Source organism: Camarhynchus parvulus, chromosome 6, assembly GCF_901933205.1.
Source record: "Camarhynchus parvulus chromosome 6, STF_HiC, whole genome shotgun sequence".
Classification (NCBI taxonomy): Eukaryota; Metazoa; Chordata; class Aves; order Passeriformes; family Thraupidae; genus Camarhynchus; species Camarhynchus parvulus.
The window spans coordinates 30,630,034-30,773,709 of record NC_044576.1 but is presented as its reverse complement, the minus strand read 5'-3'; the positions used below and the strand labels follow the sequence as shown (position 1 = coordinate 30,773,709).

Sequence of the window (143,676 nt, the reverse complement as noted above, 5' to 3'; positions counted from 1 at the left end):
CCCCTGGGTCAGCAGGGGTTTGGGAACAACCTCACCTCTGCTGCTGGCCTCCTGCAGGAACGGTGCAGTTCATCCCAGCCTGGTCTGCACCCAGGTGTTTCACCAAACCTTACGAGTTTGCCTTGGCTGTGGGATAAAAGTGTGTGAGGAATGAGCTGCAGCACCTCAGCTGCTGGGGAGGAGGTTGTGGTGCACTGGGGTCCAGAGGGATGTCCTGCTCCATAAATCCACAGGCATGTCCTGTTCTGTCATCCCTATGGGATGTCCTCCTGTATCAGCCCCATGGGATCTCCTGCTCCATCAGTCCACAGGGATGTCCTGCTCCATCAATCCAGAGGGATCTCCTGCTCCATCTTTCCAGGGGTATCCGGCCACAGGGATGTCCTGCTCCATCAATCCACAGGGATGTCCTGCTCCAGCCAGTGTGACCAGGAGCAGCACCTGAGGATTTTGCCCACTCTGTGACCACTGTGGCCAGCTCAGCCATGGGGGATGCTTCACTTCCCCCAAGGGCAGGGACTCTGCTTCACCTGAGGCTTGTGCAGCCCCTCAGGGGGGGCAGGCTGAGCTGCAGCCCTCAGGGGATGCTTTGAGTCAATAACTACCACACCTGTATCCAGGTAAAGCAGCCTCCACCATGCCCAGGTGAATCCTCACTGTTGATTCCCACTGGAGGTGTCAATGACAGATTCTGAGGCATTGTGACCTTCAAAGACTGGTTTGAATGCCTCTCCTTCATTTTCCTTCCTATGGACAGACTCCCTAATCCCCTGGAGATCCCAATCAGCGTGGACAAAGAGTTCCAGGTTTTCTGGAAAACCCTCTGGATTTACTGCTGTGAGATGATTAACATTGTTGAGGTAATTTTAAATCAAGTGAAGGAAACCACAGCATCAAACTGCAGCATTTCCAAGTAATTTTGGTAATGGAATATCGTGTCTAGATGTCTGTGACATGTTTGATTTCTTTTAGGCTGGGTTTCTAATTTTATTTAACCAGCGCATGAAGCCTTGCAGTCAGAGCCCTGAGATGTGCACTTTTGGAAAAGTATGAACACCTCCTTGGCAATACTTGAGAGGAAAAATTTAGGTAGGTTGTAGGGCATAGGCCAACAAGCCTGTCACTTTGGATGTAGAAAATGAGGTCATAAGGAATTATTTTTCTGCTGTTTTTAAACAGATTGATGGATAAAATGTTATGCAGAATAACAAGTTGGTTTTGTAATCTGTATTTCCTGTTTGTTGACTATTGAACTACTTGTGAATGATTTAAGGGAAGGAAGGAAGTATAAAATGGGAATAATAGGCTACCAAATACTGGATTTGCAGTGATTTTTCTAGACACTGTTCTCAGGGACAATGTGCTTTATTTGAAGGTCATGGTACATACATGAAATTATTGAATGCTACATTTCTGGTGCGCAATAGCATATGAATCAAGGACTCTGATTGCATTGATTTTAATTTAGGTTGTGCTGCTCCTGAATGACAGTCCTAACATAAATTTTGCATTGCAACTGCTTTGGAAAGTAGTACTTGATTGCTTTTGGCTTTAAAACCCTGGGTAGCACTGGAAAAGCAATGCTTCAAAGAAAGTGGTCCTTTTTCCAACAGGTTATAAAGAATTTGTTGTGGCAAAATGCAACATGGGATTTTTATTCAAATTCATAGGTCAGGAAGCAGGAACATGTTGTCTTTGTGAAGCAAATTTTATTTTCACACAGTTCCACACTTGCATTTCTTCATGGCCCTGGGTTTGGTATATAAGGAGTGGAGAGGCTTCTTAAAACTCTGCCTTAAGATGGAATGTTGAGAGTTAATGTATAAACCCACTGGGATCTAGAGAAGCCTCTGGGGATCTTCAGTAATGGAGAAAATGAGGTGGACAGCAAAAGTAAACACTTGTTCCTATAAGAGTGCTAATGCACCTTTAAAAGCCCAAATGCTGCAATCCTTATAGAATTGAACAAATACTTTTTTTCCCCCTTTTCCCTGCTAAGTGAATTGGCTCTTTCTTTATAAGCAGCTTTGCTTGGTGTTGACTTAAAGCCACCTCAGGGGTTTGGCACCTGTGACTCTCCCCTTGGAGCTGCCCTGGGTGTGGATGGACAGTCAGAGAGCAGCTCTGGGTTCTGATGGATGCATGTAGTGCAAATTCACTTAACTTTGTGTACCTGGGCAGCTGGAGCTATGTGAGTCTGACTGGAAATCTGGACTGACACACATTCACACTCATCCTCATTGCTCAGAGCAGGATTTGGGAAGGCATGCAGTGGTTGGAAATGAATGGGGTTTGCACTCCTAAATCAGTCAGACACAAAAAATATCTTTTGTTTTGCTATTTATTTCTTTTTATTTAATCAGACTCAAATCAGAAAGGCCAAAATCAGGTCTCCTCACTGTGCTATTTTTCCTCCCAAAGACTGCGCTCATCCTAAACCTGAATTTGGCCTCTTTGTAGGCAACAAAATCCTGATTTTCATATTATAACTTCCTATGTAAGACCTCATCTGCCCTCTGATGCCACATCACACGTGGGCTTGAGAAGTAACTGATCAGACCACCTTGTGGAAACTGGCTAACAATTCTGTCCATTTCCCTCACCATATTCTTTGCTCTATTCCCCCCTATTTTCCCCCCATTCCTTTCCTTTAATGTGGAAGGTGGCCCTACATCTTCCTTAATTCTGTAAACCTCTGTGGTATTTAAGAAAGCATCAGGATTTGCTAACAGTCCTCTAATCCTTTGTATTACAGCTTTTGAAGGTGGGAAGAATCCCAGGTAGTTTGTTTTCTTCTTGGACGTGTGAATAAGACTGGATGTAAAAAAAAAAAAAAGTGAATTTTAGAGCGAACGTGTTCTTTCAGTTAATTGAACGCATTGTTTCAGGGTATGTTCTTAACTGCTGCTTTAAAAGTAAGCCACAACCTGTCGGAATGGTAATTGAATAATGAGTGCAAAGGAGTCAGAGAGCTGCTGGATAGAAATAACAATTTAATCAGACCTGGTGGCAACACACAACTGTTCTGCCCCAAATCCCGGCTGGGACTTTTCCCCTGGTGCAGCCACGTCCCCGAATCGCTGCAGACACAGCATTTGCAGTCGGCAGCAGCAGACAGAGGTTTTTCTCATGACCTATTGTGCATCCTCGCACCGCGGTGGCACCGCACACCCCTTCAAGGGACACCCGGCGCCTCGTTTTCTGCTCTATTCATGGGGGATTTAATTGCCGCGCACATCAAAAGAGGGATATCCCCAATTACCGTCCCCCTCCGGCCTATCTCGGGATGCGTGCCAAGGGATCCAAGGGAGGAGAATGGAAGTGTCCAAATGCAGGCCAGGGGAGACAGGGGGAAAAAGGAAACTGGCACAGACAAGCAGGTCTTAAAGCTATTTTCTTAAAATCTTTCCTTTTTTCCCCTTTCCTTTTTTCCCCTTTCCTTTTTTTCCTTTTTTCCCTTTTCCTTTTTCCCTTTTCCTTTTTTTCCCCTTTCCTTTCCTTTTTCCTCCTTTCCTTTCCTTTTTTCCTTTTCCTTTCCCTCTTTTTTCCTTTCCCTCTTTTTTCCTTTCCCTCTTTTTCTGTTTTTCTTTTCCTTTCTTTTCCTTTCTTTTCCTTTCTTTTCCTTTCTTTTCCTTTCTTTTCCTTTCTTTTCCTTTTTTCCTTTTTTTTTTTTCCTTTTTTCCTTTTTCCCTTTTTCCTTTTTTCCCTTTTTCCTTTTTTCCCTTTTTTCTTTTTTTCCTTTTTTCCTTTTTTCCTTTTTTCCCTTTTTCCCTTTTTCCCTTTTTTCCTTTTTTTCCTTTTTTTCCTTTTTTTTTTTTTTTTTTTTTTTTCCTTTTTTCCCTTTTTTCCCCTGTTTTTTCCTTTTTTCCCGTTTTTTTCCTTCTTCCCCTTTTCCTTCTTCCCCTTTTTCTTTTTCCCCCTTTCGTTTTCCCCTTTCCTCTGTGCCTGTCTGCAGAATCTTTCCTGTCCTGGAGCACGGTATTTTTGAGGAGCAGGAAAAGCAGACACCCAACTGCCTCTGACATGGGGTTTATGCCCTTCCATCTCCAGAAAAATGGGTGATCTTTAAGGCCCTTTCCAAACAAACCATTTTTATGATGCTCTGCACAGCACTGCACCTTTAGTGGCGCTTTGGCAGGGTTTTATGCAAGGTGCTAGATGCCCATTCCCTAAAAATACTGCTTCTCTCCACCTCCTGCAGCTTCTGCTCTTTGTCAGCAATAAAGAATTACTTGATGAACAAAGCAAATCCAAACCTCGTCAAGAACTGGGATTTTGGGGAAAAACTTTTGTGAAAACCTGCTGTATCATTGTTGAGTGCAATCTTACAGGCAAATAAACTTGTTTTGTGTCATCAAAAAGCAGTAATGCTAACCACCCTGAAAATTCAAACTCTCAAAATTCTATGTTGTTTCTTCCTCTTCACCCCCCCTTTTCTGTCTGTATTTCTTTTGTACTTGTTTTACACGCCTAATAGAACATGAAACTCTGATTTGTTTGTTTCTGGTAAGGTTTTTCTACTTTAAAAAAAGGAAAAAAAAAAGGGTGACTGCATTCCTATAACATGGGAAGCTCCCGGGGTGTTTGCAAAGACTTTTCCCTTCCAGCTTTGCTGCAATGGAGATCTCAGACAGAAATGCTGATTTAAAAAGTTTGTCATCTCATGGAGGAGTCAGGAAACTTTTTAGGCTGATTATAGAGATATGTCTTCAAAGGAAGTCAGGAATTCAGAGAAGCCTTCACTGGGGCTGCACATCAAGGTGAAGAATGCATTTGAATTAGTAAATGATGAGGAAATTATTCAAACTCCCTGGAGGTTGCCTAGATAGGACAGTCTGGGGGAAAAAAATGGCAGTGACTTGAAACCTTTCCAGAGAGACTTCCAGACATGAAAATTGACTTCTGCTCACATCCTGCATCCAAACCCTGCCCAGGATGCCTTGGAAATGCTTTGCCTGGAGGATGCCACCATCTCCCCAGGGAGCTGGCAAAGAGCAGAGATAGCTGAGTAGATCCAAAAAGTGATAACTTGCACCATGGCATGGCTGGGGCTCCCCAAAAATTTAGGTCAGCCCAAGTAAGTCTCAGTTTTGACTCTGTCCCTTTGATTTTATGATTCTTAGCCTTGCTGTGCCACAACCTCCTTTCTGAGCAACAGTTCCTGAGTTTCTTTTGGGTGTGGGGGTTTAAAAAAAAAGCCTGTGCACAAGCTGCTTCTTCAGGCTGCAATCCTGGAAATCCTTAATCATGTTAAGAGCATGAATGGTGTCCTTCAGGGAAATGCTGCTGTTTCTGTGCTGCAGGTTAAGACCAGATATCCAGTTTTAGGGCTCCTGGTGATTTTCTTGTACACATATGCAATTTCAAGTGGCTGTCTGTAAACTGCAAGATTAAAAGTGAAGAAAATGGGGAGAGACACAAGTGTTTTCAAGTTTCTCTCAGATGGAGGAAAGCACAAGGAGACAGGACTTTAGTGGAGGCTGTTTAAGCAGCTGGAAAAAATGCCATTTGTCAGGGAGTTACGATAGTCTAGTCTAGACAAGACGAGTGCCTGCTTCCAAATCCTGACAAATTAATGTGTGCTGCAACTTGGAAACATAATTCAGAAATCCTGACAGAGATTTCTGCTGCATCACTGTGAGTACACACACACATATGCAGTAGCATATGCACCCACAGAGGGAAAATTCCATTTGTTTTACCTTGTGGGTTTATCCTCACGGTTTATAAGTGACTGTCAGTCCCTAGAGCCACAACCATAGCAGAATGTTTGCAAATGCCCACTTCAGGCTAGTGGAAAGCATTTTTCCCCCTTGGCACTAGCTAAAAATCCCACTAGCTGTCATTCAGAGCTGGGTTGCAGGGGTGAGCTGAGACAGTTCACTGGGCTGTGTGAACAGGCAAGTGTAGTGGAGATCATACAGGTGATCAAAGTCAAATTTCAATAATCTTTCTGGTGGTTTTTGATATTTTTTTTCCTTGATACTTCTGCATGTTGGATGCCCCTGCCCCTTGTCCCCCTCTCCTCTTGTTAAGGGGAGTGTGATGGGCACTCTGATGCTGCAGAAGGTTTTACTTCACTGGGATACAGCCCTGGCTGGCCAAACCCTCCTACAAATACATCATAATTTTTCATATCACCAGCATCCAATGCCTGCACTAAAGAACCTGATCCCATTTGCCTCTGAGCATAAGACAACCATCTGTTTATTGTCTCAGAAAAAAGACTTGCACTCTTTTATAGCTGTAATAAAGCACAGTTTCATTGTCTGCAAGGGGTTATGGCCCTTCCTTCTACCTGTGGCTGAGAAAATTTGGATTTTCAGTTCCAGCATTCTCTGTTGCTGTTCCCCATCTCTCAGAGTGTTGTGAGCTGTTTCACTAAAAGCTGTTCCCCCTCCACACTCCCTGAATGTGGAATTTCAGAACAGATTTTCCCTGCCAGCCTTGCTCCTCATTCTTGGTCTTTGCACTTCCAGCATCTGGGAGCAGCGTAGGGAGCATATGTTGCCATAATTTATTTATATTTAGGGGAAGCCTGGTGTAGGTTGTGCAGTGCTGAATTCCCCTCTCGATGGCTGTTTCCTTGATGTGTCAGCACAGTGTTTGCAGAGCTTTGGTGTTTCCTGTAGTAAAGACTTGATTCACTGTTGTGTCATGCCATGGATCCCCCGGTAGCCCCTGAAATGATATTTTTAGTTTCAAACAACGGCTCTGATGCTCTGCAAGGCTCAGAAAACTTCTATTTCTCTTTCCCTAAACACTTCTTTATATCTTTGTCATTTGGATCTTTTTCTGCTCGTGGAGACCAAGGTCAATACTCTTCAAAAATAAAATTGGATGGCATAATTACTGTTCCGGCTCAGTTAAGAGCTTGAATGTTTCCATATTAATGTCTGTCATTCTCTTCTTTTGAATGACAGTGCTTCTGACTGGGAGCTGCCAAGAACAGTTTGAACATTAAAGATGCATGAGTAAAAACACTGTATTTTGTTAAGCCCAGTCCATTTGAATGTCTTAGAAATATGTGTTCATATCACATCAAAACTGCCAGCAGTGGCAGGGCTTTTCCTTTGCAGAAAGGGGGCCTTGTAAATAGTTGTATTCATTGGAGTTAAAATTAGGTTTCTGTGGTGTTGACTTGCAGCCAGCTTTTCCCACAGGGCAATTTATTTAAGGAAAAAAATAAGCCTTAAAATAGTAATGTACATATGACATATTCTGTGAACTCAAGAGTCCATTTGGACTAAAGCTTTCTTTGTATTTCTTTCATCCATGGTGCCTTAAAGGAGCAGCATGGCAGTAAACAAATGTCCCTTGAAAATACACTGACAATGCCACACTTCCCTCCAATTTGAGCTCCCATGGGTGTCTTCTGTGGGGCTATAGATAAAGGAATTAATTCTTCCTTGAACCATTGATCTGGGAGAGTTTGCCCAGTACTTGGACCATGAGGGTGCCCTTTGTTCTCCCACTATGTTGCCTGGATTTTAAAATTAAATCAGGATTCAGATGGACGTTGCTGTATTTTATTTTTTTAAGAACAAATAGTAAACTCTGTGAATTGACCAGAACTTACATGCATCACTGAGCAAGTGAGCTGGAATCTGTGTGGCACACTGTGGCATCCTGGCTTGGTCCCTTCCAGAGGCAGAAGTGCCATGTCCCCAGGGGTGCCCATGCCCACTTGGGTAACAGTGAGTTTTCTTCCTGCATTTTGGCCAGGGTAAGGAATAAATCTTGGCCTTTGTTCCAGGAAGGCATTATTCATTTCCCCCTCTCTCTTCTGCTCTCTTTTGGCACAGCTCCACCATGGCCTGGAGTGTGGGCTCAGGAGCCTTCCATAAGGAGTCAGTGTGAAACGTCTCATGGAAAACAAAGCTGATTCAATTAAATATAGGAGGGGAGATGTGGTGTTGGCTTTCAGAGGGAATTAGGATCCCCTTACTGAGTCCTCCACCCTCTGGTTTGCCGAGTGGTCCTTCATGCAGGTCACAGGCGGATGCTTGTTTTGATTTCTCTTGGGAAGGTCTTGTGGATATTGATGGAAAAAGTGACTTATGGTTCAGGTGCTATTTTCACACAGATAATTTGTCCATCCTACTGAGCACTTGGAGGGGTTGAAATACCAATTCTTGTATCTTTTGGCAGCATCTGCTTAGTGCAAAATTTGTTATCCTCAAAAGCTTTCTACTCACTATCAGTCCCAGATGGTGCTGCTGAACCTGCAAAGCAATTACAAGAAAAAGGATCCTCCACATGTGCACATTTTGTTATTAGATTTTGTGGGGAGTAAAATGTATCAAACAAGGTCAGGTCTCAACTCTTTTTTTTTTTTTTGGTTTCTGCTCACATCCTTGTCTGATTCCCTGCTACAGCAGGTTTCCCTGAGCTAAGTGCAGCCAAGGTGGAGCCTTAAAGATGGTCATAAATCAGCCCAGATACAATAGCTCTGCTTCTGACACCTCCTGTAAGCCCCTTGTGAATTCCACTGGGTTAATTTGCAATGTACTGTAGCTTAAAAACTAAAATCCACATTTGGAGGGCAACGTTGCTCAAGAGTTATTCACAAAGACCAGTCACCCAGAAAAAAACACACATCAAAGGAAAATCTTTACACAGGACCTATATTAGTATCAATTATAAAGTGAATTCATGATGCTTTTTTTATCAAGGAAGCTTCCTGAACCTTATGAGGGCATGGGAAGGCAGTACAAGCAACTGCAGTGCCAAATCTTCTTCCAGGAATGGTCATGGTCATGAGGTTAGAGATACAGTAAGAGATGTCTTCTGACCTCTGCTCTCTCCTTGGCTCACCAGAAATACCTTCAATTCTCTGCCTCCCATCTCTTTATGTTTTATTAGCATCCTACTAAAGGGAGCCAAGAAGGATGAGACACGGCATGTTTTGTTTCTCAGCATGCAAACCCCACCTTATCTAAGAGATTTATGTTTATCTTAGACTACACCTAAATTCTGTTTGTTTTATTGGAGGTCTCAGTAGATCAAGAGCCTTTAAAGCCAAGTAGCCAAGGAGGAGCACAGAATGTGTGTGTGAAGTGGTACAAAAGGAGTAGGACCAACAAATGAAGATGCAGTGAGTGTCCCTTACAAAGCTACTGAAATCTGTGATTGTTTTGTCCTGTCAGATTTTGCCTAGGCTTTGAAGGGTTTGCTCTAGAAAATGAACTTCTCTACTTCTCATTGAATTCAGTTAATGGCAGTGAATAAATATGAATCCGTGAATAAAGCTTTGTCCACTCCTTTATTTTTAAAGCTTTGTCTGAGGCAAGCTTTCTGCGTCTCGAGTAGAGAAAACGAATCACTCTGCCTCTTTTTTTTATTTTTTTCCTGCAGGGTATGACAGCTAAACTAACATTTCTGCCTGCCAGCGTCTCTTGGAGCGTGAAATGAATCAAGGGCAAGAAAGAATAGCAGAAAGTCTGAAAAGCAAGATTTTTAGGTGTGTAGAAAGACCTGTTTCTGTTTGCCTTACGCAAGGCTTGTGGGGAGGGCTCTGAAAGCTCCCCCTTCCCTGTTTGCTTTGGCTCATTCAGCAGGAAAGTTGTGGAGCATCTCCCACCAGGCTTAGACTCCCTCTGGGTGGAGCGCTTGGGGGAGAAAATGTGGAGATGCTGAGGGTTAGGCTTGGATTTAGCCAGCTGGTTGACTTTAAATTTATAATATTTTCAAGTATTGGTTGAAGAAAATGGAGTTTGATCAGCTGCTTGGGCCAGGGCTGGATGTGAGCCTGGCTGGTGGGAGCGGGGCTGGAGCCTGCGTGGCGGCCGTGTCTCCTCTCCTGGCACTTCCAGCAGAGGCACAAAAACCTTTCCCTTCCACACACAACCTCCTGCCTCCCCGGTGCCAGTAAAAATAGGAGAACAGCATGGCTTGAATAGCAGACCTCCCTCAAAATAACTCTGTGGTCGTGGGCTGAGGGCAGAAACTGTTCCTTCTCCACAGCACATGTGAGATAAATGGTTTGCGTGATTACTTCTTTCCCCTTCACCCGTTTTTAAAAGACAGAGTTCAGATTTTTGAGTGGTTTCCTTCAAGGAAGTGCATGAGAGCTATTAAATACATATTTCTCTTGGAAATATCACCAGAGCCTTCTCTTCCTTGCACTGCAGAAAAGAAGTACATTAAAATGTTTTTGCCGAGGGGAACTTCGTCGTAGTATTTTATTGGGTTATTTTGCTCAGTCTTATCTATTCTTTGTCACTTTTAGATGAAGTGATTCCTTTGGCAACAAATAATTTCTCCTAATCACACAACCCAGCCTGGGAATTTTCCTAATTTACTCCACAACATGCTTCAGCAGATGGAGGAATAGGGAAAACTGAGGAATGCTGAGGCGCTTTTGCTCACTCCCACTTTCTGGCACCCGAGATTAAAGTTCTTTTTCTCACCACAAACCCCTGACCCCTTCGCTTTCTGGTAGCTCAGCATCCTCTAGATGGCCCTTAGGCACAGTTTACGCAGGATATGTGCAGGGGAGAGCAAGAATGGAGTTTCCTGCTGGGAAGGTCTTAGGGATTCTGTGAAATCCCAGAGAGATTCGGGAGAAATCTGCATTATAATGCAGTGTTTGGTGCTGAGCGGGCACACAAAAGGTAACGGAAACTAAATGTGTCAGGCATCATCTTTCTAATCCAATGTGGGTCTGTTTAATCTCTTTCAAAAGATGTCTTAAGAACTCCCAGTGTCTTCATTGAGCGCTGGGCTTTCACTGCTGCCCATGTGGGGGCTGGGCTCTGGGGTGCTGGGGCTCTGAGTGCTCCACATTCCCCCTGGCTGAGGCTTAATTAACTCATAGAGGCTTCAGCCCGGGCAGGAGGGCATGGTAGTGGGGCTGGAGGAACTGCCTGTAACCCCATAAGCAGCTCCTTGAGGAGGGAACTGGGAATTCCTGCCCTTTCTGTCTCAAGCAGGAGGGACAGAAGAGCCCTGAGATGTGACTCAGGCAGGGCAGAAAGTGCCAGCTCGTTCCACTTCTAAACTCCTCCACCTGGATCCTCCTGTGCTTCCACAGACGTCTCATCCTTGCTTTGCCTCCTGCAGAGGCCCCTGGCTCAGACCACGAGTTCTAGACTCAAAATTCAGTTCCTACTTTCTCCCCATGAAATTGTTATTCTCCAGCTCTGGAAAGCTGAAAGCTGTGGGGAAGTGGAGGAGTGTTCAGAATTGGTGGGGGGGAAATCTGTGTTCAATGTTAATAAAGTCTTATGGCCCCAAAAGCTGTAGCTCTACTGCTTCATGGAGTTTGTTATCTTATCATGGAATCACAGGATGGTTTGGGTTGGAAAGGACCTTTCAAAGTTCACCTTGTTCCACCCCTGCCACGGGCAGGGACACCTTTGACTGTCCCAGGGTGTTCCAAGCCCTGTCCACCCTGGCCTTGGACACCTCCAGGGATCCAGGGGCAGCTTCTCTGGGCAATCTTAGGTTATCTTAAATGTTATGTTATTATGTTGTACATTATGTTGGAGCAAGGAGAAAAGTTTGGATTCTTGTTAGACTTAGTGTGCCATTACCCACACAGTAAAGTAGGAGTAATATGCCAGGAAGAAAATGGTTGTATTGAGCAAGAAAATAATGGATGAGGAATGAAGAATTGGTACAAACTAAGCTTTTATCAATATTGATCTTTGTCTGCTTGTGTAGTTTCACAATAGTAATTTTTGGCTACTTTGGGCAGCATAAAGCATGAAAGTAGAGCATAAAAGTAAGGACCACAGGGGCAGGTAGTGAGAACAATGAGTAGTAAATCAAACAGTTTTTTTTTTTTCCCTCAATACTCATGGATCATCTTTATTTAAAAATTCTGGGTGAGCTTAGGAAGAAAACCTGAATACTTAAAATGTTAAAAATCAGGAAAAAAGACAGCATTCAGAGAAACGCACACATCCTGCACTGAGCTGTGTTCTGTGCACAGAGCTGGCTGCTCTGGTTGTGACCCAGGTGAGCTACACTGTGACTCTACAAAATGCTGTTTGCTTTGCAGAGACACAAAAGAAAGGAAGAGGTAGGAGAAAAATGCAGAATCCCTTTATTTTAATCCACCTTCCAATGTTTGGCTTAGCTGCAGAGTAATAACAAAAGAACAGTGTGTATTTATTAACTGAACACTAAAACTTGTATTTAAATGTCTGTGAAAAGAAGAAAAGCCTAACACCTGTGCAACCAGCCAAGCTCTGCCTGTCCTCATTGGCACTGGGACCTTCAGCTTTCCAAACTGCTGCCTGATGGGTTTTCAGCTCTTCCTGGGCCAGAGGAGCTGAGTTTTTCCAGGGAATTCACCACCACCACCACTCCAAGCACAGAAAGTGGCATTTCAGGTGGTCACAGCATGAAATTCTGGAAGGATTTCAGGGATGTCAGTCACCCTGTGGGCCTTGGTCTTCCAAAATCCCAGCTGAAGCCATGAGTTAGCTCTTCAAGTGCTGCTTAGGGTGGTGCTGCGCTGGTGGATACGCCAGGAATGCCCAGCTGGAAGAGGCTGAAGCTGTTCCTGTCTGAACCAGTTTGTCCATAAAGCCATATATCAATAACTATTTACAGATTGACATCCTGGGGCAAATTCTGGGTTTTCTTCTGTCAATGCATTGGCACCAGTCTTCATCACTCGAGGGCAGAGGCCCCAGGGTTTCCTAGCAGGGTTTTTAATTACGTTAATATATTCTCAGTTGATGACAGGCAACTGCAACACACAACATATTGCTCTTCTGTAGCTCCTCTGGCATTTTCTGGTGGTATTGTGTGGTTGGAGCTGGTGGAAAGGATTCAATTGCAAAACAAAATGTGAAAATACATTGAATATTTAAAAAAAAAATCCAGACTTCCATGAAAATGTAGCTATCTCTTTATTTATTTGTTTTAAATAGCTCTTTCATGTGTTGGGACAAAGGGACATTGTATTAATCGTGAAGTGTGAAATGTTTTTCTTGTTTGCTTGGGACAACAACTGGGAATACATGGATTTGCCTATTCACGCTTTATTGTTATGACAACTTTTTTTTTCACAAAGTATTTGAAAGCCAGTGCTATGAAAGGGCTAAAGTTGGCTATAAAGCTGGAGGAGTTTCATGCTTTTGTTTTAAGCTTGTGTGTGTGAGCTTTGTCAAAATTGTGAGTCTTTCATCTGTGGTGTCTGCCCGATTCAAGGGTTCTTTTCTTGCTCAAATATCCTTTAGTAAAACCCATTTGACTGAAAGGCTGTGCAAACACGAGCTGGCTATGATAAGAGTTCTACATGAAATCTCTAACATGCTTTGTCAGCATGAGGTTTTTTCAGCTGTGGTGCCCTAGTAAATATTCCCCCTCCTGCCTAAAATAAGTTCACTTTCTCGAAGTGCATTTCTCATTTATAATTGCTGTAATTTCGTGATGGATTTATGACAATAAGCCTTTATGCCTTAGGTGAAATGTTAATCCACTCTGGATTAGAAAAATAGCGCCTTATTTCAATAGTTACTTGAAAAACAGTGCCCTAGTCCAAGCTGTGCTACTAAAACAAGCAGCACCAGAACAGTCAGGTCCCAGCCATGCCTGAGTTTGCACTGGATCTATTTTCTGTGTTTCTCTTTCCCAAATCAGCTGCCTGTCAAGCTTTCTTTAGCACCACTAAAAGGCATCGTAAGGAACCTCATCTTGTGACTTTGCTAGAGGAGGACACATAAATAGCTTAATCAAAATCAAAATGCATGATTTTCCTTTCAAATGGGGTTGTCACATCATGGCATGGGCAGGAGCTGAGGACAGGAGGGTTCAGCTAAACCTTGTCTCTAACATCCAAGAGAATTTGTGAAGAAAGAGCTGTTTGTTCTGTAAGAAACTATTCATATCATACACCACACAACTTATTTTTTCTATCTGGTTTGGTTCTGAAATGGGTTTATAGGAGGAACAAGGAGAAAAACTTGCCCTTGAAAAACTCTTTGTTTCAGTGCTGTTCATTCCTGTGTTGCTGTTTTAAAGTCTGAGCTTTTCCAGCTCCTATTCATCCCCGCTCACCTTTGCTTTTCTTGGTAAAAGTCTGCATTGGCGCTCAGCTCTTAGACAGGAAAATGGAGACATTTTACCACATGCCTCTGCTGAACACAACTAATAACACGCTGGATATTTTCCACTCCACCCAAACTGCATAATTGCTCACCATATGAAATGAAGTTGAATCTGTGTAATGATTTGATGAGTAATTTTAATCAGGGCTGTGAAGAAACTGCTCTCAGGTCTGGAAATGTAAGTGCTTCCTGTAGTAAGCAAATCTTGTGGTTTTAGCATTTCACTTCATTTGGTTTTTCAGATGACAGAACATGTTCCTTCTCTTTCCCAATGGTCTCCAAGGCTTAGGAACAATTTCGTAGCCCACGTTCATTTGTTCCTTCCTTAAACCAGTTAAAGGGGAGAGAGAAAAATGTCATTGTCACCTTTTCCTTTGACAAGGAAAGTCTTGACCTTGACTTCTTTGCTTTCATCTGTCCTTCAGACAGCAAGAATGTGATGGGCCCTGACAAATGAGCAGCTTCTTTGCAGGGTGGCCACTGGACCAGTGTCCTGTTGGAAAAGCACATGGGAGATGGGTGAGAGTGAGTGGATTTGAGACATTTCAGCACATGGCAGTGGCTGCAGCACCTGGAGCCAAATGGATCCACCAAGGAAATCTCCCCACTTGTGGCAGGAGCTGCCAGGATGAATTTGGTTTATAAACAATCTTTATTTCGTGTCCTGGGTGCTTTCAAGGCTCCTAAATACACAAGATTTGCTCCAGTCTAACCTTTGAAAGCAGAAATAAGCTGCAAAAAGGAGTGATAAAATTACTTTTTTTTTGTATTGTAGTGCACAAGGAGTTGTCTGTACTTGGGATGGAAAAGGCTGATCTGATTCTTGGGTTGTCCCAGACAATCTGTGGCTAAAAAGGCCGAGGTACTTACATGTCCAGAGCAAGTACAAAATGAAATTCAAAACTGAACTTTTCAGTTGTTATGTGTGTTATCAACAGGCAAATTAAAGATATCATAACTTTTGCAAGAATATATAAAGGAAGATAAACCCCTACATTGGCTGGCTGTTTATTTATTACAGCAATCTTATCCTTTCAAACTCCCCTTCCCTGCAGGCTCCTGTGTGCTGCCGGGCAATGGATCACTGTGGATATATTGTGTATTTGTGTGAACACCCAACACTGGTCGCAAAGGCAACCCTTGGGAGCAGAATTCCTGAGAAAATGGGAATGCTTGTGAGTCAGGAATTCATGATTTAAAAATGCCCTCCAATATTTCCATGTGATTCCTTGGTTTTATGGATTTTCCATTAATAATCTTGTTTCCCCAGAATGTTTCCAGCAAGAAAGCACAAACAGGGAAGTCGTGGTCATTTTAATATATATGTAAATAGGAGGACAGTGGTGTGATGCAGAGGATATTAACATTGAGCAGTACTCCACCATTTGCTATTGGTAAGCACCATTTCACACTGCAGTTGGAAGTTTAAAGTAATGGTCCCATGAGCTATCCTGTCTCCCTCTTTTATTAAATTCTTTGTCATGGATTTGTCCTTTGCCAAACACATCACCTGCTCTTTCAAAACTGAGAATCTCCAGATGTTAATTTTTTACTAAAGCAGATTCCATGTTCCCCCTGAAAAATACCGTGGCAAACAAAAGATGCATGCTGTTACAGAAATGATAGGCTTCTTTTTTTGGCAGGTATTCAGCAGGCTGAGAGTGCAGGGACTGCCTGCTGAAGTTCACGATTCCTGAAGTGCAAGAAATATCTTTTAATTCCACTCTGCAGAGAACAGGGATGTGCAGCTTTTGCTGCTCTGCAGCATCCATGGTGCATCGCCCTGATGAGAGCGATGGGTGAGAAACTGTCCTACCCCTCTCTACAGGCAGTTCTAGAAAATATTGCATTAAATTTCCTCAAGCCTTAAGTGTATCTCAGCCTTCATTTGCTAAGAAAGCTTTACAGGACTTCAACTTAAAGACTTCTCTGTAGCAATCATTGTCCCCATTTGTGCAGCATCTGCCACATGGTGATGACCTGGCTGCTGCATTTCCCTCCCTTTGAGAAGAAGAATCCCACTGCTCCTCCTTTACAGTGAAGACCTGAAAAGCAGAATTAAATGCCTTGTGCAGTGTCTCAATGGGGCAGAGACGAATTCTGAACTTTGGTCTTACCAGACCCTCACCAACATCACAATTCCTTTCCCTGGTTCCAAAGGTTTCAGCTAAATAAGCCCAAATGGGCAGCGTCACCCTGAGAGTGTGCAGTTGTTTCTGCCTGGCCCAGAAAATGCTCCTACCTGGTTGGGGAAGGTTTCCCAGCACTGCCCATGCAGTGCGGGTAAGGATTTATGTCACATCCAAAGCACTTGTGAAATTCTCACCATGAGAACTTGGGATATGGAGATTTCAAAAAGAGTGATTGGTCTGAAAGGGAGCCCAAGGCATGAATACTGCCAAGGTGAGTTGTGCGTACAACATGTATTTAACAGAAGTGTAAAATATTGATTTTCTGTGGCCTGGATGATTTCACAAATAATTTTGGCACTATATTTTGTTCCCTAAGCTGTTTAAGGAGACACTGCATATCCATGTAAAAAAACCTCGTAGCTCAGCCTCTCCTTGTCCTTCACTGCAGAAGCACACCTGAGCTGCATCCACCTCCTCTCACAAGCATTGTCCAATATTGCCCTTCCCTGGGTGTTAACCTGATTTATTTGCTGCTCCCTGAAAGACTGGTTTCTTCATTCAGCCTATGTCTTTTATCGCCAGCCTTCTCCTTGGCTCTGTTGATAACACAGTTACAGCAAAACAGAGGATTTGATAATACTCTAATTTATTGAGTTTTTAAACGTTAAATACCTCAGCTTCCATTTCCTGCAGACAGAGCAGGTTTTGATTCTGGCTGCACTCAGGGGTTTTAGGTTTGGTGAAGATTCAGGATGGACACGAACTGAGCCCTTTTATCTTCTTTTCCTTTGTAAGTAACCTTCAGAGCCAGTCTGGCTGGAGGACATAAGTCTGGCTGCTTCCTTTCTGTGCAGAGACACTGGATCAACACCTGTGACACACAGCTAGGGATGGATTCCACATATTGCAGCACTCACTCCCCTGCCGACGCGGGGACAGAGCAGATTGTCAGCTTCTGCTGCAGCCATCCAATAACCCACCATCTGTTTTCCATTTTTAGTTTAGACACAAGCAATAGACCTGAATCAAAACCATGGTTCCAGACCCCGTGAGGACTGATAGAAATTCTTCTGAGCTTAATAATTAAATAAATAAATAACAACAACAACAACAACAAAGAAATAAATGGTTTCACCTCCCAGCAGAAATGCACGGTGCTGTGCACGTGCCTGCAGACTCATTACCTCATTCACTCCAGCCCCCGCGCTGTCAGGGCTTGTTCCCTGTCACATCTCAAGCCTCTACCAAAATTTCTGCAGGGCAGGGACTGTGTATGTTTGCCTGGTCATGTATCTATGGGAATAACGTGAAGTACTAATGGCATTAACAGCAAGTGTGAAAGGCAATTTGGAAACCGGAGCTAATTTTGAAATTTGGCTCTTCGGTTCACTGTGAGTAACCAGGGAGAAAGCAGGGAGAAAGAAGAAGCCTGTCATTAAATGTAATTAAAATTAGGGATTTGAAATGAGAATTGTCATCCAAATCATAATGGCTATCGAGGAAATGGCCAGTGAAATCATCAGCCATGGGCCAGCCCAGTGCCACCCCAATGTGGCCACCAGGACACCTCCTTCCCTTTGGGCTACAAGCAAAGGTGATGGATGTGGCACAGGGCTTGGGCACAGAAGGAGGAGAGGCTGTGCTGTGCTGCAGCGTTGTCTTTGGAACCTGGTTTGGGATAAATCCATCCTGCCGGAGGAAGCAGTGACTCAGAGGGACCACTCCTCCTCCTGGTTCCTGATTCCTGTCCTGACGTGGTTCGTGGTTCTCTCCCCACAGCCTCAGTCATCACCATCTCCTCTCCTCCATCTGATGATGCATTCCCAGCCTGCTGTCAGGAGTCTACCTGGAAAACTGAAGGAGCATTGATATAAGAGAATAATATTATCAAAACGCAGGATTTGAGGGTGAGGCTTTCCAGGGACTATCTCGAGCTCCTGAGGATTGAAGAGTCATCAGGGTTAAATTCTGAAAAGGAGCTAGTTCCCAAAAGACCTCGGCCTTTGTCTGAAGTGGTGATGTCAACAGGAGAAAGAGAAAAGGGAAAAGTCTGTTCTGCTGGTGTTCATCACTTGAAGACAAAAATGCTCATGGCAGGAGTCTGGAACTTGATGGGCTTTAATTTCCCTCCCAGCCCAAGCCACTCTGTGGTTCTATGGACACTTGAGGGCTTCATTGGTGATGTCAGAGGGTTAGAAAGCATTTATGGAGTGAGCAGATGAATCTCTCCACAGGGAGGGCAGGGACTGGGCCAGTCCTTTGCTCCCCAAACATTAGGCGTTTCTGTGCTGGCTCTATGGCACCCAGATTTCATTGTTCTATTTCAAGTCTGTGGAGCCAAATGCTACCTTGGGATATTCAGCAGGATCTCAGACAGTGCTCAGCAATGGAGCAGACCCTGCAGAGGACAGTGTCCCCTACATGGGTGCAGGGACTCTGCCAGGTGCTCCCAGTCTCCCTGGGAGAGCACACAGGGAGCAGCCCTATTCCCATGGAATTACAGGGCTGAGGCAGAGCTGGATTTGCTGCACTGGAGGCTGCTGGTGGGAGAAGTCTGTCTGAGCTGCATGGCTGGCTGCTGGCAAAGGCATGGGAGATGTTTCCTCTCCTTTTGGCAGAATGAATAGTTTGATCTAGTTTGGTTTCCCCTGACATGGTGAACAAGCTGACATCACTGGTGAGGGCCAGCTGAGGAGGGGAGAGGAGCAGCAGAGCTGCTGAGAGTCGCAAAAATATTATGTGGGACTGGGGCAGGCTTCCCTCTAGGTCTTATTTATGTTTTAAAACCTGGATGTGGCCTTGGGGTTGGTTAGAGAGAGCTTCTACTTTCCTCCACCTCCAGCCCTGCCCATGAGACAATATCTGAGCTAAGGAACCACTGCCATTCCAGAGCCTCTGGTGTTATCCCCTCCCAGGAAAACAAGCATGTGGCTCTCTGCAGGGTGAGAGAGGATTTGGGCACTGCATTCAGGCCTGGCCCTGTGAATGGAAAGACTGAGCTCTGCGCAGCACTGAGCAAAGCTCCTCACAGCTTTCTGCCCAGAAGCTGAGTCTGCTCTGCCAACCTTCAGCTGTGCCCAGCCTTCCCAGAATGTTGTCCAAAGCCATCCTGATTTTTGCTCCCCACTGCAAGGAGCTCAGCATTAGGATTAGGATAGGTGGGTGTTGTCCTGGCCCAGTTTTGGAAAGGCTGGTTAACAGGAGTTCAGCACTGAAAATACCTGCTATGGACATGACCCTGCAGAGCTCATCCAATGTGAAGGAAACAGTTTTTGTCTGAGTCTCCCAAGCCAGGAAGAAAAAGTGACTTCATAAATTTCTTTTTAAGAAATGTTTCAGCTTCTGCCTGACTGTTGCAACCTTCCTGTTATTTGCTGCATCATTGTTCATCCTCACTGGGGAGGGACAGGGAGAGCAGCCCTGCTGTTTAATCACTTGCCTTCACTGCTCACTTGTGGTTAATCCTTGCTCCTCAGCACAGCAAGTGGAATGCAGTAGTGCTGCTTTGCATTACCGCCCTGGAGCTGAGAACCAGGCCAATATCATCAAAATTCAAGGCATTCCTTTCCCAAACCCACTTTACATGGAAAAGTACCCTTAACTCTCTCTAGCCCCGAATACCAGGCTTGAGGGCCTCTTTACCTGCCAATGATGCTGGGCAAGCTTTCAGCCCAGATAAATCACAGGCAGCTGGGGAATGGGTGGAGGCTCTCGTTTCACCACTTGAAAGGCAACTTTTAAAAGTTGGTTGGAATTCAGCCTTTAATTTTGCACCCACAGATTTGAGCCTGTAATCAGATGTGAGCTGGGATCTGCAGATCCCATCTGCTGCAGCACCAAGACCACCTCTGCCTAATCCAAGAGAACAGTTAGGTAATTAAAGGTCTGGATGTGTTTCGCTTTTCCCACCGCTGAATATGGGCAGAGCATTAAAAGGCTTTGGGTCCTCTGTTCACATCCTGGGTGAGCAGATTCCTGTGCTCCTTATCTCCTGGTCATTCCTTTGGGATCTCTAAGTTCCCTGGAGCTTTCCCATTTATCACAGGCTGCTTTCTTAAATTAACTGCTCTGAAATACTGCTCCAAATGAAATTATTGTTACTCTTATTGTGGTTATTTTCAGTACACAAAACCCCTAAACCCACACAATTCCAAAAATGCGACTTCATTTACTGAAGTTTCTTTAAAATATATTTATTTTATTTTCCAAATCCAAACTTCAGGAAAATTTTGTATGCAGCATCCATGGCTCAGGGCTGTGCCTGTGGGCAGCCAGAGCTTCAACATTGCTTCCAGGGGAATATTGCTCCATGCAGCCCAGCAGAAAATTGTTATTTTTACTGGCATTTGCGCTGCAGCAGAATTTGGAAGAAGACATGGAGGAGCTTTATGGCATGGTCTGCTTGCTCTTGTTGTCACTGGTAAAAAAAACCAGATAAATTTTAAAACTGCAGCCCCTGTTCTCTGCATAATGATGGGGGAAATAGTGCTCTGGTCTCCTGCCTTACCTGAAATGTCACTGCACATCTCAAAGGAAAAGTCAGGGAAGTAAAATGAAAAAAGAAATATGTTGTTTTTTTTTTCATTTCTTTCCTAAATGTATAAAATAAATATGGTAGGAGAAGGTATATTTTTGCTGGGATACTCCTTGAAGAAATCACTGATATTTGTATTTACTGCTGGATCCCATCCTATCAGATCTACTTCAGTCACAGAATGATGGATTTAACTCACAGGATGAAGTGCAATGGAGCAAAATTATTGGACTTACTTTGAAGTGGTGACCCTAACAGGTGCTCTCTTATTTTATTAAGAAAAAAATGAAATTTCTGCACAGAAGCAACTGACGCTTCATCAGGCTTGGGATGTGCTCTCCCCTGCCCTATGGGACTGTGATCCCAGTGATCTGCCTGATTCCCAGCTGAAACTGAATGTTGGCTGGGGGTGATCCCAATGCCCAAACACACCAACCATAGCTGGGGGCAGGAGACTTCCCCAGAGAAGCCAACCCATGCCAGGAAAGCATCACTTACAGTCAGGCACGAGAGGGGAGATGCACTTTGCTCTGGGGCTGTGCTCTCAGCAGCAGTTCTCAGTCTAGATCCTGATTAATGCTGTGTCCAGCCTAAAAATATAGATTTTCTTTTTTATATATAACTGGGCATTGAGCTTGCTTTTTTATTTTTATTTCTTGACTCATTTGAATGTATCAGACAGTGTCTTTTTCCTCTCTTGGGAAAACTCTGTAAATCTCTTCTCATTATTCCATCTTGGTATGCTTCTGGTTCTTCTCTCCATCTTTCCCTTAATTCTGGAACCTGCATCTTGTGTACATTTGACATGATCACATTTGTATTTCTATGTTTTGAGATTGATTTTCTTCTTTCCATCCTTTTGCTTTCATTACCTTGCCTTGTTGCAATTCAGATTGTAAAACCTGTGGGGCAGAAATTTTCCTTCTACAAAAACACACCCAGGGTGATAAGCAAGCCACAGTGCAGAAGGCACCTTGTGAGTTCTCATGGGCTGCTGGGGTGTTCACAGGGAAAAGCTCTTTATTGCAGATGAATGCAGAGCTTGGAAATGGAGTGGAATTTGTATTTCACAGAATCATTTAGGTTGGAAAATGCCTTGTTAAAAACCATGTAATATTTATTCCACATTTGCTGGCCTGAACCACTAAGCAATGTTGCTGAGGGCTGTTACCTCTCCCAGCAGTGGCTGTGGTGGGGGGTTTGTGAGGCTGTGCAGGCTCCTTCAAGATGTAAGACCCTGTCTTAGGAATATCCTGTTTTATTATTTATTTAAAGGATGTTTTCATGACACTGCAATTTCTAACCCAGCATGGTGAGACCATAAAATAATAGCTGGTCTGTTTGGGAAGACATGTTTTATTTGGCACATTTTGGGGAAGAGCAGTACAAAGGAAGAAAATAAAGTTGCAATGAGCTGGGCTCTCTGTCCATTGGTAACCACTCACCACAAATAACTGCTTGCTGCTGCCCACACGTGATATTTTAGGGCCTGAGCTCTTAAAAAGAAGCTCTTAAACATCAGCAATATTTAGTGCTGTGCAGCCTCCTGGCCACACATAATGACTGCAGTGTTTTTTATGAAAATGAAACTCATCACATTCTGGGCTTTGCTTTAAGACCTCACATCAATCACTCAACCCCAAGCTGTTCCTCACACCTTTTCAATTCCCAGAGTCTTGCTCTTTCCGTTACGTTGCTCTTAATGTCTCTTTTTTCTGCCTTCTTCCTTGCTGCCTACTCCTTGAGGAAATATCCCCTTTCCAAAGCTGTTTGCTGAACAGTCCTCCTACTGATCTGGCGGAGAGAGGAAAACCTGATCAGGCCCATAAGGCAAATGCAATTAGAGCACAGTTATTGACTGCTACAATAAAAACAAACATAAGTAGTACAAAGATCAAGCAGCACATGAGGCAAGTAAAGGAAAAAATATTTTTGCCCACCACAAAATTACTGGTGGGACTCACTTCCACAGGATATTGCGAAGGGCAGAAATAGAAATTATTTTTTTAAATTAACTAAGAAAAGGAACGAAGGCTGGATTCATCATCGCTTGTGAAATGCAATGACTCAGGTGAAAAAAGCTGCTGAGAAAGCTCCCAGGCTGTTGGTAGGAGCTGGGAGGACCAGGAATCCACTGCTGCTCCTGTGGGATATGGGATGGATCTGACTCAGCCACTCTTACATGCTTTTCAATCATGCCACCTGTCAGGAATAAAACAATTACAAAACATAATTACAAACTGCTACATAAATGCAGTTAATTCAAGGTATGGATTTGCCTTACTGATGAGATTACCCAGTTCTTCAGCCTTTTCATCTATCAGTTTCTTCCTTTCTGCCTAATATTATCTTTCTCGTGCTCTGGTAATGGGAAGTTTTGTTTTGCTGCTCCTCAGGGCTGTGCCTGTGGCGTTCTGTCTGTAAAGTTGTCTCACACAACTAAAAGTAAAGCAGTTTATTAATTTGCTTTTGCTTTCTCCCATTCCTGACAACCCCAAATACTCTGGCTCTTCTTGCCCCTTGGTCTCCTCCTCTACATAGTGGAGAATAAACACTGCAGAAAACCTTTCCACCAAGCAGAAAAGCTTGGTAGGACATTTCCAAAGTGCTTGGTCCCTTATCACAGACCCTCATGGTGAAACTGGGGCTCAACCAGCACCAAGGCCAATGCTGAGTGTCTGAAAACACTTCCCACCACTCTGTTTTAATTTGATCCCCCACCCTCTGGTTGTTTTGAATTAGGCTTTTGGCCTGGGATCACTGCATTACACGGTGTGATGTGAGAATATATATAATATATATTGCAAACAGAGCCCAGCGCTGCTGGCTGGCTGAGCATCACTTTTATCTCTTGTGGCTGGGGGAGTGCAGGATGCAGGCAGCTGAATTTCTTACACTGACACAGCTCCTTCCTCTCTAAGGTTATGATATCATGAAGGAAATGCAAGATAAACCATGGCTTCAGCAACCTCCTTTCTCTTGTCCCTCCCCATCCGAGCTGCTGGTGCACACAGACACTGCTGAGCTTTGTTTGCTGCCCTGCTGGGCAGCAGGACAATGCCCAGTGCCACAAGCCACCAGCTGTCCCACAGCAAATGCACCCACAGTAAACAACAGGGACAATGGGGGCTCTGGAGAGGGGGAGTGGGGTTGTACCAGGGCTGGTGACTGTACCTGAGGTGACAAAGGGACAATTCAGCACTTTGGGACGGCGCAGAGAGAATCAGTGAGGAGAGATTAGCAAGGCTTGGCTTGTGCAGGCTGGCACATGATAACATTATTGGTTCTGTCATTTGATGCTGGCTGCAGAATGCAGGAAAAAAGTGCTTTTAGCCAGCCGAGTTAGCATATGATGATGGTAAGGTTATTTTATGGCATTTTCTGCTCCCTTTTTCTGTCCCCTGCAGTCTGGTGGAAGACCTCTCTACTTTCATTTCCTGATATTCCTGGTTGACAGGCAGCACCAGGATGGTGGAATTCCTGCCACACCAGCACCAGGACAATACAGCCAGAAAATTTCTGGGTGTATTTGATCCCTGGGCTGGTAACTGGCAACTGCCCGGGGATCAATACACCCAGAAATTTTCAGGGTGACTCATCTTGGGCAGGCTTTGAAAGTATCAAAAACTGCCTGGCCTAAAGCATGCAGAATGGAAGAAAGGTAACTCACTCCTGTATAAAAAATGGTCTGATGAGGATTTATACTCTGAGGAACTAGATAGCTCTGTACAGCCCACAATGAGAAACCCAGCAGTAGGCACCTGGGCTTGAAGGTGTTGGCTTGTGCTCTCCATGACACACTTTGTAAAACCAAAATCTGAGAGTAAATAGCAGATAGGGATTTTTTTTTGTTTAAATGGCCCATTGCCATGAAGAAATGGAGCTGGGCAAGCAAACAAGCAAAGGCAGCTGAGAGAATGAAGGTCCCATAACTCACAGTGCATTTGTTTACTTTCTTTGGCATGAGACACAGGTGTGAGCTGGGTCTTTGTTTCTTGCTGCAGGCTGGAAGGAAGCCTGCCTGCTCCTGGCCATGCAGGTAGCATAACTCCAGTACCAAAGAATATTCTTTAGCCACCTTTTTAATGAAGGCACACATGCCTTTTGGAAAAAAAAGAAGTCCAAGGGCCAGCTAAAGTTGAATAAATAAAACCTGCAAACTGTTTCATGCAAGGCTCTAAGGATGGTTTTCATTTATTCACCTCAGCTCCCCCTGAAATAACCTAAACTGAATGTTCATGGATTACTCTCCCCAGTTTTGCTTCCTGGCCTAGATCTTTGCACATTTTCACCTCTCAGGTGTTGCAAATCCCCGCGGACTCCCCCTGAGTGCAGACTTTGTACATGCTCTCCTCTTGGTTCTGCTAGTCTTTTGTATGTTAAACTTTGTAAGGATTTTTTTTCATAAGCACTTTTTGATTTTAGACCCTTTTAGTTCAAGTTTAATGGAATCAGAGAGAATTTGGGGGAGGGCAAAGTGTAAGCGCAGTAGTGAGGATGGCTGAGTGAGCCCAGGTCAGAGCTGCTGGATACAGAACAACAGTTTTTGGGGAAGAGTGGCCACATCCAGCCTTAGGAAAGTGAGTTCAGTTTTCAGATCTAAATGCAGCTGTGGGGAAGCCCCTCCTGGAGCTCCAGGTGGAGGAGGTGTATGTGCAGGAGCAGGAGGCAGACACCCAGGCCAGCTGTGTAACCTGAACACCTTTCGTATGGGATGGATAACAGGGAGGAAAACAGCACCTGGAGAAAGAAACCTGGGTGGACTGACAGCATTATCTTGTGTGTGAGGATGCGGAGGCTGCAGAGCAGGGAGAGGAAGAGAGGGAGAAAGAGGAAGAGCAGGCAGCTGCTCTGTGGATGCTCCGTGTATTTGGCTAATGATGGTAATAAAACAGGATTAACTGCTAGCCCTGGATTGATGGCCGTGGCAATTGCCAGACACTCTGCTTCCCTTCTGTGAGCAAAGGAAGGTGGCTGCGTGTGGGAATTACTTTTAAAAGCTCATTAGCTGGGTGTTAAGTCTCATCAAACAGTTAACATTTCAAACAAGTACAACCTGGGTATAATTGCAGCCTCTCTAAATTTGTTTGCCCCATTAATACCTGCCACTATCAATTATTTAATTTCTCCTCAGCTGTTTGAATGCTCGTTTCAAACTTCAATCCTTGCATGGATTTATTTGTTTATTTCTGACCAGCAGATAGCTGTTTTTTAAACAAGAAGATGTGTTTTCTGCTCCATGAGCCCTGTAATCTGAAGGTAAGAGATTAAGTGGCAGACAATGAAGATGGTGAGCTTTGGTTTCATGCTGCAAAATCCATAGGAAATTTCTAGGCAGAGGGCAGGCCCAGGTTGGAGAAGATTGGGGTTTGGAGGACCTGGTTTGAGTCTCCCAGATGTGCCAAGGAGTTCCCACCACAGCAAATGGAGCCTGAGTCATGCAGGAGACTTCAGCTGGTGTTTATTCCAGCAATGGGAGAACCATAGCAGCAGGAAAACAAACTCTGGGACAGAGGACAGATAAATGAGACATTCCTGGGCAGCGGGAGTGAGTTCCACAGGGATGCCAGAGGGGAGAGAGGGTCCCCTGCCCTGGAGCACTGGGGGAGTGTAAGAGGGGTGAATTGTTCCTGCCAGGCTGATAAGGAAAATAATAACCTGGAAAAATCTTTATTGGTGCTGACCCAAACATTTTTGCCATTTCTTACCTTGGAATGTTTGCTTGTATTGCTGTTGATTCTCTTTTTGTCTGGCTGCTGTGTCTCTGCTGAAAGTTTTGTGGCACAGATGGCTGCCTGGTAATTTCTGTGTATGTCCTCCAGGACAGATATTTAAATTTTTCCATTTTTTTAAAGCGACACCTGTTGTACGTGGGTATTAACTGGAGAGGGCAACAAAGTGGGCTGGCAGGTGAAAGCCTTCCTCTTGATCTCCCTGTGATTATCTTTAATGCTTTTAAGCACAGAGAATCAAAATAATTAATTAGGGCGGCATTTCTGCGGTCAGAGGGAGAGCTTTGCTTTGGCTCCCAGCTCCCCACAGCTGCTCAGCTGCCACGTGAGCAGGCATTTCTGTGCAGTGCATATGTGGCACTCTGTGCTCCTGGTGACTGAGAAAAGGGGTTTATTTTGGAAACTGCTAATGGCTTTGTTTGCACGTTTATTCCCTTTGCTGAGAGAGGCTGCAGACTTGTTACTGTGACCTTTTGTGTTGCTGTGATAAGAAGCTGTTGTGGAGGAAAGCAGGTCTGATGCTTTGGGCATCCAGGGGCCTTTGGAAAGGCCTCCAAACCATCCAGGCAGAGGGAGGCAGGATGCTGATTGCAGCTGGAATCCATAGGCTGGGCAATGTTTGCTAGGGTAAATATTTGCAATGTAGGCGTAGGAATTTAGAAGGAAAGAGGTTAATGTATGTACTTCTTCAAGGCACTGGGTTGCTGGTTTTGAGAGAGCAGTTCTGGAGGCATCTCCAGCCGTGCCAGGGCTGCTTCCAGTTTATTTCCTCTACAGCAGAGGGATGCTCATGGAGGGGAATGTGCCTTCCTCCCATCTTCAGTCAGGAACCCTGCAAAGCTGTCAGATGCCAGCTGAAAAGGGGCTTTTGCTTCCTGGAAAGGGAAATTGCTGCTGTTCTGTCTTCAGGGTTTGCATTTTCAGTGCTCTCCCATCTCCAGACCGTCTCTTAAATATAGGTGTAAAATAATTCAAGTTAAAATGTTAATTTTTATATAAGAAGCGAACTATAAATTGTTCTTGCTCTTTATTTTGACACTAGAGCTGCAAACAAGGCATGTCATAGTGCCTTTATAAATTAAGCCCCCAAAAGTGGCTCTAATTCACTTTCAAGTTTTGGTAATACTGGTTTCCATACATGTTCCCAGTTTCTAGTAGTAAAAAAAGTCTACTTACATGAATCATAATTTATGAGAGGGAAAACTGAATTATGAAGATATCCCTGCTGAAAGTACAACATGATTTTTAAAATTATTATTATTGTTATTATTATTATTAATGGTTATATAAGTAGCTTGGAACTGGTCATTTAAAGAAGAAAGACAATGCTAGATGCTTTTTCAGTGGCCTCTTCAGCTTGTGCATGTAATAATATATAAAATGAGGCATATTTCCATAGCTGCCATTCTGGAGTGAACAAAGCTTGTTATTAGCTTGTCTAGCCTGGTTTGTTTGATTTGAACTTCAGTCAGGGGATGAGTGCATGCTTGACATTTCTTCTGCACTAAAATGTCTAAAGCAATGCCAGCCTGGGCTCCATTATGGGAAACGAGTAAAATCCATTCAGTATGTTCATGAGCAACTATTCTGACTTTTAATATACTTACAAAGTATATAACCACTCTTGGCTGCTTATGCAGCCAAATGTTTTTGATATTTAAAAGAAAAAAAAACAAAACCAAAACAAAAACTAGTGTAGGTTTTCTTAGATATGGAAAAAGTTCCAGCAAAATCCATATTTGTTTTATGTGGCTGAACCTGTTTATATTGCCCATGCTGAGGATTACGTGCCCTTAAACAGGAGAGGAATTTTGTCTACAGCTGTTGTGGGGAGCCTTTATTATAAAAGATGACACAGAAAAGCGAAGAATTTTCTTAATGAGTGTGTTAGTCATGAGAATAGAAGACAGATCTGTGATTTTTAGCTCAGTTCCTCGAACTCTGGAAATATTTCAAGTACATCCCTGATCCCTGTTGAACAAATAAAGTGAGTATATCTTTGAGGTTATTAGTTTCAATGGAGCTTGCACGTGTGTTCAATAACTATGCACAACAAAAGCTGTGCTGAGTTCAGGCTCTAGGTTTGCTTTTCAGGTCAAGAACAATGGCATTTGTCCTAAGAGCTACAGATAAAACCACTGTGGGTGTTCAAAGTACTGTTCTCCAGGATTAAAATGTTAAAGAAACACACAAAGTGTGTTTCTCCCTCTTAGATTCCCTGGAGATGTCTGATGGCTTGCCATCAATATCATCATCAGATAATCCCAGAATGAAAACATCATTAAGGTTGGAAAAAGCCTCCAGTGAGCCTGATATTAACTGAGCATGTCCAAGGCCACCACTAACCCATGTCCCCAAGTGCCAAATCCACAGGTTTAAATCTTCCAGGGATGATGACTCCACCACTGCCCTGGGCAGCCTGTGCCAATGCTTGACCACCCTTTAGAGAAGAAACTTCTCCTGATTTCTAAACTCCTCTGGCACAACTTGAGGCCATTTCTTCTTGTCCTGTTGTTTGTTACTTGGGAGAAGAGACTGATCCCCAGTGATGTTCATCACTTTAGATATTGCTGTGCAAGCTCCAGGCATCTCTATTAATTAATGGCATTCTTTATGTCTCTCCAAGTATGCCCAAACCTTTTTTTTTCTCCTTTTGCCACAGCAATTAATTAGCCTAAAGGCTGATCTAAATGGCAGTGAGTGTGACCAGAAATCAGTGTGCAGAAGCAGCCTCTCCTACACACCTCCATGCTGGCTCTGCTGGAACCCTGCTAAGCCTCCTTCCCACAAGAAGTGTCTGAGCAGAAGGTATCCAGGCTCTGCCCTTTCCCAGCAGCAGCAGGAAGTGGTTTCAGAGTTCCTCCTTTGGGTTCGTGCCACCCAAACATGGATACTTTTCTGGTAAATACAGCATGCATGCAGCCTGCTTGACCTCAGTAAATACTGAGTGAGCCTGTGTGTAAACTTGAGGCCAGTGTGCTGTTGGTGACTTGGAGAGGCTGCTCTGGCAGCAGGGACCTGCCATCAATCACAACCTGATTTTAGGGTGTCAGCCCTTGCAAGCAGAGCAGGCTCTGTCAGTAAAACCTTACTAAGTCAGATGAGGAGGAGCTGACTGGTGACAAAGCAGCACTGCTGTGTGAGGTAATTCATCTGTGGCACTGCAATGTGTGCACAATAACAACAAATACATATCTTTCCCCAAATTACTCACTGTCAGGTTTTTTCCTGGTTGATAGCAGGCATCACTTGAATCTTCCTAATTAGATTGAGTCCCAGATAGTTCCAAACTGCCCCCTGGTCAGCTTGTTATAGAGAAGAGAGTGAATTCTCCATTCACAAGCTCTGTAAATTTGTGTTTCCTTCATGAAATTCCTACTTTGGGATACCCATGATGTCTTTAAATTTTCTATCTCCAAATCTTCATATAAAGATCAAGGTTGGCACCTGGTAGTAGTTTTCCTTAACACTTCACATCAGGCAGTGTAGCTAACATTCTACTCTTTATTGTTTTGCTCTCTGGGGGAAACTTGATTTTTTTTCTTTTTTTCTGAAGATTAACCCAGTCACCCAAACCAGACATTTTTGTGTTGGTTCCTGTCAGAACATTTTCAGTAGTGGGCCAGTAGTGTTAAAGATGTAGATGAAGCAAGACAATATGGCTCCAACGAAGCTAATAGGAAAAACTCATGAACTTCAGCAGAATCAGGATTTAATCCCTGCTATTGTAGAGTTAAGAAAAGCTCCATGAGAGAGAAGTCTTTAAAAGAAATTATTAGAGAACAGTTATGATCTCGCATGTCAAATGTATTTAATTAGAAGAATTTTTCCAGTACCTCTAGAGATTTAGGGACATGCAGTGGGACCTTTTCTGTTTGGAAAATACTTTACCCATTGTGGGCACTAGGAGAGGAAAAAAATTGAAATAATCTGTATCCAATTGCAGTTAGAAATGTAATACAATGGGATAGGGCTGAGACCCACAGGGAAGCAGTGGCAGCACTCCCACTGACCTTAATGGGAGCTGGACCACATCCCACACGGCCTCAGAGACGTTTGTGGGGGGAAAAAAATGTCTACTGCAAAGCTGAAAGACGAGAACGAAGAAACGCATGGATTTCAAAACTCTGTGGCTTGAGTGGGGCCAGAGCCAGAACCTGCTGAAGCAAGCACAGAGTCAACGGTCAGGCAGGCTTGGTTTGACTCGTTCTGTTGGCTCTTTTGTTTTGCAGAAAGTTTTGTGGGTTTGTTTGTTCTCACTCTTAGAAAATACCTGTTCATCAGCAGATTAGCAACTCTTCTGTGTAACTGATATTACAGTTTTAAATCAAAAGTTTTGGGTTTTAAATCAAAAGTTTTATCCAAAATAACGGGTTTTATCCAAAACCACAGTGTGTTTTCACTAATGAAGTCCAGCAGGAGCTGCTGACCTCCAGTCTCAGCAGTTCCACTCCCAGAGGAGGATGTTTCCCAGGGGATCACCTGTGAGCAAGGGCTGGGAAAAGGGTGGCAAAAAGGGGTCTTACAGCGGTGGGGTTTCTGTTGCTGCAAGTTGAGGCAGCTCATGGTGGTAAAAACGCTGCTGTCTCACTGGCTTTGAAGACAGCAGAAAAATTTTGAGGGGTTAAATTTGCTAGAGGTAAAATATTTTCTGGGTTTGAAATGCAGCTGAGGAAAGACTTAATGGTGAAAAGGCATTTCCTTCATGTAGAAGAAAAGGAAAACCCAAAGAAAGAGAATGAAAATACCTTCAACCTCAACAGGGCCAGCAAAGGCCAGAGAGCTCAGAAGCTGCTGTTGCTTCCCTACCATTTTGTGAACATAAGGAAAGAGGTCTCCACCACGGTTCAGTTCACAGAAACCATGTTTCTGATGTACAAATGTGGAGAGCTAAACACAGGACAAACACAAATCTCTTCTGGATACTAGGACAAGCTTTGCTCTGTGTTTCTCCAAGTGTATCAGTTGCCCAAACTACATGGAAAAGTTTCCAGAACTTTCAGCAGAGCAGGGCTCACCAAAGCAGGGCTTTGTAGGGAATTAGGAGGGTCCTCATCCCCAAAGAGCTCTCAGAGAGACAACACACAGGAGGAGCCCAGCTCCCGAGCAAAGAGCTGCCTGTGCTTCCAGAAGAACTTACTAGAAGCCACAATGCATCTTGGAAGGAGCAGGGATCATATTTCAGCCCTGGATTTTAGGCACACGTTGTGACAGCCGGCGGCAGACATGCCAGGAACTTCATTCCATAAATCACATTTCTTGCAAAGGAGGCCTCTGTGCTCAGTAGTAGTAGCGTTTGTTTCTTCTTTTTCTTGGCTGCTTTGCTTGGAAGTAGTGTAAAGACTTAACCCTGGTGAGAAGGACCTGCAGAGAAATAATGGAGTATGTGAGAGCTCCGGCTTTTGCCTTGTTAAATGAAACTTTGTCTATATAAACACCCTTGAAAAAACCCACTGGTAATGCTGCAAACATGGGATTCAGCAGTGGGCTGTTTTCATTTAGCCTCTTGGCAGCATTTTTAACAAGAATATGTTTTTTTGCGACTTTCAAACCAGACACATCATCTTGGATGAACTATAATGGTAATAAAAGCATTGCAAATATCTCTATTTCTAACCCAGGTTTTGCTGGAAACATCTTACTGCTCAGAGGAGAAATAGAGCCTTCATGTACTGAGTGCAAATTGCTGAGAATTGAGCATATTCCTGTCTTTACCTACACCCCAGCTCCACTATTAGTGCTCTTTGGTTGGCTCAGTATCACCCCCTTGTTAAGGGTGGCTTTTACTTTCATCCAGCTGTGCTGCAGAAACTTCAGAAGCTGCTGACCTGATGTACTTTGCCTTTTCCCTCTGAAGTGTGTGATGTGTTTAATGCAGCAGTGTTTTGTATACACAAAGGCTATCATCACCCCAAATTACCTGTTTGTAGACAAATGTTTCCTCAGTCAGTTGCTGAGGGTGAGGAAGATCTCTGCTGTCAGGTAAGAAAAGGCCTCAGTCTGGAGCCAGGTCTGCTTTGAACATTTCTGAATGAATATTTTGTAAAGAAATGTATATATGGAGACATGGTGTTCAGCTTGATTATAGCGGTGACCCTAAAAATGTAAATGGAAGTGGAGATAGTAATCACAAAAAGGATTTAATTCACAAAGCACCCACTGATTTGTAGAGCAGACATGAGCAGCTTCAATTTGAAGTTCCTGCTCGTACCTGAGATGCTGAACCCCATCATCAGCCCATCATAACCTTATGTAGTCCTCTGTGTATCACTGTCAGCCTAAGGTTAGGCAAGAATTTACCCTCACTACTATCTGGAAAGATACTCCAGAGTCTCTCTCAATAGCACAAAACATTCTAACTTCCATGTGTTCTACATTTTTTTGTCATTGCCAGCTGGTAAAGTTTGGCATAACTGTCACTGTTAATCCTGAGCAGCACAACTCTATTCACTGTACCAGTGAATTCAGTCTTTCTTTTTATTCTTGTCTGATCTGATCCCATTTTCCCTGAATAGACATTCCCATCTTCCTGTGCTTGACAGTCCTTGCCAGTCTTACGCTATCAGCAAAATTCAACATGCTCCTATTTCCTGTGCCAAGAATATTAATAAAAATATCTAATATTGATCTAATATCTAATATTACTATTAAGCTAATTATCTAATAACCCAACACTCAGTGTCTGGGAACTCTCCTGTTCAACTCTCTCTATGCTGATGTCCTGTCAGTTTGAGATGACACTTCTAGTTTCTCTAAGAATTCCCTTCTGGCTTTCTGCTGAAAGAGTTGCTGGAAATGCTGGGCTCTGCCCATTCCTCTGCTCAAAAATTGGGTGAAGACCAAAAAGCACATTTCTTTAAAACGTACTTGTCATAGAATCACAGAATGATTTGGGTTGGAAGGGACCTTAAAGCTCATCCCATTCTATCCCCTGCTCTGGGCAGGGACACCTTCCACTGTCCCAGGTTACTCCAAGCCCTGTCCAGCCTGGCCTGGAACTCACAGGGATGGGGCAACCACAGCTTCTCTGGGCACCCTGTGCCAGGGCCTCACCAACCTCACAGTAAACAATTTCTTCCTAATAGCTCATCTAAACCTGCCCTCTGTCAATTTGAAGCCATTCCCTCTTGTCTTGTCACTACATGCCTTTGTAAAATGGAAAAAAAAAAACCCCAAAACCAGCAGAACTCTTGAAGCTGGGGCTGTCTCTGAGCCAAAACACAATAATAAGAAGTTGAGTGAAAAAATGAATTGTGCCTTCTGCAAAATCGCTGGGTTTAGAAGAATCATAGGTAACGGCATGTTTATCACCAAGACCCCCCAGTACCTCTTCGACTGAACCATCCATGAAGGTATAGATTGGGTGTGTTGTCATACAGCTGCTGTTTGCCAGTGCAGTTTAATTCCTTGAAGATGTGGCCTCAGCACCGAGGAGGCTGCCCTGTTTTGGAGCAGAGCTTCCTCTGGGAACACCAATGGCAGCTGCAACGCCACCACCATTGACCACAGCAGAAATCATCACCTCCAAATACGTTCATGTTGAACAAACACCATGTGGAAACCCAGAACTCTTGCTGTTCCCAGGGGTTTTGCTCTTTCACTTGTGTCCTCCTTCGCCCAGAGAAGCGACCATCAGTGCACCACAGCCCGCTGAGGCCTGTTTGGGCCTCACCAGGGGAAGGAGCAAGGCAGCAGCACCATTGTGGTGCAGATCATCCTTCCAGCCCGTGTGGCGCTCCAGGAGGCAGGCAGGGAGTTAACTTTGCGCTCTGCCATGGCTTGGAGCTGCCAGCCAGCCCGTGAGGAGGAGCAGGGCCCACGCGCCAGAGCCGTCAAGCTGCAACACGCCGCAGCCATGGCGGCGCTCCCGGTGCGGCTTGGCCTCACCCCACTGCTCCTTCTGCAGCCTCCCAAAGGCCAGTGGAAAATAACAATCAGGTGCTGCATTGTTTGCCTTCAAATCTCCTGTGCCAAACACAACAGAAATTCCCTGAGCTGTGAGGTGCAGACAGGCACAGGAGCGGCCCACTGGCGGTGTGTGCTCCTGCTCTCAGCTCAGACTCTGCAGCTCAGGGCTTTTTGTACTTTGGGGTTGTGGGGACAGCACAGCCATGGTGCTTCAGGTTTGTGTTGGTATTGTCATTTCATGGAGTCACAGAGTGTGCTGTGTTGGAAGGGATCTATCAGGACCATCAAATCCAGGTCCTGGCCCTGTGTAGAGCATGCCAGCTATCCCATCCTGTGCCCAAGAGTATTGTTCAAACATTTCCTGAGCTCTGTCAGGCTTGGTGCTCTGATCACTGCTCCTGTTCCAGGGCTCAACCATCCTCTGGGGGAAAAATATTGATACCCCACTTAAACCTTTCCATAAATATCTAATTTTAATGATGTTTGATGCAGTGCTGTCCCTGCTGTCGGTGCATGCTGGAAGCAAAACTGACCATGTTTTATTTTTTTTCAAATGCTTAATTGGCCTAAATAAAAGACTGGATAACTGGCATTGATTTAGATTACTCAGGAAATTCCTGTAAATGTAGCAAATTTGCACAGTTTACTGGCTATTGTGTGCAGTCTCTCCCTGACAGTATGTGCATCACCCCATGCTTCTCTGTGTGACAAACCATTAGTGCCAAAGGGTTCTGGTGTGGGGAAAGGGCTTTTTAATGAAGCAAAATTATAATGAGGTTTTGTGGCTGAAAGCTGAAGCTGAAGAATTCAGACCAGTAATAAGGTGTGCATTCTTGGCCACTGGAGAATTTAATATCTGAAACAATTTGCCTAGGGATATGACGAATTCTCTCTTTGAAAACTTAAATTAAGATGAGGTTATTTTTTTTTCTAAACAATCTGGTTCAACCAGAAGTTATGGTCTTAATGCTGGAGGTTCTGGTAGCAAGTGCCTGACCCAGGCAATGCAGGAGTTCAGACGAGACGCTGCAAGTCTCCACTTGGGTGAAATAAAATGTTCTAAATACTGTACTAAAGCATTGCTTACCTTCATGCTTTAAGTCTTAACTCAATCTTTCCTGCATGAAGAAGTGGGGGGAAAAGTGAGAACAAATGGCATTTTCTGAATTTTTTTGTGATGTGCTTTTACTTCTGTATCTATTCCTCCAATAACTTCTCCCTGACATTAAATATGACTTGGCTTAAAGGGAATTGTCTCACCTTTAGAGAGCCTCCTGATCCCTTTTCTTGTCCTGGGGAATGGGTTACTGCTTGCCTGATGGAACACTGGTGCTAAGGGATAATTCACCAGGAAATACCCCAGGCCAAGCAATGAACTGCACAGCAGCCCTCTTTCTACTCATTTTCCTGCAAAAACAATCCTTGTGTGCTTAGATATTTAAGGAATGCAAAATACAGTGGTGGTAGTGAGTTTTAGAGTTGCTAAGTATATTTTTCTTCTTTTCTCTAAGCATAGAGGGGAATTTTATAAAAGCCCCTATGGTGGGCAGGGCACAGACCTCCCTGGCTGGAGCAGGATTTCTCCTCCTCCTCCTCCTCCTGGCCTCTTGTGGAGGAGCTGTAGCTGAACTGCAGTGACATCCAAACCACTGCTACCTGCCCAAGTGGCTCCTGAGCCTCTGCAGATGAGCTGGGAGGGTATGAGCATGGAAAAGTTTCTAATCAGGGGAATACCTGGGCTGGCAGGAGTTGCCACCGCAGCAGTGCTGAACAGTCAGCAACAGGCTTGTGATGAGAAGGGGAAAAAAAGGCAAGTAAGAAGAGGACCTTTGATACAATCCCATAGAAACCACCCCTACAACCCAAGAGCACCCTACAAACTCATCTAGCCCTGTATAAATCTAGTAAATTAATCCAGTGCTCATGATCTAGATGCGCCCTTGTCCTGGTTTCAGCTGTTTCTGTACAAGGACCTTGAAGGAAAATGAAGATAAAGTCCTGTATGTGAGGTGTGCTTGACTTTTCTCTGTCTCTATGATAGTGGTGAATGAATGTCTACTGGGAATGCCAAACTTAATTATGTTGTCTGCGAATAATGAGTCTTCTCTTAATACTCTGGAATTAGTAGGTAAACAAGAAAGTGTTTTTTGGGGACATAGATGTAGTGACTCCAGTATTTGCCATGATTTTACACTTAGATTTATTCAGTCAGTGGGTTTGATGAACCCTCAGACCATGTCTCCAAAATGACATCAGTCAGACTCCCTCTCTTGTGCTTTAGGAGCTCATTCTAATAAATGTTGTTATTTTTTTTAACCTGTGAGCAAAGCAGGGTTAGAGGAGAACTGAAATACCAATTTACCTCATGTGAAAAGCAGACAATGTCCAAGGGATAAAATACTGGAAAATTATTCTTTCATTTGTCAGCATCCTAAAGCCAGGATTCATCCTTTTGCCAGTGCAAAATTATTCTTCATTGTGTACAACACAGCTTCACAAATTATTGCTTTTTCAACCTTAGTGCCCAGTAGTTACTGAAATGAACAGAAAGACTCATGCTTTCATTTAGAAAGTTGCTCACTCTGGAGAAACAAATTTATTTACCAGCAAGAATTTTACTTTTTGAAGCAAAACCAGTACTTTGCTGGGGAGTGTTTTGGGGAAAACTGCATATGTTTATCTCCCTGTGTTTACTGAAAATAGACAGAAAAATCTTCCTAACAGAGGTTCTCTTTACTGGTGGTGAGACACAGACCTGAAAAGCTCTGGTGGGTTGGGAGCTGGCAGCTGTGAAAATTCTTATTTTCTTCTGCCTTTGTGGCTTTCATCAGCAGAGATGCATAGGGTGGCATTTGAAGATTGTAGCTCACCAGGAGAGTAGGAATAAAACCCTCTGGATAGGCAAGGAGAGGAGATTTATACCAGGAATTTCAAAGCCTGCAATTGAGGACTACATGCAGGTAAATTTTGCTGGGCAGATGTTTCTTTCTTGGCCTGAGACACACACACTTTACACTGCTTTGTGTTTGGCCAGTAAATTATTTAATGGAACAAACAGTTAATCTTCAGTCCCAGCCTTGACTCTGGCTCTGCTCTTCAAGCTCGTACTCACTTCAGAGCAAATGTTCCTGCTGACAAATTCACAGTGATTTTTCACTTTGTTGGCATGGTCTGGCACATTTCTTCAAGGAAAATAAATCTTCATATCAAATAGGGAATATTCACCTAAGGAGGAGCTGAGTAAAGGTTGGCTATTGGTTATTTGGGTGTACCTTCCTTCAGGGGAAGAAACTCATCCTACTGTTTAACTCTTGAAAGATATTATTGACTTTAAATAGAAAGAAAAAACATTGAGAGCAGACTACAATCTCCTGACAAATATGTAAAATCCTGTCTATGTGTATTCACAGAGCAGAGCTGGAACCAAATGATGGATAAAGGCCATCAGAAACTTGCAGTAGATGAGGCAATGAGCAATGGCACAGCATGGTTGGGGATGAGCTTTTTAGCAGGGCTGGTTGTGATCAGACAAGAGGGGGTGGTTTCAAACTAAAAGAAAGTTGATATAAGGAGTTTGTTTATTTGTTTGTTTGTTTGTTGTTTGGTTTTTTGTTTGTTTTTTGTTTTGTTTTGGTGGGGGTTTTTTTGGTTTTATTTTTTACAATGAGTGTGTGAAACACTGGCCCAGGTAGCCCAGAGAAGCTGCCCCATCCCTGAAAGTGTTCAAGTCCAGGTTGGTTGGGGTTGGAGCAGCCTGGCTCAGTGGAAACTCTCCCTGCCCATGGCTGGGGGTTGGAATGAAATGATTTTTAATGTCCCTTCCAACCCAAATATTTTAGGACTCTGTAATTCTAGAAAGATAAAAGAAGATGTGGCCCTGGGGTGCTCTACAGCAATAATAAATTCAATTATAAATTTCTAGGACTGGACAGGTGTATAACTGAGCCTTACCCCAGCACAATGACACCCTGGATGGAAAACTGCTCTAAGGGAGATTTGTCATATGGAAGTGGTACCCAGCCCTCACAAGGAAATAATTTCTCCTGCTTATCTACAGGCTCTTCTGCAATGTGGGGTGAACTGAAGTCAAATATTACACTCTAAAAGACAATTATGTGTCTTTCACTTCCTCAAGTCCCTCGAAAGCCAAATAGTGCTATCTAATCTAAACCACCCCAGCTCTTCTCCATCCCCTCAGACACATGCTGTGCATTACATTTCTGCAGAAATCCACTGCAGTCTGCTTCAGCAATCCCTTTGAAGTCCTTGGAAGCTTATCTGTACTCCAGCAAGCAAGGGTGTGTCTCCAGGCCAGCTTGCGGGAGACCATAAAGCAGAAATTTTTCCAGAGGCCACAGGTGGTTGTCTGGGGATTTTTTTTTTCTCTGAGTATAAAGGAATCTCCAGAAATTACCCCAGAATAAAGGTCTTCTGAGGCTGTCAGTGCTGCTGAGTGGGAATGTAGTGTGGATATGTCACACCAGGACTTAAACCTTCAAGAAAGCAGTGAAAATGGTCACATCTGCCTTGTGACAAAACTGAGCAGGTAAAAACAAAGAGGGTTGGCAGGAGGCATCTGCCTGTCTCCCCTGCAAACCCCAACAAATCCCCCAGGTGCACCCACCAGCACCAGACTTCACCTGCCCAGCTCCATTCCCACTCTCCAGAGGAGGTACAGACCCCACTGCCCCTGCCTCATCACCATTCTCATCCCCCTTTCCCAGTAACTACAAATACTTTGCCAAAAAATAAAAGCTGGAAAATGGTTTTAATGCCACAAAAGAAAAGCAAAAAAAAAAAAAAATCCGACATTAATCCTGAGATGAAAATGGTTGAGCAAGTATTTATGTTGATTTAGGGCTGTTCTTGTTACATTCTTGAAACTACTGAGGTTATCTTGTAATCCATCTGAATTGCAGCTTGAGGCATTTTGAGCTAATTTTCAATTGTGCTGCATTTAACTATTCTTTACCTCCTTCTGCCTCCCAGTATTTGTGGAAAAATATTCATCAGGCTTAGGAAACCTAAGCCTAGAGCCTCTGAGATGTCTCTGCATCAGAAAATGGAGACAGAGCATTTCTTAAAAAGACAAATTTCAGGGTCTGATGAGATTTTGGATTCTGTTGAGAGATGACACTTTTGCAGGGCTGGCTTTTGGCTGGAGGAGGGTTTACAGAGCAGCTCCTTTCTGTTTATTTTCTGTATGTTTGGAGTGAATGCACGTCTCTATAGATGTTTAGAAAGCAGCAGCACTGGAGAGGAGGTTTATTTATTCCTAAGATATGTATCATGCAAACAGCTGTGCACTGCTTCTCCTCACTGCTCTGGTGATGAGATTCAGCTCCCAGCCCACAGATCCCACAGGGAAAGGCAGCACAGCCCCCCAGGAGTGGGGTCTGCAGCGCCTGGAGGCTCCTGCCTCTCCTCCAGCATCAGGCTTATCCCTTCCTGCAGCTGCAGCTCTGTGCTGCAGGCTGGAAAGGGGGAGGAAAACTGGACATGACCCAGCACTCACAGAAGCTGTGGCTGCCCCATCCCTGAAGTGTCCAAGGCCAGGCTGGACAGGGTTTGGAGCAACCTTGGACAGTTTAAGGTGCTCATGGCAGGCGAAGTTGGACTAGCTGACCTTTAAAGGTTCTTTCAACCCAAACCATTCCATGATTCTAACATGGATATGTGGATTTTGGAAGAGTTTTCCCTCTGGTGGAGTTAATTCCTTTCTCCCACCATTCTCTCTATAACAGAAGAGCTCCAAATGGGCGGCAGATTTGTCAGAGTTTTGGATGCAAGGGCATTATGAAGTTTTTTTCTGCTGGGCCAGGATGGTGATCTTCTCAGCATCCAAGAAAAGGAAGTCTCAGTACCAAACCCAGCATTCAACATATCCAATGACCAGACAGATTTTCCTGAAGCACAAAGCAGCTGGCTGTCTCTAAGCACACGGGATCATAGCATGATTTTCCTCTGGGATCTTTCGCAAGTTGCTCCCTGAGGAAAGTGGGGGGGTTAACCTCATTTTTCACATGTCTCTGGAAAACACACCTGGTCTTCTCCTTACCCCTTAAACCAACAGAAACCTGGATATTCAAGGCGAGAATGAGGAAAGAAAAGAAACCTTGTATTCCCCAAAGAAACCTTGTATTTCCCCATCATGTCCTGGCCCCATGACAGTTTTAGTGAGAGCATCACACGAGCACCTTCCTTTCCTCCTTCCCGTTTGTCCCTTCTCTTGACCCCTGGGCACCCCTGTGGCATGGAAAACGACCCATTGCTTGTAGTTGCTCCTGCCTGTTTGTTTGCAGAGACAGGGTTAAACCTGCATTATTTCTTATCTGTAAATGATGTTTTTCCTGTTGAACACAATTACAAATGCAGCTCCTTTGCTTTTAGCTCAATTTTTCACTGCTTGTTCCTCCCCCCCACCCGCCTTGGTTGTACTCTGGCAATCACAGCAGTTTCTGTTTAAAATGTTTCAGTTTCTCTGTTTTCTAGAATTAACCAGGAGCTTGTTGCTACATGTGGAGCAGGGCGGGACTGCTGATGCTTTTTTTTTTGCTTTTTTTTTCTTTTTTTTTTTCCCCTCAGAAAGTAGATTGCTGAATGTAAGGCTTCAGGGAATAAAATTTACAGGAGAGAAATTGCCTTGTATGTTTTTAAGGCAGAACTACATCGCTGGCCAACACAGGATTTCACCCTTTGCATGCCATGAAAAACTCCTTTTAGACCTAATGCTTTCTATAAATCTAGAATCGGTGTTTCTCCAGTTCCTCACTCCTTACTACTCTTTTCTTGTCCTCTATGGCCAAAATTGAATTTGTTGCTTTCAGATGTGTTGCTGCTCTAATATGCAGGTAAGGAGGATAAATATTCCAGTAAAAATTTGGAGTCCTGTTTAAAATCTCCCCTTTTAAAGAGATTTTTGAGATCTATCCTTTGTCACCAACCAACATTATGGCCCTTTTCAAAGGACCTGCAAAATTTTGGGACTCATCCAGCTGGGGAAGGTAAGGAGAGTCTATTTGTCATGAAACCCCTCTGGGGGACACCCATGGGACAGGGCTGAGTCTAAAATGGTCTCCTTGGGAAATGAAAGGAGCACCAGGATTAAAAACCATCAAAAGCATTGCTGCACATCCTCACGGACCTGCTGTATTCCTCCCACTAGAGGACAGCAGCTGGGCTCGGCAGCCACCAGGAGCATTTCACAGCAGAAGCAAGAATAAAACAGCCCTACCCTTCCTGTAGAAACTTGTTCCTTTCTAGTGGTTTTCACATAATGAATCCCAGTGAATATTTAACTAAGTCTCCCCTGTAATCAAGTTTCTGGCCTCTTTACTTGTACCCACAGTGCAAAACATTTCCTGACCCATTGAGTTCAGCAGCCCTGGGAGTCTCCAGCAGGATCTCTGCTCAGCTGGCATCAGGAGAGCAGCATGAGGATTTTTGGGTTTTTCTCATCCAGCAATTGCCAACACGACCTTTGCTGTCCTTTAAGAAATGGAATCTGACCTCAACTTGGCTGTCTAAATCAAAAGCAGGCCTTCTCTTCAAGCCCTGAAATATGGCTGTGTGTTTATACATATATGAATATTCATTCATATGCATATGAATATTCAGTAATGAAAGTCTGGATTTCATGCAAAGCAAGCTTCCCTGCAACCCTTTATTTAAAACAGAAAAGAATGAAGGAGAAAAGGGTGTTTCTGGGTCTGTGGGAGCAGAGAAAAGGACACTAGGTCTGAGTGTGGGAAACCTTTCTGTGACTTCACTTTAAGGAACTCCCCATGCCTGTATCAAATTGTCTTTGGATTTTATCTGCCTGACCATCACCTTGCCATCCCATTTTTGGGGACTGCAGCTTGTGAACCTGGTTACAGAGTTAACAAATGAGGGCTGTTAAACCTCGATGTTTATGTGGAGACCTTCTTGGGCAGATCACTGGCTGCTCTCCAAGGCAATCCAGTGAAATTGTGGGTACCACAATCACCTGGCAAAGTGGAGGAGGAGGAGGCCATCCAGTGGGGACTGGAGCTGATAAAAGGCATGGCTTTCACTGAGAAACACACATAAAGGAAGAAGCAAACTCCTGTGAAAACTATGGTAGGAGATAGGGAAGGGAAATCATGTGCAAAGGATGGGGAGAGGAGAAAGAATATTAACTGTCTGTAGAATGCTGACTCGAAAGATGTTTGAGGGTAAAGAAGAATGAGGCAGGGAAATAGTTGTAGGCATTTAGTGCTTTATTACCCAAGGTGGGAAGTAGGAGAATTACTTTTATTTTATATTTTTAACTGCTACAGAGTGACTGTGCCTGCTTGTGTCTGCACCTGGGCCTGTGGGAGAGAGAACTGGAAACACAGAGCTTGGCACTACAGCAGAGGATTTGGGAAGCAGGAGGGATCTGTTGGGATTTGGAGCTGTGGGACAGCTGGGTCACAGCACCCTGCCCAGAAAGAATAGAGTGCCCACACTGTGGGTTCCTGCCTTCCAGTTTCCTGCTCCTTCCAGGGTTTAAACTGTAACACGAGCCCTGGTGTGAGGCTGACTTCACACCTCCTGCTCCCAGGCTGTGCCTGGAAGCTGGAGCACCTCTGCTGAACCCTGCGGTGTCACCAGAGAGGAATCTGATCTGATGTAACACTGCGGGGGAAGCTGCCACAGCCACCAGCTGGTCCAGTGAGACACAGGGCTCCAGTAAAACAAACCAGTGGGTATCGATCAGCTGGAAACAGAAACGAGAAGTGCTTGGGCCAACAAGCAAAATATACCCAAGTTCTGTAGCAGAGGGAGAAAATTTCTTTGCAGCCTTTGTCTTCTCGTTTTTACAAGTCTGGCTCTGTCTTGCTGTGCCCTGCTCAGCACTCAGAAGTTTATTCACAGGGTTTCTCTGCAGTCTGCTTTAAAGGAGCTCCCTGTTAAAAGATCTTCTCCAATGGATGATGCTTTCCACTGTTTAGAAATTACACTGTTCCCCAAGAGCCAGGGGTGCTCTACCAGGACAGTGTGTGACAAATTCTTTATGAGGGAATACATAATAAATGGAGGATTTTCTTTTATTTTGATTATTTAGTATTCAATATTTGCATTATGGAAGCGCCTGGAGGTTCCAGCTGAGATCAGTGCCCTATTGTTCTAAGCCATGCATAAAAACATGGTCAGAGATGAGGAGCTTACCATCTAAATAGATGAACTGGATAAAGGGTGGGAGACAGGAAGCATCTATTATTCTCATTTCATAGCTGGAGAGCTTGGACACAGACAAATTAAGTGCCTTTCCCAGGAAAGCCAATGGAGAAGGGCAGAAATCATTGAATGTCCAGGATCCCAGTGTAATACCCTGCTCAAAACACATCATATTTCCTGTTTAAATATATCTTGCAACACTGTAATGAAAACAACAAATATTTGTTTGGAATATTTTCCTTAAGACACACAAAATGAGAGGAGCAGCAGAAAGGTTACATGGCTACAAGGCATTACAATCCAAGGGGAGTGTTGATACTCAAATGCCATTACAAGACATTGACAAAGCAGCAGTCAAAATAAGATTTTTTTCTCAACTACTTAGCTTTACTGCCTGAAGAAGCATTTCCTAGAATATTCAGCTGTTCATAATGTAGAGGAAGATCAAAAATTGATAGACAAAAGCACTTAATTTGCCCCCTTCTCTATCTTAACCAAAATGAGGTTTCCTTGTTTGATAAACACCCAGTAAAACTATCCTTTGATGGGCCAGGAACTGCAGTTCCCCCTTCCCATACACATTTTCCTGCAAAAGAACTTGGTAGCCCATCTGCTTCACATTTTCATGGATAACTATTGGATTTATTTGCATTAAGATAATTAATTGTTATCTCAATTTTTCAGTTTATCAGCCTCTTGAAGTAATACTTGTTGAGGGCTACTATGGAAGCCTCTCTTTTAGTAGTAGCTTTTATTTTAGAACAGGATTGGTCTTTTATGAAATTACTTTTCCCTAAGACACTGAAAAATCTAGAGAGCAACTTTGCCTGTCTTTGAAAAAAAATATTTTCAGAAGTGGGTTCCTATGATTTGCTTCTTGGTACCCTAAAAAAAAAGTTTGAAGATGCCTGGAAAGAGAACCATAAACACTTTAGAAACCAGGTAAATATTTTAGCTGCCAAAGTTTGGGTTTAGACACTTAGCTTTGGAAGAACTTCAAAGAAAAAAATTAGAAAATAAAAAGAAATCTTAGACAAGCATTTAATCATATCTAGCACAGGCAGGAGAAATTTTTGGATGGGACAGTTGGAATAACAGGGAAGAATTGTTGATTCCCATTGTCTTTCATGGAGAAAACCCTCGGTGATGTGTGTGGTTGAATTTGGATCTAGAGTTTCTCCCCATAGACCTCTAAGACTTGAATGTATGGGCTTTCATTTTCTTTCATTTTTTTCCTAATTTAACTTCCTGTATTTTATTCCTGTTTTCATCAGATGGAGCTGTGGCATGTTAGCAGGTCCTGCACCAGGAGAACAGATCAGTGCTGCAGAACTTCCATCCCCGGGGTACCCATGGCCTCCCCTGCCATCTGTGTGCACCGTGCCAGGAGCCAGGGCTGCTTCCTCGCTGGAATTCCGCGGAGGAGCCGGGTCCCGTGGAGCCCTGGCTGCCCTGATACCTCCAGCACTTGAAAGAAATGTCAGAGAGTCTGTGAGGAGTAGAACTGAGAGCTCTCAGTAACTCTGCGCTGTGCTTTTTTCCGAGGTGACTTTTCCCACATCACTCGGAGGGGCTGGTTGCCCATCTCACCCCATCTCTCGAGCTGTTTGTCACCTGCTGAACCTTCTGCCTTCATCCCTTCCAGCTAGGCTTTTATGGATGAGCTGGGCTCTGCTGGGTCCAGCCCGGGAGCAGCCCGAAGTCAGGCACATCTTCACCTTACCCACCAGGTAACAGAAATGTTGGGCGGGATGAATCCATCTCCTCCCCTCTGCGTGCCCCTCGCTGGGGATTTGGCCGAGCCCAGCTGTGCCCTCGCTGCAGCTGGAGCAGGGCTCGGACCCTGCCCCTGTTGAACATTAACTGTATCCCTGCCTGAGTGCAGAGGGAGGACCGGAGCTCGGCTGACAGCAGCGACAAAGAGCTGGCAGGGCTGAAAGATTCAATTTAACTTTCTTTCTCCTCCCCCGCTTCCATATGCGAGGGCACACAGCGCTGTTCCTGCTTTTGAAACTTGCGGGGCAAAGGAGCATTGGTGTCCTCATTTTCCTTCCTCCCTATTGATGTATCATTGCCAGGATGAAAAAGGACGTCTCAAGAGCTTTTGAAAAAATGGGTGACTACTCAAGACATTTTATAAAGGAGGAAGAATGGGAGAGAAAATAGGACTCGGTAGGGGGTAGAAGGAGCCTGAATGTGTGCCTTGTCTGTCTATTCTTTCGCCTGAAACCTGGAGCTGTTGTTCCTATTTCAGTTCAAACTGTCACCTTTAGTTCATGATGGCTTTACTGCCCTTGCTCCTGAACCTCAACAGATTGGGGCTTATTTACCTATTCACACTCTGCTGTGGAACCTCATTAATAGGCTTATTAGCCACACCATTCACGTGCAGGAGGGCTCACAGAAAGGATCCCAGCCACTTTGAGAGGAGGAGGAAAAAACTGTAAAGAGATTATGCTCTCATTCAGCAGCCTAACTGCTATGAAAGGCTCCCTGGGCCCACTGAGATCTCTTGAAGCCTAAATATGATGACAGAATTGATCTCCCCCCCTTTAATTCCAAACATGCTTCTGCTTTTCTCAGATTGAGGAGCTGGGCTGTTGTGGGCCACTTTAGGAGAATGTGGCTCATTTAAGAGAAAAGGCTGCTATTGATAGACTGCTATCTTTTCATCCTCCAAAAGAATAAATTCTGACAAGTGCTTCCAGACCTTGGAAATAGGTGTTCTGATTTGTCATTTTTAGTGGAATGCTTCCTTTTCTTTCAGAGTATGCAAAGATATCGATGAATGGGGAAAGGTATTGCAGCTTCCTGTGCCAGACAATAATTTATGTGAGAATGTGTTAACAATGTTTTCAATGGGCGATGGACATGCCCGGTGCTGGGAAAATTGGATCTTGACTGTGACATCTCAGCTTCTCAATTAGAACATTCAGATGTCTGTTGCTTTAGGAACAACAACAACAGAAAAAAAAAAAACCCACAAAAACAAAAAACTAAACCTGTGTTTCCAATCAATTACAAATTTGTCTGCCATTCCTCATAAAGACTGCAGTAGTGGTGGGAAAATACATGCTGGGAGGTAAGTACATACTCAACAGAAAACTTCTTTTCAAGTTTTTGGTGTCTAGGTGTGTGTAAATAGTCTTACACTATGATGTGTGGCCTTAGTCCTTGAAAATCCCCTTGATCAATACCGCACACAACATATAAAATGTACAGTAGAGCTTAAATAAAGTAACATTAAATTGATCAACACTGATTAAATTTGAGGCAACCACCACTTATTGATTTTGTTGTCAAGCTGACTTTACACAAGTAAGCATTACACAGACTCCATATTCAAAACCTTTTAGTTGATGGTATCTAAAGCAAATGTTTTATTAAGCAAGGATCAGGCTAAGCTATATTGAATTCTGAATACCCATATTATGCAATTTTAAATCTGTGTGTCCAAACAAATGATGTTTGCATAACTTTTTGACAACTTTTCCCATTTGGGCACCACACAGGTATTAAATGTGCCCTGTCAGACCAATTGACGGGGCAGCTGGAATCAAGCTTTGGACTGAGAAGCCCACGAGGATGATTTTTGGGGCGGTTGTTATCCGACCACCCTCTCTAGATGGAACTGGCCACAGGCCAGCCATGGCTTCTGAGCCAGAAACACTTCAGGAGAGATTTCGAGGACCGCTTTTGAGCTGGTACCATTGTAGTGTGAGGATGCAGATGCTGCCCAGTGCCGGGGTGGCAGCGCCGCAGCCCGGGCTCACCCTCAGCCGTGGCGCTTTCCGCGCTCCCCACCTTTCCTTTCCTTTCCAACCCGCTGGAAAACTTTCAGCGGAGCGCCCGTCCGGGAGCTGCGCGGGGTTCCTCCCCTGCAGCGCCGCGGTGGCCCCGGGATGAGCTGTCCCGCTCCCCCGGGCAGGCAGCGTCCGGAGCTGGGAGTCCCGCTCCCCTCCTGCCCCTCTCCGGTGCCGCCGAGCGCTCCCAGGTCCGCGCCGCGGGGGCATCCGCGACCCTCGGGCGGGGTGGGGGCTCCCGGCTCCGCACCCCCGAGGGCCGGGCGGGGGAAGGGGCTCGGCGGCGATTGGCAGAGCCCGGCAGCGCCGTCCAGGAAACGGCTCGGGTTGCAGCGGGGGGAGTGACCGGGGGAGGAGGAAGGAGCCGGAGGAGTGCGCCGAGAGGGGGAAAGGGGGGAGAGAAAACCCACCTCCCACCCGAGGGGGCTGTCGGCGTGACAAAGCTGCGGCGGCTCGGGGCGGGCGGCTGGATGGAGCGGAGCGGGACCCGCGGCGCGCTGCTCGGCGATGCCCGCGCGGGGGAGGAGGCAGCTGGCGCCGGGCACGGCGGGCTCGCCCCTCTGAGGCGGTAGCCGCTGCGGCCGAGCCAGGGCACGGCACGGGACGGGGCGCCGGGCCGGCTCCTGCCTCGCCTCGCCGCCCTCCTGCCTGCCCCGGGCGCGTCCCGCGGGGGATGCGCGGCGCTGCGCCGCTGCGGGCTCGCCAGCCGGGGCCGCCCGCGCAGTGACCGCGGCCGCAGTGCCGGCAGTTTCGCCCCGTCCCGGGAGCCGCCGCTCGGCACCGCGCCCCAGCCCGGGAGCCGCCGCGGAGCGGAGCCCGCCCGGCGCTCTCGCCGCAGGTAAAGGCAGCGGGCGGGCCGGGGAAGGGGCGGCCCCGAGCTGGGCTGGGGGGGCTGGGCTGGGGGTCCCGCCGCGCTCTCGGCGCTGTGTGCCCGCTCCACCGGGGTCGGGGTCCCCCGGTGCGGGCTCGGGGCGGGATGTGCCGGTGCGGGGCTCGGGGATCCCCCGGTGCGGGGCTCGGGGCGGGATGTGCCGGTGCGGGGCTCGGGGATCCCCCGGTGCGGGCTCGGGGCGGGATGTGCCGGGGCTCCGTTCTGCTGGAGCTGCGGGTCGGGTTCTGGTCACTCGGTGGCCGCTGCGGTGCGGAGGGAAGCCCGAGCAGCAGCGCTGTTCCCCTGCCTTCCCTGCATCCCCGCGGGTGTCTCTGGGGACGGTTCCAGCGGTGACAGCAGGACGGGCAGCACGGGCTGAGGAAGGGGGGCTCGGCCCCGGAGCAGCAGCCCCAGCTCGGTACCGGTCCGGGCTCGGAGCCCGGTGCTGCCCCGCCGTGCTGCGGGAGCACAACCGCCCCGTCTGAGATAAGGGGGGAGAGAAATCAATGAAATATATATTTAAATGCAAAACGGCCCCTTCAAACTGGGACCCATTATGCGTTCGGTGTGAAACGCTATCAACATTTAAAACTTTATTGTCTCCTTTGTACCAAATCCCTGTAAATCTTCCACTAGCCTTTTCTCATTTTCATCTGAAAAGCCTGTTTGGGCTGAATAGACAGCAATCAGCAGCCTCTGGACTTCTCCCGCTCTCTGGAATGTCAATTAAAATGCAGATTTTTTTCCCCCCCTCCCCGATCTCTTGGTGGCAAAAGACTTGAGAAAAACAGGATAGTCCTGGAAAGCAAATGAAAGAAGTTCAAACAATGAAAAAGTACTGAAGCTGCCAGCCGGTTCCCATTAGTCCTTCAGAATTAATGTTTAATAGCTGTGATGCTCAGATTTGCTTGGAGATTGAACTCTGCTGAAGAGTCTTGTTAGCTATATATGTGTATATATGTTTTTATAGACGGATGTATATTTCTGCATTTTCTGTCCATACACAATTCCTCTGTCAATGGAATCGTGTACATAAAGCTGTTAGCTTTAAAGCTTCATCTACCTGGATTTTTCTGACGAAGCTACTGAGCTTTTAGAGCGCTTGAGGTCTCTTTGTGGAGGGAAGATCCATATTTCACTCCGATTTTGCTATTCCCCGCCTAATTGAGAAAGATGCTGAAAAGTTATACAGTGAGCAATGTATTGATTTGGTTAACATACTCTACAAATCGTACTGTCCCTGGGGAGTGATAAACATCTTATAAACAACAATGCAAGTAGATTAAAAAGAACACTGAGCATTGAATTTAATTAATGCCACTGCTGAACAAGTACTACTTGTTTGTGTGTGCGAGTGTGTTTAAACTGAAGTACAGCTTGGAGGAATTTGGTTGGGCTCCCAAACCAGTCTGCTTTCCCATGCTTGTCAGTTTGGCAAAGAAAATTTGGGCAGGTATGTGACGAGGTGAAAATTGACTTGATGAGCGAGTGGCAAGGAGAGCCATCAATCATTGGGGGCTGACAACTCCTCCCCAAAGTGTAGGCTGAGAAGAGAGACACAGTTCCCTTTCAAGGGGAAAAATAAACACTACGTGTGGCTTTCACTGAGTCTGAGACTCCAGGAGGGATTATGGTATTGTAGTCAGGAAGCCAGAATTGTGGAGGCCAAAAAGCATGCTGGGGCTGTGTTCCAAACATTGAGATAGAGGTACATAATTATCCAGCACAGGAGGTCTTTCCAGGGACTCGTCCCCCAGCAACTGTGGCTATTAAACTACGAAGAGAATTTGGTTTCGTTACACCTTCGCTGGACTCCACTTCTTTTGGGAGAGGGCAACCCTTGAAGCCTGTTTGCTGTCCTGGTGGTAGAGTGCTTTGGCTCCATGGATGGGTGCAGAGCTCTGATTTTTGCGTCGTTGCACCTTTGCAAGCCGGGATTTTGGGTTTGCTGCTGCCCTGTGGGTGAAGAATCCCTTCTTTCTGCCGGCAGATGTTGAGGTGCAGGAGGCAACAAAAATTTTCAGGTGAGGAGACGCGGGGCCAAGTAGCCTTGTGCCGCACTTCAGGCTTTAGGATGAGGATAGGAACCACAAATGTGCTTTCAGTGGGGTTTAGTGTAGCCTGAAAATCTGAAACGGCAGGAATGTCAGTGGAATTAATGCTCTTGGAGTCTGAAATACACGCTGGCGTTCTGGTATGTTTTCTTTCTGCAAAACCATGATGGGATCTTGCATTTATCAACTTAGACTTTAATCGGAGTTTACAGGATGATTTATGGAAATTAAATCAGCATTACACCCAGGCTGTTAATTGGGGGTTTCTACCCACTTTACAGCTGGATAAACTGAGCTGCAGGGCTGTGGCTGCCAGACAGCAGGGAGGTGGGCAGTGGAGCTGGGTGGTGGCATCCAGGGGGGTTTGCTCCACTCCTGCTCCACACACAGACTGGCCCCAAAGACAGAGCTCTCTTCAGCTCTACACCTGCTCTGTGCTTATTTAGAGAAGGGCTGGGCAAGCTCTTGGCAAATGTTTGTGCAGTGGTCTGGTGGTGTTTTCACTGGAAATTTAATGGTAGTTGCTAGCTTGTGGTCTGGGGTGCTGGAGCCAGGCTGAAATCTTTGCAGGAGGGACAGGGCTTTGAGGTGATACCAACCGAGCTGGGAAAAGCTTGCCCTGAAGTAGCAGGGATTCACCTTGTATTGTTTTCCTCAAGTGACTTATTTATGCCATCCAAAACCTGTTTCTACCGACTCCAGAAGTTACTGTGTATCGTACCCAAGATAAAAGATGCCTCAACAGCATTTGTGAACTTTGTGGCAGCTAGCACAAGGCTAATAAAAATCAGAATCAACTTTTTAAATGGTTGGCTTTATAAAAGGAGAATCTGTGTCCCTGTTTCAGCTTGTTGAGGTACCACACCAAATCCCAATGACGAGTTTGGAGAAGGCTTACTTTATCTCCACACTCCCTTACTTTTTTTTTGTTTTTTAATATTCAAGTGTTGAGGACAGGAGGGAAAAAGAGGTTTTGTGTTATTTTTTCCCCTTCCAGAAAGCACTCTCCAAATTTCAGTTGAGTTTCATCACATCTAAGATGAATCATTGACCAGATTAGAACAATTGCTGCAGTTGCTTGTTTTATCCATTTACTGAGGTTTTACTTTTATTTCTGAAGCGGAAAATCAGGTCTAATTTTCTGCTTGAGCTGTTAAATCACCCTGTGAGGAGGATGCTCTTCTGACCCTCACCTGGCATCATCTCAGTGTGGAGGCAACAGGGTCCCCTGAAGGGAGTGCCAGTTCTTTTGGTGCCACTTCTCTGTTAGACAATGGCTGGATTGCCACTTAACTCCATCCATTTAAATTTGTTTTATTGTGAATAAGATAGACTTTTTTTCCTCCCACCTCTGAAAAATATATCTCAATAAGCATCATTGAGAGACGGAGCAAAGAAAGTTTTGTGCACATAGCTTGGCATGCATGGATGGAAAGTGGTGCTGGGCAGGTCTCCTGTAAAATTGCAATCTGTACCATATTTTATACAGATTTTAATTGCCTCTAATGCAGCGTAGCAAACCAATATCACTGCAAAGACTTGAGCCTTTCACCTGCCCAGGACTCAGGGGCTTCTGAAGGACACTAAACTGAGTCAGAAGAAGGTACATCCATGGGGGAGCTGAAAGTCCTGAGTTGAAATAGTCTTACAGATTTTTCCAAGTCTAAGCAGTATATTTTTTCAACTGTTTTTCTTGTGGAAAATTACTGAATTCCTGCAAATTCATCTGGCTGCAGAACTGCCTAGGTGAAGGAATGAAAAACAAGGCAAGCTTACATAAACCTTCAAACAATAACAAGAATATAATTTGTATAATTGTGGTAATTTTGTAGCATTACAGGTTATGTGCCTGCACATGTGTGTGCCTCTCATTTTTGAAAACCTGTATGTTTTTCTGTCAGTAAAATAGCTCTCAATATGTGCTGAGAAGTGATTTTGTGAAAACAAGGAGGACTTGGTTACGCCTCAGGTGATGATGGAAACTGCTAACAGAAGATGAAAAGTCACTCACTTTTCACATATTCTTGAAGCTGGAAAACTATTTTTCCCGTCCTCCTGCTCCCCTCCCTCTCACCTCAGCTCTGTTTGAGGCTTTATGAAGGTTTTTGGTTTGTGTTTGGAGATGTTTTTGCTGACAGTGTTAAATCTCTCTCCTCCCCGCAGCAGCAGCCGTCGTTCCAAGGGAGGAGGCATTACCCTGGCCGAAGGCACAGCTTTCTCTCCATGCTTCTCTAGAGGTGCTCAGATGGGATTAAAGTCCACATGGAGATATGGAAATGGACCAGGAATTTACTCTAAAAAGATGGTCAGCTGGGATTCGGGTTGCCTTATCTGCCTGGTGGTGGTCACCATGGCTGGACTTTCCCTGGCTCGACCTTCATTTAATTTAGTTGTTGAAGACACCACGGTGGAACCTGAAGGTAAATCACTCTCGAATACTTAATTCCTTAAAAGAAGTTAATTTTAAATGCTTGGTCATCTGAAATAGCAGTCAAGATCTTTCCATGTGCTCTGGTAAATCTAAGGCAAGGAACAGAGCAGCCCTGGAGAGTTACGGTTTCTGACTTTCCCTGCTCTCGCCCAGGCTGTGTTTGTACAAGCGTGAGTTTGTTTATTCTTGTGCAAGCCAGTGGTGTCAGTGATTTCACTTGGGACTGTCATCACGTTGTATAATCAAAGTGTAGAGATGAAAGTTTTCAGGAATGGGTTTTTAAGGAAACCAGTCCGTGGCACTTTCGTGCTGTTGTGTGTTGCTGTCTCAAAGAGCGAAGTGGACGAGTGGCTGCTGCTCTTTGGGATTGTCTTAACCTGAGGAGTCCAGAGAAAAATGAATCTTGGTAGTTTTCGTTTGTGAATGTTTAGTTTTGCTAGGCACTCCGCAGAAATGCTGTTGCAGCTTTGTTGGTGTTTGTACTCAGGACAAACTTCCAGTGTCTGGATCACAAGTTCTGAAGGTGTGAATCTTGAGATCTCAATAGAAGGGCTGGAGTTTATTGCTGTGAGAGCAAAGGCCAATCTAGACCTTCACATTGAAAGACGTGTTTTGAAAAAATCTCCTATTTTAAGCCTGCACTTGTTGGTATGTTCTTCTAGGTTTGTCTGTTCCTCAAGCTTTGCAAAGTGGTTTTCTTCTCTAGAGTACTCAGGAGGGGCTTCTTTTTTATTGTTGTGGGCTGATTGTGTTGAAGAATGATTTTGCTGTGTTGTGCTGGATCATTGCTGCTCTCTGAGCATCTGGGAGAGGAATTGAGGCTTCTTTCATAAGGTTGTATCTGTCTTTTGGAGGAGTGATCACAGATCCAATAACTCAGCTGTCAGGCTGATCTAATAGTCCACAGAGCATTTCTGACCTGGCAAGCTTGCTGCAGAGAGTTTGGCCTTTACACATTCTACTACTCATGTCCATGGACGCAGCTTGGTTTTTATTTAATAATTCTTCATGCAAAACTTATTTGTTTCTATCCACTGCCTCTAAAAATAGACGTCACCAGCTAACGCATTTTTAGAATCCACTCCAAGTACATTTTTATTGATGGCAGGGGATGAACTATTTAGAGATGATGAGCCCTCTTCCCTAGCAAATGTTCCCGAAAAAAATTTCTCAAAGAATAGCAATATTGTCATCTGTCAGCCACAGAGATTGTTGATAGCAAAAATGCTTGTGTTTTTTTTTTTTTCTTTTGAAGGTAACCTGAGATTTAAAAAAGAAAAAAAACCCAACTCTTGTTGCCACTTACTGTATGATTTGTTAATTGAACATCTGGTGCCTTTTTGGCTTTTCAGGAGAATGACAAAATCATGAATAATTCTGGTTTCAGACTAGCTTTGTAGTAAGGTCCCCTAGTTTTTAGGGTTAAGTCAGAAATACTGTATTTGAAGACTGGTGAAGTGTTTTACAGGAAGAAAAGTAATACTTCTTGAATGGTGACTGATAATTTTGCAACTTTTCGGGGAAAGAATAGCGTTTATTATTTTGGAAAGCACAGTTTGAGTTTGTCTCTTACACACTGAATGTGTTGGGGGTGGAATCTGGGTTTTATCAAAGAGTAAATTGTTAAAAAAGATTTAAAACTTCTTTCCTGGGCAGGAATGTTACTGATGTGAAACAATTTTAGATGTGAGAACCTAAATCATTACCAGAAACAAGAAAAAAAATCAGAAAACGCTTCTAAGTTAATAGCATAATAAGAGCTTTTATGCTGCAGAATACAGGGAATTGTGTGGGATTTATATCTGAGATTTGGGAAATAAAACCTCCTTTATGTATTTCATGAAACCCTTTGATAAGAAAAAACAAACCAAAACGCAACCAAGTTTTTACACAATCACCTTCTCTGGGTTCTATCACTGCCACCCACAAGCTCTCCAAGCCCAAACCAAAAAGAACCCTTCAAAAGATCTCTTCAAAGACAGAGCAGACGTCTTTTTTAATTTAGTAAATGCCAAAGCGTTTTGGACACAGCTAATTTGGGGGGTCAGGTGCTCCAATAATGTAAATCTTCAGTGGGGGTGCTGACTGCAGTCATTAGAGCTATGGCATTTCATGCCAGCTGAGGAGGTCGGCAGGGCCGTGACCTTTGGTGACATTTGCTGATCTGCTCCTGAGTCTTCCTTCACAGACATGCCCTGAATTGTCTGCATTCATTTATTTATTTTTAATACAAGGTGCTTGGATTGTTATTGGTTATTGTCTTAGTGACTCAGACTATTGGAAAAGCTGTACACAACATTAACAGGAATTGAGATTTGTTCCTCTGGGTGTAACAGAGAAAATACCTTCTCTCAGCTATGTGTAACTTTAGGGGCATTTGAAATAATTTTCTTCAGAGTGTCTGGCTGTGTATAAAAAATACTAAAGTGTGTGCTTTAGTTTAGGCAGTATTTATCTAGCAGAGTAATCAGCTGATGGATATGTGCAAGATGTCATGCATTAAGGGGGTGCTGTGCTTTTTGGCTCTTCTCAGTCAGTCTTGAGTAAATAAATCTCCCTCTGTGACCATTGGGTATTACTCTGCTCCGTATGAAAGTGTTTACACTGAAAATGGCATCTTGATCCATTGTGAGTGGTAATGCTGGTGCTGATATTGTGGGATCCTGAGTGTGGTGGATCTCAGCTGTGGTGCTTTATTCCCAAGCAGTGATGGCAAAACCCGGGGCTGTTGAGCTGTGTGAGCAGAAACAGGACCTGTAGGACTTCTGTGGGGACTGTCAGCTCTCAGATTATATCTCACATCAAGTGTTTACATACATGTTTTTCGTCCTAGGGGAGCAGAGAGACTTTTTCTGCTTTTAAATATTTAGAAACAAGCCTCCCCCAGCGTGCACAAAGGCAGCATTCTCTGAGCTGTGTGTGCCCAGGCCTTTGATGATAGCCAGCGTTTCACAAGGGCTCTGACCGCACACATGGGCTCAAGGCTTACTTTGTGAACTGAATAATTAGTTTAGACATATATTTGATAAATAGTGAGCTCTCCCTTGACCTCCCCTTGCCCAGGCTGTGTGTTATCATCCTGCTGGGGAGCTAATTTGGTCTCTCACCCTCATGCAATGCCTTGACACTGTTCTTGGAGTACCCACTCGGAGCCCCCGCCCGGTGTGGTGACAACGCGTTTCAATTCTTTTAATTTAGGTCAAATTTCAAGGGATTAATTTAAGCTTTCCACAAGGGACAGCCTATTTCTGTGTCCTGTGGAAAACACAGTAGTTCAGAGTGGTCCTAAATTTGGGAGGTTCCCAGGAGCAGCAGGGAAGGGGAGAGATCCCCTTTAAGGGGTGATGTGTGCTTATGGTGGAAGTGAATTATGGGTTTTTCTATGGGATTTACTCAGTCATAGCCACTCGCTGACGCTAAACAACATCCAAAAATAAGTATGTTCAGCACAGCACCTACAAAAATGTTGAGTCATATGAGCAATATACCTTAATTTTTGTCAAAATGTTGGCAGTGCTTAAAGATTAATGCCACCTGTGGTCACAGTGGTCAGCATGTCCACTTGGAGATCCTTCTTTAGCTGCTGTGACCTGCCTGGGGCAGGATGTGGGGTTTTGTGAGGTGCTCCAGTGTGTGGAGGAGGGATGCTGTGGTGGTGGGATGTGCCCTGTCCCACTCCCCATCCTGGGGTGTCCCCATGGGTCATCCCCAGCCAGTGCCACCCTGCCGAGAGGTCACAGGGCTGGGGGGACCCTGCACATCCGTCGTCTTCCTGGGACAGAGGTGGTGTAGAAGCACCAGAATGCTGCTTCTAGTGTGGTAGGAAAAAAAATAAAGCAAATGGTTCACCCAGGGTTCCCTTTGGGCTGTTCTATTTTGGCTTTTTCTTTTTCAAACGAGAGCAGCGGCTTTGATATCTGCAAGTTAAATTAAGAATTCAAACCTATTAGTTAAATCAGAGTCGGCTTTATCTTTTTAATTTCTTTTCCTTTTAATTTTATTTCATGGAAGGGCAATTATTAAAGCCCATTATGGAGGAATGTGACATCCCCACAGCTTCGGGTGAGGGCTGGCTGCCCTTTCAGGGATCTGGTTCAGTAAGTTATTTGGCCCAGTACAGGATTTGCTAGCTGAGATTCTGGGGAATTGTACAAGCAGCCAGATTAAATCAGTCTTAATGTGTCCATTCTGTGTTTAAAATCTGCAGCCCTTCAGCAGGGGCATGGTCTTGAGCTTCAAACTAATTGGACATGGGTAGGGTTGTTATTTACAGTCAGTGTTGATGAGACGCTGGGAGTTGGTAGTCTCTCAGTGTGGCTACTATTTTGCAAAGTAGCAGAAATAATTGCATGTTTTAGGCTTATCTGCCATACAGCTGAAGCTTTTTGAAGGAGTATAATAGTTATTAACTTTTGGGAATTTGATTCCTTTAGTGAGGATTTGTTTTTTTGGGTTTTTTTTTTTTGAGCCAGAAGATTTTCAAAGATGCTGAGTTGTGAGGTTTTTTTATCTTTTTATTCTTTTTTTTAAAACCACTTGTATAGATAAAACTCCAAACCAGTGCGGCCGACTCCAATGAACGCATAGCTTCATATTTCCTAATATTAAAATAGTTCTTCCTTGGCAGGGAAATAGCAACAAATTTCAGACCATAGCAACTTTTTTACAGGCAAGTTTGAAACCTCTGAAAGCAGAATTTACAATGAAAATGCTGACATCTCCAGTTATGCAAGGTTGTGTATGCATGAGAAGATGGACTATTGTGGTGTTTTAATAATAACCATAGCGTAGCCCTTAATGAGCTTATTTCTATATCCAGCTTCCCAGCTTCACTAGAAATGATCTTTAAATGGCTTTAAACAAAAACATTCAGAGATTAATGTTTTCTTAAAATGAGTATTTAGTTTTGGATTGGATGGAAATGTTAGAAAAATACTGAACTATGTCTTTTTCTCTCATTTGTAGAGAAAAATTCCTTATTGGAAGTGTCAGATTTTCAAGTGTTTAACATTTTGAGACTCTTCAAAATTGAATCTTTAGAGTGGAAGAGACTTTCTTCGAAACAGCGCTCCTGAGCAGTTTAAATCTTGTGTTTTTAAAAGAACCATCACCCACTTTGGCAAGTTATGTCTTGTCTGTGCGTAATAGCACACCTGGTTTGACTAGGGGAGAAAATTTATTTCAGTGTAATTAAAGAAGTGCAAAATTCAGGCTGAAAAGGGACCATGAATCCCAGCTGGACAAGTGGGAACATCTTCTGCAGAGGACACTGATTTGTGTTGGTGGGAAACAGGGCAGTATTTGGTTTGGCATGGAGCCTCTCAGTGTAAAATCATCCTCTGAGCAATTTGGGGACTGATTTGGAAGTGAGGCCTCTGAGTTTGGGTTCAGCACATTGCAGGGTGTGTTTGCAGTGGGTTTTTTTGGGGAGATTTGGCACAGCATGCTCCCCAAATCACAGCCGCCGTCTTGCAGTACCAGGGACTAAACTGACTTTTAAGCTGATTGAAAGAGAAGTTGGAGCAACTGAGCAACTTTGGAGCGACTTTGTAAGAGTCAGATCTTAAATAAGGACCAGATTTGCAGGAGTTCAGCAGCCAGCAGCTCCTGTTATAATTACGAAACGTGCGCTGGGAGTGCCAGAGCTGTTCTGGAAGTTTGGCCCTTCGGGTTTCAGTCGGGGCTGGGAGCGTCAGCAGAACTGCCTTGGCATTTGCTCCTTGGGGACTGTGCTTCCCAACCAGGACAGCTGCAAAACAAGATTCTGTAAGAGCAGTGGATTTTTTTTAATGTGGATTTTTTTTTTAACTTTCAAAACCACCTTATAATACGTAAACCAATTATGTATGTTTCCAGATTGTCCTTTCCCATCTCTTAATTACCACTGGTGGTTTCTTTGGTGGTTTTTTTCCCCCAAAGAACCCTTTTTTAATGGTTTTGTTTTTCCTGGACTTCTGAATATCAGAACACCTGATACTGGAATGTGTCTTGTGGGCTTCATTTTCTGCTGGTTTAGGTTTTTGTGCCTCTTGTCACCACATAAATGCAATTATCCATATCAAAGAAAGGGACAGAAAGCTGAATTCTACAGTGCTGCTTTGTTCACTTGCTGTGCTATTATTATTTTAATTGTATTTTTAAAGTGACTGTAAGTGAAAGCATTTGGTGAACCCCAGTGAAGCTGAGGAGTTGAGACCTGACCTACTTTCATTCCCCTCCTCACACGTTGCAGGTTGTGTGTAATTATTGCTTTTCCTCCCCCACAAAAGAACTGGCTCATCAGTTTGGGACACTGACCCTGTCAAGCAAAGCCACAAGAACTGGGAAGAGGGGAAAATTCCTTTGTACCAAAGAAATGGCTTGCATTTGTGAGGGTTTACTGGAAAGGGAAATGTGTTGGAGGACGGGAAGGGAGAAAAATGAGCATGAGAGGCTGGTTGAGAACAAGAAAATCATAGTTTGGTTGTACTTGAATTTTTTTTTCCTCTTAGCCGTTCTGTTTTGAATAGAGTTTTGTTACATGGAAGGAAAAGGTAGGAGAAGAGTTTTGTGACACCTCAGGCTCTCTCCCACGGGACTTGTGTCTGGTTCTGACTGGGGGTTAGAGTGGGATGCTGTGGCTGGGGATGCCTTGGTGGGCTGCACCCACCAGGACAAGGCTGGAGGAAGTTCCATTGTGGTTGGACAGACAGAAATTGATCAGAACACTATGCGACAACTTAGTTTTTAAACTGTAATGAAAAGTTGTGAGGTAGAAAAAGTCATGCTAGGCTTCCTTTAGGATGGGCTGTGTGGAGAGGTGAGCTGCTGGCAGGACCTGCTGCTGGGCAGGAGCAGAACCTGCTCTGGGAGACTGGCTTTGCAAGTTTGGAAAGTGCCCGGCTCAGTGTTGCAATATTTAATTTGTTTCAAGGAAAGTAACATGACATCTAATCCTAAATGCCACCTGACAGTTCTTGAAAATAATTTTTCACGCCCAGTTCAAATTTTGAGTAATTCTTGAGCATGGTTCTGTTAAACATTGTTTATTTATGAAAATTAGTGCTGTTGAGATACTACAGTATTGAAGTACCCAGATTTCCCTGATACTGTTTGCTCAGCAGTGTAGCACAGGTATTTCAGCCGTGCAGGATTAACATGGAGACTCTCCAATAAATCTGCAGTGAACCACAGCTCAGTAATAGCTCTTCTGGCAATTCAGAAGGTTTGAGCACTCTTCCATTAGTGTGGCAAAGTGCCCAGGAGCCACTGGTACCATCAGGAGTGATGGAGGTGTCTGGAATTTCAGGTGGAGCATTGTGTGCCACCTGGAAGGGCCGGTAGCTGCCTGGCTTTTCACTTCAGGGCTCTTTCTTTGTCCCCACTGGAGATTGTCCTCTGTGTGGAGCTGGAATGAAACAAGCTATGATGCCTCTTGCCTAAATATTGCTCTGGGTTGAAAGGGAGCCTGGTATGCCTTGAGGCTTTGAAGTGTTTGGAGAATATCCCATGGTTTATACCCCTGTGTGTTGTGGATGGGACTCTCCAAAATGCTGAGAGGATGTTTTGGGGATATTGTTTCCAGTGCCTATTTTCAAATCCCGTTTTAGGAAGTGGGGGGAGATGAATTTCAGGGGAACAGGCAAGATGAGACTTCCAGACGAGCTGCTAAAATTAAGAGGATTTGTATAGTCAAGTAAAAATGGGACCGTGTACAAAAGAAACAACTGCTGACTTGCTTGTAGGGAATCTGAATAGATGTTCTCTGCATCCAGAACTAACAACTGCAACATTGAATTGTGCAATTTTTAACCTCCCAGTTGTAATTTATTTCTTTTGCACATTGAGCAGTAATAGCCTTGAGCATGGACTTTGGCAAACCTGGAAGAAAAAGGTTCTGTTTTTATGTTTGGATCTATGCTACGTTCTGTTCAGGTTTTATGTTGCTCTTGAAATGCAAATAAAGAATCTGAAAAAGTGCTACAGATTGGAATAGATGGAAGAAAATACTGAGCCCAAGAAAAACCTTTTGCAACCAAATATACGTGCTTGTACGTTTTCCCAAGGCTGTATATCTTATTATGGAGCCTTTCCCAAGCACAATTTAAGGCTGGGTTGAACAACAGGAGCTGGTTTAATTGCTCTGCCACTTGGTTACATGCAGAGTTCAGTCAGGGAGATTTGAAGTTCTGCTCTTGCTGAAAGAAGAAACAATAAGAAAATGTTCTTAGTTTCAAATTCTGCTTTTTTAGAAAGAAAAGATTAGGTTTTTTTTCAGCTTTTCATTTGAGGTTCTGGCAAAACGTGATTAATTTCCCCTTTGTATTGTATAATAGATTACATGAGAAGACTCTTCTGTAATGAGTTTGAAGAGCAGTTAATTATTTTTGAGATTGTGTTACATGTGTCTTAGGTTTGTTGTACTCCTCAGTTCGCTTAGCAGAGAGACTCCCACTCTGTTACTTAAGGCAGATGGTGGAGTTTATGGCTTGAACAGAAGTGGTCAAGATTTGGTGAATGCTGGAACCAAGCATTCACATCCTGAAGATGGCCTTTAGTTTCTCATCAAACTGATGATATTACAGAAGGCAGCACAGTAATTTTAGGGGGTTTGGTGTGGCTTCTCAAGGTTGGGGGTGCTCTTTCCCTCGATGGTTGCCAAGTCTTTGTGCAGAAGCCATCCTGGTGCTTTCCTGTTTCTTGCCCTATCTGCAGACCAGTTCCATGGTGCTGCTGTGTAGAGAACCCGTCACCCTGCAAGGAGCAGGCTGTGCGGAATGGGGACAAACAGGAACAAGTGGCAGGGCAGTTCCCAGCAGCAGGAGGTGGCCTCGCTGGTCTCTCTGCTGTTTACTTTGAACTTGGCATGCTCTGAGTCTTCCCTGGCCTGGCTTCCAGCAGCACAGAGCACAGGGCCAAGCCCAGGAGCATGTGATACTCGGCGTTTTTGACGCAGGTTGCGCGGTTCTGCAGCCGTAACTCAACAACCACGGCTATAAAGACAGGTAGGAGCAAGCAGGCCACGAGCTGTAGGAATTTTTCATCTCTGCACGAAGCCTAGACAAGTATAATTTCTTTCTCTTTGGGATTGAATCTTTCCTTAACCACGGGGTGGGTGAGACACATCCACCCAACTGCTTGGCTTGGTCAAAGCCCTGATGAAAATTTTCATGTCCCTCACCCTGTGCCAGCCAACATCCTCGTGGGGTTTGGTCCCACTGCCCTCCTCTGCTGGCTGTGATGAGGTCTGGGTGGCTGTAGCCAGGGCCAAATGCTGCCTGGGGACTGTTCCCTGCTGACCCAAGACAGATGGGATACAATCACATGGGGATAATTTTTGGTTTTAGCAAAGGTTTTTTTCTTGTCCAAGGAGTACACAAGTGGCAAAATGCTTTGCTGCTCACCAGAATTTTTTATTTTTCTAAGCCTTCAAAGCTTAGGAAAACAAGATATAGTGCAGTGTAATATTTTCCCTTACCCATGATGACATTGGCAAGTTATTGCAATTGGAGGAGATTCACTTTTTTTTAGATGGTTTTAGTATATGTAGCACTCAGTAGGAGTTGACATGGTCCAGGTCAGTGTGGCTGGAAGCTCCACACTTGCTGGAGCACCAGCCACGTATGATGTGGCAACTTTATTTTGCAAATGTTCATTTCCAGGGCAAGAGGATTATTCCTGTTCCTTACGTAATTTTTTTTTGGTTTTGGTCTGGTTTCATCTCTTTACCCATCAGATGATTATGTCCATATTTTATAAGGATAACAATACTAATGAACATGCCAGGAAAAAGTTATTTTGGAGAATCTGGCCCTTTGTTTCATGAAAGTCTGTCAAATAGAGCAGCCCAGGGGTTTCTGTTAAAGGAACAAGTAAAGATGTAGAATCTGCTACATATTTATGTTTGTAGCTATCATAGATAGCTCTTTTAAGTTTTGTACTTAAAGCCTTTCTACAAGGCCCAGATCTTTTTCTTCAGATTCGAGCAACTAATGTTTTTATACATTAGATGGAGGGGAAATGATTCGTGCTCTTTGGAGTCTTGTTCAGGGACAAGGGATTTAAAAAATAATAAACTGTTAGTGTTTTAAAATTCTGGGAGGAACTGTAGCAATTTGGAAAGTGTTTTATCAGAACAGAGACTTCCTGATGGTGCCTGGCAGAGGCAGAGCCGGGCAGAGCTGGCAGCTGGCTGATGGTAGCAGTACCAATGGGACAGCAGGAATCCAGTGGCTTTGGAGCAGCTGATGGATGAATTGCAAACACTGTTTTGTGCCCCTTTGTCTAAGGAGCCTTTGTTTTGCTGTTGGCTAATGGGAGATGGTCACCATGGCCAGGAATGACTCTCTGCATTCTTAAACTGGTGGCTGTGTCTTTTGCAGGCTGATTTTATCATCCATTGTCAGAAGAGGCCATGGAGATCCTCTTGATATTGGTCTGCCAGTTTAAATTAAGAGATAATCCCATCATTTTGTCTCTGGGAGGTGGGTGGGAAGGCTGCACACCTGGCTGGTGATACCTGGGCTGCCTCCTGCAGAGAGCCTAAAGCCTTGGGCTTGACTTGCAAAGTCATGAGACCTATTTGACATCCCCATTCCATGTTGTTCATCCACTGTGGTCTTGCTGGACTTCCTTCAATGACAGGAGAACCATGAGGAGGGGCAGGAGAAGCAGCAGCAGTGGTGGTGGTGGTGGTTGGCAGCATGGTGTTCCCTGTGGGGACATTCAATTTTGCAATGAACCTTTTGGATTCTTGACAGGTCAGGTCTGTTGACCCTTCTGGGCACACTGTGGTGAGTGTTTAGTTATTTACTAAAGCCTTTTGAAGTGAAAGTGGCTTGATGGGGTCTGAGGCTTTTGTGTTCTGGAGAGTTGTGTGAGAATCTTTGCTGGGGTTAGCTATTAGCTGATGGTTTCATTATTTGGCTCTGTAACTAAGTAACTAAATGACTTGAGACTTAAGATAAGCAGTTCTTTGTTAACATTTTATTAAATGGAGACTAATAATAATGATAATAATAAATCTAAAACCTAAGGAAGTATAAACCTCTCAGTGACCGAATTTGGAACAGAAACATGATTTGGAATACAATTGCATATCTTAATAATCTGAAATAGAGCAGTCAGAGTGTCCCCAGTCCTCTATTGTGGTCATGGCTTTTATACAAACAGTCTTTACTCCACTTGATGGCTGGATGGCATAAACCATGCTGTGAGGCTGTATGAGCAGGCAGAGAAAAAGTTCACCGCTGTTTATTTAACAGCAGCTTGGTTTTCCATGGCAGTATTGTTCAACAGCTCCACCTATAAAGTTTAAACACATTGTGTGCACCACTGTTACAAATAAGGATGTGGCTGAGAGCAGAAAATAGCAGAAGCAGTGTCCCCTGTCCTGCAGTTTTTAGGAACACCCAGAGTCATTCTGCATGTGCCTTTGTTGCTTGTTTGGTGTTCTAGGGGGTGACAGACAGGTGTAATTCACGTCAGGTAGTGCACCTCTGCAGGAGGAACCAGTGCCACAGTTACAGGATTTGCAGGATTTGATTAAAAAGGATTCCTATGCCTCCTTAGATGGTTTGGAGCTCCCTGCAATGAGCTGGGACATCTTCAGCCAGAGCAGACCACTCAGAGCCCTGTTCAGCCTGGCCTTAAATATTTCCAGGGATGGAGCATCCACTGCCTCTCTGGGCAACTTGTGCCACCCTCATTGTAGAAACTTCCTTATATCTAACCTGACAAACCCAGCAAAGGGCTGGTTCACAGGCCTCTGGTGATGGCTGAGGGTCCAGTTCCAAGGCAGAGCTTCCAAAAGGGCTGGAGGAGCTGGATGTGATAGCAGGTCATCAAGCCTTGCCTGTGGAGCAGGGACAGAACCCTGCTGTCAGCCACAGGGGAGCTGCTGGTTTGTTGGTACAGCATGGACATGAGTTCAAAATTTGTCCCTAAATTTCAGAGCAGTTCAAAAATCTCATGTAGTGTCCCAGGGAGAGTTAACTTTGCAGCATAGGTTGTTTATGTGCTGCTGGGAATTTCTGAACAGTTTGAACTGGTTGAGTTTCGCAGTGAAGCTGTTGGGTGGATTCATGCCTCAGAATCCCACCTGTTCTCTGTTTGCTTTTGGGCACCATTTCAAACCCACACTGGAAAAAAGTTTATAGGCAAACATTATAAAAAGTGACAGTCTTAAGTGCTGCTACATTCTAGTTTGGCAACACAAAGGCTTACCTGAAATAACTCACAATTTCCAAACATGACTTCATTATATCATGACAACACTTTGCTGCATCTTCCATGATACTCTAAAGTGAAAGAAATGGAGGAGGATAATTTATACCAAATGCTAATACCTGTTTGAAACTTGTTTTTCCTTTAGTGTACTAGTGATTTTATTTGTAAAAGGTATTTTTTTTAATTGTAGTTTTGAAATAAATTACTATTCTTAAGTCTGGGTTTGGATTTGTGTTGAAAGACTCAGTGCAAATTTGGAGTTAGTGATTTAAAAAGAGATGAAATCAGAGATGTGATGTTAAAAAATGATTTTCATTTTAATTTCCTTTTAATTGTGTGTGGGCTCATCCTGTGAGTTTCCTGGCACTGTTCAGCAGAAGGCTCTAATGCACTTAAAGGAGGTTTGAGGTATCATCACCCAAGGTGGCTTTTAAAGAAGTTTAAACAGACATTTTTAGACTCCAGTACATTGCTGGCACAGTGTAAACTCTGTAAAAAATTTTTTTTGCAGGTAGCGCATTACAAAAAAGTCTTACTAACTTCAAAGTAAATTAGGCAACTGGCATCAGGTACCTTTTTTACTTGACAGTAAAATCTAATTAAAAAAAATTCTCAAGCAGACTCAAACACACTCATTAGTAGGGTGAAATATATGTAGAAAGGAGCCCATGCTCCTTCTGGAAATTTGATTTCTAAGAGCATACTGTAGCACTCAGTGAAACACCTGCATTGCAGACCTGTGGGTTCATGACTGTATCAGCAAGACCGAATTAGTTTATAAGAGGTATAAATCTGTATTGGAGCATGTCCTAGACTCTTGAGATGGAACTCTGCACACTAGGAAGTTTAGAGACCTTGTTATAAAATCTAAATCCAAGAAGTTTACGGTCTCTGTAACTGGTTGTGTTGGGATGGGTTTCATGTGCCACCTTGGTGTGATGTGTGTGTCAGACCTGTTCTTTGAGAAAACATGTTTGCCCTAATGAAAAAGGCGGGAGAAGCTTTGATAGGGCACATTCCTGTAATGACAGGATTGCAGGATGAGTGGGAGAGAAATTGGGTCTCCAAGTCCATCAGTAGAACCTGATACCTAAATGTATGAGTCCCCCACCATGCTGGACCCTTCTGGTGCTCATGGAGTCATATTTTGAGTTGGAAGGGGAGCCATGGAGACCATCAAGTCCAACTCACTGTTCCTTTCAGGGCTGCACAAAACTCAATTACTGACAGAGCTTCAGCATTTCCAGACTCCCATCTCCAGGCCTGCTCAGATGTGGTGCTCATTTCAGGCTTCCCTGTTAAAAGTGTGATACAAAAAGTGACAACCCAAGGAGGAGAAACACTGGCTTCAGGGTTTTGGCATTCTTAGAAGGAAGTGTGGACATCAAAGAGCCACCTTTTGGTATTCCCTGAGAGTCCCAAGCAGCCAGAAAGGTGTTTTATTTATTCCTAGGCACACAGTTTGTGCCTGTGCAGGGCAGGACGTGTCCGGGTTGCGCGGGGAGCAGCTGTCTGTGCGCCCTGACCCTCCCCATGAGCAAACAGAAGATGCCTCTGTGCTTCTTTCCTTTATTTACCATCCCTGCCTCCCTTGGTGAGGCCCTTGGGACAGAGATAGTGTGGTGGTAGGGACAAACCAGTGCCAGAAGCAGTGCCTCTCTGTGGAACAGCCTGAACTTGTGGTAGGTGTGCTGAGCCTTCCCACTGTACTGTGGAGACAGTCTGGAGTGCCCGGGGCTGCTGGTTCTTTTCCCCTGCTGAGAGCTGGCCCTGCGAGGGGGGGATGAAGCTCTAGTAACTATAGGCAGATGTAGTTTTCCAAGGATGTTTTTTTGGAAAAAGACTGTGGTTTGACATTCTTCTTGCTACCAAAGGGAGCCGACGGATGAGCCATTGCGCTCGGAACTTGTGTGCATACTGCGACTCTGAAAGCTTTGCTTGTGGCCCTGGGTTTCTGCTGTATTCACCTGGGACAGGTTGTGAAATAAGTAATGAAGCGAAAAAGAATTTAAAGGGAAAAGTTAATGCCATGGAGAGAAGTGCTGGTAGTGCAGAAGGGAAATGTAGAGACTTTGTGATGGGCACAGGGAGAAAAATAAAAGGCATCTTATATACTGTGTATAGGAACACACGTTTATTAGCCTAGTGAGTGAAGGGGGTTTTGGGCATACTTTTCTTTCAAAACAGCACTCCCCAGGTTTTAAAAATTAAAAAGCAACCTAAAATAAAATCAGGTGGGGAAAGATAATTATTCATTGTGGACCCAAATGCTAAGACAGAAAATGGAATTTACCTTTTGAACCCCTCCTTCTCCTACAAGTCCTTTGAAGCGTCCAGGTTCTGCAAACCTCATTGTCCCCTGCTCTCTGTGACTGATGAGAGGAATAATGTGTTGGTGTGGCAATGGGGACAAGGGACATGCCATGACACTGATCAAAAATGCCTGAGCTTCACTTTTGGTGAACTTCTTGAAGATAACCTGCATGTGGTTCAGTTTAACAGAACACTGGGCTAATCTGGACGAAACTTTTTTTTTTAAATTTAACGTAACTTGATTTCCGTGGATGAAAAGGGCCTTGACTGACCTGTGTTGGAAATTCTCTCCTTTCCCTTCTCTTTCTTCTATTTTTTCCTCCTTTCCTTCCACCTTCGCAGAGCCGCCAACCAAATACCAAATCTCTCAGCCAGATGTTTACTCAGCACTTCCAGGAGAGACGCTTGAGTTGCGCTGTCAGTTGAGAGACGCCGTCATGATCAGTTGGACTAAGGATGGGCTCCCTTTGGGGCCTGACAATAGGACAGTGATTATTGGGGAGTACTTACAAATTAAGGATGCCACAGCCAGAGATTCGGGCCTCTATGCTTGCACTGCTGTTAGGACCCTAGACAGTGATACTCTGTACTTCATTGTAAATGTTACAGGTGAGTGAGTCAAACACAGGTTTTTGCATGCAGAAGCTCTAAGATGTGATGTTAAGACAAATAATGACCTAACATGAAACAGTCCACTAGGGCACAATGAGTTGAGTTCTGTAGCTGTAAATTTTATCCCCAAATTTTAAATTGTATCTCTAGATTTTTGGTGATTTTTCTCCTTGTCCTGACCCTGAAATGGGCTCAGTTTTTATCTGCTCCTTTTGGCTCCATGGGCTCTACAGAGATTAACAGCTGCTGCAGAGCTCTCTGTTTTATGCCACTCTGACAGGATTAAATTAGACAGAGTTGCTGTGATGATGATAAAGCCAGTAGAATGAATACAGGTTTTTGCCCCATGCATCAGAAGAGGAGAATGTGTTCTACATCCTTCAAGTTTAGAGATAAATTGTGCTGGAGATGCTCAGTTTTGTTCAACTGCATTTCTGTAACAGAAGTTAAAATATTGAGCAGAAAGAGATTTTTGTAATTAGCAAACTTCCTTGGGAAACTCTGTAGCACTTCAGGACTATTAGCTAGTTTTGTTACAATTTTAAGTGGAAATAGCACGTTTTGTGGCTTGATTTTCTTTTTCTCTAGCTTCTGCACAACTAACATAAACACTTGTTCTTCTTAATATACAGTCTAAGATGTAGCTTATCAATTTGTTTTTCTGTAAAAAAAAAAAAATTAGGCTGGTTTAAAGACTTGGTTGTTTTTAATGTGCAGATGCTCTTTCCTCTGGGGATGATGAAGATGACAATGATGGGTCCGAGGACTTTGTGAATGACAGCAACCAGATGAGTAAGTAACAGAAGTCACTGCCAGAAGTCACTAGCAAGATCCACGTGGAAAATTATGTCCCATCTCTTGCACTCCTGTCTTCAGAGCTTCTTGATTGTTAACTGCATGTACTGTCAAATATCTTTGTATCTTGTCCTCCTCTGTTTTCTGTTTCATGTAGCTCGTAACTTGGAAAGGAAAAATAAAAATAAACTAATATTCTTCTGAACGTGCTTTTCTGGTCTGTACTTTCTTTTTTCCCTTCTTCCTGGCATTTCTGCAGTTTCCTTTCTTTCTGAATCGAAGTTTGGTCTTTGTCTGGTTTAGACTCTGACAGCTGAACTAACTTTTCCTGAACCCGAGCAGAAATTCAACAGAAGAAACAAAGATCCAGCTCATTTTGTTAAAAGGTGGTATGAAAACTTAAAAAAAAAATTAAGTTGTGATGAGGTAAATCCTTCAATCCCTAATCTCAGCAGAAATCTCGCCAGAGAGGATGAATTTGGAGTCAGTGAGGTTCTTTTGTCTGTGAAGGACCTTAAGGTTTGTTGCAAAGAAGGCGATTCAGTGCAAAACCCACATTTTATATTACTTATGTGTGATGAAAATGGGCTAAAAGAGTCTTAGACCTATCTGAATGAGTTAAACTTCATCCCCTTTAGAGAATTCATAAAGCTATTAATAAGCTCTAAATAGAGCACTCTCTAAGAGGAAGAAAAAAGTATGTAAAATTCATATTGGCTCCTGATGCCACTGTGCAGTGCTGCAAAACCCCCTCGGTGACTGGTGGTTTGCTGTCGCTGGTACCTGCTAAATTCAATAACGGAGAGAACACAGAAATCCTTTGGGGGTGATGTCAGTGAGCAGCACCCACAGGGGGCAGGGGGTGTATTTGCTGCTCTGCCTGGTCAGGAGCTGCAGCTGCACTGCAGCTTGGAGCACTTGTCCAGGTGAGAAAGCACGAGCCTGATTTGGGCTGCCCCGTTGGTGCCTTTTGCGTGCGGCTGCCCCCGGCCTGAAGCTGTGAAACATTAGATGTTATTTAAAGCGATATAAGTTCCTAGCTGCCTGTTTGGCCTCTGCCATCTGTTAGTGTGATTAACCCCGGGCTGATGCACAGGTGCCTCTGGAAAGGGCTGAGATCAAGCAGCTGGAGGCTGCCCTGACAGAGGAATGCCAGTGGCAAAGAGAATTGGAGGGCTTGGAAAAGGGACACTGCTTTTAAAAGAGGTTGTCTAGGCAAAATCACCCATCCAGGCAGTGTTAGCTCTGCCCTGAAATGAAGCCATGGTTAGAAATTCCTGTTAGGAAACATTTCTGATGTTTGCAGTTCCTTAAAGCTTTACTGCTGGTGGTCAGAAAAGGGCTTGCGACATTTTTGGTGACAATTGTGCTTCTGATCTGCAGTGGTGGCTTTGGTGATCCATTGTGAGCATAAATGGCTTTTGGGAGAAGTGAAGGACCTGCTCTCAAGGCAGCTGTGCTCTGTAATGGCCTCAGAAGGATTCCTGCCCTTCCATCCACAGGGAGCAGTGCCCAGCGGTTGCGCTAATGACGTTCTTGTAAAACGAGCTATCATTTTAAGCTACTGTTAATCAATCTTGATTGGGGAGCTGGTGAAAGGCCCTTGACAGTGTCCATCTGCTGGGACAGGGGTGTGTGCTGCAGCAGGGGCCAGCACACTTTCCCTGCTCTCAGTGAAAGATGCCTCTCAGGTGGGAACGTTCAGACATTGCAGATGGCAGGGAAAGAGCAGCCGTGGAGATGGAAGGGAGGAAACTGCAAAAGACAGATTTGGGCCTGAGCAGAACGTTCCAGGAAAAACTCCTTGTTGGATTGCTCTTTAAAAGGTGCCCACTGTCTGCTGGGGGAGCAGCACAGCCTCCTGGGGTCTGAGCTGGAAGCAGGATGATGACTGAAGACTCATGTCACCGTGTCCCTCCAAGCATTCTGTGCTCAGTGAAAAGCTGCATCACAGTAATTCCCTTGGATTAATACAGGGCTGCTGAAAGAGGGTTGTGATTTGGCAATTTATGTGTGAAAGTCGGGGGGGGGACTTGGTGTGGTGTGCCTTGTAAACCTTCTTTTCCTCTTCCAAGTTTTCTATCACATCCGAGAGGCCACATGTAATTGAAGGTACTGGGTTACAAGGCAGATGGAGGAGTGAACCAGGAGCTGGGTGTGCTATGGGGCAGGCAGTGCACACAATGGCCAAATCCCCTTTACCTTCCCTGCCTGCGGGATGTTAAGCCTGGCAAAGTCCACGACCTCACAATGGTCCCTGACTGCTGCTCTTCTGCAGAAGTCTTTTAAGTGTTTCCTCAGTCATGGTTTGAGCTTTGCAGATCTCAAATGATTTAACTGATAATTTACATACAAATTATAGCTGTGATCATTAAGGATAAGCAATGGAAATTGGCCTGGTTATGCCTTTACTGATGGAAACAAAAGGCCATAGTCTTCAAAGGTTGTTGCTTTTTGATGAAACAATTCTGATAAAGTCCAGCTGTCTTGGCATGTTAATTATGATGAGATGAGGCAGGAAATGGCTGTAGTGCCTTCAACAGGAAGCTGAACCTTGGCATTCTCATTCCTGCATACTTAAAACTAAAACAAACCTTTTAGAGCTGTTTTATTTACACTGCTAAGTATTCTTTTAAGCCGTTTTATTTTCTTTGCCTCTGTTGCAAATACATATTTTGCAGGCCAAGGTTTCTGAATGCAGGTGGAGAGGTTGTTGAGGAAATCTAGTGCAATTCTCAAGGCTGCCCAGAAAATACAATTGCTCTTGGAGTCAGTGGAGGCTGTAGATGTGAGGAGCAGCTCCTCTTTGGGAGAGGAGGGCACTGGTGTGTACCATGTGCATTTGACCACTGGCCCTGTGTGTATTTTTCAGTAAGAGGCACGCAGAGCAGATTTTCACTCTGCGTTTGCTGTCCCTTCAGCTTGACAGATACTTTAACTGTCTGAAAAAACACTGTGGTAGATTTGTTCCAGACTGCATCCTGAATAGCTTTTTATTACTTCCAGCTTTTGTTGAAGGGATTAGTGCTCGTGGGGAAGGTGCAGGATTGGTTCCACTGCAAAACAGTCCCCTTTCTCCACAAAACGGCTTTGCTGGCAACTCGAGTTTTCCCCTTTGTTACCCTAAAGATGGGCCTTAGTTTGGTTCTTGGAGGGTCATCTCCAAGGACTTGCTTTTACAAGCTTAAGTGCTGATCATCATTCTGGCAGCAGTGGAAAAGACATTACTGCCTTATCCTTGTTGAGATTTTGAGAGGTAGCCCTAATTTGAGGGATTTCTATACTGCTGACCTGATACTGGCAAGGCAGCAGCTGTCGTGGTGGTTGCAATCAAGTCCACCAACTAATTTATTCTGTAGACCTCTGGGTAGCCCTGAAGATGCTGCTGCTCTGCCTTGAATTCTGGTCAGGCAACTGGAGGCTTTATGGCTTTTTTTTTTTCTCTCTTATCGCCCTTTGAACAATTTCTTCTGGGCCAAGCGATGGTAAATTGGCACCAAGAACAAAAAGTATCTAAATGTAATCCACATGCTGTTCCTTTCATGCCTTGAAGAGTTTCAGAGAGGATGAAACAAGGTTCAAATTCATCAAATCCTGTAGAGTGGAAACCCACTCAGGGGAGCAGCAAAAATTGGATGTTGCCTAGAAGTGTTTTTTAATTAAAGGTCAAATACAATAGTACTGAAAACCTTGGAGGGGTTTGATGTGGTCACTTAGGGCGCTCTATTGCCTGCTTGAGGAGCTTGTCAGGCAGGCTTGGAGTTGACTACTTTTGTGTTTCTTTGTATTGGATAAGTCCAAATAAAAACTGAAGAGTCCTGAAGTGAAGTGGTCCCCTGGGCTTCCTAATTTCAATTTCACATGCAGGAGATTTGGCTGATTAGATGTAATGTCTGTGCAGTGTGGGTCAGCAGGATATTTTCCTCACTAATGAGAACTCTGAGCAATCAGGAATTCCCACCCGTTCCCCTGCTGCTCCTTGCTGCTTCATGCTGGAGTCTGCCCTGTGGTTACTGTGAACTTCTAGCAGTGGTGCCACCTACTTCACCTGTCCTGGTGGCAGTGATGGGATGTGATGGACGTAGCTCGTGACAGCAGTCAGCACCTGGTACTCATTAACTGTGTTCATTATCAGTTTTATTGAAGCTCAGTGTTTTTCCTCTCAAGACAAATAGAAGCACTAAAAGGTGTTTTAGGTTATTATGATTTAATCTATAAAGAAGAATGCTGTGTGTTAATCAGATCAATCACTGGATGAAAGCACGATTTGAGGGCAAATGTGATGGTTTGTGGATGTTGCTGCCTTTTCCTCTTTTCCTTGAACATGCTGAGGAGCTGCCAAATGTAGGATGTCTTGGAGCTTTATCAGATGGTGCTTTCCATATGTGATGTCTGCATGTTTTTTCTCCAAGCTGACCTGTAATTTAGGAGCATTGCAGGTTATGCTGAGGGTTGTGTGAAGAAAAGGTTTCCAAATAGACCTTTCTCCCGCTCTGGGGTGTTTCCCCTCCTGTGGGACAAAACTGAGCTGCCTCTCTTCATTGCTGCCTGCATCTGCCTGGCCTCTTTTTTGCACCCATCTCTGTCAGAGATTTCCCTCCGTGCATTTGTTGTATTGGAGCATTTCCAGGAGCAGGCTGTTGATGGAAAGAATAGTTATTTTCAAGAAAACCGGAGGATGGGCTGGACCATTAACCATACAAACCTGGCTGTGTGAAACAGTTTTATTTGGGGAGCTGCTGGTGGCTGCACCCTGACTGACTCCAGTGCTCTGGTCCCAACCTGCAGCCTGGTGGGAGCTTCCCAGAGCTTGGCCCTTCCATCCCGTGGGCTGCAGGGAGCTTTGCCATGGATGAGCTGTGGAGCTCGTGGCTCAGGAGGCTGTGCTGGCCAGTGGCTGCATGTGAGCTCTTTGTGCCCTGTACTGTGGGAGAAGTTCGTGTGATGGATGTGGTGACAAGTGACCCTGCTGGCTGCGGAGTTGTTGGGTTGGCAGTACCCACCTGGGGCTAAGCAAGCCCTCTGCTCTGGCTGGGGTGCTGATACAACTGGTTTGGGTGGTTGCCTCTGACCTGCCCCAGTTGACTTTTTGGGAGCTGCAAGTAGGGCCCGGCAGTGGTTGCCTTGTGGAAGACTTTTGAGCAGTCCAGGGAAAACAGCATTTTAATCCCTCAGTACCAGCATGTAATTCTGCCTTTGCCTGGTGTACTTGTAATGTAATTTGGCCCTTGCGTGTAGCAGTTAATTCCTCTGGTTGGCTTTGTTTAAAGTCTTCTGTTGTTTTAATGTGATCCTGCTTTTAGCAAATAATGTTAACAGTGATTTTCCTTGCATCTCTAATTCACTTTAGTCTGCTTAACAATTTCTTAGTGTTGTAGTTAAATTTTCAATAGTTACTTGATTTTCTATTTTGATTACATGCATAAATTTGCTTTGCTTTTCTACTTCATTAATTTTAACACTAATTGCCACTTCAGGCAAAATAAAAACCCAAACACTTATCGTTCATAGCATCATTATAGGACTTGCTTTTAGAATGTTTTCTTTATACTGAGAGAGACTTTGTTAAAGGATTTATTCCTGTATTTTCTGTCCAGCTGTATTTTTATTTGGGGGTGGGGGGGAGCAGGATTTCTGAGTTTGCACTGATTGTAAGAACTGCTATAAATATTTGAGGAACGGAAGAATTTATTTATAGTGGAGTGTTGGCCTGCTAATGAAGGAAATGAAACAGGGCTGAGAGAAATGGAGTTATTTTTCTGGACCCCTCTAGTCCTAAAAATTCCACGCTAATCTGATTTGCTTCAGGAAAACTCCATTGTAAAAGAAATTAATGTTTCCTACTATTAAATAGATCTTGAATCTTTAACTTAAAAAAAACCAACTGTTATGGTGAGATGACTGAAGCAATGCCATGAAGCCATTAAGTAATGTAGATGAAGCTTTGCAAGGATCCAGAGCATGGGATAACTTTGTCTTTGGGTCTATGTATTCAGGTTTACTTCTGTGAGGGTAAAAACATATGGGCAGTTGTAAATTTTGTTCTGCTGTGTTTCCTCTGCTGGTACCTAACAAATGTGCTTCTCATGATGTTCATGTAGGCACAGGCTGGGCCAGGACATGGCAAGGAGTGGGCGAGAGCCAAGAGAGCCATGTCAGGGTCTGGGAAAATGGTCACCTCAGAAAATGTGTCTTGAGAGAGAGGCACTCTCATTTCATGCCCTGGTTTGGGATGTCACTGACCCTTTGGACTTCAGGAGGCTCATTAGTGTGGGAAACCCCTCCAAAATGATAAATGTTTTTTGGTGATCCACATTTACTCGTTTGGTTTCCTCCGCTTGGGTTAAGATTTCAGAAATACGTTCCATTTGTAAATACATTTCTGTGGTTTCCATGCACAGTTCACCTTGGCATCACACACTGCAGGCTTTAGCTGCTGTCAGACTGGTGGATGTTTTTATGCCCCTTCTCACAGAAGGGGAAGGGGCTGATGCTTCCAAGCATCTTCTCTCTTGGTCTGTCTGGCTTCACAGCTGAGGGCCAAAAATTCTGAGTTTGAACCATCACAGTAACTCAGCTCAAGGTCCAAAATGTCTGATGAGAACATGGTCCCTCTGTCTTGATGACGCAAAACCAAAAGTTGTCTGTGGTTAATTATTGGAATTTTGTCACAAATTAAAGACCCAGAGCAGCACACTGAGCCATTTGCAAAACCCTGGCTGACACTTGCAGCAGCTGATCTCCTACTCGTGTGCTCTTTCCAAACCCTGCTTTTAAAACGGGTTCCTGCGGCTCTGTACACCGGTGCAAGGGGCTGGAGGGGGAGCTCAGTTCCCAAGTGCTGATGTTTCTGGATGTGTCCCTTTGGAACAGGGGCGCCTTACTGGACGCACACGGACAAGATGGAGAAGAGGCTCCACGCCGTGCCAGCCGCCAACACCGTCAAGTTCCGCTGCCCAGCCATGGGCAACCCAACGCCGACCATGCGCTGGCTGAAGAACGGGAAGGAGTTCAAGCAGGAGCATCGCATTGGCGGCTACAAGGTAAGGGCTCACCATGGCATTTTGTGATTTTTCTTCTTGACCAAAGCTGTTAAAAAAAAACCCAACCAAACAACCCAAAACCAGCCCTCCTCCCTCTCAAAAAACCCCAAAAACCTACCAAAAACTTGCTGAAGTCAACAGAAAATCTTTTAATGGCCTTGGATCAAACGTGGAAGTAAAAAGAGGTGGTTGTTTTCTGCTGGGGAAGGGTGGGTGGTTTCTTTGGCAGTTACTGAGCACTAATTATTTATTTTTTTTCTGAAATTTAAGCTTCTAGCCTAGCAGTGCAGCTAAGGATTATTTATAGAGGCGTATTTGGAAAACTAAAGACTGACTTAGCAAAGCAGATTAAGACTGTTTTGCTCTATTCAGTTTTGGCTGCATTGTTAAAAACACAGCCATCCGCTTTGGTGAGTGTAAGGCAGTTTAATAAAGGAGGCCTTGGAAGTCAAAAGTTATTATTTTCTATAGAGTTTATGGCCTGTGAAACTGAAATGGGAAGAAGAATTTGAGGGGAAAGTAACAGCAATTACTTGGAAGGGTTTGTTTGAATTTTAAATAGCTTCAGATTAGATGTCTTATTCTGAGTTGGTGGTTACTGATTAAGAGAGAGTTTTAGGGAGGCCAGCTTGCTCTGTGTGTTAGTGCACAGACCTTTAACCTCGTGGTATCTGCCTAGGTCAGGTCAGAAGTCAGGATTCGGTCATCTGATCCCTCTCCTCCAAGGAACTGGGAATGCGTGACTTCGGTGGCAAATTGCTGTTCAAGCGTGGCCATTTCTCACTCCCCTTCACCTCCTGTCTGGGTCTTCTCTCAGCAGTTTCCTCATGTCCCCGACACCTCAGCAGCTCCTCCCCCAAGAGGAGAAGTTCCTGAGGCAGTCTCCTGATGTCAGGGTTGGAATCCCCATCCTGGAGCTTGTGCTGAGCTGCTCCGAGCAGTTTGCAGTGGTTGTTAGGCACAAATTAATTGTTGTTGTTAGACACAAATTAATTGTCTTTGTTAGACAGAGCTCAATTCTGAGTCCTGAGGCTTCCCCCTAGTCCTGCACCACTGCCTTGCCCCCATGGGTGCAGTGTTTTTGGGGGGCCTTGGTTGAGCCATTGCTTTGTGAGCTGTTGGTTCAGGTCCTGCCCGGTGCACAAAATCTGTTTTCCAGTGCAGAGGACAAGCGTCAGTCTCCTTTCCTCTCTAGCTGGATTTACTGTAGAAAGTGTCAATTTTTCCAACATTTGTGTTAGCAGAGAGCAGAGCCCAGAAAGTCTCCCTGCATGAGCACTAATTATCTAAGTAGACTTTTCCATCTATGTTTGCTTACACTATAAATTTCTGTTGCTTATGAGTGTACACCTGGCAACACCTTCTGCCTTTCATAACGCTGTGGAGTGTTAATGAATTGGCTCCCATTCAGTGATTTTTGCCCTTCTCAGTGCTTTTTTAAAAACAAAAAAAAAAGCACCAATTAAGGAAAAAAAAAATCCCCAACCAAACTAATCCCGTCTTGGAAAATAATAGTAACTGTTCTGGTAGTAACCAGGCTGTTATTTTGAACACTTTGCATCTGATGAAGGGGAAATGAAGATATCACTCTTGAAGGCCATGAGGGAAAATGTGTGTCTAGAGAGGCAGGATGGAGATACCTGGTGTCTGCTTTGGGAGGGGGATTTTTGGTGGGGTAAATCAGCTCATGCAGGGCTCTGTGCTGGCACTGCTAGTCTGTGTTAGGGAGCTGGGTGAGATCATTTAGAGTTGTGCCCATTAAGTGGCACAAATTAAGCTTTTTGTCATGTGTATTAAATGTATGCCATTTCCCAGGTGTGTATGTACGCTGGGAAGGAACCACAGATCTTGTTCCTAAAGCCAGCTGGATACCTGTGAAGTCTGTACCTCTAATTCCAAATCATAACTTCCTGTATCTCTTTAGTCCAAAGGAAAAAAGGGGACACACAGCTGAGGATTTCAGACTTTCCTTGTTGCTCATGAGGACATTAAATTTTAAATTATCTTGTAGGATTTACTTACCATTATCAAATCCATGTATATTCTACGTCCTGTCATTTTGAATAATCATCTTTGAAGATGAAAGCTTGTTCCCAGTGAGTGGGTGTTAAAGAGTGAGGACTCCAGAACATTTTTTTTGAGCCGCATCCTCGTCCTGTTCGAGGGGCAGGATGAAGTCACTGTGGGCTCATGCAAAATTGTACTAGAATAGAGAGAGTTGTATTTTCCTGACATCTCTATGCCAATGAACTTTTAATGAAGGAGTCCTCAGGAAGGACTGAGTCTATCAGTGTTGGTCTGTGTTTGACCAGGTGTCACAGCAGCTCATGCTAAATCTTGCACATTAGCTTATCTTGAATCTGGGTGTTGCTCTCTGCAAGGCATTTTTGCTGGAGTTATTCACAATATTTGGGATAGAAAACTGGACCCAAACCTGGCCATATCTGACAGAAGAGACAATCATCCCTTGAAGCCTTAAGGGACAAAGGGAAGGGAAGGAAAACGTGAAGCTTCCCAGTAATCCTTCAGCCACCTCTTTCCTGCTAAGAGCTGAGAAATCCCTTGGTGTATTGTTTTTATCAAAATCAGATAGTGGCCTGTAGCACTTTGTCCCTGGGACTGGGGAATGTCTTGAGTCAATTTGCACTCAGGCAGGCTAGCAGGAGGGTGTATGTTCTGGCCAAGATAGCTTCCAGGGCGGAATTCCTGCACTGTGACTAATTCTGGGTGGTGAATTTCAAAATTGATCGTTTTATGAACTTTCAATATATACCCAAGCTCCTTAAAATAAAGAGAACAGGATCAGTTATTAAATATCTAAATTCCTTTTTACTCTGATTTTTTGAAGCAATGATAACTCTTGTTTGTGCCTTTAGAGGCATTTTATATTTTCTTTGAGTTGATAATCTAAATCCTTTCTGAGACCACGGGAGCCTTTTCTTTCCTGTACACCACCCAGAAAGCAAATGCACTTCTATCAGCTGGTACTGTTTAAGCATTAACACGTGTGTGTTTGCACCTATGCATTTGGATAAGCTTCATCACTGCAGTTGTCTTAAGCACATTTAAATTCAGCCAGGTAAATACAGAGTAAGAAAATTTGTCATTACAGGAACAACTGCACAAGCCTATGGCCTTTGCCAGGGGTGTTCTGTGCTTGTTCTCCTTGTCTGAGCAGTACCTTTCACAGTCTGAACTGTGCTGCTTTTGTGGAGAGTTGTATTTTCAATTCTAATCCTTCTTTCCTTTGAAAAGAATATAAAATTGATCAATTTTTAGCTAAGTGATGTTTTAATGACATTATCTCTCCAGTGAAGACACACATTTCAAGACTGAACAGAACTGTCCACTGTTCTTTATGGGATACTCCAAAAGCCAGAAGTTTATATGAAAAATTCCTTGCCCTTTCCCAGTTCCCTGACCGATATTCCTTGGCATTTTGATTCCAGTTTGTTTCCCACCTCCAATCTATAACTTGAGAGTGCCGTTTGTATGCATTTGACATTGATAATTCAGTTTAAAAATTGAATCTTTTGGAGAGATTGTTTGGAGGAATGGTTAAAACCTTGACAGAGAAGATTTCTCCCCCAGTAAAGTGCTAGAAGTGTCCATAAGTAGTCAGGAAAACACCTGGACTAAGCGATGTGGCATTTCACATAAAAAGGCCACATTACCAAAGCCTGTGTGTCAAGCTGTGTGGGTGCAGGGATGTGGATGCACTGTTGCATGTCTGAGAATGAAATGTTGAATTTGGAAATCTTCAGTGAGAGAAGAGGCTGCTCATCCCTAGCAAAGGGGGATTTTCCTGGGCTTTGCAATGCTGCACTTGTAGCCACAAAGCACTAAGCCAGCAGTCTCGTTGGATCCAGACCCCTGCCATAAATCCAGTTGTCTGACAATGTGTCATAACTGCTTTGGACCTCTACAGCAGTTGTTTAGCTTAACCCAAAGTGGCTTAAGCTGTTGTTTTGTTACAAAGATATTATCTCTGCCCATGGAGTTACAAGAAGGGAAATTGCGCAAATACTTTTTCATATTCCCATGCAGTATATCCACTTGTGGCTGTAAGTTAGTTATGTTTTCTTATTGAACATAAACAATTTCTTGTGTTTTCCTGTCAAATTAATTACCTGCAGCTTGTTTTCAGTTTTTATTTGTTTTAACTTTTGTGGAACTGTGATCTGTTCTTCCTGTTTTACAGTCAGATTGGTTAAAAACTCTTGCTCTGATTCCAAGAAGTGTGTTTTAACTTGTAATGGCAGAAAGTTCAGGCCACTTTGACCAAGTGTCCTTCAAAATAAATCACAAAGAAGTAAAATACTCAAAATATGTAGCTGTTGTATTTGTTATTTACCAGCAGTTTATGACAGCAGCTCTTCCTGACCCAAACTTTGACTTTCAGAGTTGCTTGGCAGAACAACATGTTAAAATAACACTGATAAACTCTTTCTAGTTCTATAAACTTATCCCTCAACTCTTCACAGTGTGAAGAAAAAAATCAAGATATCATTTTAATTAAACCAATATAATTGTTTGACCATCACCACGAGAGGCTGAGGGAGAGAAGCCTTAAGTTTGGGTGGAGATTTTGAGGCTGTGTCACACATTTCTCTAATGTTAGCTTACCATCTTCTCCTGCTGGAGTCTTGCCCACACTTTCTTTACTTTTCAGAGCCCACATGGCCAGTCATTAGCTAATATTATTAGTCCACAACTGAGCAATAAGAGACATATCCAGCTATTGAGATAATTACTAGCTGGGGGAACCAGGAAAGCCAGGAGCTGCCTATGGAGAGAACTTCTCTTCCAAGCTTTGAACTGAAGGCATTTCTACCTCCAGCAAGTGCTCTTGGCACTGGGATGTGGCTCTGTGCAGCTTTTTCTGCTGGATAAGGACCTACAAAATAGTCAGGCACGATGCAGGATTTCATAGCTATAGTTGTAATGGTGTTTTAAGAATCTATGGTTACTGGAAGTGTCACTGAATGGTCCATAAATTTTTCTGGTGTACAGCACTGAATTACTACTTTCCATTTGGCTGATTAAAATGACTGTAGCAGATTGTGTTTTATTCCATTTGCTGAAATATGTACTTTGCAGTTGAAGAATTGTACATTGCAGCTACAGAGAATGTTAAGCTTTCTGAGCACTTTGTCAAAAATGTAATGCTAAAACAAGGAATTAGTCCATAGCCAGCAAAAGGTCATTTTGGGAGCCAACTTCTGATGCAGGAAATAAATGTATGTACAGGATGGCTCTGTATCCTTCCAGTACTGGGCTGGATCCTATTTTCTGTGAGACCAAAGCCAGTGCTCCTTTGGAGTTCAAATGGGAACAGCATCAGTACCTTCAATAAATTCTGTCTGAGAGGGATTCTCTGAGATAAATGTATATCCTTATGCTCTGTTTCCATGAGGATTTTTTTCAGGCATTTTCCATGAGGCAGCATGATTCTAGGATTCATTTCTTTCTTGGGGTACCCCAAAGCAACGGGAGGTATTTGGGAGGAATCCCAAACATCACCCCTCAGTTTCTCTAAAATGTGAGCTGTGTCATTGAGGTTTTAGGAAGGGTGAAGACCTGGATGTTTAGGGGATCATATCCATCCTGTCTTGCTGATGGGTAGTTATTATCAGGTGGCTGTTTGGAGACAGATGGGGAATACCCTGAGGGTGTGCATTTACTTTAGAGTGGATTGAAAGGTAAAGCCCAGTAACACAACTGCCGCTAATTGGTGCCATCCTGCTCAGCCTGGGAGGACTGAGTGTGCACTGACATCTGCAGTGCTTGGAGCAGGGGCCAGGTAGATTTACAGCAGAGGGTGTGAAAGCTTTCACTCAGTAGCCATGCTGTCCTGGATCAAGCATAAATCATTTCAGTGTCCAGAACTGTCAGACAAGCGCAGAAGAGGCTTCCAGCTGTGGATTACACCAGGATAATTATTCAGGGAACAGTTCTTTTGGAAGGGGGAGGGTAAAACTCTGCTTGAGAAGATCCCAACGTGTCTGGTTGCATCCCCTCAGGTCCGTAACCAGCACTGGAGCCTCATCATGGAGAGCGTGGTGCCGTCGGACAAGGGCAACTACACGTGCATAGTGGAGAACCAGTACGGGTCCATCAACCACACCTACCACCTCGACGTGGTTGGTAAGTGCAGCTCTCATGGGCAGGACGCTGTTTTTCACTAATGACTTTCTCTATGAAAGCATTTGGAACTGAGCTGATACGTTCTGCGTTTATTTTGGAGATGATTGCACAGTACTCCAAAGATAAGATTTCACTGCAGAGCCAATTGCTCCATAACTTTATAATTCATCTGTCTCACTCGTGCCTGTAGGATTAATCTACCCCTGCCTTGGCAAAAAGTGTAATATCCATGTGCAATATCCACCCACAAGTTTGCCATGACGACCAAATAATACATGCTGATGCAACTTTAATCATTAGTATTACAATTTAATTATTACTTGTACAATTGTACTAACACAGACTTTAATAACTGCACTTATGAAAACTGTCAAGCAATCCTTTAGAGCCCTGTTATTATAGTATTATAGCTGAAATGATTTTTTTTTAAATTAAAAGCTAGATATTGACTTTGCAGCTAGAGCAGATCTGGAGCTTCAGGAAAGGCAGTTTTTGTTCACAGCAGTCTAACAGAAATCTAACTATATTGCAGCCTGTTGGGTGGGCTGTGAGCAGTCCCCAAAACACAGATGATAAAAATTCAGAAGTGTTTCACCTGAGGACAAATTCTAAACAGCTGTGTGAATTTTTAAGTAGTAGCAAAGCTGTGATTATGCAGGACTATTAAACACAGGCTTAATAATATTACCTTATTAATACCTAAATCCTGTTGACTTTAATAAGGCTTACAGATATTTATTTAAGTGGTTAGCTAAATTAGAGCTTGAAATCTCAGGAATAATTTCTGTTCACCTCTAGTCTTGCTGATTAGCCTTGATGGGTGTGAGCAATTTTATTGACTCTGAAGGCATTGCTGTCCAAAATAACCAGTGTGGCTTTTCTTATAGGACCTTTAGGGATCTGAGCCATGGTTTCTGAAGTATGTCTTGAATGGGCTTTGCTCTCTCCACCTTTGTGATCTGAGCATTACAAGCTCTGAATAGAGCTCTTGATCAATCACTGCTGAAAGCATAAATTTATTTGATTATTGGATGCTATTTTGGCTGGTGACAGCCCAACTCCATAGATTCTTTGTGGAATATCTTACTGTAAGCGTTATATCTTACTGTAAGGGCTTATGGGGCTTAAATATGACAAAATGTTAATTTCCCTAGTTCTTGATTGGTTTTATATGACTAAAAATCTATTCCTTGTGCATTGTTTTGGATGGTCTTTAAAAGTAGTGTCTTGTTTTGTCTGAGACCACCTAAATCTGCATAAATGCCCAAATCCAAGAGAGAACAAAGTGCCAGCTTCTTGGGTGGCACGAAAGGGAAACATTTCCAGTGAAAATGCCAAGGAGAGCTAGCCTTTGTGGAGCAGAGGAGGAGAAGGATCACTTTGAGATGAGGATGCCATCAGAGCAAAGCCCCACCACCAGCCCTTGTCCTTCAGAGCCTGTGAACCACCAGCTCACCTGTACTCGAGTTTGGGCAGTCAGCACTGAAAGCAGTGAGCATTTTCATGGCCATGGCAATATTTTGTCACAGGGTGAGCTCTGGGTATGGTTGAGGTGAGCTGGCAAAGCCATTTTTATTTGAACACTTGTTTAAACAGAATTTATGGAGGGTGCAGCAGCAACGGCTGCCAGGGATAGGTGTCAGTTGTAGTGAGTTGTGTTCTGCATGGTGTGGTCCTCTGCTGGCCACCTCACCCAGGGCTCAGGCTGCTTGCAGGGGCTTGCCAGGCTCTGAAAACCTTTCCTTGCTGAAATGAATCTGGTTAAAAATTCCCCTTCTCTACCCCCTCTTCGTTTTCCTGTCCCAGCCTGGTGTGTTTCATGTTGACCATAAATTTCTTCACCCATTTTTTTTTTTTTCCCCTAGCAAATGTGTTCATGGATGATGCAGTCACTTGAGCAAATATTTGTTAGAAGCCCTCTCACCTCCTCTCCTGCTTTGAGCCTTTTGAATGTCTTGCATTGAGGAATATTTTGCAGAAGTTTATTTTTCCTGGCAGTAAATTATAGTGACCTGCATGAATGAATGGAATGGTAGTAAGGATTATGTCATTTATTTAAATGTCTAGTCCTTTCCTATAGAGAGGCAGGAAAGTAAATAATGAGGTTTTCAAAAGTGATGAGAGGTTTGGGGTGCTGGGTACCCAGCTGATGGCACCCAGAGGACCCTGCTTGTGTCCTGTAAGAAATGAAACCAGAAGTCCAAAAATCAGTTTTGCAAGTCAGAACCTGAGTTTTTGGAGTCCTGAATATTTAGCAATTTCACCATTCTTTTTCTAAAATTTCATTTGATGAGTTCAAGGGTATAGTTGTGAGTCTGTTTGACAACCTGTGCATGGGAATGTGCACCTTGGATTGAGTTTAGTGTGAATCTCTCAAGAGACTGGGATTTTAACCTAAAGGGGGGTTGATGCTGGAGTGCTCAGCCATTCCTCTGTGGCTGGAGGTTTGCAGTAATTGTGGAGCATAAAATTGCTGAAGCAGTAAATTAAGGCTGGCCAGAAGGGGAAACTCTGACAGTTTTTCTAGTTGAGACAGTTCTACAGAGTTAACTTTATGCCCTTTTTTCTGTTTTCATATGAGTTTTCAGTTCCCTTTTTCTGTTTTCCTATGAATTTTCAGTTCCCACAGGGTTGTGGAGAGTTATGGATGTTTGTTTAGAGGCAATTGCCTACGTAGACCGCGTCTTACGAACTTCAGGTCATAATTTTAGGTCAAGTTCTGTGTAGAAAACTGTCAGTTGAAAGCCTCTGAAATTACTTTTCCTATATGGTTTAACTGGTTCCAGAGCTGATTAAGTGCAAGTAATAGCAAATGGTATTAAACATGGTAACATATTACACTAACATGAGCATCTGACTATATGGTGTAATGTAGAGAACCCTCTGATTATGTCACAGAGTTGGGAGGTATCCCAGCAAAAATCGTGCCAAATAGTGACACAATGCTAGTTAGGAATATGCCAATAACTTTCCAAACCTTGAACTCTTTTGACAATTAAAAGCCTGGAGCCAGCAGGGCTGAGAAGTTTTCAGTCAGAATGTAGGTGTGAAGTATTCTCATTTTTACCTTGTAATTACTTGCAAGAACTCTTAAGAGTCAGCTCAGATGGTCTTGTTCAAATTTACAGACCTGGCAAAACCCTTGCAGTGATTTTTTTTTTACAGTGGGAGTAGAAAATACAGAAGAAAAAAAAAGCAGCAAGTCATTGGCAGCCTCTCTGCTGCACAGGATACTTGTGCACAGTGACTGTGTTTGCAGGGAATGGCCCATTCAAGTTGGCCAGGATGTTCTGTGCTGGACCAAGTTACTCTTTGAATGTTTGGGATACCCCAATCAATGGCCTTTTCCTTCCTTCTCCATTTCCAAGTGGGGATTGAGGCAGGGCTTTTCTCAGGGACTCAGATGTGTTTGCAGTAGTGGCAAATGGTGGTGATACAAAACTCCACCAGGATGCTGTGAAAGGGAGAAGTCAATTTTAGCTTTTTATTAGAGTAGTACACAGAGGCTTCAATTAATACTGGATACTTATTGTCCAGGGCAACATGCCAGCACAGAGGAATTGCTTGCAACAGAAATACAGCAAGGCCAGGAGAGGGAAATGTCACTGTCCATTTTAGAGATGAAAACCCGACCTGTGGAGTGATGAAATTTCTTGCCCTGGGTCGCACAGGAAGCTGGTGACGGAGCCAAGAAGCAAAGCTGGTCTTTGAATTCTAATCCAGTACCTTAATTAAAAGAACTTTCTTTCCCTTGTATAGCTTAGCCCATTAGCTGGTTTTTTACATGCAGCTGAAGTGCCTTTTCTCCTCCTTTGTATTTAACAGTAGGTAGAAACTTGGGTTTTTATGGCAAGCTTACTAATAGACTAACTCCATTCTCAGTACACATTTATAAAGTCATGCAACCTTGAGGGAGAAGGGCTGAAAACGATGTGGTTTTCACTTATGAGTTGCATTGTAGTGAATCCTGGTTGTAGGAAGCAACGTGGGAATGCAGCCACTGAGACTTGTATATAATTAGATCACTCTTGGATGGCAATTATTGCTGGAGTACAATTTCAGCAGCAGCAGTTCTGTTTGAGCATGGAGGAGCTAATTGAATTTGGGTTTTAACGGCAGAAGAGAAAGAAGGTTACTCTTTGAGCAGCCCTGCTCCAGGTAGCCATTTCTGCCCTATTTAATGTTGTCATCCTGGGAGACAAAAGATGGTTTGGTTTCAGGTGAAGTTTGCCACATTACCTCATTTAGTGGGATTTATAAGCAGCTGCTATAGCACAACACCTCTACAAAGAATATATGATGACCCTGCTATTTGCTATAAAAATGAATATGTTGCAAATATATTTTTTTTCCAAAAGAAGCTCCTTTTCAGCCAGGTTAGCAGTACTTCAAACAGTTCCTAATTTGCCTAATAGCCATGCCTTTGACTCTCTTTGCTGAGGAGTGAGCTCCAGGAGTGGCAGAGCACCACACAGCTGCCCCCATACAGTAATTCATATTTTCATATAAAACCAGTGTGAGAGTAACTTCTCACCCAGAAAGCATTTTAAATGACTCTCAGTTTAAAGCTTGTGCCTAAGAAATCTCATGTATGAGTGATTTTACTATACAGAAAAAAACTTTTATTCTGAACTCTTGGTGGGTTTAGAGGATATATTTTAGTATATTATAAGACATCCTATTTGCTATAGGATAAATTTTGTTCTTGTTTCTTTTATGGCACGCGTTAAAATCTTACTAAAATGGAATCGACATTTTGCTATTGGTTCTTCACTGTTTATGTTTCCCTTCGTTTAGACAGAAGGAAAAACTTCTGCTTTTGCTTCTAGTCAAGTTTTATTTTTGGACTTTCATGTGCTCTCCCAGTCTCTAGCTGCGAACATGGCATGAGCACATATTTTTTTTTTTTTTAAAGACATGTTTCCATTTTGTCATTCCCAAATTCATAGAAACATATGGATTGTTGTTTGCCTTTTGCTGAGGCTTGTTGAAATAAAGTTCAGAATTAGTTTGACTCCAGTACAGTTCTCTCCTTAATTTCCAAAGAATTGTTTTTAGGATTCAGGTTACATACGAAAAAAGGAACTGACACCAACTCAATAACATGCCTTGGGTGTTGCATCATTAATGTCTGGCAGGAGTTAAGGGCAGGTATTACAACCAAGCCTAAACTTGCATTTCTGGCAGATGTTCTTGTAGTTGTTGACTGGCTCTTTACAAGGACAAGCTTTGGCTTGACGTCTTCACCCCGGCTCGCGGCACGGGGCAAGATGAGGCAGGGACAGAAAGCGCGAAGGAATCCAGGCTGATGCCTGCCCTCAGGTATCTGGTTAGGCTGAGAGGGAGAGATGCTTTTATTTAATGTACTGATAAGCCCAGAGTGTGGACTTTACACCTGGCACCAGGCTTTTGGCAAGGTGTGTGCATCTCAGGAGGAATTACGCAAATTGTTTAGCGCTGGGGGCTATGCGGTTTGCTCCTGAAAACAAAGCCCACACTGTGACGGTTCAGCTCAGGCAAAATGAAAGCTTATGGGTTCCCCCCTCCACTTCCTTAATAAGGTAAAAATATTCCAACCCTGTAGTTTTATAGCATTAAAGCTTCTGATTTCATTGGAGTAGTCTGGCTAAATTACATTTTATGGACAAATACTGGTGTCATTACTTCATCTGCTGGGTGAACAGTGAATTTGTCATGTTTGGAATGCTTCCTGCAGAGTCTGCTGGGGAGGACTGGTCTCCCTGTCCCACTTTCTGTCTTATTACAGCCCCAAGGCAGTTATTTCTCTTTCTTTTGATGAGTGATGAACAGGATATGGTTTCAGCTCTGTTATTATAATTTTTAATCGTGCCTTCTAATTTGTGTTGTATCCTGCTTGTGGAAGTGCAAGTAGGAATTTGCAGGAGTTGTCTGAAGATGCAAACACAGGACCGTTGCCTTGTTAATGTGCAGTTGGCACGTGTCAAAAGCCATATCTGTGCCTAGTAGGAGGGGCTTTCTGACCTGATCCAGGCTTTTTTCACAGCTTTATTAGTGAAAAAATGGAAGTGTAATTGGCAGTAAATTGGCAAAACTATCTCTTAAAAATACAGAAAAAAACCCCAAGCTAAAAAAATTATTATGAATATAGAAAAGTTGTACATGAACTGTGATACAAGTTGGATGATGACATATAAAAGACAAACACAAGGTTTACAATCCAGGAGAAAAACAAAATTAAGGGCTGTTACCAAGGTGAGAGGAATCTGGCAGTAGAAAAACATGGACAAATCAGTAAAATGTAAAATTTTGTGTCTAATGAAGAAAAGGGTTGCACCTAGGATGTTGGTATTGGTCTCTCCTTTCTCTGCTCTGCAGACCACTCTGTGTGACCTGACATCCAGAGGTGGCTGTGATTTACAGCTTTTGAGGGTTTTAAGCCATTATGTCATCTTTGGATTGCTACCGTTCCTGTGGTGCAGCTTCCCCAGCTGTTGTTCCATTTAAACATAAAAAAGCACATTAAAAATCAGAGCTTGGTAAACACGATTGAATATTGAACTGCTCTGTAAATTTAAGATACTGAGTTTATTTTTTTCAGATTGCTCTTTGAAAGGTAGCATGAATATGTTGAAATTTTTGACTTTTCATGAAAGTAAAACACTGATGCTGTCAGAGATTAGCAAAGGGAAGAACCCAACATGACAGTGTACTAGTTGGAATAAAGTAATTTATCATTTTTACAAGATGCCTATAAAAGTCTAAAATGACATATACTTTTAGGGGATTTTTAATCACCATCACAAATAAGGTGATCAAAGCATCAATTGTTTTGTGTATTCTGCATTTATAAGTGAATCTCCATGCATCCCTTAGTGTTTATACCTGCAGCCCTGTTTCTGCTATTCAGTTGGATTATGTGCATTACCAAGCAACATAATTTCATTGCAGCAGTTGCTTTCCTTTGATATTTGTGCACCTAGGGTATTTATGAGCATGCCTATGTCTATATTTGAGCGAATATCCCAGCAAATGGGTTTTACTGCCCCAACTGCTCTTCAGTGACATTTCTCAGAAAGCAGCTCTGGCACCTGCTGCTCAGCCAGGGGCTGTTGGTGGTGCTCCTGTCCCTGCTTCCTAGGAAGTTGTCCATTTTTGCTGAAAGGCAGGAAAATGGGAGTGCTGGAATGGTGTGGATTATCCCCAACAGGCAACCAAGCCCCACACAACTCTTGCCATGGGAGAGAGAATCAGAAGGGCAGAACTGAGGACTCATGGGTTGAGATAAGAGTAGTTTAATAATTTAAATGTAATGGTTAAAATGAAAAAGAAAATAAGGATAAGAGAGAGAGAGATAAAACTTGAGAAAGTCAAGTGATGCAAATGAAAAACAGTTGCTTGCCACTGACCTGACCAGTGCTCAGCCAGTTCCTGAGTGGCTCCTGGCCAGCTTTCCCCACAATTTATGCACTGAGTATTTGGTCTGGAGTATCTCTTTGGTCAGCTGGGGTCAGCTGTCCTGGCTGTGTCCCTCCCCAGCTCCTTGTGCCCCCCACTTATCCCCCCTGGCAGGGCAGCAGGAGGAGCTGACAGGTCCTTGGCTGGATGTGAGAGCTGCTCAGCAACCACCAAACCATCAGTGTGTTCTCAACTTTATTCTCATCCTTGATCCAGACAGGGCACTGTACCAGTGCTAGGAAGAAAATTACCTACCCCAGCCAGAATCAGGAAAAGAGCTGTGGAAAGTTAATAAATCAGCTTTGTAGTTCTGGAGCACCAAGTCTGTGTCCAAGCGTGGCCAGCCTGTGAACGCTGCTGCATCTTGTGAAATGTACTTGGATTTACCCAAAGTACTGGAAATAAAATGACAAATATGTATAGTCAGGGTCTTCCCATGAGCAGTGTTCAGCATCTGAAGTGGATTGTGTGTTGCAGAAGGGAATGTGATGCTGATGGAGAGATGTCTCCAAACTTCACCTCCAGGGAAGGGAAACCCAAAGGGCTCAGTGAGGGCTGACACAGACATGTCATGAGGCTGAGCCAGGACTGTCCAGCACTTAAATTCTGGCTGCTGGAGCTTCTTTTCTGCCCTGAGACCTGCACAGTCACTATGGTCAGTCAGCTGCTGGTTGGCTGTGTCTGGCAGGGAGCTGGGGAAGGGTGAATTCCACAGTGCTTCCAATAATTTCACACCTGCATTGCTCAATAGAGCAAGTGTGCTGTGTAAGAAAAGGGGGGAGAGAAGTGTAGAAATGTAAGGAGTGCTTTTAAAGCTTTACATAATCTTTTCCATTTTACTTTAAAGGCAGAGCTGTTTTCAGGCAAGGGAATTTGGCAGATGAGAAATCTGTAGCTGGATCACAATACCAGCAGAAAGAATAACTCCCCCTGTGTGCTTTATGGCATCACTGGGTGCTCTGGTGAGCTAAAGCCACTGCAGCTGGGAGAGGACATCATCCCTGTGGGAGGGATGCTGTGTGCCAGGCATGCAGTAAACCTTTGGCAGAGCCTACTGGAGAGCCCATTCCAGTGATGCTGGACCCAGCATTGTCTCTGGTTATTATACAGCAGCTGAGTGCTGGGAGCTGTGCACAGTACAAAGGATGATATCTCTGGGTGTAAAAATTAATGCAGTCTCTGGGAACAGCCAGAACAATAAAATTTTACCACTTGTCTGTGAGAAGTCACAAGCTGTTTTTCATATTCTCTTGTAGCCTTTTTCTTTTAGGGTACCCTGAAAAGAATATCAATGAAAATTGTAGCCTCTCATTGTTCTGTTTGCCATAATTTTTTCACACTAAAATAAGGCCTCTCCACCCTTTGTTCAGACATGTATGAAGCATTTGCTTATGCATGCACAGCGTGAGGGACACTGCAAGGGAGCTCCAAGATTAGTGTTGTACAACTCTTGCTGCTATGATTTTTTCTGCTCCTTGGGGCTGATGAAGCCCACGTTGTCAGCCTGACAATAGGGCTTTGCTTTTAAGGACAAACTGGTCTTAAAACCCTGTTGATAATTTAATGTTTTAAAACAAGAGCATTCATGTTTCCTGCCGTAGCCTCAGGCTTGCTGGATGTCCCTGTCTCTTTTAACCCTCAGATATATGTGTGATTTGAAAGAACTTTAACTAGAAAGGACTATTAACTAGTTCTGATTCTGATTTTTAGTTTTTTTTGGTACTGTTTTCATTGACATCAGTGGGCTTTGTATCAAGCCAAATAGGTCAGTCTTGCTTGCTGTCTCTTCCCCTGTGAGGAAGAGGTGTAAAGGTGTGCAGAGATGGATTTTTTAGCTAAAATGCAGATAGGACAGAGAGCTGAAGCTCTGCTGTAGAGCTATCCAAGGAGACAGATGGGTAACATCAGTGGGAGCTTTGCCTGCTTGGGAAACAGTGCCATTACTTAAAATTAGAGGTGAAGGTGGTGAAGCCAAGGACAAAGAGTTTGAACACACCTGCTTAACTTCTGTAAAGATTTTTAAAAGGCACTGCCTTTAACTTGGCTGGCCTTGGTGAGTAGAAGGGCTTGAGTGTCTCAGGGAGGTTGGATGGAGTGGCAGAAGTTTTGCTATGGGTTCTGCTTTGAAATATGTGACAGAACTTTAATCTTTAGCATTAGAATTTTTAAATAATGTTCAAATGTTTAACTTCTTGTGAAAGGATTCAGTGACAGCAGGGATATGTGGAGTCTGGTTCCCTGCTGTCTCACTCCGTGCTGACTGCTGGTACTGCCCAAAAACCAGAGCAGAGCTGGGTGAGAGACAGAGCAGCAGCAAGAAGTGCCTCAAATTTGTGTAAAGGGCTTCTAAATTAAAGGACAAAGGGAGTTTAGATAATGGTGATGGAGGCTGGCCCCAGGTCACTGTGCCAGGCTCACTGGAGCTCCAGCTGCAGCAATGCCCCTTTGAGCTTTGGCCACCAAAATGATTTCTTCAAGTAGTGTTGGGCCATAGGAAATGCTGCACATGGACACTCCTGCTGTACTGGGACATGGAGTGGCATGAGCCATTTATTGGCTTATTTATTTATTAACCAGTGTTAAAAGATGCCAAAATTTGTAAGGTGTGATATCATCAGTACTGGTAGTGCTGTCTGATCCATGAGCTGTTCTGCAAATCTGCATGAGAAGCTCCTGTTCTTAATCAAGTGTTCTTGCCAGGGATGGTCTTTATCTCTTACTGTTTGTGACAGTGATGTTAATCCTTCCAGCCTTCAAGCATCTTGTGATTTTGCAGTTTAGGAGGACAGCATCATCCCTAACTTGCTGTGGGCTCTACCTTGGCATGGAGGCCCAGAGAGGGGTGGCACTGCTGGAGAGGGCTCTGGGTGTCCCAGAGAGGGTGGCACTGCTGGAGAGAGCTCTGGGTGTCCCAGAGATGGGTGGCGTCTGGGTGTCCCAGAGACTCTGGGTGTCCCAGAGATGGGTGGCACTGCTGGAGAGGCTCTGGGTGTCCCAGAGATGGGTGTCCCAGAGATGGGTGGCACTGCTGGAGAGGGCTGGGTGTCCCAGAGATGGTTTACTCTGGGTGTCCCAGAGATGGGTGGCACTGCTGGAGAGGGCTCTGGGTGTCCCAGAGATGGGTGGCACTGCTGGAGAGGGCTCTGGGTGTCCCAGAGATGGGTGGCACTGCTGGAGAGAGCTCTGGGTGTCCCAGAGATGTCCCAGAGATGGGTGGCACTTCAGTGGAAGTGGTGGGAAAGTGCTGCTCGTTGGTGAAGATGAAACACAGGGGGAGGAATGGTTCAGTCCAAGCCTGCAATGAAAAGGCTGTGGTTAATTTTTTTTAAGGCTTGCAACTCAATCTTGCAAGTTTACAATGTGAAGCCAAAGCCAATGCAAGAGGCTGTGATTACAGTCTGGCCTAAAATGCTGGAGGATGCTTCTGAGACCCGTAATTTACAGCATAATTAGCATCTTCCAAAGCAACAGATGTTGCAGCTTCTGAGGGAAGGTGCCTGGGAGTGGATTGTGTTTTCTACAGACAGGGTCCAGGCTGCTGCTGAATATTTCCCAGGCTTGGAGTCAGGCAAAATAAGCAACTGGAGCTGAGGGTGCTGTGCTGACCAGGGCAAGAAGAGGGTATGGCAGGTCTGTGTTTTCAGTGACAGCTGGAACTACTTCATTTCTCATTCAGTGATGACTGAATGCACAGAACCTCTACCAGGGGCTGTTGATCCAGAACTGGTGCTCAGAGGCATCATCTGAGGGATCCCCCTGTAGCTGCTCAGTGGCAGCCATCAAGATGAGTCCTTAGAAGTCAGTAACATTTCAAAACTGTGATTGGAGGCTCTGATAAATGTGTCTAGCTAAAAATTAGGTAATTTTTTTCTCCCTCACTTCCACCCTTAATTGAGGATCTCTCCATTGTCCCCAGAACTCATGCTTGGTCTTGCATTTGCTATTAAGCTTTTATTTTTCCAGCCCACACTTGAATCACGCATTTGCAAGGAGAGGAAACAAGCACATTGAAAAGCAGAAAATGAGAGTAGTTTTCATTTTCTTGTTTTCAATGAATCGGATGCCTTATGCAAAGCCCATTGAGTTCCCTGTGAGTTTTCCCCCTGACTTCAATGGGCTTTGGCTCTGGCTTTTAGCTCCCGTGAAAGGTCCTGAACTGTCTGTGCTGGGGTGACGAGGAGCCTTGGAGAGACGATTCCCAGAGCTCTTCTCAGCCCCTGGCACAGCCAGGTTGCTAAGGAGACTTGGCCTGGCCAAGTCCTGGAGCTCCCCCCTTCCGGGGTTATTGTCTGCTGTCCCTGCCAAGGCTCTCTGGTGGCAGCAGTGCCACTCTCTCAGCCACAGTCCCTCTCCAGTGGCCTCTGACAGCAGCAATTCCTGCCCTGCATCTCCCCTGTGCCGCGTGCTTGGCCAGCAGCCTCCCTTTCCATGGCTGCTCCATCCTGCTCCAGGGATGGATGGGCTCGTGTCTGCTGGCCTCCCTTGGCTCTGAGAGTTGGGCTTTGACCCCTGTCACCCACCTCCACACCCCAGCATCTTCACCTCCTATGGTTGCATCACTTCCCTCCTCTTCTCTTCCCTTCTCTTCTCTTTTTTATCTTTTAGCTTTTCTCTTTTATCTTTTTTTCTCTCTCTTCTCTTCTCTTCTCTCTTCCCCTCTCTTGTCCGCTCTTGTCCACTCTTCTCTGCTCTTCTCCTCTCTTCTCTTCTCTTCTCTTCTCCTCTCCTCTCTTCTCCTCCTCTCTTCTCCCTTCCTTTACCCTGCCCAGCAAAAAAAATAAATGCAAATAAAGCCAAGATGGGGAAGAGTTGAGTCCCTTTTTTAGGAATCCTCTCTTCAGGGGCTTAAATTCCTTAAGGAGCCAGTTCTCAGGATTCCTTGTGAAGTGTGTAGTCTCCAACAATCATTTCCAGTAACAGGACAGGCTCCCACCATCTCTAGGAGTCCTGCAGTGCTTGGAACTTCCTGGGGAGCTCCTTCCATTGTGCCAGTTTTTTTTTTTTGGAACTTGGAATTTTCCAGCTTTCCTGCATTCTTTGTAGTTTTATCTCTTGGAGGGAGGTATTTTGAAGTTTTAACATTAACAAGCTAAATGACAGTTTCCTCTAAGCCTTTTGGGCAAGGTCTCTTTGTCAGTCATCCCTTCAGATAGCGACTCTGTTTGCCTACAGATAAGTGAGCAGAAATGCTCAAGCCCTGAGCACTTTTATGGTGGTGTAAAATTTAGGTGCTTGTGGCCTTGAATCTGATATATCTCATGTGAGCCATCATTTTGACTCTATGTTTTGTAGATAACTAATTCTTCAGATGGGGAGGATGTTGGTTTTGTATCTAAACTGCAAGCTGGTGTCTGTCTCTTATGGTGGGAACCAGAATGAAGCATGTTGGACGTGATTTTCTGTATTATAGCATATGTTTTTGACTTGATTTTATAACAAATTGTGTCATCAGTGAGATTGTAACACTAAAATGTCAGTGTTCAGGCAGCATATATTTATTTCTCAAGGTGTTTCTTCAATATTAATGAACAAGAGGAATAGTGAAATCGGACTCCAGAGCTATGAGATTTGTTGCCAGCTTGTTTGGTATGAAAATATTGTTTAAATAACTAGAGATGTATATGGTCACAGTGTTTTAGTGATGATCCTGATTATAATTATTCAGTAATGATAATATCACTTTCAGCAGCATCAAAGATTTTTTTAAAGGCTACTTTGACTCATTTGCTGGTGCTCAGTAAAAGGGAACACACTGTTTCCATCTAATATTAGTGCAGCTAGCTGTTTGAGTGATGATATCTGCTTACAAATGTGCAGCTTGTATTTTAAATGCTGAATAGTGATGTGAGATTTATGAATATGGCTTTGACAGTACCTGTGCTTAACAGAGTCCTTAGATGTGTGTGGGTTTGCAGAGAAGCAGGATAACTTCTGCATGTTTTGGATAACATCCTGAAATGAGTATTTCCAGGAAATGGTGCTGAACAAAATTAAGCTTGGTCATTGGTAATTAGTGTAAGTTTCTTTGTAGCTGTTTTCCCCAATCCTGAGTGTATTTTGTGGGCTCTTTGGAGCCCAGGTTTGCCATGAAGCCCTGCTGGATTTGCATGGTGATGGTTTTGTTCTCCTGTGCTGTTTGCCTGTGTGGGCGCAGGAGCACTCCCCTCTGCTGAAGTGGAGGAGTTGGTGAACACTGATCCATGTGGGGGAGGGCAACAAAAGTTTATTTGTAACACATTTGCCTTTAGAGAAGAAATTTCACAAACATACATACTCATCCATATGCACACACTTTAATTTTTTTTTAAATTAAATTAGGGGCCAAGAGTGTGAGAACTCTGCTTTTAGTCCTTTGCTTTGCCTCCTCTTTTTTGGTAGAGGAAATGCTTGACAGTCATCAATAAAAGATTAAATCATTGATGGCTATCAGGATAAACTAAACACATCTCTGTGTGGATGCTGGCATAGTAGGAACTTTTCCAAGATGTTTCAGGCCTCATTCTCTGGTTTGTTAAAGGGCAGAGAATAAGGTCACAAAGGAAATCAAACCCTGATGTGGAGAAATGAAACATGAGGCCTACTGACTTCTAAAAAACATTTTAAATAACATTCTCTAAGGTTTCATTTTATACCGAAGGCAGCTGTAATAAGTTTTGGAAGATGGTGTAAGGTTTCTATTAAAGAGAGATTTTTGCTTGCTGGTTTTGTACCCAAATGAAGGAATGAGGGAGATGGAATTAGAGCTTATTTAGTATAAGGTGAGAAACTAAAAGTTCTCTCCAGAACCGTAAAATAATAATTTATATGTTCTACTGCAATTTACAAATTAAAAAATATGAAACTGTTCCTAGATCTCCAAAAATGACACACATAGCCATGGAATAATTTAGTAACTGTATTGCAAATGCACTTTTGCCACAAGTAAAATAAGACTGCTGCTTTGTAGTGTGCTGCCAGCATAGCCTCAGTGAATAAATTCCCAGTAGATGTTTGCTGCATGCCAAATATATTGGACTGTATAAAAGATCCCATTGTTCAATGGCATCATTATTTGCTATTATACTCACAATGTTTGCTTGTGAAACAATTTATTGGAGACAAGTATGTTTAAGAAGGAACGCTTGGTTTGAAATTCAGCTGATTTGGCTTGTAATGTCAGAGCTTTTACAGTATATAGCCTCTAAAAATAAATATTTAGGTCTGCTGTTTTTTACTCATCTTTGAAAGAATTCCTGGAGCAGGGGAGAATGGGGAGCTGAGGCTGAGGATTGCCAGTGAGCATTTCACTTCTGATTCACAGAATTGTTTAGGTTGGAAAAGCCCTCTGAAATCATTGAGTCCAACCATTGACCCAGCACTGCCAAGGCCACCACTAAACCACGTCCCCAGGTGTCACATCTACACACATGATTTTTAGATTCCCTCCCTGGGCAGTTCCAAAGCTGGGCAACCCTTTTGGTGAGAAAATTTTCCCTGATAGCCAATCCAAACCTCCCCTGGCACAACCTGAGGCCATTTCCTCTCATCCTGTCACTTGTCACCTGTCACCTGTGAGAAGAGCCTGACTCCCACCTGGCTAAAACCTCCTGTCAGGGAGTTGTAGATAGCGAGAAGGTCCCTCCTGAACCTCCTTTTCTCCAAGCTAAAGAACCCCAATTCCCTCAGCTGCTCCCCAGGAGAGGTTGACTGAAAATGTGTGAGAAAATGCTTATGCATGGGCATAGATTAGAAGCTGAATTGGCTCACATTAAATACACCTCAGTTTTCCAGAGAACTCTGTATTTGCCTGTGTTTTGGTGAGAGTAAGAAGGAAGCAGTGTTTCTGCTGCTGTGTCTGGGTGAAGCAGAGAGCAGTGGTGGTGGTGGTGGCACTGATTGGAGCATTTTAGGATGTTGAGCTGCATTTACGCATTTTTCACGCTGAGGCTTCTGCTGCTACTTTTGACAAATTCCTTTTAGTTTATTTTAACATGTTTTAAATCAATAATTATCCAAAATTAATCAATAATATTTCTTCTAAATGTGTGTCAATACTATTTCTTCTTAATCAAAAACAATCAATTAATTAATCAAAATTAATCAACAGTATTTCTTCTTAATGTGTGGAGGTCTAGCTGAGTCAAGGCGTTTTAGAACTCAAGAGGTAACTTAATTATTGTAGCTTAAAAAAACCCAAAAAGAGGTATTTTACCTAATTAGGGCTGAGTTAAACCATGGAAAACGAGCAAAGTGTTTAAGCAGGGTTATTTCCCCCCCTCCCCACAAATAGCTATTCTTTAAATTACAAGTGTAGCACTCAAGCCATCTCCTTTGAACTGCAGGTTTTGTTACACGCTTTGGCTGCGGTGTTATTTCGGAGGAGTCAGCCAACAGGCTTACAGGGCTTTTTGGCCGGGGTTCACTTACAGTTTTCTTGGCAGCCCTGCTTATTTATGCGTCTTTATTTCTCTCTCTCTCCCTCCCTCTCTCTCCTTCTCCACCGTTCCCTGCTGGAGCAGAGCGCTCCCCGCACCGGCCCATCCTGCAGGCGGGGCTTCCCGCCAACGCCTCCGCCGTGGTCGGGGGGGATGTGGAGTTTGTCTGCAAGGTCTACAGCGATGCCCAGCCCCACATCCAGTGGATAAAGCACGTGGAGAAGAACGGCAGTAAATACGGGCCAGATGGGCTGCCCTATCTCCAGGTTTTAAAGGTGAGGCTTTGCAGGTGCCGGCAGCGGTGGTGCCTTCTTTAGAGCGTGGTGTAAATCCAAGGATTTCAAGTTCTGAGCTTCTTTTGAAAGTGGAGATGTTTATGTTAGAAGTGAAATGATGAGTTAGATAAACATTTGCTTGTCTGAATGCTAACTGTGCAGCTTATAGACACTGTTTTGCTCCTTATTACTTCCATGAAAAGTCCTTCGTATCTGAATGTTTCAGGCATGACTTGTTCAGAAAAAAAATGAAAATCCTTCTAAAAAACATCATCAACATGTTTGTATGGGTAGAAAGCATCCAAAATATACCTGGGACAGTCTACTCCATTTCTTTCATGTTTCTTCAGCCTCTTGATTTCAAAGAAACATGGCAGCTGCTGCCAAAAGCTTGCTGGAGGACTGGGCTGTCTGGATGCTGAGCCTGCAGAGATGTCTGGTTTGGAGCAGTGTATTGGTACTGTCATTCCTACCAGTTTGGAGCAAGCCTGACCAGGGAAAATGAAGCTTTCCAAGCTGGGTGGCATTGCCAAAACTCTGACAGGCCAGCTCTGTACCTGCTTGTCCCATGCAGTACCTGCCCAGGTGGATTCCTTTTTCCCTCATGCTGCTGTTCTCTAACTCCTCGTGTGATGCTGCGGATGTACGAAAACCAAACAGCAACAACCAAAAGAAAAAAAAAACCCCAACAATAACAAAACCCCCAAACCCTTCAATGTTTAGAGGCCGATGTGGAATATTCTGGTGACGTGTTGGTGGTGGGACCATAGACAGATTGGTGTCCATTCTGGGCAGCAGTGACCTTGTTCTCCTGTGTTATTGGTCTGTTCTAGCACTCGGGGATAAATAGTTCCAATGCTGAAGTGCTGACACTGTACAATGTGACAGAGGCGGACGCTGGAGAATATATTTGTAAGGTCTCCAATTATATAGGGGAGGCCAACCAGTCTGCCTGGCTCTCTGTTCTGCCAAGTGTACAAGGTAACAACGTTTTTTAAAGCAAGCTGGAAAAAATGGTGCTTTGGGAGACTGCAGGCAGCTTGTAGGATACTCTCTGGCCTTGGTGGTATATGTGTAATCCTCCTTTGGTGATGCAGCTGGTGTTACACCAGCAGCCATGGAAAAATTCCCACAATATTCTCTGTACCAGAAGCACTGCTTTGGTTTCTGTTTGCTGATCTTTATTCTCTCTTTGGTGTCTTTGTGTCTCTGTGTGTGTTGGACAGTTTTGTTGCTAATTCTGCATACTCTGCAGTTCACACAGAGGGTACTCCTTGAATAATGTAATTACAGCCTAGCAGTGTGTATTTATATATACACATAGGTGTGCATATGTGTGACCTGTTCACATAAAAACCCCCTGGAGCACAAGTCAGGTCAGTTTAGTCACTGTGACTGTGCAGGTGGGAGGATTTTTCCAGGTCTTACTCACCCATTACTAACTGGATTTTACTCAGCAGTAACAATAAAGACAGGCAACCCTGTGACTGCAACCCACAACTAAATTTACCTCCAAATTGTCCAGTAAAAAGGTATTTATTTCCTGATTGTGTATTTCAAAGTAACATTTTTGAATAGCAGAGATCAAAGGTAGCAAACATTAATTTCTCTAATCCTCCATCACTGAGATCTTGATGCTGATGCCCTGATGTGCCCATCTTGGGGAAGCTGGGAAGTTCCTAAGATCTACTCCATTTGTATGAGTTTGGATAATCACTGATACTTGGATTGGTGCACAATGTCAAGCAACAAGTCTGGAAGATGACCACAAAAAACCCACAAAACGTGCAGAGTTTTTGCTCCCCTCGATCTTTAATCTGTAGAAAAATATGTTTTATTTTCATCTCCTGGTTCTCAAACCTTTGAAGTATTTTCTGTCCTACCTGTGAGAGCCACAACTGAACAAGATCTCTGATTTTTGAGCAAGAGATGGGATACTTTGCACTGTGCTTCTAGACAAACCATCGAATATTTCCAGATTTGAGATTTAAACAAGATTTGGCAACTCTTCACAATGTACAGTAGTAGTTACTACTCAAAAATGTAGTGCACTGGGTGATGCAAGGATCATACAATCTAAGACAGCTACTAGGTTGTCTTTTGGAGCAGAATTCACCCCTTTTTTACCATTTTAGAGTATGCTTTTGTGGTAAATTCTTTCCTCTGAAACAGGTCTTTACACATGAAGGATCCCACATTCTGTCCTGCTTTGTTTTCTCTTTGTTTTTCTTTCAACTTTCTCTTGTCATAAAAGAAGAAGGAAAAAAAAAGATTTGTGGGTGAATTTTTCCATGTCTTTTGATTGCATGCATGTTTAGGTGGTGAGTTTAGGTCTGGTGAAGGGTGTTGATTACTTTCTGAGGTGAGCTGGGACCTGTTGGTAAACGCCTTTTGGATGAGGGATTGTGGATGGGGAAGGAGCTTTGCATCTCTCCACCTCTGCCTTTACCAAGTGCAAAGCCCTGTGGCTCCACCTCCCTATCCACAAAAATTCTCTCAGTGTCTAGCTTTTTCTCTTGCTTCCCTCTTGTTTTTTTTTAGGCTGCCGGTGTTAACACCACGGACAAAGAGATTGAGGTTCTCTATATACGGAATGTAACTTTTGAGGATGCTGGGGAGTATACATGCTTGGCGGGTAATTCTATTGGGATATCCTTTCACACTGCATGGTTGACAGTTCTGCCAGGTATACACTGCTCTCTTTCTGTGGTTTTTCCTCTTTTTTTTCCCCCCCTCCCCTTGTTCATTGCTGCAGAATTAGCACGGCTTCTGTCTCAAAAAAAAAAGGACTTTTACAATGATTTTGGTTTTTTAAGCCAGTTGTCTCAAGCCAGTGAGTTGTTCTGTCATATGTTTGCAATTCCAAAAATCAAACAGCAACAACAACAAAAAATGGTGTGGGGTGTGTGGCTATTGCACTTAAATTGAAATGTTTTTACATCATCAGAAATGCTAAGGAGCTGCATTTCCTTAGCAGTTCAATGAGACAACTGAAAATCTACCTGTAAATCATTGTAAACTTTGTCAAGAGGATGAAATTCAGTTCGTCACAAAGTTTGGAACTAATTTGGCCATAGTTATGTACTGGCTCATTAAAATGCCTGAGCTGTTCAGGGTACTTCAATTCACTTTTACCTATCATGCAAATCTCTCATGGAAATTCCAATTTCAATGCTAGAGGATCATGTACAGAAGCAGTGCCTTCCATATCTTGGGAATCGGCTCCGTGCATCTTTAAACATTGCATGCTCTAAGGAAACAAGTAGTCATTTGCTTTCACTGCAAAGCATGTCTTGCTGTTCGGGGGTTGATGATGTTTCTGTCCTTAGAAGAAACAAACATCAATGTGCTTTATTGCCTGAAAATTATTATCAGCTGTTAGAAGATGTAACCGTAGTTGGTTTTGATATTAGTCAAATTTTCTCATTTATAACTGTTGGCAGCTGCCTCAGGAGTTCCTTTGGAAAAAAACGTGAACCACCTGAGGTTTGCTGGGTCATCTTGTGCTTAACATTTATTAATTGTTAATCCTCAGTAAGAGGTACAAAACCTGCATGTGCGTGTTGCTGAGCCTCACAGTGTGGGAGTTAAACATTCCCACTGTCTGCAGATAATTTCTTACCTTTTACTGAAATATATTGAACAAGGCAGCTTTATTCCGCCTCACTCTGAACTGAACCCCGAAGCCTGTGAGGTGTCACCAAGCAGGCAGAGCAGTGCTTGTGTAGACCTTGCTTCTGCTGGCAGTGTTTGCATTTTGCAAGTGCTTGAACAGCATTTTTATTTTTTTTTAACCAATTTTCTTGAACAAAGTATTTTTCTAAGCCTGGAAAGGCACGAGAAAATTTCAGCATGAAACGTGCATTGCTTGCGGAGTGACCGCTGATGGCTGTGGAATGCTGTTTATCCGGGGGTTGAATCCCAGATAAGGGATTAGGGACACTGTTTGCACATATAACTGTCTTGAAGATAGCTTCAAAATGGTTTCAATCAGAGTAACAGCTCTGGAGAACCACTCCCTTCCAAATCTAATCTCATAGGCCAGTAACCACTGATGAGGTTACTTGAAAGACCGCAGTCCTCGCAGAAGAGGGCTCGTTAATTAACGTGTCGCTGCCAATTCGTTTTTCACTTCAATTACGCTTTTTAATCCAGCACTGGGCTCCTCAGAGGACCTCAGGGGAGTTGGGCACCCAGCATGAAGCACAGCTGGTTGAGCAGCTGGACAGCCAGCTCCTTGAAACCCTTTTGAAACCCCTAAGCTGAGTTTAGAGACATCATGGGGGACTGATTCATCCCCCCTTCCCTCTGTATTTTGAGATCCTACTGCAAATTTTGAATAAACAGGCAGGCTCAAGCAGGCTCAAGCCCAAACATTTATTTTCAAATTTAGACACTTTTCATTCAGGCTCGCTAATTCACAGTTTTATCTTTGGATGTGCTTTTGTGTGGTTCACAAGAATTGCAGTACTTTTTACATTTTGACTCAAGAAACAAAATGAACCTGAGCCTGGTTTGAACAGTTTTTTCTTCCCTCTAAAATTATCCTTAATCATGCAATATTTCAATGTATACGTATGTAACTACCTAGGCAGACACGTGTGTGTGTGTTTGTGTATGCATACATGGATGCACAAGCTCACACTCAGTGCAAACTGAAAAATCAAAGCAGTAATCTGGAAAAAGGAATTACTCTCAGATTACAAGATGGCCTAAACATCCAGTGCTGTGAATATCACACAAGAATTGGTTATATTTTATATTTTACCATTACTTGCTCCAAGTGCTGTGCCGAACGCTGCCCTATTCGCTAACCCTGTGGCCTGATTGTTCCCTCCCAAAACCTTCCCATCCAGCTCCTGAGAAAGAAAAGGAATACCCAACCTCCCCAGACTACCTGGAAATAGCAATTTACTGCATAGGGGTGTTCCTGATAGCCTGCATGGTGCTGACAGTGATCATGTGCCGCATGAAGAACACCACCAAGAAACCGGATTTCAGCAGCCAGCCCGCCGTGCACAAGCTGACAAAGAGAATCCCCGTGCGCAGACAGGTAACAGAAAGTAGATAAAGAGTTTCAAAAACCTTTTTTCTTACCCCAACAACTAAGCCAGCACATCCCTCCTGCTGAGGAAAGGGAAGTGAAGAAGGGGGTTAATAAATTATAGCGGATTGCGGGTGGGATGGAGAGGAGGTCTTAGCACAGCGATGGGTGTCGCAAGGAAATCAGGGCAGGGCTGTTAGGGAAGGGAGAAATGTAAAAACTGAAATATGTTCTGTATTAGCAGTCTGGAGATGGGAAAAAAAAAGGTATTTCAAGTGTTTTGGGGCCTGATCCCACAGCTTGTCAATGGAAAAAATGTTACTGCCTTCATGGGCTTTGGAATAGAATCCTATTTAATTGTATATTTAAGATGTTTCTAAGGTGATTATTATTGTGGTAACTAGGTACCAGATACAGAGAGATATTTCTCAGGAAGACTTTTGAAGACTGAAGGGAGGGACTTTCATAGCTAGGCATCCAGAAAACACCCCAAAAATAGAAAAAAGACTGTAATAAAGTAAAAATAGGGGACATACTGCATCAGATCTTGGACAGCTTGATTAAGATAATGATGCTTTTGAGCAAGAAACAAAAGCAAGTGCCAGATTTAAAATGCACACAACAGCATCACATGAAATACATTTTACAATTGTTTGTGGCTGGCAGTGAGCAATTCTGGAGAGGCTGATGCCACGAGCAACAAACCAGCTGAACAAGTAACAGGACTTTGGCTTTATTTCAGGCCATCACTTGCCAAAACAGCCTCCATTCCCACACACTGTCCTCTCCTGAAGGATTTGTGGTGATTTGAGGAGCTGGAGTTTGAAATGTTTTGATTTTCTTGCCATAGGTCTTGAGGCCAGATCTCTGCACCCCCAGGTTTCAGCCCTGCAGGATGGGGGATGTTGGAATCTGAGGCTGTGGGTCACCTCATCCAGCAGCCAAAAAAACTCTTTCTGGGGGGGTTGGATCCAGGCTCTGCCCAGGGAATTGGGATGTGAGGGTTCACTTTGTGTCCATCTGCACCATGAGGAAGTGGTGCAGGATTTCTGCAGATTTTTTTTTGCAGCCTGTCCAGAATATTGTCACTGTCAGATTAATACATGTACCTTAAAAAGGGTTCTTCAGCGTGGGTAAGTGTTTGAAATGAGCTGCATGGGCACACAGAGTGGGAGATTCTGAACAGCATTACATTTTTCTGGACTCTTGTTCCATGGTTTCTGAATTTCCTTGGTTAAAAATACCAATGGAATGCTTTAGCTACCTTCCTCTGAACTCAGTATTTTACAGAATCTTGAGGTTGGGCACCTGAACATTTTTCAATCTGAAAGATATTTGGTTTGTCTTATGAGCAAAAAATGTTAATTCTTATTTTTTTCTGACTTTCTTTGCCACTTTGGGTTGGTTTTTTTCCTTTATTTCCTTTTTTTTTTTGATTTTATGATTTTACTCATTTGCTGGAGTATCACTGGGACAAAGAGGGACTTTTCACTCTGAGCGTGTCAGAAAGAGTGATGAGAAGCCCTCAGCTCAATATTCACACATCTCTTTGGCTAGAAAGATCTGTGTGGATTTCTGGACAAAGGAGGCCTTTCAGATGTTGTGTGCTTAGCCAGAGAGAGAGATACACATCAACTGCTTAGATAGGAGACATTTATTAGATTTCTGCCTGAATATAAAAGCCTAATGACTCAGAGACAAGTTGATGGTATAAAAAATACCTAGGGTTTGGTGTGAGCTCAGTTGTGTCAGCTGGAAATGCTTCCTCAGGGAGCAGAGTGTTATTTCATTTCATGTGACAGCAGTGCCAACCACTGCCCTCAGTTTAGCTATTTATCCTTAAATGATGCAATATGGACCTTCTCCAAAGCTATTGTTTTCACAGGGGAAAGAAACTGTCTTACAGCATGTTTGTCACGTTGGGGCTTATCAATTTATTTCAGTATTTTTACTTTTTTTTTAGCTGCAACGGCATTTTGCTTTTAAAACTGGGAATACTTAAAAAAAATATTTGAAAGTGCAAATGCTATTTCAACACCTAAGCAAAAATCCCACTGTTCCCAATTGTTCCTGTTTTGTTAGCAGCAGTTGCTTATTGAAGGTCTCTCTGCTTTTGTGTCTGCATGGCAGAAAATGTAACTACTGTAAGCATTGTCTGCAATCTGTATTTCTGGTTTGATGATTTCACTGGTCAGTTTGCAAAGGCAGGATGAGACAAGCAGTCCCTGAAGATTTCCTTGTGAATATTCCTTCATTTCTCCTTGGTGCTGAGGCTGCAGCAGCCCTTCAGTTTCTGCATCTTTCAAATCTGGTTTTGGATTTCAGGGCTGCTGTCACAAGTGAAGAAGTGAAAAATAATCCAGATGTTTTATTTAAAGGGTGTGTGTTTCTGGATCATTCAACCCCGTTTTATTGTGCCACCAAGCTCACTTTGTTCCAATTTATTTGTATTTCAGAGGACTGTATTTAAACTTGGTGGGGTTTTGCCACTAAACCTTTATTTATCTGTGGATCACAGGAGGTTTCCCTCTGTGCTGTGTGTGGGAGGGATGAGGTGGGAGGATGGGAGGGAATGAGATGCTCGTGGCAGGTAAGCTGTGAGAATGGGGCTGCATCCAGGGCTGGGTGATGGGATTTCTTGGAATTCCAGAGAAATGAGGCCACAGATTGGGAAATTCTTGATATTGTTTTCAAAGCTCTTCTGCTGCTGGGTCAGGGTCCCCGAGGATCTGGGCTGGAAAATAATCCTGGTTCACAGAGAGACGTTTGCACGGCTCTGATGCCATCTTGTCTGAGCAGGAGAAGAGTCTTGCTGAGTAACATATGGTTTGGTTTGGATCCTCCTGCTCTGTTTAGCCGGAGCTACCACAGGATTTTATCATTCCCCACATGCAGGCATTTTTTCCCTGCCAAAATTCAGTTCTTTTTGCATTCGTAGGAAGGGTCAGGATGAAGTCAGGAATTATCAGCTCCCATCCCCTACAATCCTCATCCTCACAATGTTCTGGTACTCAATTTTCGGGTTTTTCCAGGGAAATCCAGCAGGCAGCTCCTCTTTTCATCAAAGCAGTTCAAGTGTTACCCATGGTCTGTGTGGAGGTACCAGCTTGAGAGGAAGGGGATGAAGAATTTGTGGGATTGAGCCTCACAAGCTGATTTGCAGGACAGGCTTTAAGTGACAGGGCCACTGAACCAAAAGAGTACAGAGTAGCCGTCAATAGGATGTACATCTATTTTGTAGAACCTTTGTTTTAACAGATAAATTGCAATTGAAGCAGACAAAAAGACAATCCCATCTCTTGTGACTTGCTCAAAGTCAAGTACAAATGTTTGTCATCACTAAAGGTTTTTGTTAGGGCTGTCACAGTCAATCTGTCAAATTTGGACCCCCTCAACATGCACGTGTCTTAAACAGGAAGAAGTGATCTTTTTTAATGCTTTTTATTTAAAATACACTCCATTAATTTATGCCTATTGTTGTTGTGGAGTCTAATCCTTCATAGAGATAAAATGGGTGTATTTGTGATGAACAAAGACTGATCAGTTTAAAGCAAAGCTTGAGCTCACCCAGCAGAATAATTCAAAATGGTACTTCAATAATTCAAAATGATGATGGCAGCAGAAATGCAAAAAAAGAGAAAAGTGATCAGGAAAAAGGAAAGTAATACAGTATTTCATGTAATATTGAGCAGTAAAATCATAATTTTTTAGAGGAATAGACTATGAAGTGCAAAGACAAATACACGACTGTCAGTAAGATATTGTTGAATTGAAATTACCTTAAATATTTTTTTTCTTTTCTTTATGCTTGGATTATTTTATGGAAACCACTGTCTTGTCTAGTGATACTTACTGGATATTATTTTGTGTATAAGTGTTTCCAAACGAGTGCTTTTCACGGAGGGGTGGTGCATGTGTTTTAAATGTCAGCACTTAACATTAGGATTACTCAATTTTGTGTAGTGCATTTAACCTTGTATTTTCCTGCATCTGGTCACTCAGATGGGCTGCTCCTACCAGCAGCTAACAGCATTATTTACTAATTATAATATACAAATATGCATATGATTTCAAATTAACTTTTACTGCAGAGCCTTCAAAAAGGCTGACAGTTATAGGAAATCACTGCATGCCTGCTAAAATGTCCCAGCATGAGTGCCAGAACTGACAGATCTAGGCTCCAGGACATGGTATGAATTATCAGTGGAGGAAAACACCCTTCATAATCAATTACAGACAATTACACACTGCTCTGCAGCTGATTTTGCCACATGGCATTTAAAGATTCCAGCGAGGGTTTGTTTGTTTTAAATGCTCTGCTGCTTAGAAATGCTTGTAGAGCATTAACTGAGAGCTGATTAACCGCAGTGTGTTGGTCAGGGGAAGAAGATGTAGTGAAAATAGGGATATAATCATGCACTGATGGGTGAGGTTTGGGTGCTGTGGGCTTTTCTCCTCCTCCAGTGCAGATTTGGAGCTAAAGGTCTGTCTGAGGCTGGTGCTGTTCTCACTTCTGGCCTGCTAAAAGCACAAAGGAAGCACACAAGGAATATTTTCTGGTGGAGCTCTGCCTTCCTGTGGAGGTTAACATCTACCATAGTGGTTCTTGCAGTGCTCTGCCCAACTCAAGCTGACTTTCTCCTTTCTTTCTTTAATTAAGGAATTAAGTATCTCCCTAGAGCGGTGTCATCACCTAAAACAGGGTGTCAGCACACTGAGTGGGCCCCCACAATGTTCAATTCACCTGTGTCAGGTGAACCTGCATGGTGAGGGGTTGGAGAGCAGAGCTGCACGTGGCAAGCTGGAAAAAATAAAAAAAAGCATATAGAAAGCTGCCACTTAAATGTAGATTAAAGCTGACCATGTCTACTGACCTTGGAATAGGTAGGATTTTCCTCAGTCTTTTATAGTGTGCTCTAAGGCAGTGCAAAAAAAATGCTCAAGGGAGGAGATCAAAGGTTAATTCTTTCTTATTGCAGGAAAGGTGAGAGGCCATTTCAAACCAGAAAATCTCCCCCAACCGCAGGCCAGGCTGGGTTGGCTTCATCTTTTCTGGAGCAGATTTTTATAGCCCTTGAGCTGCTGTAACTCCTTGTACTGCTCCAGTTAATCAATCAGGAGAATATTCCCTGGGAGTGCAGTCCATTTGTCTTCTCCCAGACATGGAGCAATTCCTCTGGATTTCTCATCATTAATGCACTTTGGTTACCTCCAGTATCTCTGGCCCATCACACAGTTCTGCTGTGTGGAGTGGTGTTAAAAGGGAAACTGGCAGAGCCTTTAATCTGCTTTTTTCGATACCTTATTGCTATTTAAGCTCTGTGCTTAAAACGCATCACTGGAGTATTTCAGTTTATTGCAGGTTTATATTTATGGGCTTGAACCAGGCTAAGGCTGCTGAATGGTGGGTGTGAAAAAGTGAAACTCTGGAAGAGATCCAGACAGTGTCTAGTACAATGATAGTATTGTATAGTATGATGGAAAAAAAAAAACCCAAAACAACCCAAAACCGAAAAACAAAACCCCAGAACCCAGAATTCTGGACCATTTCTGATACCTAAGGTATCTAAATTTTGTAGCTTCACTTCTGTCCCTTGAAAACAATGGCTGTAATGGCAAAGACAGGTGCAGAAGAAAAGGGAATGTTAATTAATAAAGAATATGAGAATCAAGACTTGAATAAAGATCTTGGTAGAATGACTGGAGAATAGTCAGTAGATTTTGGAAATATGGAGGAAGTGGTCAGAGAGTATTGAGTGGTTTGTGGTGAGAGATGAAAAAATGGAAGCCAGAAATAGCAGAAAAATGGAATTCAGGAAAGTAGAGTTGGGGGCAGAGGAACTGCCACACTGGAGATTTGCACATTTTGCACATTTCTTGGTGCTGAGCTGGTTCATTTCATGAAGCATCATTTTCAAACTGCAGTGAAATAATGAAAATGACAAGGAAGGGGCAAAAAAAAAAAGCAGATCAGATTCCAGCCCTTCCAGCCCTGGTTCTCCTGCTGACTGGTCCAGCAGCAGCAGGTGAGTTCCCCTCTGCAGGCTGGGCATGGCAGCATCTCTCTCTCAGGACTCCATTCAGTATTCACTCACTGATTTATTTACAGCTCCATAGTTTTCCTTAATACTGCTTTTCTGTTTGTGTCCCAAGTGGTCGCTGGATTTATTTTCCTAGAGGAATGTGCCAGGTACTTGTATTTGCTGAAAGTAAATATTAACATGCATGATGGTGGGATGAATGGGGCAGAAGCAGTCCACTTTTCTTTTTTGAATTGTAGCCTTGTGTTTGTGCAATTTCACTCTCTTTCCGTGGCCACATCTTGTGTGCAGGAGCTGTTTCTGATATCAGGAAGGGTCTGTCAGCTGCAAATCTGGTTACCAAGATTAATATTTTGATAGCAACCCTTAACATTTTCTTCCTTATGAAGCTTCTTTCCACTCTTAACCTCTGGTTTTAGAAAGATGCCTTTTTAAATCTAATTTTGTGGAACAAAGCTGTAGCCCGGTGACATTTTACATAAGCAAACCTGGTGGCCAAGTTGAGCCTCATCCAGGTGATGAGGGTGTGAGTACTCTGGTGCTCCAGGCTTCCAGCTGGGTCCATGAGAAGAACCTCCTGCTGCCTGGTGTGAGGATGGGTGCCAGTGATGGCTTTGTGACTCCTTTATCCCAGCCTGGCTGTTGGATTTGTGCTTGGCCAAGACGTGATCGTGGCGTGGAGGGAGAAGGAGGATTCACTCTCAGGAGGGGAAGACTGGCAATAAAAGCATTTCTATTTTGTGTTAGTATTCACTTGAAGCTCTGAGGGCAGCAGATGTCAGGCTGCTGCTTGCAGGCTTGAGGAAAGAGCCTTACAGAAGGTTCACACCAAAACAAATTCCATGGATGGAGCAGCAGCCTCTTTTTTCAGAATATTTATCAATAAATATCTTTGGTACTCTAAGGAAGGTATGGGAGCTGATGAGAAATCATACTCCAGGGTTTCAAAACTGGATTATTTTTAGGACTTTTCCCCCACATTTCCTGTAGAGTCTTTAAGAATGTAGTTAATTGAAAGCTGAAGAGTTGTGATAGCTTTTTGATGCTTTCAGTATTGAGTACTTGGAAAATAGAAAGTAGTAGAATCATATAGGCTGGAAAAGACCTTTAAGATTGTTGAGTCCAAATGTAAGCCCTGCCAAGACCACCACTAAACCATGTCCCAAGTGCCAAATCTATGCATATTTCAAATCCCTCTGAGGTTGGTGACTCCACTACTGCCCCGGGCAGCCTGACAGTCCATCCATTGAAGGAGCTGTTTCTAGCACCCAATCCAAACCTCCCCTGGAGGCCATTTACTCTTGTGCTGTTGCTTTTCCTTGGGAGAAGAGATGGACCCCACCTGGGTGTGCTGATTTAGGAAAAGATGTGGTGACATGGACAACTAGGAGTGGGAAAAGAGAACTTATTGGTCACCTCTGCTCATGGTATAAGCTGCCCAATTGGATATCTGAGGGTAGTGATGTAAATACTGCCAGTTTCTTAAAAAAAACTTAGTATGATAAACAAAAATACCTTCTGAGGGAATAAATTTAAAACTTAGGTGTTTTTTGATTTATGGGACAGACTGACAGCATTGGCAGCCATTAAAGCCAGTATTGTGCTTACAGGGGAGGCAAAATGTGAGAACTAGAGTCAAGATTCAGCCACTTCCTAGCACCAGGGTTCTGAGCTGGCTCGGTATCAGGTGCTGGTGTTTTTCAGCTTTTGGGCCAAGATTACATCTCCATCTTTTTTTTCCCCTTGTTGCATCTTGCATTGCAACCGCAGGTGTCGGCCGACTCGAGCTCCTCCATGAACTCCAACACGCCCCTGGTGAGGATCACCACCCGCCTCTCCTCCACTGCTGATGCCCCCATGCTGGCAGGAGTCTCGGAGTATGAGCTGCCAGAAGACCCAAAGTGGGAGTTCCCAAGAGATAAGTACGTGGCTTGCTTCCCCTGGCACCACTTCTGTGTGCCTGAGTAACCCTAAACCCATGGCAGGGGGAAGCAGCTCTCCTCGTGAGTCCCAGGGTTTCTCTGGTTTAAAGAAAAATCTCAGTTACCTGAAGCTGCTCTGAAGATCAAGATTCAATTCAATTATCTGAGATCAGTTTGGTTAAATAGAAATGAAATTTCTTCTGCCTGCAGCCCCGATTATATTTTCAGATTTCTTGCCGGTTTTCAGATCCTCTGCTGAAATGAAGTGAGTTAGGAAAACTTGGTGTGATCTAGACTGGGAAAAATATCCACATGCAAGCACTGTTGAAAGGCAATGGTGATTTCCCCAAGCAATACCTCTGAACATTAAACCATGTTTCTTAGTCAGCTACTTAACTGGCTAATAGTTAAAAAAACCCAGCTAATATAATACGTATGAGAGAGAAAATCTAAATTATGCTGTTGGACAAACTTTTCTTTCTGTCATGTCTCTGGGTAGGATTTAGTGTTGATTTTGTATTGACATGTATTAATGGAGATGATTATTTTTAATGTAGGGGAACATTGTGCACGTTGAGTGCATGCATGTGCAATTTGTATGGTTTAGAAGTGTTGAGTTTCAAGCAGAGCATGCTGAATTTTGATATATTCAAATTCACATGGCTGCATAGTATTTTCCTCAAAGTCTGTCTGTAATATGCAAAATGAGCTTTTGGATAGTCTAATTAAAACTGTAACCATATTGCTTAATATAAAAAAAGACATGCAAAAGAGAGATAATGTTAACAAAGGTAGAGCCTTTATGAACATGATTATTTATCAGAATTAGTGCGAGTTTTAAGAAGTCTTTAGGGTGCTTTGAGAAAATAACACCTTTTATCATGGACAGTTCTCCTTGGAAGTTCAGGGTTGTAACTTTTGAATAGACAAACTGTAATTTTGAGCTTTCTGATAACTCTTCTGGAAATTATTTGATTGGTTTAGCTGAAAACAAGAGTAAAGGGCTGTAATTGCCACCTGCAGCATTCTGGTCAACAGTGGGGGCCTGTATATGTGCTCCTGTCAGCCCATGCCCTGAGGGGATCCACTAAATGCGGAAAATTTTAGAGTTGCTAAACATTTAAACCCAGTGCTCAGCACAAATGTAGGGGGAGCAGATTTGCAATGAAAGGAGGCTATTTAGAGGCAGTTTATTAGGCTGGGGGGCAGCAGGCACACAATGAGGGGTTTGTAACTTTGGTCCTAGCAGGGCAATAGCACATAAATTAACCAGTTTCCAATGCAAATGTTTGTTCTCTGCCAAGACCCTAAATTCAGTTTTTAGCTCTGGAGAAAAGGCAGGGTGACCTCAGCATAGCATATGCTGCCCTTCAGTCTTTGCACCTTTTTAAAACTTGCATTTGCTTTAGAAACCAGACCAAAACAGCTCGAGGAATTCTCACCAAGCCAGAGCCCACATGTGACAGAGTGAGCTGGCTGCTCTTGACAGGAGCCACCTCACTTCTGTCCCGTGCCCAAGCAGATAAGCAGGGTTTCAAATCACTTATCCCTCATCTAACTTTGCTGCTGATGGCTTGACAGCTTCTCCCTGTACTTCGTGGTGGAAGACAGGTGTCCATGCTTTTAAGAATGAGTGCCTACATCTGTGATATCTGTGAAATCCTCCTGTTGACCATGGAAAGTCAAGTCCTTAAGAATTTGTTTACAAAAATGCTTGAATCTGGCCCCTATGTTGGATAACATCAGCATCACACTCACTGAGCATCCTCCCTGATTCTTGCTGCTGGATGTCAAAAGGTATTCTCTGCAAGTAAAGGAGACAGGATCTAGCCCTTAAGCACTTAGGCTGGAATCAAAAAGATTTTGCCCAGAGGCTTTCAAGTTTCTTTTTTATTTCCTCTTTCGCCTCATGAAGCTGAGATCGATGTCTCTATGTCTGTCTGTTAGATCTAAGCAGGTTTTGCAACCAGGAATACGCTCCACAAAATGCATTCTGCAGAGCCCACTTAGTGACTGCTCCTTTTAGGAGGGTTTGATGTTGGTGCTGTGATTAGAACCGAGTTTGTTTTTCCCAGTCTCTGCCTCCCCTCTCTGAGCAGAGCCTGGGCTCTGCAGGCAGGAGGCACCTTCTGGTCCCCTCAGCCAAGAGTCTTGTGGCTGCAAAGAGCCTGCAGCCAAGAAAGAGCCACTGTGCAGGACTCTCTGTGGCTGAAACTTGGCTCTCACCCCCTTGCAGTCAGTGTGGACACAAAGTGACCAGCCCTGCCACAGCGACAGGAGACGCTGGCCTGCTGCTGGCTGCTCCCCAATTCCAGCCACGCTCTGATGCTCTTTCAAAGCTCTGCCCCTCCACACTGCGTCTCCCCACAAGACATCAGGCTTGAGGAGAGCTCAAAAGCTGGATTTAGTGGCTGCTGTGCCTTTCTGAGATGCTCACTCCACCACCCCTAAGAAAACACACCCCGGCGCGCACGGAAACCGACGCGCACCCGGGCCCTTATTGCTTCCATATGATAAACCCCTCCCTCACGCTGCAGCAAGCTGTTGAAAGGTTTTTAGTTGAAAGGTTTTTATATTTAGCCCTGGAATTTCGCTGGCTGCACCCCTGCAGCAGATGCTGTGTGTTAATCTGCTGTTTGCACCTCCAGACTGACGCTGGGCAAACCCTTGGGAGAAGGCTGCTTTGGGCAAGTGGTCATGGCCGAGGCGGTGGGGATTGACAAAGACAGGCCAAAAGAAGCAGTGACCGTGGCAGTGAAGATGTTGAAAGGTAAGAAAATTGCATGATTAGGGATCAGAACGGGCAGTGTGGTGGCTCTCAGCCAGAGAATTTTCTTTTGTGGCATCTGAACTCTGTCATCATTGCGGGGTGGGTCAAAGAGCACATAGCTGACCTCAGCCTTCAGCAGTCTGGGGTGTAAATCTGCACCCTTGACAGCCTGTTTATCTTGAGCAGTGACTATTTGGGAGCCAGGAGATGTATTAGCATCGTGTGGGTCTCTCTGCTTTCAGTTTATTAGTTTATCTTTGTGTAGATCTGAGCCCATTCAGTCCAGGTGCTTGGTACCAATTTATTTTGAATTTAATTGTAAGGTTAGTTTGCAGGAAAGGCAGGGTTATTGGAGGTTTGATAGCTAAGGACAGCTTTTTTATGTCTGGTCTTGCTGTGCTTTTTTATCTCTGAGCTTGCTGTGCTGCTACTTTACATAATAACACTGAAGAGTTGGTCAGTCCTCCAAAGAGGCTGAGACTATTTTTTGACAGGCCATAATATACGATGTGCAGTGTAAACTGGAAAGCAAATCCCATCTTTTGCATTTTGAGTCACACATATTTTACACCAGCTGATGAGCCTTACTGAAGCTGGGGCTGGCACACTAAAATTTATGAACTGAACCTGTGTCTTCTACAGATGATGCCACAGAAAAAGACCTGTCTGACCTGGTGTCAGAGATGGAGATGATGAAGATGATTGGGAAGCATAAAAATATCATCAATCTTCTTGGAGCCTGTACCCAGGATGGTGAGTAGAGAAAAGAAAAAGTAAACCAGGACTTTCCAACAGGTCTGTGAAAGTCTCATTAATCATAATTTTTCAAGAGGTTTTAAGGAAGCAGTCATGCCGTGATAGGATTTTTAGGTATTTCTTTAGCTTAACAGCAATATTTTAACTTCTGTTTCTCATTATAGTTGCAGCCTTAATATGAGAAAGGATCCTGTATCATATGCAAACTCTCTAATCCCTTGCTGTAAGGAACAAATGACCTTTTGCAGGGCCTTTACCCGAGTCTGCTGTTCTGAATTGTCAGCTCTGCTTTAGGAGAACTTGCACCCCACATATTTGAAATGAGTACTTTCATTCCTGAAAAAACTAATTACATAAAGTGATGCAGAATGGCATAACACTCTGGAAATTAAAAAAAAAATTAAGAAGTGCCTTTCCTTTGGAGATCTCAGACTATTTTTTAATTGAAAATATTTGTTTTTCAGTACATGGCATGGTCTGAAAGGAACAGGCACTGGGGCAGGGTTTAGGGACTTTAAAGAACTAGTTTTGGCTCTGTCGCTCCTGCTGTGGAGCTTTGAGAAATCACTTCCCCATATCCAAACCTTTTACTTTTTATTTTTTAAAGCGGTGCTTGCCATTTTCACATTTCATCGATTAATTTAATTAATTACAGCACACTAAAAGCTTTTTTTACAAAAAAGACACTTTACCCTGGTACCTGACCCTGCTTTTGCCATGGCTCTTTTCATGCCCAGGTCCTTTGTATGTGATAGTGGAATATGCTTCCAAGGGGAACCTGCGGGAGTACCTGCGCACGCGCCGCCCGCCCGGCATGGAGTACTCCTTCGACATCAACAGGGTGCCCGAGGAGCAGATGACATTCAAGGACCTGGTGTCCTGCACCTACCAGCTGGCACGAGGCATGGAGTACCTGGCTTCCCAAAAAGTAGGTGGAAATCTGCAAATACAGGGCTTTCTTTCTCAGTTTGATTTTGCGCTCGTCTCGTTCGCGTTCAGGAGTTTGCTGGGAGGAGGAGCCTCCCAACCTCCGGGAGGTTGTGTAATCCAGAGCCCTGCAGATCAGTGGGAAAATTCATGCACTTAAAAAGGTTTTTCATCTTTGTTTAGCAGTATTGCTGAAATGAGACCCGGAGTGGATCATTTTAAGTAAATTCTGCAGTTTGAATGCAGGAGCACAGGTGGTCACTTGATTACACAATTCACATCACTCCTCCCATGAGGCAGCAGGCTCTGTTTGCCTCCTATTTCCAGTCAAACCAACCAAATCCTTTCACATCGTGGTGTAAAACAAATTATTTCAGTGGCTGAAAGGGCTTACAGAATAACAACAGGCAGGGTTGAGAAGACCCATGTCAGCAGGGCAAAAAGAGTGGGCAGAAGAGGCAAAAATAAGTGGAGGGTATTAGTCACTTGAATTATACACTTTACTGTAAACTGGTGTTTCAGGAAAGTGAGCTGGTTGAAAGAATTTATTTATCCTGTCATGTCCCCAGACACTTAATTGTAAAGCCTGTCTTCAAACATTTCTTCTTAACCAGCATTTTGATTAAATCATGGTTATAAAACCTTAAATGGCCCGGTATAACTAACTCTGTAAACATACTGTGGCTTAGTGGATGAGCCATCCTGGGTACCCTGGGTGATGTTTGGACCCCAAGGCTAAACCAGACCAGCAGACAGCAGTGATAAGTACTTCCTGCAGGGTGTGGAGTGGTTAGTGGGATTTATACAGATTTCCAGTCATGTCCACTCCCAAGTATGGAGCTGTTTTTAACCCAAGACCAGGGCTGAGTGTAACCCTCCATTCCTGTTGTGTGGAGTCATGATTTTGTTATTGTTTTTTCTGCACTTGTGGAGGTTGGGGAAGAGAGGGAATCCAGGTTTAATTTTGCTTTTATTCTTTTTGTTTTGAAACAGTAAATCTTAGCTCAGCAGGGTGACGTGCATGACAGCAAGGCACAACTCTTCTAATGCAGTAAAGCAGGGGTATTGATTAGGTGACACACCTCAGGATATCTCTCTCTGAAATTATTGCAACTCCTGCCTGGCAGTGAGCCAGGTCTCAAGAAAACAGAGCTGATGTGAAAGGAAAACATAAATCTTTTCATCAGCCATCTTGAGAGCAAGTGTCCTCCTGAGGAGCTCTGAAGTGCTGCTGTAGGACACTCCCAAGAGCCACTGCAGCCTTTTCTGTTTGCAAAAGCTCTTGGTTGGTGCTGTGCTGAGCTGGCCAGATTGAGAGGCATTGCCCAAGGCAGAGGGAGAGCAGGGGCAGCCCAGAGCAGAGCTGTGCATTCCTGTGCTCCAGATATCCCACCACTTCTGTTTGTATTTCACCCGTTCCTCTGCCCTTAGGGATCCATTTACTGAGCTGGAATAATAAGAGAGCTGCTCTTCTCATGCTATTGCCATCATGCATGAGCTGTGAGAAGGGAGTGTTCTTGTTATTTCAGCCCAATAAAGGGGCTCGCTGAGACTTCAATAAAGAAAATGGTGAAGGTGATGTTTGTTCACCTACCCTTTGCCTCACAAGAAGTTTTTGCCTTACAGGCAGTTGTACTTAGAACCAGTATCCCATTTCCAAGGTTGGATGGATGATAAAAGTAGGAAGCTTGGCCCATGTTGTTTCTGCCACCCCAGCATTGCTGGTGCTGAGTTAGAGGACTGATGGGATGCAGAAATCGTGCACTGTTGGCTGGTCCTGTGCTCCTGAAGGCATTGCTGGAGCAGGTTTTTCCTGGCAGTTCCCCATGGCTAACCCAGTGAGGAGCAGAGGCTTCATTTTACCCATGTGGGATAATAGATCTCAGCAGTTTGCTGGGGCAAGAAAAGAGCGAGAAAAAATACTGTTGTATAGCTTTTTGTAGTGTGTCTATGCACATATTGAAATAAAACATACAATGTCAAGAGTTATCCAAAACTGAGGAGGGAAAAAATATATTAAAGTTGAAAATAAATAAAATATCCTGCTGGGATTCAAAGTGAGGTGTTTCTTACCATGCCCTCACTGCCACCTTGTATCAACCCTAATAGAGCTGCTTGAACACAGGAATAACACCCAGAGCAGTCACAGAGTCCCCTCAGTGTCAGGATAATGCTGACATGAAGGAAACATCTCCCAGGAGGTAATAGGTTTAGTTTCCGTATCAAAACTGTCTTAAAAACAAACAGTCAAACCCTGATTGTTTTGTTGTTTTTTTTTTTTTTAATTTTCATAATTGCATTTTTATAATCTTGTGGTCTAAATAATTATACACACCCTAGACATCCTGCTCACAATTATATTAATATCTTTACTATTAAAAACAGTTGCACTGGTTCAGACTGGATGCCAGCTTTTATCTCTGGTGAGACAATATAATTTAAGAGAAGCCACACAATAAAAATGTTCATTTGCAGTATTTCTGATGAAACTGCTATACCTGGACCTGGGCACATGTAAAGGAGAATACATCACAAAATGCTTGGCACAACCTGGGTCACCACCCAGCTTTCAGCCTTAGCAAAAATAAAAAATTTAAGCAGACCAGGAGACTTTCTAAGACACTTCTTAGGACCATTTTTCAGCTTGGAAGCAAAGCAGCAGCTGAGAGGATGGATTGCAATAATTAAGAAAATCATATTTCACAGGCTTGTAGTGAATGTGTGGCTTTCCCACCTGGTCATTTAGGTTAAAATCTATAAAGGACATTTAGTGGTGTTGAGGCTCTTCCACTTTTGCTGCAGTTTATTTCAGTGGGCTGTTTTTTTCTTCTTTTTTGTTTCCAGTGCATCCATCGAGACTTGGCCGCAAGAAATGTTTTGGTAACGGAAAACAATGTCATGAAAATAGCAGACTTTGGTTTAGCCAGAGACATCAACAATATAGATTATTATAAAAAGACTACTAATGTAAGTGGATGGTTTTCTAATCTCTGGAAACAAGTGTTTCTTTCAGTGATTCATTTCAGAGCTATGGTTGTAAAGTTAATGGGCTTCTTGTACAGCAGACTCACTTTTCATCCCAGACAAAAAAGCAGGGATCAAGGACATGAGCATTTCTGTCTCCTCTTACAGGGATAGTTGGTTAAAAAGATAAGCAAAGAGGCTGCATATTGGAGGATTAGAAATGCTGAAATACAATAACTTTTTATTGTGTCCCCGACTCCAGTCAGTTGTAATAATTGGAAATATTCCTGCTGATCCCAGCTGGTTTAGCACCCAGCCTAGGATCTTGCAATACAAACAATGCCAGCAACAACCACAATAAAAATCCTCTTTACTTGTGGTGATGTCACATTCAGCCTTCAGCCTGTGCTTGTACTTAGCTTGTTACAGGTTGTGATGGTGATCTCAAAGTGGAGCTAGAGATAGAGAAAGTTTATTTTACTCCCCATACTGTCACTGTTTTGCTGCTTAGCCTGCACCAAATCAGAAATATAAAACATTTGAGTTGTAGCATTGATACCTGGTTTGAACTCCTGACACCTCCTCAGGAGATCTCTTAAGGTCCTGCTGAGCTGCGCTTGGGTTTTGATGGGAACTCTCCAGAACTCGTTGGGTTCTACAGATTTTATTTGTATAAATATGGCTTCTTATTAACAATCATGTTAAGTGGCTTATTTATGAAAATCACTAAGTGATTAGTGGCATTTTAATGGTAACTTCTGCCTACTTCCAGAAGCCAGAACCACCATGTACAGCAGTGTTGGAGGGGATTGAACCTTCTTCATTTCAGACCCAGTGCAATTCTCAGCTCTGTGTGTGCAAAGCAACAGGCAGCTCTGACTGTGAGCTTTGGGACAGGAAAACAAAATTCTTGGGTTTAGTAATCAATTTATTTTTGCAGGCTGGCTTGTTTTTCATAAGTTTATTAATTGTGGGGTTTTTTATCTTTAAAGAGCCATAGCAGAATGATACTTTTGATTTTGATCTTCTTATCCTACCATTCTCCTAGCAAGCAGTCTGGGAAATTTTTGGGAACTCTTAATTGCTTTTCATTTTATAGTCAATGCCTGTATCCATGTTTATAACACTCTCTGTACTTTAGCCCATCATTCTGTTCTCTCACTGAAAATGTTCAAGGTAAATTATGTGCTGTTGCTTTAGCAGACAGCTCTTAGAGAAATCATCCTGCAAATTGCTGCCATTTTAATTCCTCTTCCTCTCCCAACTCACAGGGACGGCTTCCAGTAAAGTGGATGGCTCCAGAAGCTCTGTTTGACAGAGTTTACACACATCAAAGTGATGTGTAAGTGGCCTGATTTCGATGGGGTTTTGGGGATGGGAAAGGGAGGGCTTGTTTTGCTTTGTGTTTGTTAAAATTTGGGGTATTTCATATATGTTTTGCTGTTTTCCTTTACCTTTAAGAGTTTTCATTCTGTTTCACATATTAATAGATGGAACAGGACTTGCCCTTAGAAAGTGAGGATTTTATGGTAGACTGCTAACCAGTGCTCTGTTACTAATCTGCCCAGCTTCAAAGCACATGAAAGGTGGAAAATGCTAACCTCCTTCTGTCACTGCGGAAGTTTCCCCCCTTGAACTTATTTACGGATGTGCAGCTACAAAGAGTCTATCTAATTTGCTTGCCTTTTGACATGCTCTGGACTTCCTTCAGGTTTAAAAAAAATAAAAGGAGAGAGAGAAAAGAACGACAAAAAAAAGAAAAGTTCCTCAAGACTTCTTATAAAAATCGGTGCTGAGATTCAGTGCAATAAAACGTAGGCTGGGTACGCTGGAAAAGTTTTCTCTGATTTTCAGAAGTGGAGTTGCTTCCCAGCAGTACTTCACATGTAATAGGAAATCATTGGACTCTGACACTTCAAAACTCTTTTTAATGTGTGCACAGAGCCACTGGCTGATGCAACTGCTCAGGGTTTATTCTGCTTCCTATTACAGTTCTGTGTGCTTGAAGTAGACATTTATTTCTTATGCAATACAGATGAAGATTCTGTTTTTTATTTCTCCAAGAAAAGCTATTAACTGTAAAGGGCTGGATGCTTCCCAGCAGAGGAGCAAAAGGTTATGCAAGTCAGTGCAGGGTTAAAAAGGAAAAAGGCAGGATGGAGAAAATAAGTATCTCCTCTTCCTTTAACCTGGGTGCAGTTTCCAAGCTGCTCTCTCCTTAAGAAAATCATTTGCTGAGGCGTTTCCTGCAATCTCTACATCATTTACAAAGGAAACTATATACACAGGTTAAGGGTGAATCAAACTGGTGTTTTAAAATAACATCTTGGCAAAATATTTAAGTGAACGTGAAGTAAACCGCTTCACTGGCTCAGATCTGAGAGTCAGCCTGAGCTCCTCAGCAGCCAGGGAACACGAGGATTTCAGTGCTGGGGCTTGGAGACTCTTGGACCCATGGTGGCTTTGAAGATGGCTAAAGATAATATTATTGTAAGTTTGTGAAAACAGTTTACTAAAATATGGCGCTGCAGAGGAGCTGGGGGGCCAGTGCAGGCTCTGTGCTGGTGCTCACCTGGCACAGCTGCCTGCCACAGAGCCCCAGCTTGCCAGCCAGGCAGGACGAGGCAGGAAAACTGGCTGAAAAATTATCCCCCTTCATTTCCTAGCAGAAGTTAGCAACAAAAGAGAAAAAAAAAAAAAAAGAAAGGCAGGGTGACGCAAAATATTTTTGTTTTGAACAGTCTGCTTTTTCCAAAATATCCTGCCACATAATTGCACCCCAGCTGGGCTGAAGATGCAGTGCTGGGCAGTACAGAGCACACCAGACAGAGGAAAAGAGGGTATTTGGGAACATGCTGGGGTCAGTCCCTGTCCTAATTGCTGTCCTTCCATCTGGTGCACTTCCCAGATCCCTGTCCTGCTCTGGGCAGGCAGACCTGGTTTAAACACCTCTAGGAGGGATGGATTCCCTGTTTCCAGGCAGGTTTACTAATGCAGTTTTCTCTTTGATTTGCAGTTGGTCATTTGGTGTGTTAATGTGGGAGATCTTCACCTTAGGAGGGTCACCCTACCCAGGAATCCCAGTGGAGGAACTTTTTAAGCTGCTTAAAGAAGGGCACCGGATGGATAAACCTGCCAACTGCACCAACGAGCTGTAAGGAGCCTGGTTTGCTGTGCCAGGGGTGAAGGGCACAGCTGTGCTGAGTTCATGTGTTCAGGGCTACCCCCAGAAGAATCAAACACTTTCAGAACTCTAAAATTCAGGATATTTGTGAGGGTATAGATGTGTAAGGAAAAGGTATGGGAAGGATTTCAGGAAATGTTTGGCAGAGCATGCTTCTTTGCACACCCTGCTGTGATCCTATTGCAGAAAGAAGAAATCATCTGCAAGCCAGGCTCTGTCAGTTTTTTTATACCCAAATTTATTTGATTTTAATGTTACTAACATGGAAATTCATAAATGTTGCACATACCACTAATCAAAGGTGAGGTACACCAGGCTGCTTTTATACATAACAAAATACATCTGAGAACTCCTGTGTTAACACAGCATTATCTCCTGGTGGTGTGGGGAGTGTGATTTCAGATCTTCCAATACAGACCTTAACTATATTTAAATTTTTTTTGCATTTTAATTTCTTCACAAAGATTGCAATCCCTGACACGTAAAAAATATTGTCATTTAATACCTTTGAAGTTGCTGGGCCACAGAATTGGGCCCACAAAAAGGTAATTTAGACACTGAGCAAGGGAGAGACAGGAGTAGGAAAACCCTCTGAGAAAGGGAGTGTTGGTCAGGATTTCAGTGGGGTTTTCAGTGTTCCATGAGCAGAGCTGTGTGTGCTCACTGCTTTCCTTGGGAAGGGCAGCCCTGACTGTGCACGGAAAGGTTTGTGAGGAGGATGTGTGATTTTAATTAAGCCAAGCAAATGTGTGTTTCTTCCAGCTATATGATGATGAGAGATTGCTGGCATGCTGTGCCTTCTCACAGACCCACTTTCAAACAGTTGGTGGAGGACTTGGATCGGATTCTCACTCTCACAACTAATGAGGTAGGTAAATTGTCTCCCCCCCCACAAGCTGCTGATCAGGAAAAATGGTTCAGGGGACAGATGGAATTTATTCAATTATGAAATCCTGCTCAAGTTCACTCCTTATTCTGTTTGTCATTGTCCTCTGAGGTTACACGCAGCTAAGCTGTGTATCCTATGAAATTCTGGCTCTCCTGCCATTATGCCTGGAATTATGTAACTAAAAAGAAACACATCTTTGAGGAGTTTTTGTTTGTTTCTCGCTGCATCTCTGGATGTTTTTGGTGTCGAGGGGCAGCACGTGGCGGGTTGAGGGGCAGTGTTTGTGTTTCAGCAGGAATTGCACGTGAGGGAAGGGGTGTGGAGTTCCTGGTGGTTCTCATTTGCTGGCTCAGTTTGATTCCCAGCCATGCTATGTAGGTCAGGAGAGGAGAAACTGTCAATGGCAGATTTCAGATGATGTGTCTGAGAGTGAATTAGGTTCACTGCAATAGCTCTCTGTGGAGGGAATGAGGACCCACGGGGGATGTGCAAACAGCCATCCAATTATCCAAAGGTCCTGCCTAGCACTGCTTCAGGTTGGGCTATGTGAATGCAGGAAGGCTTTATTTGAAGAGCTTTCTTTCAGAGGTCTGAGATATTATTAGTTTTAGCAAGGAACACACTGATTAGGGTATTCACACAGGAATCAGTGCTCTTATCACTGAACCACGTGCACCTTTGAGGAAAGTCACAAGTGATGGAAATGTTGATTCTTTTGGTGGAGATTTCTTTTGAGAGACAACACTTGGTGTCCCAGAAATATTCTACAAACTCCTATTATTTCTGAGAAATGAAATGTTTAATGGGAGCAAAAAAAGAACAAAGCAGTTACACAGGAAAGTTGCAACAGCTGGATTTGACCATTTCAAAACAAGATTTTGGTATTCGTTATTGCTTCTTTGTCAAAAAAAAAAAGATTTGAATCACTCTATGTGGCTCTTCAACATTATGTTCTAATTTTTTTGAATTGTTAGAGAAATAAAAAATGGATTGTGGAGCAGCTTTGGGAAAGCCTTTTCACAATGGAGATGACAGGAGAACCTGAGTAAAGAGGTGGCGTTTTTTATGATCATCATTTGCCCAGTAGAGCTGGTTGAAAAAGATTCTTTGGCTTCAGTAGCAGCGGTAAATTTATCTGGGTTCTGTTTTTAAGGCTTTCTCTAAAAAGTGGCACCTTCAGGGTGAGATATGAAGGAATATGCTCTCTCCCTGGAGCCATGGATGTAGCCTTGTGTCCTGTTACCATTTTCACCTCATCCAGCACTCCCTGCATCTTTTCCTGCCTACTTCATACATGATTTCACAAGACCAGTTGGAGGTGGGCTGGCTGCCACTGCAGAGTGCTGAGTGGCTTGGACTGGATACGTGTTTGCAAATTCAAGAGGGAGGTTCTGGGCTGCAATTCCAAGCCTGGGAAAGGATATTGCCTTCTTTCTTGCGTGTGTTTAACCGTCGAGCCTTCCCAACCCCGTACTGCTCATAGACCTGGAATGATCTCAAAGTTAACCTGAAAAGGCCTTTAGGGTTATGTAAATTACTTTAGACTAGAATCATAGGAAAAAACGTCTGGAAAAAGCTTAGGAACACATCCAGTCCATCTGATGGGCCTATGGCAGGGCCCACTATACGTTTGTCATTCCTGACAGATGTTTATGTAACTTGTCCTCACACATCTCCACTGCTGTATTTCGGCATCGCCTCTGGACAGCCTGTTGCTTTGTTTTCCTAATCTCTAATCTTTCAACATCAGATATTGCTTTTGTCCTATTTACCCTGGACATCGAAAGCAAATCATTCCACTTGTCTTTGCAGTGCGTTTCATGTTCCCGAGCGCTTGTCGTCATCTCGGTGTCTCCTGAGAGCTCCAACGTGTCCCATTTTCCTCCACAGCTTTGGAGATCTCTGATTCTGTGTAAACTGTGTGGTTTTCCTGAAGTGCAGGTCCTCACTTCTGCTTGTCCTCTCCCTTTCCCCCCAGAATAACCCTGGCTCAGTCTGGTTTACCCAACAACTTGTTTTGCTGGGGCAGCCAATAATTTCTTCTGCTTTTGTGCAAGTAATGATTTCTGCTTAGATAGTCACACCTCGCTCTTTTCCATGTTGAATCATCGCTTGTTGGGTTTTTATGTGTTTTCTTGCTGGGTTATTTTCCCCAAAAGACTCTCATTCCCATGTTTCTGTGGTCCACATGAGCAGAAGTCCCCAGGAGTCAGCCTCATGGCTGTGGTGCTTTGTTCTTGTGCCCCTTGGTGTGACTCTGGCTATTGACACTGGATAAGGACCCTATCCTCAATACTGAATTCATATCTGAGTTACATCAAGTCTTCTGATATGATGAGCCGTGTCTGATAGCCCCGGGAAAGTCCTGGTTCTTCAAAGACTGGGATCCTTTCTTCTTCTGTCTATTTAGAAAATGTCTGATTATTTCTGCTCACATAGGGCTGATTTTCTAATCCACAAATATGTAAAAGGATTCCCCTTGTGGATTTTTCAAGAGCCTGGGCAGCCACATAGCCAGTAATCAATAGATCCAAACTCCCTCCTTTTGGTCTCTATTAAATTTTCCAGCATTTTAAAACATACCACACCCTCCTTTTAAAATGGTGACCATTTTTAAACTCTAAGATGGTAATGACTGAACCTCTGACTTAAAAAAGGAATGTTAGCCAAAGGACTAAATTACCCCAAACCTAAGCACAGCAGCATAAAATACTGACTGAGGTGGAAGACTCATCTCGTCAGTACGATCATGACTTGTGGTTTAGCAAATGAAGAGATTGCATTTAAATGAATGCAGCTGCCTTTAGAAGTTGAAAGAGAAGGAACATTTCAAGGGGAAAAATAACTTTATTCTCTTGCCAAAACTGTTGTTTCTAGCAAAAGAGCCTTAACCCAAAACTTGGATTCAGCAGATGCTATTTCCTTTTTTAATGACTGCTTCGGTCATGGCTACTCTGGGACACACAAGACACAAATATATGGTGTCAAAAACCCAAATCGTGTGAATTTGATTTTGTTTTTCCTTCAGATCTTTTTTGCACGTATGCCACTGCATGTTGAAACACAAATTTAATATCACAGAATATAAAACAGAGATTCAAAGTGACCAAAGGCATACAAAGTTGGAAGCGTCTTTCCCTCTCCAAATCACTACCATGTGCTAAAGAAAAATGGTTCTCTTTAGGATGAGATTTCATTTTTATCATTGCGAGTGAAAAGCCCTCTTTTGATGTGGTTGCCATGTTTATTCCCACTGACACAGCTAATGCTGGTGATGTTGGACTTCAGAAAATACCGTGTTATTGGCTTGTTTTTTCTTCCCCTAGTCGAGCTCCTTGTTTTATGAGGTATTTAGGCAACAAGGCAGTTTTGAACGCAGCTGATTCACAGTGAGTGAGCGTCATTCTCAAACCGCTCTCTTCCAGAATCCGCGCAGCGGTGACATTTTATTGTGAGCTCTCTTCACCGACTAAAAACTGGTTTTATTCCTCTTGCCACAGGAGTATCTGGACCTCAGTGGACCTCTGGAACAGTATTCACCCAGCTACCCCGACACGAGGAGCTCATGTTCCTCGGGGGACGACTCCGTGTTCTCCCCCGACCCGATGCCTTACGAACCTTGTCTCCCCAAGTACCAGCACATGAATGGGAGTGTGAAAACATGAAAAGAGGAGCAAAGAGGCAAGAGCATCAAGCTACCTACCGTATGCAAAGCTAAAGCTTTCCTCCAGGACCTTCATGTTTCTGCTTGTACATAGGAAATGCGGAAAAAAAGGAAAAAGAAAAGAGAGACGAAAAAAGGAAAAAAATATTTGGAGGAAAGCGGTCAGAACCAACATAAAGATTCTCATCACTTGCAGCTTTCAGATGTTCCCAAGAAAGAAGAATGTTTATGAGCTGTGTCTAGATACCCATTGCTATCACTTTTCTGGCTTCCTGTGAGCTGCAACAGACTTTGTTTGTACAATGGACCGGTTGGACTTGAGGCAAACTCTGGGTCTGCCTTTCTTGTTTATTTTGTAATATTTGGAGAAAATATATGTTGGCACACACTTACAGAGCACAAGTGCAGTATATAGGTGCTGGATGTATGTAAATATATTCAAAAATATGTATAAATATATATTATATATATTTACAATGAATTATTTTTTGTATTGATTTAAAAAATGGATGTCCCAATCCACCTAGCAAATTAGTCTCTTTTTTAACAGCTATTTGCTAAATGCTGTTCTTACACAGAATTTCTTAATTTTCACCATCCAAAGGTGGAAAATACTTTGCTTTCAGGGAAAATGGTATATCATTAATTTATTAACTAATTGGTAATGTACAAAACAGTTAATCGTTTATAGGGTTGTTGTGTTTTTGTAATTTAAATGGCATTTCTATGCAGGCAGCACAGAGGACTAGTAGATATATTGCTCAGACTTTACTAGTTTTCAGATCTTTAAGAAAAGAAATATTTACAGTATATAACTAATTTGGAGAAATTAAACTTTTGATTTATTTGTGTTTAAAAACTGCAGTGTCAGATGATTATTCTTATCACAACCAAATCCTTTAACAAGAAAGTCTTTTTCCTTTAAGGTCCAAAAAGCAGAGTTGTTCCACTCCAAAAAAAAAAAAAAAAAGAAAGAAAATAAAGGACATTTTGAAGAAGGTTCTTAAAGTAAGGAGAGACATGAATTGATCTATAGCCACAGCACAACAGACTGCTCTAAAAGGAGCTGAGCTTCTACCCTGAGTTGCACATGCATCAAATTATCTACAATTCTCTTGCCTCAGTTGGATAATAGGTTCCAGACCTTTTGGCCTGGATCTTTTGCCTTTATCCCTCTATTGTAACTTAAGTTAAAAAGAGAGAAGTTGTTTATAATGACAGCTTGCCATAGGAATATCAGCATCTTTTTAGGGGATTAATTCATGCTGACTCCAGTATTTCCTTCTGAACCATTCCATAACAGTAGGTGTAGCACTGGCCTCTGCTAGAATATCACTGTTGTTTGCATCTTTTTTACAGAATCTTGTATTTTTACTTTCAGAACATTCACATTGATATGGCCATGGAATATGAATGCAAATTTCACTGTTTAATGTGGTGGTGTGTTTGTTTTGTTTTTGGGTTTTTTTAAAATAATTTTTTAATTGGGTAAAATAAGTATTAAAATCTGTTAACTTTTGTACTGACAATAAAATGTTTCTACAGATATTAATGTTAAAATTACAAAATAAATGTCATGCAGCTTATTTTTCCTAATCCTTTGTGTCATACAAAATGGTTTCCTGAACATCAAGCGATGGAACACGTCCAGAAAAGCTTCCTTTAGACCTTATCATAGATCCTATATTACAAAGCAATCCTTTCAGGAATAATGCTTTTGCCTCTGTAAAATGTCTACTCATGAATAGCATGGGTTATTTGAGTAAACATATGTACAGTCTTTGATGGAAAATGGCTTGAGGTGTTCATAATGTAGACCCAAAGTATGTTCTCTTTTTATTTAGGTTGTATCCTTTAATTAGTGAGGTTTCTGATTCATTCAGGGGAGGCTGGAGGACCATTTGCATGGGAAATTTAAAAAAAAATCATAACAGATGGAAATGGGGAAAGAGTTTGGCATCATGGGAAGAGTCTAAAAGTTTTCTGTTGTATTTTTTCCTTTTTTTTTTTTTTTTTAAACTTGGAGGAAGAAGGAAGACACCCCAAAACAGCCTGTGCTTGAGGCAGAACTTTATGGTCACATTTTGCTGCAGGTTAGCCTGGAGAGGGATGTCGGATGTGCTCTTCACCACGTGCTCTGGAAGTGCTCCAGACACCAAACTGTTCTTTGCTTCCTTTCTGCCTCTTTCTACTCTGACTCAAAACCCCATGCCAACCCTAAGGAACTTCCTAAAAAAGTTCCTGTAAAAAAACTGGTGGTTTTCAATTAAGAATTATCTGATTGGAAGAGTCCCATTGACTTCAGTGGAAACCATAATTCCCTTTCCCCACAACCTCTATTCCAATCAGCAGCAGTGGTGGCTACTGTGACAGAAGCCACAATGGTTGTAATGACACATGTCTGCTTTTAATATTTTTTTCAAGGCTCTCAGAGGATCTTGAATCTTGCTCTGCTTGTATTGAAATGAATTTAAGTGCATCTCTACTACTTTGGTACCTTTTTAAAATAGCAGGATGAAAACGTGCAGAAATGTGGTGGAAAGGTGCTGTTAATTAATGTAAATTTCTTTCTTGCCCTGATTTTGTTTTCAACAGGTGATTTGGTTTTTCTGTGTTGATATTTTAGCTCTCAGAGAGTTAGGTTTGCACCTTGGAGGTATTCCACAGTTCCACAAATGTTATCTGAAGTCTGTTATGCCATTTTCCTAATTTTATACTGTAATTCCTGGATTAAGCTTTTATTCTTTCCTGCTATCTGAAGACTTTCTTCTCCCCTGCCTGCTGACTGATTTCCTTCTGTGGAAACCCTGGCTCTAGGGCAGGGCACAGAAGCCTCAGTTTTGGGGGGAGAAGTAGAAAATCCTCTCTGTGTGGAGCTGCAAGAGGAAAGTAGGCACCAGAAAATAAAATCTGGTGCTGAAATTTGTTCAAAGGGGAAATGCTGCCTTTGGATGGTTCATGAGGAGAAGGCTTGAGGATTTGGGATTGCTATCTCACCTGAAAGTAAAGTTGCCATTGATGGGAGCAGTGATGGAGAGTGCATTTTGTCAGGAAGTGGATTTACAGTGATGTGGATAATGAGAGGTGTGTTTTGTGTGTAATCAGTTCCCTTCAGCATCTCCTTCGTTTTTGTCCCTCCTTTAGGTATTGATTTGAATCAACTCTGTGTAATATATGGGAAAATCATGTAGAAATGAGGTTTGTTCCAGCTCAAATCCATAAACAAGTTGATACTGCCTGTTTTGGAGGGTTTCCACTTTTTAACTGTAATTTAGCAAGTAGCAGGGGTGATATATATATCAGACAAGACTGCAATTTTTGGCTATAATGCACCAAACAGCACAGGCTGTATGCATCGGATAAGAATATATCTTGTTCTTTTTTCTGTTGATGTTATACCATCCAATATCTGGTTCATTTTGACTTTACAAAAGAGTTCAGCTGGGCTATGAGTTTCAAATTTATCTGAAGACAAATAAATTGACTGGTTTTTTTTTCTGGAAGCAAGATGAGCAAAGCTGTGTGCACATTGTAGCAATTTTCATGTCTAGCCCTTGAGAAAAAAGCACCACAGAACCCTGAGGTTTAGAGAGCATCATTTTAGTGAAAGGTTCAATGATCTCAAAATGATAAATTAAACCAGGAGAAGGTTAATACCAGTGATGAGTTTTAGAGATTTTTCTGTAGTCCAGGGAATTTTAAATGTATGTCTGTTTAGGAAAAGCAAAATATTGTCAGAAGACAAGTCCTAGGAACTTCAATATGTTTTAGTTTTATTTAAATTTTTTTAAGTGGCCAAACATACTTGAGGAAAAAAAAAAGTAAATAGTTGCTACTCATAAAAACATCCCCCCAGCCATAGGAAGGGGAAAAAGATCCAACCAACACCTGTTTTTGAAAGGCCATCTGTCCATTCCATAATCAGGAAGTTCTGTACTTGCATAATTTGATCTAATAATTAGAAAAAATTCATTGATTTTTCCACAGTAAATGTAATAAGGTTGTTGGGATGAAGCATAAGGTGCCTCCAACAGTTTGTTCTTGGAAAGACTGCCTGTGAAAATGTCTGTACTCCTCAGCTTTTGTTGCCACGAGTCCTGAATGTTACAAGCAGCTTAAATGCAACAGATTTTGTGGAGCAAGTCTCCTTTTTTATCCCCTTTTATTAGATTTACCTGTTAACCTTTTCTGTAGGGCTCCTAGAGGAGAGAGGAGATGGAGACAATGCTGAGAGAACAAGGGGAAGAGGTACCAGTTACTTCAGGGTATTTCTATATGAATTTTAGAAGCAATTTCTTCACCTTGGGACCACTTGGACACTGGGATGAACTGCCTGGAGAAGCTGTGGAGTCTTCCTGGCTGTAGATATTCAGGAGCTTGGCTTGCCAGGGCCGTGGATAACCTCATCTAAGGCCCTGCTTTCAACACAAGGTTGGCCAAGATGATCTCCGGGGTCCTTTCCAGCTGAAACTTTGTGATTTTGCAAATCTGTGCTGTTGGCCAAAGGTAACCCAGATCTGCAGCAGAGTCCTGGAAAGCTGTGCTGGCACATGTGGAGGCTGTCAGTGGGATGTATTGTTCAGTGAATTCAATTTAGAGATGCATTTAACAAGAGAGATCCCCCTCTATTAAGGATGTTAAATGTCAGGTCCTGGCTCGTTTGTGATTATCACAGCTGGCCAAAAATGTTGAGATTGAATTCCTGTGCAGTGTTTTGTCAGAAGCTTTCTAGAGCAAGAGTGCCCTGCAGAAGATGGAGTATTTTGACTTTCATCAAAATGATAAAGAGTCAGAAGGAAATGAAGCCATTTTATGTTGCAGCTATTTAAAAGTAGACAATGGCATAAAATGTCAAAGTAGGAAATGGAGTATTCAGATTTTGTCAAACCAGAACAGACTAGCTCTAAGTGGCATCCAGTTACCACAAATAATTTTGCTTTTCAAATGTTTTATTTCCAGTTCAGGCTGAAGATGAGGTTTCCTTGAAGAATACACTTTGAAGGAACAAAGATTTCCATATTGCTCAGACTATCAACCAATATTTTGATGGTTTTTTTCCTGATTCTCCAGCATTTGTCCCCTGGAACCAGAGGCTGTGAGTGAGGCCAGGGGCCAGGATGGTTTTTGGGATGGTTTGTGAGGGTCCCATTTCCCTTGGCCAGAACCAGGTTGTTTTCCTTGCAATAGTGAATTACTGGGAAAGCTTTTCCAAAGTCCTCATTTCCAGGGAGGACTAATAATTCTCTGTGGCAGGGGAGCAGCTCATCTCTTCTGCTGGGGCATCTCAGAATTGTCTGAGAGGGTGGAGAAAGAGGTCAGCAAACAGGAGCCCCAGTGTCCCTGCTGGAAACCATGGCCCATTGTACTGAAACCAATGGGAAATACAATTTTTGAGGGGGGGGAAAAATACTCCCCCAAAACTGTTTTAAAGACATCTGAGAGAAGGTAACCAAGGTGCGATATTTCCTCTAGATGTGTTTCCCTGGCACAGCTATAATTTATTTCAGGGTTTCTCAGCAGCATGCAGGACTTCTTATTCCAAAAGTTTCTTGGCACAGAGATGCACAAATTGCCTGCTGAATACCAAATTCAGTAAGTGGAGGATCTGCCATGGGAATGGGGCTTTGGGTGTCCAGAGGGCTGGCCAGAGCAGGTGTGACACTGCTGGGAAAATTGGGGTTCATCTCCTTACATGGTCCCAGAGTTTCAAGGGTCATGTGCCAAATCCTGGGTGCCAAAAGCACTTGAGAATAGTTTTCCATCACCACAAAACCTCCTGGGGAAACCCTGGCCTGCAGTGACAAAGCTGAAGCTTTTTCTTTCATGAATACTCCCCATTCTTACCAATTTTCTTGAATCTATTTCAGTTATTTTCACTAAGTTTTTTAAAAAAAGTATTTGCATTTTTCAGGTCAGAGAATTGAGAAAAAAACCCCAAAGATTTGGGATTCTGCTGGGAATTGTAAGTAGTAAAAATTTGCCTATATATTTTTTCAAATTGATATTTTCTCTCTCCTTTGAAATTTCCAAGACTTGTTCCCTGACAGCTGTTATAACAAATGGTGGGGCTTCTTCAGCTGATGTAATCCAAGACTTCAGTCATGTCAGTGGAGTTGTAATATTTATTTATCAACTGGTCAATGAAACATAATCTGTTGATTTGTTCTTTAGAGTTAAGTAGCCCTTTTGTCGTATTTTTTTACTAAAAATACTATATTTATTTCTAATTATGTGTGCACACTAGGTCTGTACAAGAAATTCTGTAAAGACATTTAAAAACCTGTTTGCAGGTTTTTAAATCAGGAGACTAATGCTATATAAATGATCAGTAATCACATAATAGACATAATGATGACAGGGTTCTGAGAGGGTCAATAAAAATGTTACTAACCAGATAAAAATGTTAAAATTGTAAAAAAGGAAAAATGTTATTTTTTTGAGTTAAATGTAGTGGGGTGTTTGGGGTTTTTTTCCTCTTTGCTTGTCTTCATTTGACTTTTTGGTTCAGTAGTTTAAAAACCACACATCCTCAACACCCATATTTTGTATTTGAGACTGAGATTTCTTGTAAAAAAAAGAAAAAATTGCATTTGTATTGCGATTTCTTTGTAACCTGACTAGACAGCCACTGCCCCATTAATCGACTCCCTCTGTTTGACACAGAGCAGATTTATGGCTCTGGCTTGATGAAACCAAAAGGCAATTAAACACAATCAATCAGCTGGGCTGAAGCTTCCAGATTCTGCTCACAAAATCCTTTTCAGACGTCACTAGAGCTGGGGCTTTGAGAGGCCTGGAGTGAAAACAAAGCCAATATGCTTGTTTTTCTAGGTTTTTTCCAGGTTTTTCCAGGTTTGTCCTGGGTGTTTCCAGCCTCTCAAAATATACCCTCAAAGGTTCTAAATGGATTTTTTTTAAAAAAAGAGCCAAGGGGAAGAGAAGCTCGTAGGGGTTTACTTTCAGTCCTGGGGTAGAAGTGGGGGTAAAAGCAGCATCAGATGACAGAGTGGTAAGTCGCTAAATCCGCGTGGTTTCTGCAGTCTCGGTGTCTGCTTTTGCTCTGAGAGGCACAGCAGACATGAACAGCATGCTCCTTTTCAGGGGGAACATTCCCACTTCATTAATTAACAACAAAGATTCCATGCAAACATGACACAGCTGCCTGCTGGATTTGTAAACCCTTTCTTAATCAGCTCTGGAGTTCTTGATTTCCACTGTGCTGCTATGTACAGCCTTGGTCCACCAGCTGACTTCCAGGAAACCACCATCGACCAGAAGCAGCTTAATTTCACTCGTTCATTTATTTATTTGTTCTTTGTAGCAATCCTTTTTCTTCAAAGCAGCTGTGATATACAGGAAATGAAACAAAAAAAGGTAAATTTTTATTCTCCCATCCATTGTATGTCTTTTGGGGAGAAATGCTTGGTATTCCTTGAGCTTGCACACATTGACAAATGTCAATGTTTTTGTTATATCTGTTACCACTACAAACATAGGTAAATTACTATATGCTCTTCATATAATATGAAAAGAGAAAGACACTCAAGTATTGGTGCCTGTGCTCCTATGGAATTCACGTATTAGGTTGATTCTTGCAAAAAAGAAAAGAATATGTTTCTATACACACTTGGGAAGCTGCAATGTCCCAGGAACTTCTTCACCCAGTGGAGAAAATCCTGACAGTTTTCTGAGAATGGGGGAAAAAAAGGGAATCAACTTCCACAGCAATAAGCAAACAATTTAAAAAAAAAAAGAGGATTTTGTCCTTCTACTTGATCCATATGTTAGGTCACTTCATAAATCTTTTGGTGTTTCTGGAACCTACTTCTATGTTTGATAGTCAACAAAGGCCAGTTCCCATTTTTGTATATTTATTTTTCCTTACAAATTCATCTTTATCTGAGCTATTTCTCTTCTGATTCTGCTGTGGAGCCAGTGTTCCAACTCACCATTAAAAAAGGAACAAGGATCTCTCTCAGCAGAGTCCGAGGACATTTGCTGCCATTAAAATTGGCCTTTTGCTAGGAGCCATATGATTGAGCTTCTTATGCTTTCAGGGTAAAGTGGTGGAGAAGTTGTCTCCACCTCTAAATCCCCACTTTATGCTGTTCCTAGAGAGGTGAGGAGGGTGCAATGCTTGACTTCAAGCACACTGAATAAACCAGCAGCATTCTCCTGGAGATGGAATGGCTGCAGAATCCAGACTGTGATGTTTTCCCCATAACTGATAGAGAAGCGTTGGATTCTCTGGAATCCTGCAGTGACCCTGTGAGATGGTGAGTGTTCTCCTTGTGCCAGGTGGTTTGATGGTTGAGATCCAATCCTGGACCAGAGTCTTGGACCACGGAGTCCAACAGGAGCTGCTGCGTCTGGTGCTCCATGCCCAGAGCAGTTTGCTGTCTCTGAAGGGCTCCTGGGAGGCTTTGGAGAAAGGCCCTGCAACTCCAAATCCAACTCCTTGACAGGATCATTGCTTGTAAGATTTTTCTTCTCTCTCTGAACACTTTCTCTGCTTCTTGTTGCAGAACCACCCAGCAGAGCTTCTCTGCCTGCAGCAGCAGCACCAGGGGAAGAAGCAGCTCATGGGGAGAAATCTGCTCTCCCTCATTTGTTTTTTCGCCTGAAAAAAGGGAGCCCCATCCTTGTTAAACCTCCCCAAGACAGGTGTGCCAGATCCACATCAGCAGTATGGCTTCAGCAGCAAGCAGCTCCCATCCTGGTGTTACTGGTTCCTTCTTTACCTCCTAAACAATGCATCTCACTTTTATTTTAGAAGAAAAAACCTCACTTCCAGGTTCTCTGCAAGATGATCTTCTAAAGACAGCTACTGCATTGACCATATAACCTGGACATTGCACGCTCTCAGCTGGATCTTGGGTTTGTTTTAAATTTTCCAATTGTTAATTTTATAATGTGTCCCTCAGGTCCCTTATTAATGGACAGCTTATGGAGGAGGTCTGGGTTACTGTTTACTACAGCCCTCAATACTTTGGCATCCCTTGAGTCAAATTGAGCTCTCAGGCCTCTGCTTGCCAAGTTAAATCCTTTTAGCATTTTTATAATCTCCAAAAACACGTTTCTTCATCTCTCAGACTCGGTCTCTGCAGTTCAGTAAGCATTTGTTGTTTGAAATCAGATCATGATGAAATAGTTTAATAGTCGGTCTGTGAAAATATTTTGTTTAAAAAACACTCAGAACTTAATTGGAATGAAAATACCAGCAGCTGGATTGTAGTTTGAAGTCAAAAGTCTGAGAAGCAGCTGGAACAGCAGGATTCAGAGAGACACTTCTAATTCTTCCCCTTCCTACAGGAACATTCCAAGGCTGCTCTGCTTTGGCAGGCAATGAAAAGAACCCACTTGTGTTCAGCCTTCCCTGACCAATATCATCTACTGCTGGCACATCTGTCCCTGAGCTTTGCAGATAGGGCACAGAAACCTCCTGGTTTTCTTTTTTTTCCAATTTTTTGACGGGTTCTGATGAGCTCCATGTACTACCACAACATCCTTGTCATTTCTGGCATGTCTGAGCAAGGACTTGCTCTAGAAGAGAAATTTGGTTTCTTCTCAGGTCCCCTAATTAGACTTAAAAGAATATGTGGTAAAACAAGATTTTGGGTAAGTTGTTCAATGGATGAGGAGTTACTCCTTCAATGTCATTTGTGAACTTGCTGGACAGTTTTTGTTGTGTTTATTTATACTTGGTTGGAGGTGTTGCTAAGTTTTAAATAGTTGGAGACCTTGGATATGCACAGTAGTGTCCCTGCAACAAGTTCATTGGCAAAATGCTGGAAGTTTTCAGACCAAATCTCTGTCCAGTTTCCACTAGATAAAATTCCTTCCATCAAAGGAGTTAATTGATAAGGGTGGAATTAAGTGCCTGGAGTAATTGCCTTCCTGGGGTAGAAGTAATCTCCATACACAGCCCAGCAGCTTCTTGTTTGTAATCAGAAAAGACTGGCTCTTCAATTTGTGGGTTTTTTTTTAGATAAAGATGAAAATGGATGTATAAAAAATGTAGTTTTGATATTGAGGATCTAAGAGGTACATGCAGAATACTCCTAAATTAATGCAAACTTACTGGAGCTGCCTTTAGAGAAACTATTCTCATTGGATGTTTACTCCCAAATTGCACATATGACCAGCAGGATATCTGGATGCCTAAAACCATTTTTTTAAAGTTACAGATATAGTAATACAAACTTGGCACAGAATGCAGTGAGAATGTCAGCAACCTCAGAAATCTGAAAGGATCCAGTGGATGAAGCACCCTCCTCTGCCAGCAGCAATAAAGGAACTGCAGTGAGGACTTCTGGGGGTTTAAAGAGGCATCCAAAGTCATTTAGCCATGTCTGCAACCACCACAGTATTGACAGGCTTTTTGATATGTGGTGGTTTTTTTGGTTGGGATTTTTTATAGCCTGGCATGCAAACTGAGATCAGGGGACATAAATAACAAAGTGTGGTTGCCAGACTCACTGGTTAAGGATATAAACCAGACTCCCAACTCAAAGGTGCTGTCCTTAGTTTATCTCCTGCTGAACAATCTGTTTATCCTAAGGTAACCAGAACCATGAGGATGAGGAGAGGGAGCAAGCATGCTTTAGTGCAGAAGGGCAATTATTATCTCCTGTTAACTTTCAGTCACCCCTGATAATACTGTAAATTATTTGCTAGAGCCTAAGTGTGCTCCATTTACATATTTTGCCTATTCTTTCTCAGCATTATTATTTCAGTGGCCATAGGCTTCGTGAATTTAAAGCAAAACTAATTTTACATCAGCAGGATGGGTCTGGGTTACCTGACTGGGTCCACCTCCGTGCTGATGCAGACAGAGCTCAAGCCAAGAATGTCCCAAGGAGGAGAAAACAAATATAAACAAATCACTTCTAACCATTGGCAACTAATTCTGGAGGGGTTTTTGTTTGTTTAATCCCCTTCCAAATTCTGCATTGCAAAGATGTTGTCCTTTCTGGACAACACTGCAGACAGGAGGATTTTCTCACTGGTTTGGCAATGAGAAATGGACATGGATTAAAAATGTGATGCAGGCTAGACCTGGTGAATAGTTGCCAAAATATTCCATGAGTATTTGCTTGGGTTTTGGAGTGAATTCACTTTTTCTTCCTTTGGACCTCACACACCAAGAGCATTGCAGTCTTGCCATCCCTGACCGCGTATAAACGCAACCTTTAAAATAATTTGCATCAGCAGAAATTGAATTTTGTATTTGCCACTTTTGTACTGCAGATATTTGCCCAACACATCAAAAAGAAAGGAGAAAAAAGTGAGTGCAGCATTTCTGTCAGATCACAACAGTGACAATGAGGAAGGGAATAATGCTGCCAGTTTTGCCTTGTAAGCATAGCAGGAGAATAATTCTGGGAGGAAGAAGAAAAAGCATAGAAAATGTATTTGTTCCTGCCTTTTTCTGAAGGCTGAATTTCATCCACAGAGTGGTCACACCAATCCTGAAATCAGCTTGTGGTGCCAAAAGAGGGGCAGATCTCAGGTGATGGTATGGGAGTGGAAAAGGGCACTTGGGCTCTACAGCAGGATTCCTGCTGGCACTGGTGACAATTTCTGTCATTTTAGGTGCTGTTTGTGTGCTGCTGTGCCAGCTGTGCCCAGGGTTTGTCCCCAGGCTGTCTCACACAGGGTGAGTGTGGGTCTGAGGCAATGGGGCACAACAACAGCAGCAGGGGCTGGAAAATAAATCTGGGGAGACAGGGGTGGATCAGTGTCACAGAAAATGGCTTCAGCACAGGGAGTTCAGCAGCTCCATCAACAACTGATGAAAGGTGGGCAATCAAGAAATACAAGAAAATATTCCTGCTGTGGTTTTCCTAAGGAGAGCATCCAAATCCAGGTTGTAATCTGTTCATGGAGTCTCTGCAGTCAAGGAAGTGAAACCTGTCAAACACTTTATTGTCTCTAACATTCAATTGAGCAATCAGGTTGTTCATTCAACTCCTAAATAAGCACAAAACCTGACAGATAAACTTGAGTTTCTAGAATAACTGACTGTCATGAGGCAGAAAGCTGAGATTCCCAACTGCAGCCTGGTAAATCTGTTTTCCTTTATCCTTCTGGAGAAGCCAGAATCCTGAGTTGCTAGATTAGATTTAGCTTTCAGAGGGGAGTGATTTAAACCAAAATATTTTATCACACATATCCCAGAGCTCAGCACAAGCCCTCAATTGTGCTCTGCTGAAATTCATGTGAATGCCATCATTGTATTGATCAGTTGACTATCACTGCAGATGTTTGAGGGTTATGGATTCTTTCCTGAAATCATATTAAATCTTAAATTGGGTTTCTGAATTACCAAAGTAAATGAATAAAAGGGTATAAATGGATAACCAAGGAAGTTGCATCAGTTTACACAGCCCGAGGTTGTGAGCTGTACTTTATTTTGTGCCAGCTCTGTGTTCCTACATCATTAAGTTATGCTTGTGGTATCTGGTTGTGGCATTTGATTACAAAATAATTCTGTCATAAAGAAAGAAGCTGTCTTCTAATATAAATCCATGTTTAGTGTTCAGGATTTTCATGTGCTGTGAGGATATCAAGTAAGAAGCAAACCTTTTCTTCACGATTTTGAACATACTCTTGAGCATAATGGATTTAAAAATCCACTCTAACCTTTTGCTGTTGGCACACAGCGTGTGTCTGACCTCCTGACCTCACAGCTGTATTCAGGGAATTGTATACCTCAATGATTTCTTTTTATACAGACCTGTGTTTGGGTAATTTTAAAAATAATTATTCTGAGTTTTCATGGAGAGGAGAGTCAGAGACACAGCATGTTCCAGCCTACAAGACAGAGCTACTAGAGCACCATGCTTAAAACCCATATTTTTACCGGGACTGAAGTGTTATTTATGATTGCCTCTCCTTGTCAACGTGAGTATGGATAAATATTCCACTTTTAACTGCAGTGCTGCTCTGCTGTTCTTTAAGAGTAATACCCCACGAAGCAGAGCTGGGGTGGGTTTTTATACAGTGATATTGAGTCTCAAGTGGTATAGGGCTGAGAGGGTCAAGAATGAATTATTCTGAAATACAAGGAGCTGTTCCATGCCTTGGTGAGGAATCAGATCAGCTGGCAGAGAGCTCCCTGTGCAATGAGTGCTGTGAGATCACCCAAGCACAGCAAGGGCTCTTTGAGAATCCTGTTCTACAGTCACAGGTCTGGACAATGGCTGCACCCACATTTTTGCTTTCAGTTTCATAATTTTATGTCTTTACTAATACAATTTCTGTCAGACCACTGCAAAATGCTGTACTGGTGCAAGTGGTGGGCAGTGAACAGTGATGCTGGGATGATCATGTCTGGACGGTGTGAAAGCAGAAACCTTTAAAATTGGCTTTATTTTTGGAGGAAGGCTGATGTTGCTACATCCTGATTGGCAGACTGGACCTACAAATGAAAATGTAATTATTTCAGAGCATTGAATAGAAGGACATAGATGTACATGGAGAAACACAGATTTAATTGAAGTACTGCTGGTGGACATCTGGAAATAGATGCATTTGTTTTGGAATTTGATGTCATAATACAGCTTCTAACAAGAGCTTTAAACCTTGGAGAGTAGAGCAATATTCTGAGTTTCACTTTTACCTACATGTCAAAGCCAGTCGTTTAGTGCTTAGCATTGCTTTAAATAAAGCAGGACAGATCTGTGTTTCCACTGTCAGCCTTCTCATTCCCTTCTCATTTACAGAATGAAAGCTGCTGTTTCCATCTTTCATCTCTCTTTTTCTCTCCTGAGAATGCAGAAGGACCTCAGCCTCAGCCTCCAGGCAGCATCCAAGCAGGTCCTTGCTCCATCCCACTCAGAGCCCCTGCTCTGCAGCATCCTGGTGACTCCTCTGCCCACCTGCCCTGCAAGGTGTGCTCTGTGATTTTCCAATTATCAGGGTGTTCACAGGTTATTTTAGAGGGGGAAACAGTCCAAGAAAAAACCCAACCTCCCTATTCATCTTCAGCACTGCCACGTGCTTGACGTGGTACTTCATACAGTGCTGAGTAAAATGAGCCTGTACAAATGGTATGGGTGCAAAAATCAGCATTACACAGTCGATAAATCATGCAAGGAATTTGGTATCTGTGTACTTAATCTAAATTTGTTAACACTGGCAAGATAAAGGTCATTTGGACTCCATGCCGACTCTTGAAACTGGGACGCTGTTCAGAAATTTGAGGTTTCTCCATCCAGCTGTGTACATGTGCCTTGTTATCTAATACTTTAATTGCTAACAAAACACTGGGTAGTGGAGAATATACTGGTCTGTGTCAATATTTAAGCAGGACTTTACTTATGGCTGAAGTTTATTCACCTTGGAGGGAGACAATTTTTTTGCCTCACTTGAATAATTGGGCAAAGAAAAGGCAGAGTTTCAACTTGCTCCTGTGGCTTGTGCTTACTGTAGGCAAAGGGAAAAGTATGTCAGCTATTTTTGAAACCTGCATTTTCAAGTCCTTTTTCCTCTTTTTCATTTTTCAGGATATTTCAGGAACTGTTGAGACCTCAGAAGTGTTTGGGACCTTTCTCCTTCCCTCTTCTAAACGGTTGAGGTGAAATAAGCTCTCTGGCTTGTTTCTGATGAATATTTGCCTTAAATTCTTAAAATTCTTCCACAAAGGAGTTGTAATTGTCTCTCCTCTCCTGTCCTCATCACTCCTTGGAAAGCTGAGCCTGGGGATGAGAACTCCTGCAGGTTTACAGGGAAGGGCACCTGAGAAGAGACAGGAGAACCTGCTGAGGTTTAGCTACAGCAGCCACCACCATTGTCTACCTACACCCCATTACCAGAGGCTTTTCCCCAAAGTCACTTTCCCTTAAGCTTTAAAAGCCTAAAAACTTGCTGTTTTCCATGCCCAAAAGTTGGATTCCTGCTGATAAGGGATGCCACCATACTTACATAAAACCATAAAACTTTTGGAATTATGTTGGAAGGGGTTCTAGAGATGAATATTTTCTTGTGCAAACTGGAGTTGTCCACGAGGGACAAGCAGCAATGTGGAGCTGTGAGGTCTCTGCCATGTGCAGAAGCTCAGTCTGGGTGATTTTTCCTGGAATCTGCTCACATGGCTAAAGGATCTGTTTGTTTTCCATACCTCACGTTCACCAACCCGTGGTAACGTTAACAAACCAAGTCCTGAGGAAGTTCCATACTTTGATCATTCCTTTATGCTTCCTGAAAGGCTCTCCTGGGCTGATCCTGCTTCAAACCTCTGAAAATTTAATCTTTGCTTCTTCTTTTCCCCATTTCTGTGCTATAAAGGGACTTGAAATAAATATATTGCAAAATGACCCCCTGTACCATGGCATAGAGGGTACATTCAGAGGGTCCTGTGAAATAAGACAATATTGCACCCCAAATGTAGCACAGCTCATGGCTGCTCTGTACATCACTGGACACTAGAAAATAGGAATCGAGGTACCCAAGTGCTGGTTTTAATGCAAATCTCACTTTTAGTGTAAGACCTGGCTTATGGCCATAAAAGTGGTGGTTTTGTTGGGTGTGGGAGGGTTTTTTTGGGGGGGGGGTTTGTTTATTTTTTCTCTAAGCAGAGGAAATGTGCAAAGAGCACACACAGCATAAGTTAGAGCTGGGTGCAGATAACTGGAGAGAGGAAGAAGAGGCAGCGGGCTTTGAACAAGGAATCTTTTCTGCACGGGAGATGCGCACATGGGCTGTGCCTTCAAAAACCTCTGCCAGCTCTGAGCAGGCTGCTCAGGGTGATACCTTAGGTTTTAAGTTTTTCTGTTCTGTTTTGGTGTGCAGCTTTAGCTTTATATGAAGTGTTACTGGGATCTTTTCTCAGGGTGGTGGAGACAAAACAATCCCGTTCCAGCTGGAGACTCAAGGACAATCTCTTCAAACTTCAGGCTCAAAGCATAAACAATGTGAAAAGAGGAGGGCAGGCAGGCAAGCAAGGAGGATGAAACTTCATCATTTGAAACTATTAATTGGGCAGTTATATATATATATATATATATATGTGCAAATGGACTAAAACTTATAAAAATGTGAGATCTTGTGACCAAGCTCTTTTGCTTTGATCTTGGAGCCATGTGGGCACTGCCAGGGTGTGGCCTTTGAAGGCTCTTCAATAAATATTCATTTTATTCGTCTGAACTCCATCTAGCCTCTGTTCCAGCTCCTCAAGGCATCAAGGGAACAGACTGGAACTTGTCTGTCTGTCCTGCTGTCCGTGGGGTTCTGACTGTCCCTCCAGGGGGAACTGGCAAGGCTCAGAGCAGGGATTCAGGAGTCAAGCTGATGTTTGTCCTGCATGAATATACCAAGAGTTGGAATGAGCTGCATTTAGCAAGCTGGCCAACAGTTTTCAGCCTTGTTCTATGACAGTCAGCCCTCCATTGGCTTTCAAGGTAGATTTTTGATATTTTTCTGAGCTGGTTTCAAGTGTGGTTTATGTTTGTCAAGCAGAATTTTCTTCCACATCCTATCTCCAATCCAGATTTTTCAGCAACTCAAAGAAATTCTTATGAATGCAAATCCAACTCCGTAACAATCCCAGAACACTGGATTTAAATATTTAACTGCTTTATAATAACTTCAATTCTCATTCAGATATATATTTTCAGTAGGAGTACTTATTGGAAAGACACCATTTAATTTGCAAAGTCACTACATTATGGCATGATGAGGATCTAAATTGTGAAGTGTTGCACTTAAAACTCTCATTATCTGCTCTGACAATAAAAATCAAGCCTGCAGCTCACTATTGCTAAACCTGAATATACAAAACCTCTTGTCTGTCCTTCATATCTCTAATATTTAGCTAGGTGCTAGAACAGATAAAATCTGAGATATTTTTTAATAAAATTCTGGGGTTTGGATCTTTAGAGTTCATCTTTACTAGACCATTTTTCTAATGAAGCCTCATATGATCACTCTTAAGAAAAAGTACCAAATAATTTTTAGAATATGGGAGGTCATCCAAAAGGATGAAATTAGAAAGAACTAAGTTATTTATGTCAAAGAAAGCTCAAACCCAGCCATGCTTAAATGCTGAGGTGTATTTTCTTTAGGATTTCCTGCTAAAAATGATAGATCCAACATCTTTTATCATGTCGGTGATTTTTGGCTTCCTAGGAGAATTGGAGTTGGTGGCAAGGAAGTCTTCCTAGATTGCCCATGATGAATGTTTGGACACAAACCAGGTTCTGTAGTTAGGAAAAGTGGTTTCCTTCCACTCCCAGTACTTTCCTTCCTGTGTTCTCTGTGCTACCTTGCTTCTCAAAGTCAGGTTTTGTCTCAGCCTAGCAGACCTTTGAGACAGAGGTTATTAGAAATGTTGTTCCTTCTTATGCAGTTAAATGCATGTCATTTTAGATTTCCTATGCCATTAATTTTAAATATGCATTTGTGGGTCTTTTCCCCACTTTGGGGTATTGGCAGGCTCTAAAGAGCCACATATTACACCATGCCAGTTGTTCTCAATCATCCTGTGACAATATTATCCCTGTAAAATGGCCAAGGCAGAGGCTTGTGGATTATCTGATGCCTAATTATCTTAATTA

The 143,676-nt window shown here is 43.2% G+C and overlaps 1 protein-coding gene across 11 annotated transcripts; it reads left to right on the top strand.

Moving 5' to 3' along the window:
• The first annotated feature begins 47,747 nt into the window (after positions 1 to 47,747).
• FGFR2 (fibroblast growth factor receptor 2) lies at positions 47,748 to 127,686 on the top strand. 11 transcript variants are annotated; one of them, XM_030950990.1, is made up of 18 exons: positions 47,748 to 48,196; positions 52,450 to 52,703; positions 67,577 to 67,843; positions 68,564 to 68,638; positions 75,515 to 75,684; positions 81,708 to 81,831; positions 97,767 to 97,957; positions 98,791 to 98,938; positions 102,814 to 103,016; positions 110,813 to 110,964; positions 113,613 to 113,734; positions 114,377 to 114,487; positions 115,228 to 115,418; positions 118,262 to 118,384; positions 119,653 to 119,723; positions 121,398 to 121,535; positions 122,328 to 122,433; positions 125,955 to 127,686. In XM_030950990.1, the coding sequence occupies exons 2-18, from the start codon at positions 52,529 to 52,531 to the stop codon at positions 126,117 to 126,119; spliced, it is 2,532 nt and encodes an 843-aa protein (XP_030806850.1). In that variant the 5' UTR covers positions 47,748 to 48,196; positions 52,450 to 52,528; the 3' UTR covers positions 126,120 to 127,686. The 11 variants fall into 11 exon arrangements, with proteins under 11 accessions (XP_030806850.1, XP_030806848.1, XP_030806855.1 ...); XM_030950988.1 differs by having other exon boundaries at positions 52,447 to 52,703; XM_030950994.1 differs by lacking the exon at positions 98,791 to 98,938 and adding an exon at positions 100,499 to 100,592 and having other exon boundaries at positions 47,749 to 48,196; positions 52,447 to 52,703.
• Positions 127,687 to 143,676: the final 15,990 nt, after the last annotated feature.

Excerpts from the sequence above, each read along its gene's own strand:
- FGFR2 (XM_030950990.1), top strand. The coding sequence starts at position 52,529 with ATGGGATTAAAGTCCACATGGAGATATGGAAATGGACCAGGAATTTAC. Across the intron at positions 68,639-75,514 it reads GAATGACAGCAACCAGATGA|GGGCGCCTTACTGGACGCAC; the intron begins GTAAGTAACAGA and ends CCTTTGGAACAG. Across the intron at positions 98,939-102,813 it reads TGTTCTGCCAAGTGTACAAG|CTCCTGAGAAAGAAAAGGAA; the intron begins GTAACAACGTTT and ends CTTCCCATCCAG.